General features: G+C 45.5%; 2 protein-coding genes across 3 annotated transcripts; one reads left to right on the forward strand and one right to left on the reverse strand.

Moving 5' to 3' along the window:
* Positions 1 to 14,429: 14,429 nt before the first annotated feature.
* On the reverse strand, positions 14,430 to 36,191 carry RRP1B (ribosomal RNA processing 1B). The gene is made up of 16 exons (XM_079305710.1): positions 35,968 to 36,191; positions 31,855 to 31,937; positions 30,910 to 30,967; positions 30,253 to 30,338; positions 29,212 to 29,273; positions 27,723 to 27,852; positions 26,260 to 26,324; positions 25,597 to 25,760; positions 25,283 to 25,374; positions 24,373 to 24,470; positions 23,916 to 23,935; positions 23,399 to 23,524; positions 21,980 to 22,716; positions 19,071 to 19,217; positions 18,268 to 18,334; positions 14,430 to 17,202 (listed from the first exon to the last, which is right to left on the reverse strand). Exons 1-16 carry the CDS (start codon positions 36,098 to 36,100, stop codon positions 17,012 to 17,014), a joined length of 2,259 nt encoding a protein of 752 aa, XP_079161836.1. The 5' UTR covers positions 36,101 to 36,191; the 3' UTR covers positions 14,430 to 17,011.
* Positions 36,192 to 37,086: 895 nt separating this feature from the next.
* On the forward strand, positions 37,087 to 67,185 carry HSF2BP (heat shock transcription factor 2 binding protein). 2 transcript variants are annotated; one of them, XM_079307915.1, is made up of 8 exons: positions 37,087 to 37,226; positions 39,307 to 39,457; positions 43,232 to 43,335; positions 47,085 to 47,234; positions 51,160 to 51,298; positions 52,615 to 52,732; positions 57,119 to 57,222; positions 66,495 to 67,185. In XM_079307915.1, the coding sequence occupies exons 1-8, from the start codon at positions 37,191 to 37,193 to the stop codon at positions 66,689 to 66,691; spliced, it is 999 nt and encodes a 332-aa protein (XP_079164041.1). In that variant the 5' UTR covers positions 37,087 to 37,190; the 3' UTR covers positions 66,692 to 67,185. The 2 variants fall into 2 exon arrangements, with proteins under 2 accessions (XP_079164041.1, XP_079164042.1); XM_079307916.1 differs by having other exon boundaries at positions 37,158 to 37,226; positions 39,310 to 39,457; positions 66,495 to 66,796.
* Positions 67,186 to 143,280: the final 76,095 nt, after the last annotated feature.

A 143,280-nucleotide genomic window follows, 5' to 3' on the forward strand; every position in this document is an offset into this window, starting at 1 on the left:
CCTTTTCAAAGGGGTTAATTAAAGGGTTGAGGGCCTTATTTTCAGAAATGAAATTACTCTGTGACAATACTCTGCAAAGGCAAGTACACATTATTGGATTAGATGAGTTTCTATAGTTTTAACCTTCATTCTATATTAGATGTCTCCCAGATGTTTACCATAGCTGCAAAGCCTATGAAATTATGGTCAGCACTGAAAGGAGATCTGCTCCCTAAACTGAGACTGGAGTTCCTTTCCCTGAAGGGCCTAACTCTTTGCATTTTCAAATTTTCTCACACATGTGTCTCAGTGAGGTTTTAGTCAGAAACTCTCTCCCCATCCCCATTCCTTACTAAAGAACAAAATTTACTCACAGCGAGCTATTTTACTAATGTATCATCCTCTGACCAAGATAACTGAGAAGGGACCAGAATGGAACCTGACCAAATATTCATTGATTGAAAGCATTCAACAGCAGAAGAAAATTCTAAGGAATGACACGCACAACTGTTAGTGCACATAGAGAAGTCTGGGTTTTTTTGCCATTAAGATGATCTTGACCAATTGTTTCAACCTTATTCAGTTCAGTTTAATTATTTCTTTCACTAACCTAAGTGTGCACTTTTTTTGTGCTGCTCTGCCTACAACAGAACTGTGGGTTTGGAGGGTGAGCTATAAGTAATTGGTTGGAGAGACACAGGAGTTTTGTGCACTGGTTCAATGTCCAGCTGCAGGAGAGGGATGAGGGTGTCCTTTGGGCTCTAACTCAGCCCCGAAGCTCTTCCACAGCTTTCCCTGTGACACAGACACTGAATCCAGCTCACCCTCAGCACATTTATAGGAGATGTCATGAGCAGGGCAAATGGCACTACGGAAGAATGGGGCCATGCAGAAGGAGCTGAGCAAGTGTGGGAAGTGAAACCACAAGAACCTCATGAGGTTCAACAAGACAAGTGCAAGTTGCTGCACCTGGCTCAGGAGAATCCTTGAGTCACAGAATCATCAGGATTGGAAGAGACCAGCAAGACCATCCAGTTCCATCATCATCCCAGCACCACCATCACCACCCTAAACCACATCCCAAAGTGCCACATGCAGCCAGATGGCCGGGCACAGGGCTGGGGACATGCAGGGATGTGCACGTGGGGTGGGTGTGCTGGGCACAAGTGTGAGAGTGCAAGCAGGGGGTGTGTGCAGAGCAGGAGTGTGAGCACAAGTGGGGTGTGCAAGCAGGACACCATGGAGAGTGTCCAAACAGGCAAGGCCCCGTGTCAGAGAGCTGAAGCAGCACTGCAGCGTGGCAGTGTGCAGGGAAGCCCTGGCAGTGTGCAGGGAAGCCCTGGCAGTGTGCAGGGCACTGCCCTGAGCTTTGCATGTCCTGGAGGGGCTGCAATGTCCAGAGCTGCAGTTGGTGAGGCCCCTGAAAGCCTCTGGGGAAGGACTGAGGGACAAAGCAAGGGACAAGGTGTCACTGTGGGAGGCTGCTCTTGGCCACCCAGCCAGGAGGTCAACACTAAAAATGATTCTTTAAGGAACCAAGGGACACCTCCAAATCAGCTGCCCTTGTCCCTGTGGGGAATCCAGCTTGCCAGGTGTGCACTGGGAACAGCACACAGCTGCTCCAAACAGCCCCAGCAGGTTCCCCACACACCTGGACGACAACTCTCGCTGCAGGGACTCGGGGAGCCGGCTCGGAGAGGTGTCCTCTGGGATTTGTTGTTTGTTCCCAGAGAGGCTCTGGTGGCTGATGTGGGAGTGTTTTGGCCACAGTGAGCGAGCAGCCGAGTTTCAGATCTCTGCTGCTTTGGCTGCGCCCGTCTGGCTCCAGAGATGGGCCAGGCACGGCTGAGCATGGCTGGAAAAGCAGCAGCTTCTAACAATGTGTGCATGGCATAGCTGCTGTCCCAAGAAACCAATCCCAACACAGAGTTCAGCTATTTCCTTTATTTACAGTTCTGAACTGAATGGAAAATCGACAAAGGCAGCAGAGCGAGTATAAAATCTTTTCACTATTTACATGTTTTAGCAATTAGAGGCATTACTTTTCATTGGCTACCATTGATACAGTTCTTTAATAATTTCACACATTACATCCCTTTCAAATATTTTTTGTATTTTTATTGTATCATATCTATGTATATAGATACAACATTCATATATATGCAATATGTAGTGTTCTATATCATATGCATGATATATCATATTTAAAATATATTATGAATAAATATTATGTATAGAGGAAAAAATACTAAATAATGTGGAATAATTAATTTGTATGTTGTAATATTCTTATTCGTTTCAGTATTTCTTAAAGAGTAATGTAGTATTTTCTGTTATTATTAGTGAATATCATTATCCTACTATTATATTATTAAGTGTAATTTATAATTAGCTAAGGTGAATATCTTAATCTATTTTTCGATTGGGTATGAGTCCTTTGCTTCTTATGCTAACTAATCTTTCTCTGTGTTCAGTCCTTCTTTTCCTTTGTAGATGTTCTTTTTTCTCGCTGGGTATCTGGGGTCACTGGGCCAGCAGTTGCCATCTCCCTGTGCCACAAGTACCTTCTCCCCAGCTGGAGCCGATTTCAGCACAGCTGCTGAGCTGGCTTCATGAGCTTTGTCCTGTCCAGGGAAGTTGTGCCAAATGTCCTTGTGGCTGTCACTTCTGCATCCTGGGTGTCCCCTGAGAGCAGGAGCTCCTTGTGCCCAGGCTTTGTGCCCCTGCCCTCGGCTCTGCCATCCCTGGTGCCTGTGCAGCCCCAAGCCTCAGGCAGGCCATTGTGCCGAGCAGGAGCTGCTGTCGCTGGCAGCTGGAGCCCAAAGGCAGCCCGTGTGACACGGGGCAGGCTCCGGGCCAGCGCTGGCAGCGGGCACTAATTGTCCGGCTGTGGCCTCAGGCAGGGGCAGCAGAAGAGCCCCCGCAGCGCCCGCAGCGCCCGCCTGAAGCGGGACGGGCGTTTCTTGGGGGGAGCCGGCTGCTCCCTGGGGGCCTGGGCTCCTGCCTGGGGAGCTGAGGGGCCTGGGGGGCAGCAGGGGCTCTGTGGGGCAGGGCCCTGCCTCTGTGCCCCTGCTGCCTGCACCTGCTCGGCCAAGGCTGCACAAGCTGCTGCCTTGGCCGAGTCCTGGGGAGCAGCATCAGGCCCCTGCAGGAGCTCTGGGTACTTGGGGTTCACCCAGATGGTGTGGATGGCGATGCATTCCCAGTCCTCTTGTGGCTCCTCTTCCTCACTGTCACTTCTCTCTTCGGTCCTGATGCATGCCCAATCCTCCTGTGACTCCTTTTCATCGCTGCCACCTGCCTCGTGGGACACCTTTGAATATGGCTGCACTTCTCCTCTAGACAGCTCTTGGACAATGGAGCCTTCCCATTGGGGAAATATTTGGTTGCTGTTGTTCTCCTTGTGGAACAGCTCTTGCATTTCCATGTCCAGCCACTTGCATAGCTCTTGCACTTTCTCAGATTGCCAGTGGTACATCTCGCGGTCTAATTCACCTTCTGACAGATTTTGTTCACATTTGTTGTCCTGTTTGTACAGCTCTTGGCCATTCACATCTTGCTTTAGGGAAGGCTCCTGGCATTTCACATCTTCCCCATGGGACAGCTCTTGGTCTTTCTCAAATTCCCCTTGGGACACATCTTGGCATTTCCCACCTTCCCATTGGGACAGCTCCTGGACACTCTCCTTTCCCCACTGGGGCACTTCCTGGCCCAAGCAGGGCTCCCACTCTCGCTCCTCCCTGACCAAGTCCCACTCCACAGTCTGTGGCTCTGGCAGGTGTGTCCCCCCTACTGCCCCCTGCTCCCCGAGGGCTTCCAGCCACCCAGGGCAGGGACTGGGGGGACACAAGGGGCTGGGAGGGCAGCAGGGGCTGTGTGGGGCAGGGCCCTGGCTCTGTGCCCCGGCTGTGGGGGAAGGAGGCGACTGCCTTGGCACAGCTGCCAGCCCGGCCCTGGTCCCCAGGCTGCTGCCTCCAGCCCCATGGCAGCTCCCTCTGTCCCCTCTCCCTCCAGGGCTGGCCGTCACCTGGGGCCTCATGCACAGGCCCGGCTGCTCCAGAGCAGAGGGAGAGTTGGGGTTCGGCTCCTCCATGTCCATGGCAGAGGGAGAGTTGAAGTTCTGCTGCTCCATCAGCGTCTCCATCATGCTGTGGCACACAGGCTCTCTGGAAGAGAGACAGCGTGAGACAGCGGCTCACCCCAGGGCTCTGTGCCCCTTAGAGACCCCTTAGGTACCCTTGGATACCCCTGTGTCAGGGCAGGGCTCTGCCATGTCACAAAGGCCTCCATGTCCTGCATCACAGCGGCCCTGGCAGCACGGGCCTGTGTCACAAAGGGCCACACCCGGCATCCCTCCAACAGCCGCCATGGCTGGAACTGGCACAGCTCTGGCCCTGCAGCAGACATGGACTTGGGCACTTTCAGCCCCTGCTGTGCCCAGGCCCCTGTGAGGCTTTGGCCACGCTGCCACAGGGCAGCCCCAGCCTCACCCTGCAGAGCCCTGGCTTTGGAGGCTGGGCTGCTGGGGGCACGAGCCACTGGCCACATGGACGCAGCCAAGGAGTTGTGGGCAGTGGCTCCATGTGCAGCTGCACTGGGGGATGAGGGTGTCCCTCGGGCTCTGCCTTGGCCTGGGGCTCTTGCATGGCTTCCCCAGCCACACAGACACTGGATCCTGTTACTGGAAATGGGGCTACAGAGCGGCGAAAGGACACAGTAACATGGCACTTTCTGGCATGCAGCAAGGAAGAGCAAGGAAGAGCAATTCATGGAAGGAAACCATGGCCTGAAATAAGGCACTTTGTGAGAAACAAAATAAAGAAAATTCTTTGCTGAGAGAAGTTGACACCTCTTGTCCCAAGCTTCTCACTGATCCAGCAGGTGTTTATTTTTTGTAGTGTTTCTTTCTCTCATATTTTCCATAGAGAAACAGGCTCAAGCTTGGGAAAAAATTCAGCTGGGCCTGAGAATGGCAGACAAGAAAAATCCTTTAAGATTCTCACTGGGCCTGTAACGGCCACAGGATCCAGCTCAGCCTCAGCACATTTATAGGGGGTGGAAGCTGAGCAGGGCAAGTGACACTATGGAAGGATGGGGCCATGCAGAAGAAGCTGAGCAAGTGTGGGAAGTGAAACCACAAGAACCTCATGAGGTTCAACAAGACAAGTGAAGGGTGCTGCACCTGGGTCAGGGCAATCCTTGAGTCACAGAATGATCAGGATTGGAAGAGACCAGCAAGACCATCCAGTTCCATCATCATCCCAGCACCACCATCACCACCCTAAAGCCCATGCCAAAGTGCCACATGCAGCCAGATGGCCGGGCACAGGGCTGGGGACATGCAGGGATGTGCACGTGGGGTGGGTGTGCTGGGCACAAGTGTGAGAGTGCAAGCAGGGAGTGTGTGCAGAGCAGGAGTGTGAGCACAAGTGGGGTGTGCAAGCAGGACACCATGGAGAGTGTCCAAACAGGCAAGGCCCCGTGTCAGAGAGCTGAAGCAGCACTGCAGCGTGGCAGTGTGCAGGGAAGCCCTGGCAGTGTGCAGGGCACTGCCCTGAGCTTTGCATGTCCTGGAGGGGCTGCAATGTCCAGAGCTGCAGTTGGTGAGGCCCCTGAAAGCCTCTGGGGAAGGACTGAGGGACAAAGCAAGGGACAAGGTGTCACTGTGGGAGGCTGCTCTTGGCCACCCAGCCAGGAGGTCAACACTAAAAATGATTCTTTAAGGAACCAAGGGACACCTCCAAATCAGCTGCCCTTGTCCCTGTGGGGAATCCAGCTTGCCAGGTGTGCACTGGGAACAGCACACAGCTGCTCCAAACAGCCCCAGCAGGTTCCCCACACACCTGGACGACAACTCTCGCTGCAGGGACTCGGGGAGCCGGCTCGGAGAGGTGTCCTCTGGGATTTGTTGTTTGTTCCCAGAGAGGCTCTGGTGGCTGATGTGGGAGTGTTTTGGCCACAGTGAGCGAGCAGTCGAGTTTCAGATCTCTGCTGCTTTGGCTGCGCCCGTCTGGCTCCAGAGATGGGCCAGGCACGGCTGAGCATGGCTGGAAAAGCAGCAGCTTCTAACAATGTGTGCATGGCATAGCTGCTGTCCCAAGAAACCAATCCCAACACAGAGTTCAGCTATTTCCTTTATTTACAGTTCTGAACTGAATGGAAAATCGACAAAGGCAGCAGAGCGAGTATAAAATCTTTTCACTATTTATATGTTTTAGCAATTAGAGGCATTACTTTTCATTGGCTACCATTGATACAGTTCTTTTAATAATTTCACACATTACATCCCTTTCAAATATTTTTTGTATTTTTATTGTATCATATCTATGTATATAGATACAACATTCATATATATGCAATATGTAGTGTTCTATATCATATGCATGATATATCATATTTAAAATATATTATGAATAAATATTATGTATAGAGGAAAAAATACTAAATAATGTGGAATAATTAATTTGTATGTTGTAATATTCTTATTCGTTTCAGTATTTCTTAAAGAGTAATGTAGTATTTTCTGTTATTATTAGTGAATATCATTATCCTACTATTATATTATTAAGTGTAATTTATAATTAGCTAAGGTGAATATCTTAATCTATTTTTCGATTGGGTATGAGTCCTTTGCTTCTTATGCTAACTAATCTTTCTCTGTGTTCAGTCCTTCTTTTCCTTTGTAGATGTTCTTTTTTCTCGCTGGGTATCTGGGGTCACTGGGCCAGCAGTTGCCATCTCCCTGTGCCACAAGTACCTTCTCCCCAGCTGGAGCCGATTTCAGCACAGCTGCTGAGCTGGCTTCATGAGCTTTGTCCTGTCCAGGGAAGTTGTGCCAAATGTCCTTGTGGCTGTCACTTCTGCATCCTGGGTGTCCCCTGAGAGCAGGAGCTCCTTGTGCCCAGGCTTTGTGCCCCTGCCCTCGGCTCTGCCATCCCTGGTGCCTGTGCAGCCCCAAGCCTCAGGCAGGCCATTGTGCCGAGCAGGAGCTGCTGTCGCTGGCAGCTGGAGCCCAAAGGCAGCCCGTGTGACACGGGGCAGGCTCCGGGCCAGCGCTGGCAGCGGGCACTAATTGTCCGGCTGTGGCCTCAGGCAGGGGCAGCAGAAGAGCCCCCGCAGCGCCCGCAGCGCCCGCCTGAAGCGGGACGGGCGTTTCTTGGGGGGAGCCGGCTGCTCCCTGGGGGCCTGGGCTCCTGCCTGGGGAGCTGAGGGGCCTGGGGGGCAGCAGGGGCTCTGTGGGGCAGGGCCCTGCCTCTGTGCCCCTGCTGCCTGCACCTGCTCGGCCAAGGCTGCACAAGCTGCTGCCTTGGCCGAGTCCTGGGGAGCAGCATCAGGCCCCTGCAGGAGCTCTGGGTACTTGGGGTTCACCCAGATGGTGTGGATGGCGATGCATTCCCAGTCCTCTTGTGGCTCCTCTTCCTCACTGTCACTTCTCTCTTCGGTCCTGATGCATGCCCAATCCTCCTGTGACTCCTTTTCATCGCTGCCACCTGCCTCGTGGGACACCTTTGAATATGGCTGCACTTCTCCTCTAGACAGCTCTTGGACAATGGAGCCTTCCCATTGGGGAAATATTTGGTTGCTGTTGTTCTCCTTGTGGAACAGCTCTTGCATTTCCATGTCCAGCCACTTGCATAGCTCTTGCACTTTCTCAGATTGCCAGTGGTACATCTCGCGGTCTAATTCACCTTCTGACAGATTTTGTTCACATTTGTTGTCCTGTTTGTACAGCTCTTGGCCATTCACATCTTGCTTTAGGGAAGGCTCCTGGCATTTCACATCTTCCCCATGGGACAGCTCTTGGTCTTTCTGAAATTCCCCTTGGGACACATCTTGGCATTTCCCACCTTCCCATTGGGACAGCTCCTGGACACTCTCCTTTCCCCACTGGGGCACTTCCTGGCCCAAGCAGGGCTCCCACTCTCGCTCCTCCCTGACCAAGTCCCACTCCACAGTCTGTGGCTCTGGCAGGTGTGTCCCCCCTACTGCCCCCTGCTCCCCGAGGGCTTCCAGCCACCCAGGGCAGGGACTGGGGGGACACAAGGGGCTGGGAGGGCAGCAGGGGCTGTGTGGGGCAGGGCCCTGGCTCTGTGCCCCGGCTGTGGGGGAAGGAGGCGACTGCCTTGGCACAGCTGCCAGCCCGGCCCTGGTCCCCAGGCTGCTGCCTCCAGCCCCATGGCAGCTCCCTCTGTCCCCTCTCCCTCCAGGGCTGGCCGTCACCTGGGGCCTCATGCACAGGCCCGGCTGCTCCAGAGCAGAGGGAGAGTTGGGGTTCGGCTCCTCCATGTCCATGGCAGAGGGAGAGTTGAAGTTCTGCTGCTCCATCAGCGTCTCCATCATGCTGTGGCACACAGGCTCTCTGGAAGAGAGACAGCGTGAGACAGCGGCTCACCCCAGGGCTCTGTGCCCCTTAGAGACCCCTTAGGTACCCTTGGATACCCCTGTGTCAGGGCAGGGCTCTGCCATGTCACAAAGGCCTCCATGTCCTGCATCACAGCGGCCCTGGCAGCACGGGCCTGTGTCACAAAGGGCCACACCCGGCATCCCTCCAACAGCCGCCATGGCTGGAACTGGCACAGCTCTGGCCCTGCAGCAGACATGGACTTGGGCACTTTCAGCCCCTGCTGTGCCCAGGCCCCTGTGAGGCTTTGGCCACGCTGCCACAGGGCAGCCCCAGCCTCACCCTGCAGAGCCCTGGCTTTGGAGGCTGGGCTGCTGGGGGCACGAGCCACTGGCCACATGGACGCAGCCAAGGAGTTGTGGGCAGTGGCTCCATGTGCAGCTGCACTGGGGGATGAGGGTGTCCCTCGGGCTCTGCCTTGGCCTGGGGCTCTTGCATGGCTTCCCCAGCCACACAGACACTGGATCCTGTTACTGGAAATGGGGCTACAGAGCGGCGAAAGGACACAGTAACATGGCACTTTCTGGCATGCAGCAAGGAAGAGCAAGGAAGAGCAATTCATGGAAGGAAACCATGGCCTGAAATAAGGCACTTTGTGAGAAACAAAATAAAGAAAATTCTTTGCTGAGAGAAGTTGACACCTCTTGTCCCAAGCTTCTCACTGATCCAGCAGGTGTTTATTTTTTGTAGTGTTTCTTTCTCTCATATTTTCCATAGAGAAACAGGCTCAAGCTTGGGAAAAATTCAGCTGGGCCTGAGAATGGCAGACAAGAAAAATCCTTTAAGATTCTCACTGGGCCTGTAACGGCCACAGGATCCAGCTCAGCCTCAGCACATTTATAGGGGGTGGAAGCTGAGCAGGGCAAGTGACACTATGGAAGGATGGGGCCATGCAGAAGAAGCTGAGCAAGTGTGGGAAGTGAAACCACAAGAACCTCATGAGGTTCAACAAGACAAGTGAAGGGTGCTGCACCTGGGTCAGGGCAATCCTTGAGTCACAGAATGATCAGGATTGGAAGAGACCAGCAAGACCATCCAGTTCCATCATCATCCCAGCACCACCATCACCACCCTAAAGCCCATGCCAAAGTGCCACATGCAGCCAGATGGCCGGGCACAGGGCTGGGGACATGCAGGGATGTGCACGTGGGGTGGGTGTGCTGGGCACAAGTGTGAGAGTGCAAGCAGGGAGTGTGTGCAGAGCAGGAGTGTGAGCACAAGTGGGGTGTGCAAGCAGGACACCATGGAGAGTGTCCAAACAGGCAAGGCCCCGTGTCAGAGAGCTGAAGCAGCACTGCAGCGTGGCAGTGTGCAGGGAAGCCCTGGCAGTGTGCAGGGAAGCCCTGGCAGTGTGCAGGGCACTGCCCTGAGCTTTGCATGTCCTGGAGGGGCTGCAATGTCCAGAGCTGCAGTTGGTGAGGCCCCTGAAAGCCTCTGGGGAAGGACTGAGGGACAAAGCAAGGGACAAGGTGTCACTGTGGGAGGCTGCTCTTGGCCACCCAGCCAGGAGGTCAACACTAAAAATGATTCTTTAAGGAACCAAGGGACACCTCCAAATCAGCTGCCCTTGTCCCTGTGGGGAATCCAGCTTGCCAGGTGTGCACTGGGAACAGCACACAGCTGCTCCAAACAGCCCCAGCAGGTTCCCCACACACCTGGACGACAACTCTCGCTGCAGGGACTCGGGGAGCCGGCTCGGAGAGGTGTCCTCTGGGATTTGTTGTTTGTTCCCAGAGAGGCTCTGGTGGCTGATGTGGGAGTGTTTTGGCCACAGTGAGCGAGCAGCCGAGTTTCAGATCTCTGCTGCTTTGGCTGCGCCCGTCTGGCTCCAGAGATGGGCCAGGCACGGCTGAGCATGGCTGGAAAAGCAGCAGCTTCTAACAATGTGTGCATGGCATAGCTGCTGTCCCAAGAAACCAATCCCAACACAGAGTTCAGCTATTTCCTTATTTACAGTTCTGAACTGAATGGAAAATCGACAAAGGCAGCAGAGCGAGTATAAAATCTTTTCACTATTTATATGTTTTAGCAATTAGAGGCATTACTTTTCATTGGCTACCATTGATACAGTTCTTTTAATAATTTCACACATTACATCCCTTTCAAATATTTTTTGTATTTTTATTGTATCATATCTATGTATATAGATACAACATTCATATATATGCAATATGTAGTGTTCTATATCATATGCATGATATATCATATTTAAAATATATTATGAATAAATATTATGTATAGAGGAAAAAATACTAAATAATGTGGAATAATTAATTTGTATGTTGTAATATTCTTATTCGTTTCAGTATTTCTTAAAGAGTAATGTAGTATTTTCTGTTATTATTAGTGAATATCATTATCCTACTATTATATTATTAAGTGTAATTTATAATTAGCTAAGGTGAATATCTTAATCTATTTTTCGATTGGGTATGAGTCCTTTGCTTCTTATGCTAACTAATCTTTCTCTGTGTTCAGTCCTTCTTTTCCTTTGTAGATGTTCCTTTTTCTCGCTGGGTATCTGGGGTCACTGGGCCAGCAGTTGCCATCTCCCTGTGCCACAAGTACCTTCTCCCCAGCTGGAGCCGATTTCAGCACAGCTGCTTAGCTGGCTTCATGAGCTTTGTCCTGTCCAGGGAAGTTGTGCCAAATGTCCTTGTGGCTGTCACTTCTGCATCCTGGGTGTCCCCTGAGAGCAGGAGCTCCTTGTGCCCAGGCTTTGTGCCCCTGCCCTTGGCTCTGCCATCCCTGGTGCCTGTGCAGCCCCAAGCCTCAGGCAGGCCATTGTGCCGAGCAGGAGCTGCTGTCGCTGGCAGCTGGAGCCCAAAGGCAGCCCGTGTGACACGGGGCAGGCTCCGGGCCAGCGCTGGCAGCGGGCACTAATTGTCCGGCTGTGGCCTCAGGCAGGGGCAGCAGAAGAGCCCCCGCAGCGCCCGCAGCGCCCGCCTGAAGCGGGACGGGCGTTTCTTGGGGGGAGCCGGCTGCTCCCTGGGGGCCTGGGCTCCTGCCTGGGGAGCTGAGGGGCCTGGGGGGCAGCAGGGGCTCTGTGGGGCAGGGCCCTGCCTCTGTGCCCCTGCTGCCTGCACCTGCTCGGCCAAGGCTGCACAAGCTGCTGCCTTGGCCGAGTCCTGGGGAGCAGCATCAGGCCCCTGCAGGAGCTCTGGGTACTTGGGGTTCACCCAGATGGTGTGGATGGCGATGCATTCCCAGTCCTCTTGTGGCTCCTCTTCCTCACTGTCACTTCTCTCTTCGGTCCTGATGCATGCCCAATCCTCCTGTGACTCCTTTTCATCGCTGCCACCTGCCTCGTGGGACACCTTTGAATATGGCTGCACTTCTCCTCTAGACAGCTCTTGGACAATGGAGCCTTCCCATTGGGGAAATATTTGGTTGCTGTTGTTCTCCTTGTGGAACAGCTCTTGCATTTCCATGTCCAGCCACTTGCATAGCTCTTGCACTTTCTCAGATTGCCAGTGGTACATCTCGCGGTCTAATTCACCTTCTGACAGATTTTGTTCACATTTGTTGTCCTGTTTGTACAGCTCTTGGCCATTCACATCTTGCTTTAGGGAAGGCTCCTGGCATTTCACATCTTCCCCATGGGACAGCTCTTGGTCTTTCTGAAATTCCCCTTGGGACACATCTTGGCATTTCCCACCTTCCCATTGGGACAGCTCCTGGACACTCTCCTTTCCCCAGTGGGGCACTTCCTGGCCCAAGCAGGGCTCCCACTCTCGCTCCTCCCTGACCAAGTCCCACTCCACAGTCTGTGGCTCTGGCAGGTGTGTCCCCCCTACTGCCCCCTGCTCCCCGAGGGCTTCCAGCCACCCAGGGCAGGGACTGGGGGGACACAAGGGGCTGGGAGGGCAGCAGGGGCTGTGTGGGGCAGGGCCCTGGCTCTGTGCCCCGGCTGTGGGGGAAGGAGGCGACTGCCTTGGCACAGCTGCCAGCCCGGCCCTGGTCCCCAGGCTGCTGCCTCCAGCCCCATGGCAGCTCCCTCTGTCCCCTCTCCCTCCAGGGCTGGCCGTCACCTGGGGCCTCATGCACAGGCCCGGCTGCTCCATGGCAGAGGGAGAGTTGGGGTTCGGCTCCTCCATGTCCATGGCACAGGGAGAGTTGAAGTTCTGCTGCTCCATCAGCGTCTCCATCATGCTGTGGCACACAGGTTCTCTGGAAGAGAGACAGCGTGAGACAGCGGCTCACCCCAGGGCTCTGTGCCCCTTAGAGACCCCTTAGGTACCCTTGGATACCCCTGTGTCAGGGCAGGGCTCTGCCATGTCACAAAGGCCTCCATGTCCTGCATCACAGCGGCCCTGGCAGCACGGGCCTGTGTCACAAAGGGCCACACCCGGCATCCCTCCAACAGCCGCCATGGCTGGAACTGGCACAGCTCTGGCCCTGCAGCAGACATGGACTTGGGCACTTTCAGCCCCTGCTGTGCCCAGGCCCCTGTGAGGCTTTGGCCACGCTGCCACAGGGCAGCCCCAGCCTCACCCTGCAGAGCCCTGGCTTTGGAGGCTGGGCTGCTGGGGGCACGAGCCACTGGCCACATGGACGCAGCCAAGGAGTTGTGGGCAGTGGCTCCATGTGCAGCTGCACTGGGGGATGAGGGTGTCCCTCGGGCTCTGCCTTGGCCTGGGGCCCTTGCATGGCTTCCCCAGTGACACAGACTTGGCCACCAAATGGAGCTGTTTCTGTTTCAAATTTTAAGTCTCTGCTGCTTTCTGTGGCCCCATGACACAGGGGAGTATAGTTGAAAAAGCAGCATTTTTAATAATGTGTCCATATTAAAACCACCCTGTGTCATTCCCTTGGGATGCTGCACAGGCTCTGGGCCAGCTTTTTACACAAGTTTCTCTGAAAGAACTCTGAGGATTCATGGTTTAACTTTACCAGTGACACTGATAAGGAAAAATCAGTTTTCTTTTAATAATTAACTTTGCATTCCTGAAAATGATGTGCCTGCTAAAACTCTGTGATTTATTTGAATTGATCCTGAGCAGGTGCAGGGCTTGCCACTGCCTGAGGTGGGGTTGCAGCACTTTGTGCAGGGTTTCTCCGTATACAAATCCTCTTGGACGTGCTGCTGGTAAGAAGCAAGCCAACAGCTTCCCAGGTGTCCATCTCTCACCTATCCTGGCACTCTGCAGTGCACATTTTGCCACCTTACCACCTCAGTTACCTATTTTGATCACCAAGCTGTGACAGGATGTGATCTACTAATTTCTCCTGAGCAATCTTTTAGGTGCTGCTATCTCTGACCCCATTCTAAAAGTATGAAGTTCAAAGTGTATGTACATCTATGTCCTGTGCCAAGCATACTCCAAAGTGTCTGAGTCTTCATCACTTTGGGCTCTTCATACTATGAAATAAAAGGAAAAGACAGAGAGCAAGTGCATGCCAGCAAGAACAACGTCCTTTGTGCTTTTAAGTGCTCCCAACCAGATGCTACCCTCTCCAAACCTCCCAAATTTACAGATTTACCCAAAATACAATGTCCACAAAAAATATGGTTTATTGGATTAAATGATATAATGCTTAGACATTGTATTTGTATTAACAATGCTGTTGCAGAGGAACATACAATGATACTTTTTCTCCCTTTAATGAAATGTCAGTGCAGGTAATTCATGACAAAGGGCATTGGATACTTTCCCAGTCACACAGTTTTGACAGACTGTAACAGATCTTGCATATCCAATAATTGACATAGAATTTCAACTTTTTGCCTTGCTGAATTAATTTTGTGCTTTTGAGTTCTCTTGAAGCTAAGAATTATAAGCTATTAGAGCTTCACAAAGTTGATCAGTTTGTAATAAAAACACAGAGACAATCATTAAAACCACCATCCTTTAAAAGTTAGGTCACATTATATTTGACTCAGGGCATGGCTGGCAGCTAGGGAACTGGAATAACACTGAAAAAAACCCATGAAGTGACATAAAATAGATCAGATGAGTTTCTTTCTCTTTTCTTACCAATACATGTCTCCTCAGAATACCACTGTATCTGTGCAGTGGATATTGTCAGTTATATTTTGGTTTTGGGGTTTCTTTTCCTTCAATGTTCATTGGCATTGTCACTGTCCAGTAATTTGGGTAATATATTCAAATGTAACCTAGCAATGCTGAACAAACTGCATTGACAGTGGTCGAGTTTTGTTTGTAAAGTTGTCCTGAATGAAATTCCAGACACCACTGAAGACAATACCCACCCCACAGGTAGATTTATAAAACATTGCACCAGTTTTGTGGTACAGATGGATTATGGATGCATTGCAACAAGCAATCACATCACTAAAATTTTAGATAAAAGCCCGACTGCCATTTCTGCCCCCTCCATTTAACACTGTGGGAAACAAAACAGTTGGACAAGCAACAGGTTCAGTGGATCTACAATCAACAGAAAAAGACCCAGACAACCCCTACATTTCGATAATAAGTTATTTGTATTAAAACCAAACCAAACCCAGTGTGTCTGGATCCTGGATTTTTCTGTGCACACCAGATCCACCCAGTGATTTTTTGCATCTCTATCCTTGGAGGAATGTGGCATCTCCAACCTGAGGCATTCACAACCATGCACATACAAATGGTTTTATGCATATTCCACATGAGACTTTTCACCCACAGGACAAAGTAACAGTACAACATATTGAACAGGCTGTTACACCCTACTTACCATCATCTTGTCAACAAAATCCATTATGCTAATATACAATGAGCTTTTAAAAACATAAATGAACAATACTTGCATAAACAAATAGCATTAATTTATCAATTTATTCTCCAGAGTTCTTTATTGATCACAGAAACAGATCCAGCCTAGACCAACACCATAACCAAATGCAATTCAGTCCTTCACTGCAGATGAGAAAAGAGCAAAATTAATTTCTGGCAGTACCACAAACCATAGACTGCCACAAACTTAGTGAGAGAACTGGGACGGATTAGAATTGAGCAGCTGAGACCAAGCAGTCATCTGGAAGTACCCCAGTATTTTGAAGCAATTGTAGATGAGCTACAAAAGAAGAATTTCAATACTGATGATAGGAGGAATAATCTGGCAGAGGCCAGACAACATCAAGGACTGGTAATAAACAGCACTGAAGTATGCAAATATGTACATCACAAAATGTAATTCTGCTGGCTGAAGTAGCTAAATAAGCATTTATCAGTTTATTTAACTGATAATCCAGTTATCCTAAGACAAGGTAGAAGCAGGTTCACCCTCTCACAAAATCACAGGAATAACTGGTGTGAAGCTTCATGAACAGTTTTGCTCTGGCACCAGGCTGTGCTTCCAAGCTGAGCTCTAATGTAGAGATCTGCTGCAAAGCCTTTTTGCCTCCTTCACATAAGGAAAATTTCCAAAGAATTCAAATCTTCCAATTGTATCAAAAAAGGTTTTATTTTAACTTACTCTTCTCACTCCTCAGTGCTCCCATTCAAATTACATAAATTGTCTCTTGCAGCAATGCACCTCAATCTTTACCAAAGAAGCAAATTAAAAACAAAACATGCAAAGTAGTAATAAAATACCTAAATAAACTCCAAGAAATGCCAAGTGGACATCTGATTCTACATCAAAACCAAAACCAAGCTGCATGGGCTGTAAAGTTTCACCCTGTACTGAGAGGCACCAAAGATTTCAGAGATGTGTCCTAGGCAAAGATGCACCACACTCATGTAGCTCATTTCAGTCCAGGCAGAGGTTCGTGCACCAAATGAGGGCTGAGCTCTGGCACAAGGTGGTGACAGCAGCTGCTGAAGCAGAAAACCAGGAGCTTTGTCAGACCTTCAGGAAAGGCAGCAGAGGGGGCTGGGGGAAGACCTGGAAATATCAAAGATTTCTCCTGCACAAGATCATGAATTTCAGTTCAGTGAAGAGAAGGAGCCAGCTCACACTGTGACAGGCTCAAGCCAGCTTTGGCACTTGTGTTAATGAAAATAATGTGGTGACTTGTCCCCAGCTCAGCAGGCTATGAAAGTTTATTTGCACCAGTGAACACTTGAGCAACAGCTAAGGGTTTCTTATCCCAAGGATAAGAAACTTTGCTAGCTGCAAAGCTACCCAAGTCCAACTGTTATTAAACAGACACACGAGGTAATCATTATTCCCAGAAGAATTAACAGGATGCCAGGGGTGACACATTAAAAATGACAGAGTAGAATTTTAAAATATATGACCAAGTAGGCTTAAAATTTGCATTGCCTTTTTCCAACTTAAACTCTGTCTAATGAAAGACAGTTTAACAGCATGAAGAGCAGGTTGTCTTACACTAGCTCAAAAAAAAAAAGAAAAAAAAAAAGAAATCATTGGAACAATCAAACCCTGAACATTCCTTAATTAAATGGACAAGTCTCTCAGGAATGACATGGGCAGAGACCAAACTTTTTGAAGACCAAACCTGAGCAGAGATTGGATTTTGTTTCTTTTCTGTAAAAAGACAAAACAAGTATTTCAAGGTAGAGCTGAAGTGGTTTCAAAATAGCAATGACCCAGGTCATAATCAGAATTTTGTATATACAATTTGTATTAACTTAAAAAAATAAAGAAGTCCAAAATACCTCCAGAGAACATTCTAGATTAGCAAAATGTCCTGTACAAAAGTAGGCCACATTTGTTGGTTCAAAAGAAGTCCACAGCAGTTGGTCTCTTCTTAGCTGACATAGTAAATGGTCTCTTCATTTGAGGCTCTTTTGCTGGGGTCACTGAGGGTGACTTCAGCACCCCATGACGAGGTTTCTGTTCAGGATTGAAAGCCACACGGGAGGGTCCTTCTGGGCTCACTAAGATACTTTTGTCAGTCTTTTTAAATTCTGTTGGAAAACAAGTCAACAAGTTAAAAAGAAATGCAATCCCTGCAATAACTGGGCTTGTCAATCAGCTGTGGAATTTCCCAGCCCTAGAAGCTTGAGTTAGATCCTCAAGCCCAGCAAGGACCAGAAGTCAAAGACTTGGCAGAGAAAAGAGATGGTGGTGAAGCACATCTCTCAGCAGAGCCCCTTGGGGAACAGGGTCTACAACCCACTGTGAACCCTCCCTGTGGTTCCACACACAGCAGAGACTCTGGGCCTTTTCCTCAGACACAAGTATTCCAGCTATCCTGAAAAATACCACACTGGACTTTAAAAGATGGCAGTGGGTAAGCAGTGTCTCTACTCTGTCTGCTGAACAGCTCTAGAAACTCCTGGCCATCCCTTCAGCTGGCAGGGAGGCATTTATTTTTAATTTTGTTCAGATGGGTTATATTAACATGAAGATATTTACCTAAATACACTGTTCTCAATTTGAATTTGACCTATTGCATACCTCAGAGAGTTAAAAAGTAACTAAATGAATGCATGGAATATAATTCTATGCTACTGAGCAAGACATTTATTTAACAGGGAAAACACCACCTGCTTACAGAAGGGAAGTGACCTTTATCTACTCATGGCCATTAATAAACCACAAGCAGCCAAGATAAAAAGCAAACTTTGCTACTACAAAGTCTGATTTTATCAGCATGACAGCCCCTTTGCCTTGGGAAACAGAAGTCAGCCATGAAGACTGAAGTGCACGTGTTTCCAGAGGAGCCCTGCAAACAGGCAGCTCAGGAAGGTGAGTTCATCACCCTGCTGCAGATGAGGCTCCTTCTGCAGGTCACTAATGCAGCATCCTGCAATTGCTCAAGTCTAGCTGCAGGGCTGAAAAAGTCCTAAAAGTTACCATCTCCTCTGGAAAGGAACTTGAGGAGGGTTTGTAAGTTAAATACAAATATTGGGACAAAAAAGGAACAGAAATATCCTATTTTAGAGGTGGTCTACAGGTGTGTGAATGTGTTCAGCTTCTCCATTCCTCACAGCAGAGAGACTGTGGACACACACACATATCAGACTCACCTGCAGTCATGTTTTTATTCAAGCCAAACGTGACTTTTTTGGAGCTGGGTGTCTGTAGTTTGTTCAGCTACAAAGCAAAATAAAAACATGAAATAAAATAAGATTTCTGAGGCAATGCTTTGAGTTCTTTCACCTGCACCCCATTGATGTAAAGCAGCCAACTTCCTCCTTCATTTGGTTTAGAACTGCCCCAATCCTCTGGCACTGACTACTGCTAAGACAGCACTGTTTTCCTAGCCAAAAGCAAACATAGTCCATTTGTGCAGAAATCACCTACTCTCCTTAACGTCATTATGTAATTTCAACAACAAACAAGAAGATATTTGTGTGTTAAATAGATTGGCCCCACTGCACTCAGGCCTCAAACTGCTAAGAGGGCTTGAAAAGCTTTAAATGTTAAAAAGCCCTAGAGAAGAGGACAGACTTATGAAGCCCTGCAGTGTTGCCACTCTCCACAAATGAGAAGAAATGGAGGCTCAAAGTCCCTTTACAAGACTGAAATCAGTTTATGTTTTTGCTTTCTTGTGAAATGAGCAGATTCAGAATGGTGTATGTTCAACAAGAAGGCTGAAATCAGAGGAGAGATTTCAGAAACATCTATAACTCATTTTCGGAAACTCTGGAGCCATGTGTGACCCTGTCTACAGGGAAATGCATCAGCATCTCCAGTTATATCTGCTTATGTTAGGAGACTAACAGGGAGTGGAAAGGACAGCACCAGTGAGGTCACACCTTTTGCTGGGGAGCTTGCTTGGGAAGACACCTGTCCCCAAACTCAGCTGCCCTTTGTGAGATCTCCTCACCTGCAGGGATGTCCTGGTGGAAGAGATGGTGCTTCTGGCTTTCCTGAAGAACACTGCCTTTGGTACAGTTGATTTTTCAAATTTTACAAAATCACTTCCTGGTTTCACTTTCTTTTTCTTTAATGGTGACAGAGCAGCACCACTTTCCTGTGAAGGAGGGAAAGGGAAAAATAGTTCAGTACAAATTCAGTAATTAATTAATATCTAGTGACCAGTGCTGACCACACACTCACATCAGTTAATCATCATGTTTAGATCCCAGCAGGGAATTTTGCAATTATCATGACTGAAAGCAGAAGTTTAAGGCAAGCTCTGTGCAGAAATAGGAAAGTCATTGCAAAGCACAAAGGGAAGAATTTGCAACCGATTTGCCAAGCCATGCTGAGTGCAAACAAATGTTTTCTCCATGTGCATGAGGATACATTGCAATTGATCCAGCTCTCCTGCACACAAGTGATGACTTTTTTACTTTCACCATAAGCAAAAACTCTTCTGTGGTACCTCTGGATGAATAAGATAAATAACTGATGAACAAACACAGCTTTGGGCTAAAATGGAGACCTTGAACAAAAAAATGGAGTATGAAATCTGACTATACTTTCAGAAATTCATTTATTGTGTTAATCTACTGGTCTGCTGCCTAAATTTCATACTTTTATGGCATTTAAAACAATTCTTGTCTCCAATACAAGGCAATTCTTAGGACTTGCACTGGCAGAGCTTCCTAACCTGGAGTATGATGAGGGGAAGTTGAGTGATTTTCTCATCAACCTACAGACATGGAATTCTGAAGGCATTCATTTAAAAACTGTGGAAAATGTACAGCAGATATGGCCCCTTTTGATTTGAAAATCATTTCTGTTTCAAATAAAAGGAAAAGCCACAAGACTTTTATTTTTCTGAATTGCAGAGACAGCTCTGAAATAACGCTGATTTTGTCTGGTTTTCTTCCCCTTCTCCTCCTCCTCTTTCCTCTGAATATTTGAAGCTAATTCTCTGGAGGTGTGTGCTGTCCTTGAAATCAAGAATCAAAACATGCCCCTCATTTCTGGGCACAAGGCCAGGATTACATAACTAAAATCAGGAAATAAAACAACATGTTATTTCTCAAGCAATGAAAACAAAATTGGCAAAGCTTAATTTCCTCTGCATTTATGCATTTTAGCTTTATCCTGCCCTCTTCTTTCTTCCATCAGTATTCTCCCTCTCCTCCTGACTAAACTTCCAAGTTTTTTCCTTGTCACAATCCCTCTCCTCCCTTTTAACACACACACTCACACAACTATGTGGACTGAGCAAGAAAAAGCAAATGCCATAATTTCTTTGGAATTCCACATGAAGAGTGACCCAGCAGCCCTGCAGGCCAACAGGCCAGTGCTGGGGTTGTGCTGCTGCCTTTCTCTCAGTGCCTATGCCAAATTGTGCCAACAACTCATTTCCATGAAGTTTGCAGGAACTTCTTATCTTGAATCTATAACAGGTCTTGGAACCTGTTGATCACCTGCAGCATAGTCTTACAGAAAGAGATGGGGGTGTCATAATCATATTTTCTTAGAAATTAAAGTTGGAATATTGAGGCAACAGAAGACAAAGCCAATGGTTTCTACTTTGGAAGCCCTACAGTGAGAAAAATGCAGTTTGAATAGTGGGGAGAGAGAAACCCACTCAGCACTTCATCATCAGAAAATAGAGAATGTCAGTTATTTTATTACTATTTAAGCAAAGTTTCAATATAAATTCTTTCTCCTGTGAAGGACTGACTAGTTGTATCTCCATATAAAAGGCTGCACTACTTAACTAATCCTACAGTTTTAAACTTGAGTAAAACAGAAGTGAGCTCATAAGCTCATTAACATGCAGTTTTAACTCTTTTATGTACTCATAATCTCATCTCATTTTTTCCACCAAAGTGAGACTGTCAGCAAGACTTCCAAGAATGTAACTGAACCCCTGAATGTGTTAGAGTGAATATGCACATGGGAAATGAGCAGTTAAAAAGAATTTCAGCAGCAGGAGAGGGAAGAACACCTGCACTCTCTTTCTTAGCCACTATCAAAACTATACAGTGCAAAATGCTTTTCGACTCTCAAATCACTGAGAAAAATCAACCCTATTCTATTTATTACAAGATGCAAGGTAAAGAGGTCACAAAAACAGGTTGTTCCCAAACTGCAAGACCTATATTTTTGAAGAGGAAGACATCAGATTTTCCTAGTGAACAAACATAGTATTGTCTTTATAAAAAACTGGACCAATTATAAATGTGATCACACAGCCACTGATAACATTAAAGGTCACGGTGTCATATTGTCTATTCTAATGTTCCAATGCTATTCTCTTTCCCCAAATACTTTCCCCAGACAGTCCTATCAGTTTTTTTAAGATGGAGCAGTGAGCAAGCAGAAGAAGTCACTCCTGGAATTGCTGTGGGCAGTTTCACAAGGAGATGATCCTAAGCTTGCATGATACTGCTGCTGCTGCAAAAGGGATGTTCCATCTTCTCATTTCTCATTGTTTTCCCAAAATACAGTGCTCTTTGTGAGCATGCTGTAAAGTCAACCAGAGACTCAATGCAAAAGCAGAATTAACCCAGGGATGAAAGAAAAAAAAAAAAACAACCTACCAAAAAAGACAAAAAAGACAATCCCACCTTGCCCCCAACATCCCATTTTTCAGCTAGATGGGTTCTTCCAGCTGCATGGCTGGCACAGGATTTAGTGTCATTGTACAGAAGGTGTGACACTGTAGTAGTTTGTGGATTTGGGGGGAATCAAGTCCTTTTTTGGTGACAATGCATGATGACATCAGCAAGCAGCCCATGCAGCCCATGCTCAGAAAGCTAAAGTCCAATTTGAAAATGAGCCTGGCAGTTCCTGAAACAGGCAGAGAAAAGAATGAGATGTACATACCACCTTCCTGCTTTTCTTGCATACAGTCTCCAGAACTCCATTGGCTTCAACAGAGTTCAGCACCTCTTTCACTTTTCTCTTCTTTTTCAGAGTTGCTGAATTCTGACTGGAGACTTTCATTCCTTCCAAACCAACTAACTTTGTCTTCAGGGTGACCTTTCTGGAGGGTGCAGATTCAGCTCCTGCCTTTCTTGGCAGGGTCCCCAGCAAGCCTTCCTTGCTGGGTTTCAGGTCAATTTGCTGCACAGGGGGACCCCCATTCACCAGGACAGCCCCTGCTTTCTGCTTCTTTTTTACAGCCTTAGGAGGTAATGGTGTGGCAGATGGGCTGACATCCTCTGCTGCACTGGCAGTGGCTGGTCCATTCTGACATGCTGGTTTTGCAGGAACATTCTGCACTTTGGGATTCATTTTCTTCAGCTGTCTCTTTTTACTCTGTTGTGTGTCAGTCAGACTGTTCTGCACACAGATACCGTGATTTTCTCTGGTGTCAGTTGCTGCATTTGTGGTCTCACTGGCCTCATTTACTAGTAATTTCTTTCTCTTCCTCTCCTTGTTATTTTCTGGCACCTTTTCCTGGCTAGAAGCATTGGATCCAGATGTTTCAGCTTTTCTCTCCTCAAAATTTCCATCAGCTGTTCCAGAATCAGCACTTGGGTTGTCCCTCTTCTTCCTTTTTTTCCTCTTCCTCTGGGGAACTGATGGCATCTTCACATTTGATAGCTCTTCTTTATCCTCTAAATCCATCCCAAAAAGAATGCCATAAAACACACGTGAAACACAAAGGTACTTACAACAACTAAATTCTATTCTCTTTTTGTTCTTGTCTTTTAAAATAGGTGCACCATTTTCCTGTTAACAGCCTGCACAACAGTTTCACTGTTACAGCTGCTCAGAACACTGCAGTCTGATGACGTCTGGCCTAATTAATACTTTGTTAATTTTGCCTTGTCACAGGTAAGATCTAAAACATTCTCTGTAGAAACCCTATTTTTCACAGCAACATCCCTACAAAGAGTTATTACCTGCCTGTTAAGTCCATCAGTAGGGCAGCTCAGGGGTTCAGTATTCCAACCTTCCCAAATTCTTACATTCTAACACTCATCCTGTTTTAAGACTGACATGTTTCTGCTTTCCTACAGTAAATGCACATGCTCAAAGGAGCAATGCAAACAGCTGCTTCCACTTTTGCTTTTAAATGAAATTTTTAGGTGATGCTTCAGAATTGGGAAGAGAACTCACTCCCCCCACTTTCAAAAAGAACTTAATTTCACATTTAACCTTCATCACAACAGGATACAAATCAGCACATCCTGAACAATAGTGCTGCCTTCCTCAAAACAGCTCGAATCTGATACTCTGCCAAACTGCACAAGTCACTGCACACTGTCTCTCTCCCAAGTATTGATCTTGCCTCACCTTTTACTTTTTCCAGCTCGTTTTGCTGCCAAGGCTTGGCAGCTTTTTTCTTTCGCTTTCGCCTACCGGATTCATCATCGTCTTCATCTGTGGAAACATCTTCAGGAATATCTTGGGGGAAGATTCCTGTTGAGGAAGGATAAGGTATCAGAAAACTGAGAATTCTACTTTTATGAACAGGTATGCTGTTCATATATAGCATAACTCCCATGAAAAGAAAAAACAACTCATTTTTTCCACCCAACCTTAAAGAAAAGCATACGACTGATTCCTATTTGATAAGCAAAAATAATCATCTTTCATTTAAAGACAAAGTACAGAGCTGCTCAAATTGTGAAAGGAATTTGGCTGTCTCACAAAAAATGTGTAATATGTCTTAATGAAATCTTAAAAACCCAACATAGTATTCTTGAAATACACATTAAAACAATAAGAGGAAAATAAATCCAATACAGGTTGTATGGGAATATTATATATAATTTAATGGAAAGTAACTACTCCGCTGCTCAGTCCTTACCTTCTGCTAAGTCCTGGAACCTGAAGGTGAGAAGAAGGGAGAAAAGAAAAACCAAAATATTATTAGTCATTCAGTACCAATAATAACACTAGCAGAACACCATCACTGTACTTACTGCACCATCACATTACTTACTATGGTTTTGTCAAAATAGGAACATTTTTGCACAGGAAGTTACAAACTCCGGAAGAGATCTGCCTCGGAAACCCCCAAACTCAAACCAAATCACCAAAAATATTGAAAAAACAGCAATTTAACACTTTTCCTGCATCTGTTCCTTGCATCACACCCAATGCCACATCCTGCAGCTCAAACCCACATTGTGCAGATAAACCCCAGTTGGCTGCAGCTGTCTGTACCAATGAGGAACAGCACCACAATGTCACCAGGAGAAGAGAGGCTGGGCACAAAAAAAATCAAAGTAGCTTAGGACAAGATGTTTTTCAGCAGAACTCACTTTTTGACCAGCTTGTACAACCGTTTTCTGTTCAGGGAAGGTGTAATTTTCTTGCTTGCAAATTGGAAGATTTTGTCAGCAACAGCTTTGTAATCAAACTGTTGGAGGAAAGTACAACACAGTTGCTCTTAGTTTATCCATGCAAGATGACCCAGTGCAACTTGTGTTATGAGAATATCAAATATGAAGTTCAATAAGTCAATTGTAAAGATACACATCTTGAAACAGACACTTCCTTTAAACCCCAAATGTTTTCCACCATTGAAATTTACACCCCCTTCACACGCTGACTTGCACAGATGGCTGCTTTATTAACACTACAGCTGAACTTGGTATCACTTTCTCAAATGTTCCTAACCTTAAGTCTTACTCATGAGAGAAGCCAACCCACTTCAAAACTCCCATAAATATTTAGCTAAGTATCAGATTTATAGTGTGCCATGTCCTATTTCTTGCTTAAAAGCCACAGATGCATGAAGTGTATCCACCTGCATGGGTGTTTGATGGGAGGATCTGTCAGAATCACAACACTGCACTGGCCCTGAGTCTAGAAAACCCAAATTGGAACATATTACCCTCTCTCCTATGTATCTCAACATCCATGTTCAATGAAAATTAGGCTGATTGCTTCCCCACCCTCACTGACTTGGCTTTCAGCACACACATTTTGTAAGCAGGAAGGGAGGAGCAGAAAACAGAAGGTTTTCAGAGGAAATAAGAATTTAGACATGGATTTATTTTACTTCCACTCACAGAATACACATTACATAAATATCACCTTATTATAAATCAGAATGAGATTAAAATTTTGTAACATGTTTATCCATTAACACCCTTTACTTCTGCATCTCTTGAAAAAGATGGAGAAAAAAGAGAGCAGAAACATCAGTAGAGCAAAAGAGCCACAAACCTGAAGAACAGCCCCGATCCCATCATCAGTATTTTCACTGATATCCTCTGTTTTTTCAGAGTTCTGTGCTGATTTTCCTGACAGACATCTGTCTATTTTAGAAAAAAAGACTGAATATTAATGCTTTGTCTGAGATGGTGATTCCAAAAGAACAAGCTTTATTAAGCACATCTGAAGGGAAGAAGGGAAAACACAATTATCCTTACAGCACCCTGAACATGTGTTTGATTGGTTCAGAGCAGAAATGTATTTTTAGGAAACAGGTTCTCCCATCCTAGAGATCTTACCAGAGCAATTTAGAGTTGCCTCCTTACCTTTGGTTTTAAGCATCTCTTCACTTTCCTGTTTTCCCTCTTCAGAAACATCCTCCTCATCACTGTTGGTAGCCAGCTCTTTCATCAGGTCCTCGATGGCGAAGGGAGACTGATCCACGATCATCTCAAAGACACCAGTGGCCACAGCATGGAGCACACGCCGACTGTGTCACAGGAGAGCAGGGTGAGCCCAAAGGCAGCCAGAAACACCCTCCCCTCTCAAGTGACAAAGTGGCAATTTGAAGGAAAATGGATGAGAAAGAAAGTGGAACACTGAGCTCTTCCGATGATGAGAGCGAACCTGTTACTCCCTAAACAGGAGTCCTTTAATCCAAGCAGTGTCCTGCTAATGTGCCCCTCCTAAATGTCACTGCTTATATGCTGACCTATATTACACTGCAAAGAAACAGCTCAGCTGCTCTATGCATTAAAAAATTAAAATAACTGGACAAATTAACCAACAAAGTTTGATATAGTTCTTATAAATCCATGGAGACCATCTATAGCTTTGATAAACACAAGTTATCTTCAAATGACTGGGCACATTGCTGGTAAAATACTCTTCTTTCTCTACATTTTGAAATTATGATTCTTTGATCCATTTATAACCATATTCAGAATTTCTTAATTCTTAAAAAATATTTATCCTTTCATTAAACTTACTCCTTTGATTTGGCAGCAATTTTGCAGAAAGGTTCTATGAACTTGAGATTCTGGTCTGCTGTGAGCTGTTTGATAAGAAAGAAAAAAATGTGAGTACAGAAAATGCTGTATGTGTACACTGAAATTCCTTGAATATTGGTGTTTGTACAGAAATTGGTGTTGGGGGATTTTCTTTAACAGTCTTTCAGAACATTATCTAATTTCAACTGGGAGAGGTATCCAGGGCTTTTTGTTACCACTGCTACCACTAACTTCCAGATATCCCCTGGATAGTGTAATCAAAACACTGACAGCCTTGCAGACTTTATTCTGCTGAGCACAGAAATATAACAAAGGTTTTTACTTTAGATAATGAACCATGAGGCAGAGAAAGCTCAAATAATTTTGTGTATTTTCTCAAAGGTCTGCAGAAGAATAAGATTTGGGCTTCTCTTAACTGGGCTGCTTGCACCAAAATGCTTTCAGCTACAGTAGAGCTAAAGAGAAAGACCCTTCCCTTTAAAATCCAATTTATGAGCATCATCTGTGACTTCAAATAGTCTGGGGGACTTGCTCCCCACTCCAGGCTTCCAGTGAGTGGCTTAGCTATGGTTGTGTGACTGTGGAGCTACAGAAGTTATTTGGGCTCCAAATGCCCACACTTCTCTGGTGCAGATTCCTTTTTTCTCTCTCTTGATTCAAAATCCAGAACCTCAAAACATACAGGGAGGATTGGTTTGAATACTGACTGCAAGAAACAGGAATGGGAAACTGCTGAGAGCTTTGTCAAGGAGAAGCACCAAAGGCCAGAGACAAGAAGAGGCAACTGAGGAGGAGCCTGAGACAAACGTGGGGCAGCAGAAGGGTGGAGGGACAGGAGAGATGCTCCTTGGCTTTGCTGCTGCAAAACTCTGCACCACTGGAACAGCAGCCAACGTTCAGGGCCATAAATAAACTGTCACAGCAACACACAGCACAGCAAGACAGATGTCACCAGCAAAAGAAACATCTGGATGTGGAGGGTAAACTGCACAATGCACAGACAACAATAAGCAAGTATGAGACAACTGAAAGCTCACTTTCCTCCTCTATTTAGGTGTTACACAATGAGCCAAGTGCAGCCTTTATGTCAGCCTTTGCAAAAGCAAAGACTGAAAACATGTTCACACAAGGGAAATGACACTGAGTCCCCCTCTGAAACAAACAAATGAGAATAGGCTAACTTTTCTATCACTATTTTTCCAACCTCAATTTGGAGCAGCAAAGCAGTACTCAGGAACTTGAGAGAAACTACCATATTCCCACTGTCAAAGACATGAATAAAAGTAAAAGCATAACGTTCAGTAAGTCACTTCCTTCATGCTTACTCAGTGTTGTTATAGTTAAAACCATTAAAAATTACATAATCTAAAAATTACACTTTTAAGATGGTTCATGCCACAGTTAACATCATTCAGGAATAAAATGACAAAGAATTTTCTAACCTCCTTTGCACCAACTTTAGCCAATTCATCCAGATAGATATCAATGAAATGGAACTTTATGCCAGTGGGAGAATTGCTGTCTGGATCCATAATTTCTTTCATTAATAGCTGCAGCAATGGTTCAACTAGACTGAAAAAAAAAAAAACAAAGAGAGAAAAAATGAACAAGAGAGTCATATTCAATTGCTCATGTCTTATTTGCCTTGAAAACAAACCCTTGTCTTGACAACAAACTCCACTTTTTTACAGTTATGGACAGCTATCCAATTAGAATTTTCTTCCTTCTTTTTTTTACCCTGGGGCCTATCATTGCTATCTTTCAGGAAAGTGAAGTTTTGTACATTCCAAGCTTTCTCCCCTGGTGTGCTTTGGGACCTGTTGCAATTTTGCCCAGAACAAACATTTCCAGTCCCAAAGAGAATTCAAAACATTGAAAACCTGTTAACATTCTTTCACTTTTACTTTAATTCACCTTTCTTCAAAAGCATTTTGAAAGACAAGGGGGAAGAAAGTCATGCTAGGCAGCTTCTCAGCTCCACTCAGGAGGGAAAAGCAGTTCTTGAGCTCCCTCCCTCTGCAAAGACAGGAATCATGATTCTCTCTTCCCACACTGCCTCCTCCCACAGTGAAAGATGGAGGCCAAAGATTAAGAAACCTTGTCAGAAATTAGTTTGGGTGACCATGAGTGTGGGAAGAAGGGCTTCAGCTTTATCAAACCCCCTCCCACACCTTCTGCTCCTGTCCTCCAACCTGAGGGCATTTACCCAGTGCAAAATTAAGATGAAACAGGAGGGATGAAGTGTTCCTTTAGCTCTGCATTCCTTTCTGTTTCCACAAAAACATGCCTGTGTGCATCCCATATTTCAGAGGGTGAGAGAGAGAAAGGATAACCTTAACACAGGGTTATCAAGCACTTTCAATTAAAAGATTTCAATCTCTTCATCCTTTTAAAGACAACAAGTTTAGAAGTGGCACAACAGCTCTAGACAGAGCAAATGACTGCAATTATTTGCTTTTAAATAGAATATGGAAGAAATACAACCAAACCCCATGATGTTTACAACAAACAGGAGGTTAGTTTACAATTAAGGGGTTCTGTCTTATCAGAAAAGTCACCATAAAAGTCAAAGTAAAATAAATACTTTTAAAAGTCAGAACCAATCAGAAAATTATAAACAAACAAAAAAAATTCCTCTTCTGTGTTTTCTGGGATGCAGGTTACCTGTCCAGTCTCTCTGTAGGTGATATTTCATTAATAGCTCTTCTGGCTACATCAGAAAATGAAATACATTAAATAATGAATTTAATTTAATGATGTGCAACACCTTACTATGTTACTAAACAAAGTGATTTGAAGAACAAGCCTTAATGTTAAGACCTCATGACACTGACATCTATTGAAAAAAAGTCTATTAAATGAAAATGTGTTTGAATACAGGTATGTTGGGTGACTTGTTTATGATACAACACCATTCAGAAATCTGCTTACCCCTCATCCCATTCATTTCTTTTCAGCACTTCAAAGGATTGCCTCAAAATCAGACGCATCAGCTGCAAAGCACAAAATCTGTTAAACATATTGTTTATGAAAACAGGTAAAGGAGTCACTGTGACTGTAGCATGAACAGATTTTTTTGGTAAACCTCTATAGCAAAGTGGAAACTGCCTCATATGAACATTTTGACAGACTGTCTGTCATGCAATGCAACAGAAGGGTGTTGGGAAGCAAAAAAGACAGCAAACTATTTTCATATGCTAAGCACAAGAAATCCATGATCATTTCTGCTGAACAGCTTTCTCTTGATTCACACCCCTGATTTCTTCATTAAGTGGTGCCTTAATCTAAGAAAAGCCACAGCTTAAACTGGTCACCACAATATGGGACAGATGATAAGAATAATAATGTAACTTATTTGAAAACTGCACTAAGAGACAGTCACATGTAAAACTGGCTCAAAACACTTCACTTACTGAAATAACTTATATCTGCTAATATTGGGAAAGAAAAATCACCAGTGAATGTGCCTGAAATTAACTTCTTTCAAGGAAGAAGATAATGGGATTTTGTTCTTTACAAAGGTGTGTGTTTTAAAGATTTTAGTTCCTGTTTTAATATTCTGTTTCCTATAGAAAGAATTCTGACTATTGAATGTACAGTGGATACTTTACTGGTGGAAAGTCGAGGTTCTAGTGCAAAGTCATAAAAGAGTCTTTAAACAGTCTGATCTAAACAACTGATGTTGATACAGTGTCCTTTGAGACAGTATTTATATTCCAGTATAGAAATCAATGAGAACAATCACTATGTTAGAAGGGAAAGCACTTGAGCATGACATAAACTGTAGTGGCTTTTAGACTCATGCAGTGGTGAGTGGAAGCCTTTAAAACAAACATCTCTTGCAATGTGTCAAGAAGATGACACCTTGTCTTCTCTTACAATACACACCAATGCATGTGCAGACAGATCTGCCTTCCAGCACACCAGCAGCACACATTTTCTAGGAAAAGCCACCCAGAGAGGCACAATTACCATGTAGTACTTGTCCAGACGCAGATTGTCAATCCCGTTCCATTCCCGGTTCATCGTCTGCCAAAATGTCTGGATGAACAGGTGTCCTGCAAGGGAGCAAGGAAAAACACCTGCATGTCTGGCACACTGGGCTACTCTGCTGATCTGAAAGAATCTCAAGAAAGGGATGCAGTTCCCTAGGATACTCCTAGTGACAGGGACAGAGCTGTGGGAAGACAGGCTTGACACTGGTACAAGAATCAATTAGACTTGAGAAGAATACAATAATAGGCATTTCTGACATTGACTGACTACTCCATTTCATAAGCATTTTGAATACCAGGGGTTTAACAGCTCATGAAACAAGGTTGGTTTTAAGCAGGAAATAAACAGAACAGTCTATGCAGAATGGAGAAGTAAGGGACAAGTTTGTTTTGCTACCTGTCCTGAAAAATCTCACCTGTATCACATGGAAGACACAACTCTTCTGCAACAGCCAGAAAAAACCTGCAGCTCATGCCTGCCTTAATGCAATCACACAGACCAAACTGGACAAAAGGAAAGAAAAACCACCTAAACTGCTCCTCTATCTGTCTGTCTTTATTCTGGCACTGTCATAGTGGAATCACCAAAGAGGGAAGTACCCTACAAAGCATTAGGTAATTAAACAGCACTTACGAGCTTCTGTATTCTGAAACACGTGGATAAGCTGAGAGATATTGGCTGCAAGTTCCTCCTAAAAGCAAATAAATATAGTTGGTGTAGCATGTTTTAGAGTTTGGTCCCCTCACCAAAAACACAACCAGCAAATAGCAAGGAGTATGAATTTCATGAAACATCTCTCAAAATGAAAAAATATTCTGTTAACAGCTGCTTTAGTACTGCAGTTATCCTTGTACTGGGACTAGGCCAGCTGGAAGAGAAGTTTCAAGGGTATTAAAACCTGTTCATTTCACCAGATCCCTGCACAAATCATCTTTCTGACAACAGAAAAAATTAAATTAGGAGGAGAAGAACCCCATGTATTTGAATTAATAAATGATGGAAAACTTACAGGGCACTGCTCTCATGTAAGTCTCTGTGGAGGGGTGTGAGCTATGTCTGAGATAAATCTTGTTCATGCAGACAAGTGATTTGAAAATTGAGGTAACTGAGATGTGCTACTCCAAAACCAGAGTTTTTGGAAAGTAGGGAGACAAACTAGTAGAGGTTGACAAAAATAAGGACAAAGTTGGTAGCACAGGAAGTGCTACAGAACTAACAAAGAAAAAGGAAGTGTGGAACTTTCACACTAAAATCTACACAGATGTTGCAGCTGCAGTTAAGGGCAACCTGCTGCTACTGCTTTAGTTACACAAAATCAGCATTTCACAAAGCATCTGTTTTAGCTCTCCTTTTAAAGGTAAACAGCTACACCTGCCCCTCAGAAGGTGACTCTAAAGATGATCTGTTCATGTTCAGATCACCAAGTTACAGTCATCTCCTCTCCTGCATGTGCCACAGATGGGCTGCAGGGGAAGAAAAAAAAATAAAAAAGATAATTTTCCCCATTGTAAATTAGTATGTTCCTGGAGTGTATTTTGTAGGGGCTCTATCAAGCTAACACAAACACAATTACTATACCTGAAGCAGAGGTTTATCCTGCATCCACATACAATAGAAAAGGCCCTTCCATATTTTCAGCAGTTCTTCCTGGCTGAAGCCACCTATGGTACAGAACAAGTCTGAATGAAAGGAAAAAACACACATTTCCACCAAAATATTTTCATGCAGTTCCCTCTGCTCCCTGTTTTATTCTTTGGTTTTGTTATTTTCTCTGGGTTTCTATTGTAAACACATTGATTGGAAGGTAATTTGGCATAGAACAGTGATTCAGTGACTGTAAGCTTCTACCTTACTGAAACAGCAAAGATTTCAAAGCAATCACAGGTAGGATGAGTACAAAGATAATTCTGATAAATGTCTCTGGCATATTTTTAACAGCAAGTCTGAAAGAAATTTTTAATTAGTATCAGAAATAGTTTTATAAGAGATGTGATTTTTTTGTTTAGTTTTGTTCTTTTTCAGAGAAGTCCCACTTTACCAAGAGTTTTACTCTTTACTAGGGGCTTGTTTTGATAGAATAAACTTCTAGCAATCAACATATTTATTTCTACATTAAACTTTATAGTCAAAGAGCCTGAGCAACTATAACAAAACTATTTCTAATACAGTTAGTCTTGGGATGTAGTAACACCTGAATTTTAACAGCAAAAAGATATTTTCACATTCCAGAAGTAAAATACTACATGGAAAGTCACAACCACCTGTTCAAGAACTGGAGTTTTCATTACATCAGCTACATTTCTGTGAAGTAAAATTGTAACAGCACATTGTTACAAGGCAGCTACAATGACCACTATTTTCAAACTATGGCCTATTAAACACTCCCAAGCAATCTCATAAAAAATCACTTTGAAAAAGTCATCATCTTCAGAAAGCTCAAATTTGCTACAAAAAGATGACTGTCTCAGGGCTGCCAGTCAAAAAGCATGAGACCCAGTGCAAGACCTAAACTGTGCAGCTTCTCCTTGGACCAAGTCATCTCAGACAAAAACACCTGCTTGCTTAAAAAGAAAGGAAGTGAAGAAATATGCAAAATGCAATGTAGGAAGCAATATGTCCAGTAATATTAAGCATTAATTATAAATTTAACTTAATATTTGACAGTACTGTTCCAATAAAATTCAGAACAATTTGATTCACTGATCTAATATTCATTGGAATATTAAAATTAATAACATTTCTTCAGGGAATTGTATATGACATACTGAGTGATAAGAAAATTTAACCTCAAGGCAGCATTAACCCTACAGAGGCATCAAACAGAGGCATCACCTGCTACTTATAAATGTGGCTCAGGAGTTCACAGAATTAAATCTCAGAATTATTCAGGTTGGAAAAGACCTCTCAGATACTCACTGCCAGGCCACCACTAAAGCATGTCCCCAAGTGCCACATCTACCCATCTTTTAAATCCCTCCAGGGACACTGACTCCACCACTGCCCTGGACAGCCTGTTCCTGTGCTCTGGGGGAAGAAAACACAGACTTCCATGGGGCTGCTTTTCATACACATAGGGCTTTTTAAAGTGTCCTAGCCACTCCTGTGTCCATTTGACATAAGATTCTGACCAACAATTAGAGCAATTTTCTTATCCTAGCGTCTCAAAAGTGTAGTTTCAAGATTGTGTTTTTTGTTTTTCAACTTTGTGTGCTGTCCCCAGCCACATCTGGAAAATAATAGCCATTAAAATAAGGTGATCTTAAAACCTGAATTGTATTAGCAACCACAGTGCCCAGAACTGGAGGCATTCAATACCTTAAACCTATCCTGAGAAATGTTTTGGTTTTAGGGTTTGAATTGAACCTGTCCCTATGCACAGTAACTCTGTCCTATGTATTAATCCCAACTCCTATGTGGGATCTGGGATTAACACTTCACAACCACTCACAGCTACTTTAATGCAAGCCTTGTCAGCATCTCTGTTTGGGAGTTGGGCTGCTTTGACACTGCCCTCATTGAATTTGTTAAAATTTTTCCTGTTCTAGATAATTGAAATGGACCAGACTCTCGCAGGCACATTTCAGTGGAAATGACATAAACCCTTTACAGACCCAGGCCCAAGCTCTGTCAGACAGGAAACCCCCAGCAATCTTCCCTCTTTTACTAGAAGTTATTTCTGTTTATTATTCTTTCATCAATGCATTTAGTAGTTCAATGCCTTCCACAGAGTTTAACTTCTTGCTGAAAAGGAAGAGCTCTGGCTCTCTGAAGAAGCTCCCTCAGCCTTAGCACAGAGCACACAGAGCAGTCCTGTCTACCTACAAAACACCTGACAGCCCTGAACATCAGCTGAAAACTCCAGAGCTTCTTCCAAAAGTCAGCACACTCTCAACTCCTCAGGTTAGGGCATCTTACCTGGGTTACCTCTCAGAACACTGGATGGGTATAAGGCTGCTAATTAATAAATAACATTTTAAAAAACCCCTCTCCTCTACATGCGTTTTCTCCAAGCCCAGACAAGCTAATCTTTGTTTCAATACTACCAGTTTAGATAGTATCTAACAGCAAGTAAATCTAAGAGCTCTGGAAATTAGTCACCTTTGTTTCCTACTCATTTGCATTCCATGGTGTGCTGATTTTAACATGCAAAAGGTTCACAGCCCAACTGAGCAATTTCCCTGTGATGTTTCATGACAAGCAGTGCCTGAACCTGCTCCTCCCTCACTTATGGGCACTCCTGTCCTTCTTGTGGATGCTTCCACAAACTGCAAGGAATTGTGAGATGCACAGAGCACTACTGAACACAGAGTCCCCCTTAGAAAGTCTCCAGAGGTAAAAAACAGAAAGTATTTGGGAGGGACATGATGTACATTGTTCTAGTCCCCAGGCAATCCCCAGACCTATGTTAACTGGGATAATGGGATAATGAATGTTTGGCTCCCTGGCCTGACCCTGTAAGGCTGTTCAAGGTGTCCTTCCCTTTGTCACATGTGCTTAGTGGGTCAAATACTACTTGGAAAGGCAAGTACAGTCTTTTCAAATAATTTATTGAGGTTCAACCAGCACTCCAGCATCAGTTTTGCTCTTGGGGTCAGCTCTAGGCTGGTTCCTCAAAGCCACATATATAATATCTACTAATATATAAAATATAGATGCAATATGGAATAATATAAAATTTAAATATTGGTAATAAGATATTGCATGAAACAGCTTGTAAAACGTACATGTTCTACTAAAAACATTAAATACAGATTATGCATTACATTGCATATATTATATATAATGTAAGGTGTAGTAATAACATACATCCATGTGGAAACTGTGCACATGAGGCACTTTCAGGTGCAGGAGGCTTCAGACTGGCCTTGCCAGGCTCAAACTGACTCCAGGGACACCACTGAACTCTTAGTTCTCAGGTGCCAATATACAGCTCCAAAAAAAAAAAATTTATACCATGACGGTGAGAGGTAACCCAAATAGGTTACACAGAGTCAGCTGCAATAACATAAGCGCTGAAATATAACTTAGCTTTCCTCAATATCAGTCACGGAAACAGACAGATATCACCCACAGAAACAACAAAAGATAAAACTTTATGCTGCACACACCGGGATGTTTCCAGCCTGGATCAATTCAGTGCATTTAGTGAATTTACATGCACTGAACATTTACTGTTCCTTGGGAACCGGAGCACACGAGGCATCCTGCTCCCATCCCGGATTTGTTAATGCTGCCAGCCAGACCCTGCCTGGATCCTGGACCCGAGCTGATCCTTCCCGAGCCCCTCCGGTGCCCGGAGACTTTTCCCGAGGGAGATCCAGGAGTCCCTCGGCTCCTGGCGCTGCGCCTGCGGCAGCACCGGGCAACACGTGCGTGTACATGGTGAAATATAGGCGTAAAAAAACCATATAAAAATAAAATAAAAATAAAAAAAAAACAATTAACATTTAAAATAAATGCGAAAAGTAAAGTAAAAGGAAAAAGAATAGAAAAGAAAAAGCCCGAGATGAAGCCCTGAGGAGGCGTGCCGGGCTCAGGGCGCACACGTGGTGCTTCCTTCCCTCCGCACGCCGTCCGTCCGTCCGCCGGGGCGGCCGCTGCCCCCGCCACGGCACCGGGAGCTGTCCCTGTCCCCGTCCCCGTCCCCGTCCCCTCGGTCCCTGCCCACCCCCGAACCGCCCCGGTCCGTACCGGCGGGCCGCTGGGTCCGCACTCCGATATAGCCCCGCAGCTTTTTGAGGGCGCGGTCTCGGATGCGCTTCTCGTTGGCGGCCAAGCGCTGCGCGAACTGCACCTCGGGCGGCTGCACGGCCGCGGGAGCCATGGCCCGGCCTGCCCCGGTCCGGTCCGCTCCCGGTTCTCTCCCGGTTCTCCCGGCCCGCTCCCGGTTCTCTCCCGGCCCGGCCCCGCCTGATGCCGTCACGGCGCCGGGCTCTGCCGTCACCGCGGGAGGGCGGGCGCAGGGAGCGGCACCGCCGCGGCTGAGGGAGGGAGGGAGGGAGGGAGACCGCGGGGTTCAAATGAAACACACCGTGCGTGCCCGGGCACCCCACAGACCGCAGAGCCATTACGGCTGGAAGGGAACCTCTGAGCCCATCGAGTCCCATCCGTGACCGATCGCCACCCACGGCACTGAGTGCCGCGTCCTTCCTGAATCCAGGGGCCACAACTGGACACAGCGCCTGAGGTGTGGCCTCACCCGTGTCCAGGACAGAGCCAGAACCATTGTCCCGGTCCTGCTGACACAAGCCAGGTGCCATTGGCCTTCTTGGCCCCCTGGGCACACCTGGCCCGTGTCCAGCACCCCAGGTCCTTTTTCTCCTGGCAGCTTTCCTACTCTCTTTCCCCAGCCCGGAGCTGCAGTGCCTTGTTGTGATCAAGTGCAGGACGCAGCATTTGGCCTTGCTGAACCTCACACCACTGGCCTCAGTGCTTCCATCCAGCCTGCCCAGATCCCCCTGCGGAGCCTCCCTGCCCTCCAGCAGATCCTCAATATTCTCTCCCAAACTGGAGTGGGACGGAGCCTCCAGCGCCAGCGGCACCGCAGCAGCGCCGGGCTGCAGCTCCCCACAACCCTGCCTTGTTCTGGCCGCCCCCGGCACCCGGTGCTGTCCCGGCATTGTCGCGGTGTTATCTCAGTGTTATCCCCGTATTTTCCCGGTACTGTCCCGGTGTTTTCGCGGTGTTATCCCGGTGTCATCCCAGGCCGGCTCGGGGCGGGGCTGGGGCGGAGCCTAACCAAACAGACCACGCCCAGACCCCGCCTAACCACGCCCCGAACACATCCACCAATCAGAGAAGGCGCGGGCGCGGCGGGGGCGTGGCCACAGCGAGTTCCTTCCCGCCCTCACGCTCTGTCTCTCCCTCCCCCCATCCCGCACGAAGCCGCTGTCGCCGCTGTCGCCGCTGTCGCGATGTGGCGCAGCGCCGGCCTCGCTGGCGACGCGCAGGTATCGCTCGGGGCTTGCTCTGAGGCCAGCCGCGCTCTGGGTGTCCGTGCGGGCATGGTGCCCTGAGGAGCAGGAGGAGCGGGGAGTTGTGTGGTGGTCCTGGGCCTCATGGGGCCCTGAGGGCCATGGCGGGGCCGCAGGTGGAGGGGAGTGTGGTGGGGTTTGTAGAGCGGCGCCAGAGGCAGCCTGGGCTGGTGAGGGTGAGTGGGGACAGGGCTGGCAGTGAGTCCTCGCTGTGTGCTCTGTCCTGTTCACCCCCACGAGTGGCAGGGAAGGGGGATTCCCTTCACTGGGCTCACACCAGGACATGAGCTCAGGGTGACTTCACCCCCGTGAAAAAAGTCAAATTTCCCACCTCCAGGCACCTGCTATTACTGTAAGGACTGGACAGAAAACTCCTGTTCTGTGGCTGTATTTGTCTTTAAGATACAATTTTAGTGCAGACAGATGTGGAGAAGCTTCTTAAACAGAGAAAATAAAACTTAGTCTGCTGTAACTGCAGCACTGCAAAGACCTGTGCTTACAGTGGGAACTGCAAATGAGATTTTCCTCCTTACTGCATATTTCATATCTCCACACAAGTGATTCACAGTGTGTTTTATTTGAATTCATCTTCTGATAGTGAACAGAGATAATTTGATGTACCAAATTTTGCTCTGTAAGCCTGAGCAATACTGAGTTCTCTCTGTAATTTGTGGTTGCTGACATGCAGGTGGCATTCCTCTAAAGACTCCCCTTGTGTTTATTCCATGTTTTCTTGAGACCTAGATGAGTGGAATTTATTCTAGAGTCACAGTGTGTGGTGCTACTTGGCCTTATGAACCTTGCCATAAGCACTTCCTAGATTCAACTTAGAGTTTACAGTTCAAATTAAAGCAAAATCTTTCTTCCATGCCTTCAGTACAGCTCAAACCTTTCAAACCTGCAAAGGTGGGACTGGCCTGTCCCACAACTCTCTGGATTTGAAAGATGGGAAAGAAATAGAGTAGGAAGCAAAGCTGAAAGGAAATGTTCAATTTGAGGAAGTAGGGAAGCAGAAAGAATTGTAGGGAATGGTTGGAGAGGATGACTTCTATTTGTCCTGTGTGTCTGCTCTTGAGAGGATTGTGGGGATGGCACATTTTGAACCTGTAGGGGATGAGATTTTGGTTTGTTGGCCTCTTCTCTTTGCAATAAGATGTGATACGTAAAAAAATCTCATTTCTCAGTATTGCTGTGCACTGCACTGAGAACAATGCAGTACAAAGCAATACTGAGATATAACTTTGTGTTCTGAAAGTATATTAAGTGATCAATGTTTTAGTCAAAACATGTTAAAACTTTCTTTTTATTAGTGTGTATCAGCCTTTTTAACATCCAACAGAATGCACCTGTATGTACATCAGAAATTAGACTTTATGGGTTTTTTTTGTATAGAAATTGCTCTAATTTTTAAATTAATACACATTGTGCTGGAATATTGAATGAAAATTATTCTGTAGCTATAGTTTGGCAGGAGAGGGAGCTAGGAAACATTTCTGTCTTTCCTTGGGATGAAATTATTTATGTAAGATTGGGTTGCAGATGGCTGCAAATAATTTTTGCTCTTCCAAAAAGATAAATTGGTTTAAAAACTGAACAGCTTCCTCCAAAAGGGTTGTTGTAATTTAGGACTGAGGATCTTGCAAATGTTTGAATTAATTAAAAAGCTGAGTAATCGTATCCTTTACGACTGTCATGAAACAACAGCTTGGTGGATGCTGCTCACATTTTAAAATGTGAGTGTTAATTTTTTGCAGCATTCTCAGATGCACTGCACACATTTTGGGTGAAGAAACATGCACAGAGGTAATACTGTTTACTTTAGGCCACAGTGGCATAAATTAGGATTACAGTCAAAGGGTCAATCTCAGAGACATTTGGGTTTGATTGCTGCATAGTTCTCTTTTAAAAGTTACAAATTTCTGAAATGATGTCATAGGGATGAATATTTTTGTCCAAGAAAAGAAATTGAAGCAGAAAAGCACCACAAGGCTGTAACAGTGCCTTTGGTTGGTTGTTGGTTTGTTTGTTTTTATTTTGCTTTGTTGTTTTATTTCAGAAGGCTGAGACCAAAGAGGAATTTGTAAAAGTTAGGAGGAGGGATTTGGAAAGGCTGACAACTGAAGTTATGCAACTGCGGGATTTCTTACCCAAAATAGTAAATGGAGATATCTTGGGGACATTCCAGAAGCTGGATGCTATTGAATCAAGTGAGTAGCACCATCTTACAAGCTCTTGCAGTTTCTGCCAGAACTGCTTAGAACAAACTGTTGTGCCCCAGAAATAGTTGTAGAGTTTGTGGAACTATTCCAGATTTAACTGTGTTGTTCAGTGACTGCTTCAGTAAATTAATGTGTTTGGAGTGAAGAAAATTACAGGCTGCCTTAGGAATAACCAGATATGTCAAATTAATCTTTAAAAATGTTTTACTGTGGATAAAAACATCTATAGTTCAGGTAATAAGGGAAGCTGTATGAGGGAAAAGAAAGTGTTTTCCCTTTGAGAAAAGGCAACAGTATTCTGTATTTCAAAAGGTCACTGCACAGAAAAAAAATGCCAACAAAATAATGGTAAATAGCAGTGGGTAAAAATTTGAATGAAGAGTGAGTTAATGTTGTATGTGGCCTGTCTTGTTTTTTATCTTGTGTGCCTTACTAATTAATATTCTTTAATAAAAGTCCTTTTACTGCTGTCCCCAAAATCCAGCTTTTCAATGTTGGGTTTCTCTGTGCATTATTTTTTTCACAAATTACCTCACTCCCAATATGCCATCAGGTTTGAGTTTGCCTAAAAAGACATGGCACAAGCACTGAGATCACAGAGAGTGTGTCTCTTCTAGAATATCAAGTGATAAGTGGGAAATTAATTTGCAACAGCCAGCTAAGGAAGAGCAAGATAGGGGCTCAAGGCCTGTGTCTGACACTGGGGCAGAGCTTCCAGTGACTCACTCTTTGGGAAGATTCTTCCATGTCACCAGCAGTGGATAGGATCTGGAAATGTTCTTTTTCTGCTGTTGCAAGGCATCAGGGACTGTTTCCAGTTGTGTTAAGTGTTCAACATCCTCAATTAGTTTTTACTACTTGTCTTGAGATTCTTCTCACTAGTCCTTCTTACATTCCTTGTGCCAGGCATCAAGGATACACCTGGGGCTGTCTAGAGCAGGCTCATGGCATCAACATGGGGATTTAAAGGTTCCTTGAAATGTTCTGCTGGCTGCCTAGCATTCTCTGGGTCCTCTAGAGCAGGACTTGAAGCTGAGTCAGACTTTGAATTCTCTTGAGTCTTTCTCCACAGTGGAGATTTCTCTTGCAGGTAATGAGGCCATTTGAGTGTTTATTCAGGCTCTGGCCATCGTGTGCTCCTACAGGTGGACAAGTCAAGTGGAGATTTTTGCTGCTGCAGTCTTCTCCTGCCTCTGCAGCATGAAGTAAGGCAGATTGAAAGGAGGCTTTGGAGGATACAAATCACTGAAGGTTGGACATCACAGGGACACAAGCAGCCCTCACTCTCAGAATGGTGCTGTTTGCTCCATGCAGCCTCTTGGTGTGGCATGTGATGCTCAAAGGAGTCCTGGCTGCCCCTAGAGATGTTTTTTCATGTTGTTCTACTGTGTGATTTGTACATTTCCAGACTTCCCTCAGCTGTTGCAGTTTTCAGGGTACTGTTGAAGTGTCTCCTGCTCCTCAAGAAGCACTGATTACAGTCAGAGACTTTCAACACCTCTGGCCCATTCAGTTGTGAGACTGATGGAGTCTTGAAGAGCTTTGAGAAACCTTGAGATCTTTGCACATTTCACTTATGTGTGTAGGTCAAAAGGACACCCATTTCCTATGGCTTCCCAGGGGTGATTGAGATCTGAGCTGGCAATGCTTTTCAGGCTACTGTCAGTGTCTTCATTAAGATTTTTGCCAGGGTGATTGTTCATTTAGAAAAGAGGGTTCTGTTTTGTTCTCATTACCCTTCTCACAGGAAGAGTGCTTGTCTCCAGGAGTTATAGAAGTACAGCTCCAGCAATTTTTCTGTATTATTAGTGATGTGTTTAGTGGAAATCTCTCCACTTGGGAAGTGTTAAAAATGGCATTTGACATTGATCTAGCACTTGGATCGGTAGAATTGGAATTCCATCACCTGTTGGCATTCATCCTATTGTACTCAGTTCCCCACCTCCCAGAGCTTTGAGATTGGATCTTTGGTCCAGAAAATCTCCTGGTATGACCTGTAGCTTTCTGTGGATGAGAACTAGTCTTCCTCACATCTGAAATGGAAGCCTTGACTTATTTGCTGTGCCCAGTGTCTTGTTCTGCTTTTGAATCTCTGTCTTGGAAGCATGTGCCACTTCTTCCCAGAGTCTGATTTGCCACTGCAGTGGTCAAGTTACATGTTTCTTCTTTGTCTGAAGGTGCCATTTCAATTTTTTTTTTTTTTTTTTTTTGCTTACCCAAGTTGGTAGTGAAAGCTGCTTCTTTCTCTTTAGAGCAGAGGCAAAGCTGGGAGGGCTGACTGGGCACAGCAGGGGAGTTTCCACAAAGGAGGAACAACTAGAAGTAAGTCTCTTTTCAGCAGCTTCCACTATTTTTTTTTCTCCCTTCTGCAGAAAACATTGTGATATCTTAGAGGATGTTAACACATCTTTCTTTTATGTGAAGCATGTCCTGGCACAGAGTTATTTCTCAGCAGTGAACCCTTGCCTTGCCTCTTTGCTTTCTGCTAAAAAGTGTTGCTGGCTTGGAATCACACAAGGGCTGAGTGGAAATGTTTTACCTCTTCAGATAAATTAGCCACAGCTTTTCTCCTTTTATACAGGCTACTCAAAGGAATCTGTGTATATTTAAGATGATAAACTCCTCAATTAGGATCAAAACAGGAAGGCATTTCTTTTCAAATCATGTAGAATTACTAACTAGAATTCCAGAAGCCAAGTCCTTTGTTTAGTAAGAACATTTTTGGATAATTTTAAATTATGTTGTCTTTTTATGATAGAATTTGATGTTATTTGTGATCATTTAATTTAAAAATACTGTCACATGTTAGGGAAGTATTTCAAGTGTGTTAAGCCATAGAACAAACTGTCATGTTCAAGGGTGTGGTGTTTGAAGTGGGGTGTAATTGATTTTTTTTTTTAAACTAGCCAGGGTTACAGTAGAAGCAGTTTCAATTTTACTTTTTGGATACACAGTTGTATTGTATTTTACTTCAAAAAAAGTAAAATTAACTGAACTGTCCTTCAAAGAGAATTTTTTTAAACAGGCATCATGCTGGTGAAGTAGAATACTTTTCACTTGATTTCTGTGTACTAAAATAAAGTGCCTAAATTAGAATGAATTTCTGATAACATCAGAAATTTGAGGACATCAGAAATTAATTTTATAAGGGAATCATAAAATGTGCTTATAACTGACAGTGTTTTGTTTATAATCATAAAATCACAGAATGTGTTTGGTTGGAAGGGATCTTGAAGTTCATCCAGTTCTAACCCCATTGTCATGGGCAAGGACAACTTTCACTACCCAGGTTGCTTATGCTACTTTATAAATAATATTTTAAAATATCTGGAATAGTTGCTCTTCATTCATGTAAGTTGTAAATTGTAGATTGAAACACTCACTTTTGACTACTGTTGGTATATTTCTTATGTTTTAATATAGTCACTGACTTGGGTGAAATTTCACTCAGGGAGTTTTCATAGAAACCAACGTGAAAACAAAGTAGAAAACATGAGTAAATTTTTAAAAATCTTCTCAACCCTCATTATTTAAAAGCTAGATGTGATTCTTTTCAGTCAGATGTATTGGTTTGCTTTCTCAGGGCTGTTGCCACACAGGAAATTGTGAGATTCCCGTTTAGCCACAGGGGGGTGATCTCACACAAGCAAACGGCTGAGGCACCTCAGTCAAGTCACACTTGGTGGGTTCTCTTTGTTTTAATGCAGACCCGATGACCATCATGTGTTCCTTCTTTCTTTTATGTGATTTATCCTGTCCCAGACCTGGAGAAGAAGGAGGAGGAAATAGAGCAGCTGAGAATGGATTGTGAACACTTCAGAGCCCGTCTGGAAACAGCCCAGGCAGATTGCATGAGAGAGAAGAAGGTAGATCTGCTGCCAGGATATTGATATTTGTGTGTTTGAGTTTTAATAACAAAAGCAGTAATGATAAAATTTTCATGTCACAAAATGAATCCTCGGTCTCAAAAACAATTTGGGATTTCTATCCAAATGGTTATCCATATCCATATTAACATGTCAGAGTAAAGCATTGGGTATTTGGGAAGATTGTGGCGTGGCTGGCATCAAAAGGTCCTTCTCAGAATCAGTTCTTGTGAATTTGACATTGCTGTAACATATTTGCAAAGAGGACAATAGAAGATAGTTTAAGCAGTGCAGTGCACAGAATGGTTTGGTTTGCTGTGGGCTGTGTACCTTTGTTTATGTTAATAGTCTTTCTCCAAGCACCTATTGATCCAATTGCCATGTACAGCTGAGAATCAAAGAGCAATTGCAGGGCTCCTCTTGCTATGTCAATATTGTATTTAGTGATTATGAGAGGGGAGATTCTTAACAATTAAGGAATAGCAAAGACACTGACTTCTCAGACTGTGAAGCCATTTGAGTCAAATGAGTCTCTGTGAGTATCAGTGGTGATTATTTGCTGCAAAAGTTCATTTCCTTGGAGCCATCTTCAGTAGTCAGCAGTTGGGGTTGTACAGCTGGCATTTGCACAAAGGCAGATGAGCCACAAAACTCACTTAATTTTTGGAAAGGAATAGTGAAGTGTTCAGAAATGCACTTTCAGAAATGCACATCTGCATAGATGAGACACTCTGGAATGAAGTTTGGTGTGATGGAATAGTTGTCAATCTGGATATTCCCTATTTCAAAATAAATATGTTCTGAGGATAGATGTTGCAGTTCAGCAATAGGTACAGAGTTCATTTTGCTGTGCACTAAGGTTTTCAGTTGCAGGATAAAATCCCTGTAAAATTGAATGCTGCTGCTTTAGCTATTAACAAAGTGAGTCCCACCCATGGTTTTTGTTAATAGTACAAAATAAAGGGCAGGTGCTTTGGGTTTATGATTTCTTTTGGATGAGCTTTACTTAAAGCATGGATAGTTTACTAGGACAGCTGTTTTGGTATTTTGGTGTTTCAAAGCTCTTTTCTTCATGTCTTTGCTGCTGTGCAGTGTGTGGCAGTTGCCTGGCTGGGTTCTGTTAAATGCCAGGAAGGTATTTCAGTGGATTGTGCTCATCATGTTGTGAAGTCCTTAAGCTCTTCAGGATACAAGATGGTGTCTGTATATGAGTGATTTTTGTCCCTCCTAATCAGTTTTCTGGTGTTTTTCATTTGATTGCTTTTCTGCTCTAGGCATCCTTGTGTGGAGTTTCTGAATTATTTTCTACATATTTATCTTCTGAAGGAGAAGAAAATTATTCACTGAAACAAACATGTAATAAATGCATTTCTGGTTGAGCAATGTCCTTTTCTGAAGCCATCATAAATCAACATTTTGCATTCCAAATTCTCTGTGCAGAGCTGTGTCACTGATTAGGGCATTGCTGTGCTTTCTGAACCTGAGCAAAACTTGAAGTGCACATGTTATTCTTGGCTAATGTCTCCTTTGTCTGTCTTTTTGCAGTTCCATACTTGGGCACTGCTGTGTTCTTGTGCCTTGACCTTTTCCTGAAGATGGTGGTGTTGCATAGCACAGGGATTGCTGGGTGATGTGAACTCTTAGGAGTGTTACTTCCAGCCAGGTTATTTGTTTTTGCAGCCTCTGTTTATTTTCCTGGCTCTTGCATGTAGTATTTTGTTTTCCTTGCCTCATATCTTTGTTCTGATGTTGCTTTTGATCTATTAAAAATTCTGGCAGTTTTTCTGCTGGCCTTGCATGCTTGTTGGGGGATCTAGCTTTGGTATTACTGGGTTTTATGTCTTACTCAGTATTAGCATCCAAATGCAAATAAGATGTATTAAAGTTTGATTTCCCTAAGTCCAGGACAGTGTGAAAAAGACAGGGAGAATATAGGGATTAGGCAGGAAGATGCCTGAGGACATATTGTGGATGCTCATGGTGGCAGAAAAGCTGATAGGCCTGGCAGTGAGTCATGTAAAAGATGGAATTTGGCTAATTTGCTTAAAAATTATCAAAGTATTAGGAAATAAGAGACTTTTCCTGGGAGATTCTGCCTATGGAATCAGCAGCAAGTGTCAGTCTTTTGCATATGGTGAGAGAGGTGAGAGAGACTCCAGAGAGTAAATACACACAGAAGTCTACTTGAGAAATGAAACTTGAACTTTACAAATCCTCACTTGTGTGTTCCATCAGCAGCAGTGCAGATCAGGCTGGTAGGTGTGACCAGGAGGCTCAGTAGGTAGCTGGTGACAGAGCACACACAGCTCTGTGCTGGTTGACACCTTGTTGTGTCAATTTTCAGGTGAGTTTACATTTCTATTCTTCACAAACCCTCAATGTGAAGCATTGAGGTTAACCCCAAAACCAACAAGGTACTTCAAGTCTTGATGACAATATGTGGTTGAAAGTCTTGTTCTGTTTAGTTGCTTTCAAAACTGATATAGGAAAGATTCTTTCTCATTTCCCCATACCTCATCCTGACAGTCAAACACTGGGAAGGCTGAGCTGAGCTGAGGAAGGTGTTTTCTGCAGCGAATTTGAAAATACCACATCTCTAAAAATGGGTGGAGTAAGATTTTTTTCTGTTTTTCAACACTGTGGAATCTGTGATTCTCTCTTTTTTGATACTTGAATTAGCATAATTTTTCTGCACTGGCCTTGTTCTTTCCCTGCAGCACTGTTTAATACCACCCTACCTGGAATTAGCTGGGAGCTCCTGCCCACCCTAATACACAGATTGCAGAATCCCTGCCTTGATCTTGCTGTCTGTGCTGGCTCTAAACTGAGGAGTGTAGCAGCTTTGCTACTCCTGTGGCAGCTGGTAGGAAGCCAGTGAGGCCTAAAATCCTGCCTAATTCCATGATATTCTTCCAGACAGCTTCCAGTGCTACTGGAAAAAAGTACTGCCAAATGAAAGTTGTGTTCTGGTTCTGTAGGGTTCATCTGTTCTCTCTTTATGCTTTGTGGCAAGAAGCACTTAGCAGCTCACTTATGTGATCACAGAACCATTGTATCACAGAATAGTTTGGGTTGGAAGGGATTTTGGAGTTGTGCTACCTCTTTCCAACCCCACTACTATGGGCAAGGACAACCTTGACTGGATCAGGTTTCTCAGAACCTCATGGATGCACAGTGGTGTCTTGGCTTTTGCAATGGAAGGTCCTTCAAACTTCAAGCCTTAGGTGTGGTTTTTGGGGACTCTGTCTTTCTTTGCCACTGCTGCTCAGTACTATGCCAACAGAAAAGAGTTGGAAGAGACAACAGTATTTATCCTAGATATCCAGTAAATGTTCCATGCTGGCTAGAGCAGAAGCCTGTCTGAAAAACAAAACAACCCTCCCCTCCTGTAAGATGTTTCCTGTATCTTTTGGAAGGTGTCAGGGAAAGCTTGTCCCTGATGCTGAAATCCCTCTCTCTTGAAGAGACATGGAGCTGTTTGCTCAGCAGGAGATGTCTCCTGTCAGGCTTCTTTAGGTGCCACTCAGTCTCAGTGGGTCACTTGGTTTGACCTTGTGGACAGTCTCTGGTTCCTGTCAGCCTGCACTACTTAGAGACAGCTCAGGAAAGAAGGAACGTGTCTGCAACTGCTCTGGGTTACCCTCCACTTCAGAAATGGCTGTTGAATGTGTTTCTTATTCTGTCCCTTAGCCTAGAAACTTGGTGTGGGAGACATGAAGTGCAACCAAAATTTCCTTACGCTGTTCCAGGAGAAGCTGGACCTGCGGCAGCAGCTGGACGAGGCCAAGCAGCAGCTCCTGCAGCAGGCAGAGTATTGCACAGAGATGGGAGCAGCAGTGTGCACCTTGCTCTGGGGGGTATCCAGCAATGAGGAGGCTGTGAAATCCATTCTAGGAGGAGTAAGTATGGCAGCTGAATACTGAGCCCTGGGAATGCTCTCAGGCCTTTGAAACAAGGACCTTTAAAATAAGGCCCTTGCTGTGGAACACATTGTGAGGATGTATTTTAGAAACTGGACAGCAAAAATGTTTTCTGTTTGGCACATTCTTTGGGAACCATCCATTTTTGTTTAAGAGGGGTTGGAGCTGTGAAGTGTTAGGAATAAATGCAGTAATTGTTTGTTTGGTTGCCAAATGGGGGTTATCTGTTTTTCACCACACACAGCTGAACTGGAAGCAAGGCTCTAGTTAGCACAATGTAAATATCTTCAGAAGCTAACAGAAGGAGAGAATAGTTCCTGGGCACATGCAGGAGTTTCCATGCCTGTGGAGAGCTTGGAGGAGCAATTTCCATGGAGAAAAGAGTGATCAATTGATTCTCAACTTCATTAAATCTTTCTGCTGCCTTAATACACAAATTACTTTTGGAAATTTAGAGACCCTCACTGCTTGTGAATCATATTAAATCATCAGTATTAAACGTAGGCAAGTAGACTTTTTGAGGGGAAAAAAACCCCAATAACAAACCACAAAACCAAAGCAACAGTTAATGGCAATGGTAATATTGCAACTATCACAATTTCACTGCTAAGTGCAGCTGATGGAATTAGGAGAGACTAGGGCAACAGGCCTGATAAAAATATGATTTTCATTCTTGACACAGCCAACATGAGAAGGAATAGCTGTATTTAATCTGAGTGAACTGATGCCACAGTTTTTTTTGGCTTGATTTTTCAGCAGCATGATGAACAGCTGAATGAATAGGATTAGTTCATTATAGTAAGTGGTAAACCAATGTGTTTGTGAGAGTTGTTCTAGTTGGGTGTTCTAAAATACAATTACAACTTTATATTAGATATTAAAAAGTGTACAGTGATGCCTTATCAATTATACCTTCTGATGATTCCAAATCCAAACAGCAGCAGTTACTAGGAAAGAAAACATCTGTAAAACACTGAATAAAGCAGTTAAAATGTAAAGAACAAGGCTGGTTGTTGAAAGCAGTCTTTAGTATTATTATTCAGTTGAATTAGTTAAAAACAAAACTGTTGCCTGAAGATTTGTTTGAAGGTAAAAAACCCAACTGTGAAGTTGCAGTGCTTTGGGGGTTAGGTTGGTTTGAAATGCAAAATACTTCTCTTAGTTATTTCCAGCAATCATTAAAGCCTGTTGAACTGCTGTGCTTCTGGTGAAGATCAGAGCTACATTTGAGGACATCATTTTCTTGGGATGCTGCTCATAATGCTGTAAAAAACGTGCCTGGGCTTGCAACAAGATTCCTAGGAAAAGCATAAATGGATTGTGTGGCATTGTGTCAACCACAGATTGCAACTGGCAGTGAGTCAGGTCATTAAAGGATGATGAAGATTTGTCATACAACATATTTGGTTTGGGTTATTTTGGGACAAGTTGTACAGCTTGTGGCTTCTTCCCTCATCCCCTGAGAAGGTGCTGGGAACTACGGAAATGTATGAGAACATCAAGGGTGCTTTGAAACTGTTGCTGATATTTAAGCACATGGGGAAGGTGGAATCAATTCAGAATCATGTCCTGCCTTATAGAACAATGCCCAAGCTTTTTTCAGTCTTTGAAGCAATACAGAAAAGTAGGTTTTTGTTCCAGTCCTGTAATGCAAACAGACTGAAATGATGTTAGTGACCAATGTACACTTTGAGTCCATAAGGGTTGGGAAAATCAGAACTTAAGCAGCAGATTTGAAGTGTGACACAGGTAGTTCTCAAGGCAATGGGGGAGAGATGCCTGCTGGTTTTGCCCATGTTACTAGAGAGAATTTGAAGAGACATCAAGAGAAGCATGAGAGCATTTTCAAGGTTTCCCACCTCCATGTACCAAAAAAAGAAGTAAATTAATTCCCATGAGATTGTTTTGGATGTCTTTCAAAAACCTTCAGCTAGGTATGACAGGCTTCTCATGTAGAAATACAACCTGGAGGTTTCATTTCAGAACAGCATCAAGGCTTGCTTCAACTTGAGAAATTTGAGATCCTACAAGGTGTTTTTGCTACTTCAGTTGTCTGATATGGTGACAACCAACTATATTTTGTGGCAGCAGTTTTTCATGTTACCTGGAGCTTTCACACAGGAGTTCTACAGACAGCAGAGGGTTCATTGCACCATCTGAGCTCAAGCACCTTAATGGCTGCTTTCAGAACTGTCCTTATCTCAATGTGTGTGGGTGAGACATTCTTCAGTCCCATGAAAATACCATCAAGTTAATAAGAGACTGTGCAATGTTTGCTATTTATAAACCTGATGGGTCTCTGCTGGAGCTCAGCCCTAGTTAAGTAGTGGCTGTTTGGAAAGGAGAATCAGCAGAGAGGACATCAGTGAAACCTCAAGAGGTTAGCACATAGAAGATTGCTCTTGTTTTCTGTGTTTTCTCTGCAACTACCAAGTACTCAGGGTGCTTAGTGCCCTCATGTTCCCATGTGAATATGTATTTTCACAATGATCTGCTGGCCTCTTTGTTTTCTCTCCCACCCTCTTGCTTCTTAAGCTAGCCAGTGCTTGTGTTAAAATTGCTATCTTTGAGAAGTGGTGTCCATATAAAAACTACACCCAGCACATGCAGAACTTGCACTTATCTTTCTCCTCTTTCTCCATGATCCCTTCCCTCCTGTTCTGAGGCCCCAGTATCATTTGTGAAGATACTGTGCTGACTGAGCCTGCTTTTTGTCCCCTCTTGCTGAAGTCATCCCACAGGGATGGTACATCTTTAATGTGGTGAATGTGCAGCAGTGGAAGAATAGATGAATAAATGTTACCACTAGCTTTGCACATACTGTGAAAGCAGTAATTTCACAAAAGCATTAAGATTTTCAGTCTCTCTACAAAATTAATAAAGATTCAGGCATTTCTTGAACTCTCTCATTGGGTCACTGCAGGGAATGACTAAAAGTTTCAGCTGCTTCATGAAACAATTGGAAAAATTATTAAAAACATTGGGAAACCCAGCATTATGGGCTCTCTGCCACACTATTTTGGTTATGAAAGCCTTCATCCTTTGTGTGAAATAGAGTTCCAGCAATGTTTTACTAGTCAGAATTGCCAGTAAACAGACACAGGTCTCTCTCTCCTTCTTTGTGGACTCTGCACCTCAGGCCAGGCTCTTGGACTGCCCTGAGCTTTGTACCAGGTGGTTCTCCCTTAGCTGAGATACCTCCAGATGGAGCAGGACTGCAGCAGAAGAGAAAGGACTGTCCCATAATCACAGCCTGTGCTGCTGTTTGTGTGCTCTGCTGTGGTGATTTTTTTATTTCTTACGTGACATGGTGACTTAAGTTCAACCTGTGACCCAGGGGAGACCTCCATTTCCTTTTCCAAAGAACTGCAGAGCCTGTTACACTCCATGCTGTATTGAGCAATTAATGAGTCCTATTAGGATCCATTTGACTTTTGCTATTTTTTTTTTTTTTTTCTTTCTGGGGACTTCATTGTTTTCTTAGGAATTTCTCATTAAGTCTCTAATCTTCAGCGGATGTTGACAAAAGCTACTGTAGTAAGCCAGGTAAATGGAAAATACCTGGTGCAGCTACTGCAAAACAAAGAGATAATATTCTCACTTCTGATAATAAGCTTTACTTCTGCTGGTTGATTATATATTATTGTGTGCTTTGGAGGTAGATATGCAAGAGTTCAGTATTTTTATGAATAAATGTAGCATTGAGTAGTTTCCTATTTTCTTCTAAGGTAGTGGTTTCAGATATTAGGGGATCAAACATGTCACTCAGTGAATACCTGGTATGTTCTGTTGTTTATTTGAAATAACTGGATGTTTTAATAATTTGGAAGATTGACCAGTTTTACTGTGGCATCTAAATAGTTGCTATAGTGTGTGTAATCTCTCTTCTCCTCCATGCTTGCAGAGTAAAGCAGTAAAGTTTTTCACAATCACTGCCCAGACCATGGAGAGCTTTGTGAAGTCATTAAGTGAAGACATGAAACAGCAGGATTTGGATTCTGAGGAAAATCAGTTTGTATTAGCTTTGGCAGGGATTGTAACAAGTAAGTTAATGTTGTGTCTCAGAAAAGCATTTCACACCTACTGGGAATGTGTATTGCCTCAAAGAAGCTGCAGTGAATACAGCTTTTCAAAGTTAAGTTGTCAATGTTGATATCTTGGGTGACTTTCTAGTTTTCTAAAGTTCTAGCAAATGTTGTTGCTGACACTTCTGTTACAGGCACTTCTGTGCTGCCTGTGACATTGTTAAGGATTAGATGGGTAAGAGCCATTGAGTTCTGAAATTCCCTGTTGTATCCCTCAGTCTGGAATGAAACAAGGACCATTGTACCAGTGTACACATTGAACAATTTACTTTGTGAATCACCAGTGATGCCAACATCTACAAGATTACAAATTGCAGATGGTGCAAGTAGATCAGCCCCAGTTTAAGGCATGGACTAAGGATTTTGAAAGTGCTTTAAAGTTTTGTTACTGTCACTGCACTTTCACTGTATATGAGAAGGTTATAAACCTGGCTTCCATAGTAAGTATTTTATTTTTTTTTTTGAGCCAAAAAATAAGTTAAAAGCCACATGTGTGTTCTAGAATGACTCCACCTGGTTAGGCTGTGAGGCATAAGGTTGATACATCATCTGAAATTCTTGTGAAACTGTAACTGTCAAAATTACAGTAAAGACATGATGCAAGATAGATGAAACAGTAGATATTGGTCTAAATAAGTGGATCTTGAATGAACAGCTTTTCTGAATGTGGGATTTGTAACTGTTGGGATGTCAGTAAAGATAAATAAAATAATAAAATTATTATGTGATGCATTATGTCACTGTACTGAATAGAGGGTAGGTGTAAGGGAAAAATAATAAAGGAAAGTCTGCTTTGGAACAGTAGGCTTTGGAAATAATTTGGTCTTTTGGTTAGGGCTTGAATAATGCTATATTTGCAGAGAGGTAGAAAAATTGAGTAGTTTTCATAAGAGTTTTGGTTGTGCCAGGTATATTGAATTGAGTGGTTATGAAACTCTGCAATTCTGTTCCTTTAAAGTGGAACCTATAGTGATCAGCTTTATTTCAGTCACACATTACCTGTGGATGAATGCAGCCTTTTGTTTCACAATTTACTCTGTTGCTGTTGGGACACTGGGCATTCTGAGTAAATGCTTTGGTTACCAATGCAGAATTCTCAAGGAGCTTGACCAGTGTTTGTTCAGTATTTTCTGAATAGGTGAATGTAGTCTGAAGGTTATAGCAATGCCATAGTTCATTCTGCACAGCTAACTTATCTTTTTAGTGGTCCTGATAATTAGCATGAACTTTTGTTTGAAACATGATTTTTGGTGATGTTTTGTGCTTTCCCACAGATGTGGCTGCACTGGCATGTGGCCGTGAGTTCCTGGTCAGTTCCAGTCGGGAATTGCTGGACACAATGATGCATCTCCTGGGAGACATGAAGCCAGGACTCTGTAACAAATTTAAAGTGTATGTTGACGTTTTTTTGTCCCTTTCAAATGAAATGCATTATCTTGCAGTGCAGCTCAAGTAATGATAATAGTTTTCCCACTCCCCCATTATTCCTTTCCTAGAAAGGAAACATAATTTTTGGAAGTTTTTTTCCCAGTAGCATTCTTTGCAGATACAGTAGAATTGACTACAAAGCTTTATCCAGGTTTTGTGTCTCTTGGGAAGTCTCTTAAGCACCATAATACTGTAAAGGTGAGCAGGGGTACCCTTTTCTAGCTTGGAGGGGGATCATGAGTTTGGTGTGAAATAAGGAAGGTGTGAAGTCAAGTTTTACAACAGAGAAGATGTGGGAAATGTGAACTCATTTTTATTCCCTTTTAATATGATGTGTAAAATGTCACATGCCCTTAGTGAAGAAGGTGAGTTGTGGATCTGCTAAGAGCATAAATTGAATTATTTTAGGCTCTTTAGCAGCCAGATTCACCACACCCTTTAGTTTGCAAGAGTCATTGCCTGAAAAGTGACCTTGCAGTTCAGCTTTAAAGGCAAGGCCCTGTTGCACAGTTCAGCTACTGCAAAAGTGCTTTTCAGCTGATAGAGAGATTAAATAAACAATTGTCTTTGCCTTTTTCTGCAAGACCTTACAAGCTGAGGATATATGGCCTTGGCTGAGCAAATTACTGTGGCTTAACAAGTGGCTCATCTGCTGAACTGTGGGCACTGGTCCTGTACACCTGGTTCATGAAGGTGCTTTGAGCCACTGTGGTGGTTTTTTCATAAATACACAAACAATTCATGCCCCAGGCAGCTGCCACAGCTCAGCTGACAAACAGCAACCCTGTCAGCTACAGTAACTTGACCACATCCAGGCACACTTTTAGGCAGGTTGGATGTGATAGTCATGAAATCAGGCTCAGTCTTCACTTTGGAGAGGTTTTATCTTGCCTAACCTCAGCTGTCAGAGAGGGGGATGTCAAGCATTTGCTGACTGACTGGGCTCCTTCCCACAGACCCTGGAGGAGATGGTGCTGTCTGGTGATTGCTCATGTGAGGGGCAACAAGTTGCCCTCTGAAGTTGCCTTTCCTTGTTGGATGGTGAGGGGAAAGCTGAACAGCCTGTGCTGTAGAGAGTGCCTTGATTTGAGATCACTTATTTACTCTGTTTCCAAAGCATTGGGCTTGAGGGTCAATGGTAGGGGTTTTCTGATAATATCCCAATTGAAAGAATTGTATGAGAATATCAATTTACAAAAGAAAAGGCAATTTGTGCCTTCATGTATATTAAAAAAATCCAACCAACCAAACAAAACCAAAAAACAACCCTGAAAAGAGGATTCATACTGTTTCAGTATCTGTTAATGGGATAAAAATAAAAGAGGACTGAGAGGAGAAAGATGTTCTACACACACACATTCTGGTGGTTATGTCTACAGGTCCAGATAAACTATTTTTGATCATTTAATATTGTATTAATGTAAGTTGATTTAGGGGCTTTCTTTTGAGTTTATATCTTGGGTTGCTTGTTGTTATACTTCAAAATCTGCCTGCTTTGCAGAAGAGTTACCCATGGGGTTGTAAACTTGGCTGCCAGTACAGCACTGCTGGTAGAATATACTTAGAATAATCCTGTGAGGTGGTAAGGAATTCAGCAGGGGCAGCTTTGTAGGCTGACAAATGGAGGGAAGCTTGATTAGAGGTTGCTCAAGATGGTTAATAAGTGAGAAATATTAAGCATATGTTACAATAGCTTGAATGTAGTGCAGTGATGATATTTTCTGATAATCCACAGAACCAACTTTTTTTTTCCTTACTCTGAACTTGCCATTGGATTTTTTAAAAATTGCTGTATTCTGACATTAGAACAAATGCCAGAAAGGACATTTCTTCATGGCCTTGTCAGAGAATGAAGGAACCTAATTTGCTCGAATGTTTTAGTGCAAAATGTTTCCCTCTGATTGTCATTCATGTCCATAATTTTAAAAAAGTCCTTTTTTTTTATGAGCTCTGTATGTATCTTGTCACTGTTCAGTTTGAAAAACTTATTACTAACACTAGAGTTTTTTCTTATCCTTTTGAGGAGTTTTACAGTTTCCCAGCCCAGAAAAGAAGTATTTTGGGGGATTGGTTGATTTGTTTTTAAATTGTTCTTTGCATGTAAGGTTTTATTGCTGCTGGTTAACCTTAATCAGCATTTTCATAAGCAGAAGAATTCCCTTTTCTCCTCCCATAGGGAACATAAGCCAGGACAAAATGAAAGACAACTGTGAGACAAGGATATGAAGGTTGCCATAAATTCTAGTACAATTTCAAAGTTAGGTGAAGATGGACTCTGGAGTCATCATAAACAATGTTTACACATACATTTATATCCATATTAATGCAGACAAATGCATTTTTAAAACTACACAGATGAAAATGTCTGTTCATTATTCTGGAAATGCAACGTGTTTTTCTTAAAGCATCACCATGGTGTTACATGGGAGGACATCAACTTATAATCTGATTAGTTGAAGAAAAAATTTGGCTGTTAATTTTAAATCCTGTGGTTGTCTTTTGCTTAGTTCTGAGGTTTTATGATTTTTCTAGCTTTTCAAAAATATTTTTCATTGCTTTGTGACAAATCAGGGGAAACTGTGAGTCCAATTCTAGTGAGCTGATAAAAAAGAGGAAGAAGCTGATAACTCTTTTCTAGTTCTAGCAATCCTGTGTTCTATTTGGGTGAATAAATAAAAAAAAATTACAGGGAGAGCCTGTCATTACTCCAAAACTGCTGTGATATCCACTGTAGTCTGTGAGTATGGAATAAATATATCCAAGGCATCAACCTGAGTGCTGAGACTGAAATCTCAGGGGTGTTCTTGCCTTTCTGAAATAGCAGATGTGAAAGACTTCAGGTTTTCTTCTCATTGGTGTAGGGTTTATTCAATGTTTGTTATTGTTACACAGTCAATAAATATTTACATAATTGTTTGTAGCTATAATTAAATGGTTAAGAATATTCAGCTTTGCTTTTGTGACAGTTGAAAGTAGCCAGTAAAGAGACATATTTAAACATAATAGTAGATTTTATATACTAATCCCATGTATTAACAAGACAAGAAGAGGCTTTAGCTGTGCATTTAGTTCTAGATTTTAAAGAAAGCATTGACAGATACAAGATGTTAATTAAATTTGGCTTGTCTAAGTAGGAAGATTATGAAGTGCATAATTGAGACTCACTCCAGGTTTTAGAAAAAACCACCAGAAAGTATTGTTTATCCAGTAATCATTTATGTCAGGTTTGCTTTAATAAGCACTTTTCTAATTATTATTGCAAAAAATATTTACTAAAATGTGCTGATACTGGAGGTGAAGATGGTTATAAAGGGCCTGGAAATGCTTCTCTCTTGTGCCCAGGTGAGTTTGTTTAATTAAATATGCTGTTACATATTAATATGGCACTGCATTGGATTGTGGGGTGTTCCAGCACTCCAAAAACCTCAGCACTTTCCTGGATCACCACCACCAGTCTCTTTTGTCTGCACAAAGCAAACAAGTGAAATAAAAACACAAACACAGCAGTGCCATTTTACGTCACTTTATTTCTAACTGCAAATGTCAAACAGATTAAGGGTGAAAGACATTCTCAAGAAATGTTAACATTGCCATTATAAGATGATGGTTTATTGATCATTTCCATTCTGGCTGATTATAGGTAGTGCTGTGCTCTTTTGTCAGGGCTGGTTCTGGAAGCCCAGAGCTGCAGGGGCTGGATGAAAAGCAATGTATGGGCTTTACCAGCTGCAATTTCAGATCCAGAGCAGCTCTCCCTGCTTTTGGCAGTGGCCACTGGAGCAGTAGATTTAATAAATCTGTTCTTCCTTCTTTCTCCTCCTTAATAACTGAGTGATCAAACTCAGAGCACATAAATGGCACCTCTTAAAACTCAGTTTAGCCTGCAATGGGTCACTGCCTTTTCTGCTTTTTTAAAATGTCCACAGAGTGTCCTAAAGTCTGCTGGTGGCATAGGAGCTGAAGCCATGAGACCTTGTTTGAGAATTGGATGTGAGGTGTGAAGTCCATTTGGAATTATCCTTTCCCATTTGTTTGGACATGGTGTCAGTGCAGTGTCAGGAAAGTTTATCTCAGGCATGAGACAGAGCAGTAGCCAAGCTGGCTCCAGAACAGAGAACATTCCAGCCCCTCCCTGAGATCATCTTACTCTTTTCCATGTGTTTGGAATATGTCATTTAGCAGTAGAAACAGAGGTTTGCACAACATTGCTTATACATAATTTGAGATTTACCAAAATATAAATTACTAGCACAGGCCTCTGCATTGGTACGTGCTAGACACAAAAGGCAAAAGATGCTGAAGCATGCAAAGAAATCAAAAGCCTTCACATCTCCTTTCTTTCAATTCTAGGCTAATGCTAATGTCACTTTACAATGTGAGTATCAACATGAAAGGCTTGAAGTACATCAGTGAAAGTCCAGGTTTTATTCCCCTGCTTTGGTGGCTGTTGAATGGTAAGTTGCTCTAAGAATCTTGTCAACTGTGACTTTCAGGATTCTGTAGATTTGCAATGGATGTTGCAAATTACAAACCAGAAATTTATATCTGTAGCCTGATTAGCTTTTGACAGAATAAAAGTAAACATAAAGGGCAGATAGCTGGAGGGAGAGGAAGTGCATTTCCCACAAAATTGTTGGCACTGAATGTAATATTCCATTAATGTAAAATTTAAGGGTGGTAGATTTAAGAGCAGGGAATGGAGAAATTTGATGAGGTGGTTTTAAAAAAAGCCACTTGTGTCTTCATATACCAACTTTAAAATAAACCTTAAGGGGAAACCACATATCAGTTCACTGCCATTAACAAAGGGAAATGTGCACATTTGGGGGGAAGCAGCTGAGTCTGTAACTTCACTGACCCATTGCAAAAGTGCCCTTTTCTGAAGAGAGGCCTTATGCTTTAATAGGATTTGGGGCTCCAGGGCTGGAGAACTATTCCCAGCTATGCCTTTGGCCAGTGCAGGACTCCAAGGACGTCAAGGACTTGTGTTGTCACTGTCAAGTACATGGGTGACATCAAAGCTCTGCTCTTTGGGAGGCTTCAAATCCCTGTGCAGGAGCCAGGATTGACATTGGACTGGGCTGGCAGCTGCCTGCACAGCTCGTGGGGGACAGCAGGGGGACAGAGCTGTGACACTGCCCTGCCTGTGCTTTCTCAAGATTTATGAGATTTTGGTGTGCAGATAGGACTGGGGAGGTTAATTATCCCTCTGTGCTGCTAAAGCCCTGCTGAGATAGGACTGCTAAACACTTGGAGCAGCTGAAATGAGAGAGATTGCATCTGATTTTTCCAGACATTATTTTGATGCTGAATTTTTGAGAAAGCTTTGGTTAGGGTTGGTAAACTGAAAGCTATTTGTATAGCTCATGGTTCCCTTAACTATTTTACAGAAAATGTAGCTGCTCAAGCTTTTCATCAAATAATTTCCTGCTGTGGAATGCCACAGGCTCTCTTTACAAGGTCTCAGGAAATTAAGTAATCCTTGTAAGGGAAAACACCCTTTCTATAGGGGTTTTTAATATATTTTGATAAAAATGGGATCCTCAGAGAGCTCAAATGCATGGTCCTTTGTTCAGCTGTGCTTTGAAATTTTACATGTCTTAGTTCAGGTTTCCCTTTTAATTTATGTTGGCTAATATGCACATAAGCTGTTCTAGCAAAAAATATCAACCCAAAACACCCTCAAAGAATCATGTAGATCTCTAGTTTTCCAGCATTTAATCTGTCTCTAAATGTCTCTACTTGGAAAATTCATCAGCTTCCTCCCACTCTTGTTCCTCTCCTGTTTCCCTGACCAGCATCTTCAGGTTCTGTTAGCCATGATTCAGCTCTTAAACACCTGGAGCTGCTACATTATAACGTCCTGTTTTTTCCATGCAGGAGAGTAGAGCACTACCTTGTGCTGGCAGAGTATCCTAGATGTGCTGCCTGCTTGCAGGAAGCTTCTTCAAAGCCTGTTTTGATTAAGGCTTATGACATGACTCAGATTTCCAGTTTTTTACCACCATTCCCACTGAGAGAGGCCCCAGAAATCATCCTCTGATATTTTTTTTTGTTTTCAGAGAATCATCCTGTTTGCTTTTTTTTTTTTTCATTCTACAAGTGTCCATGACCTCAGCTGTACATCAGGCCCATCTTTCTCCCACTGCTGCTGATAACTCCCTCAGATTCCTTCTCTGAGTTCTTAGTCTTTGCCTATCCTTGTCCCCTGAAGAAGAATGCCCTCCCCATTACATGAAGAGAGAAAATAATAGACTAAATTGTCTTTATTTCCCTTTGTTGTATCTGGTGCAAAGAGGGATTTGATTCAAGTTGTCTCACAGCATTTTTGAAGAGACAGAAATGTGCCTCGATGTTGAATACACTGATTGGAAGAGAAAGAAGAGGGAAAAAAATCTAATAAAGGTAATCTTACTCCTAATGGAGTAAGAATGTTAACAGCAAACTATCCTGCTGTCTTTGGGAAACTTGGATGAGCTGGTGTGACTTCATGTTCACTAACAAGAATTCTTAATAGCTCTTTCTGCTGGAGGCTGTACTGATCATAGGAGAAAACAATATGTTTGACACAATTTTTGAAGATAATGCAGGTCTCTGTAGTTTTAACACTTCATGAGGGCCTGTCTTTTTCTTCCTTGTTTTTCTGCCTTTTAAAAACATTCTAAAAGATGGACACCCTTTAATAGCCAACAGTGATCACTGAATCCTCTATGTAGGTATCAGCTGTGCCTGCCTACACCTTCCCAGCCTGGTGCCAGCATAAAGCACATGAATGGTGACTCAGATTTCTGTCTGTGGAGCAGCTTGTGGGATCAATAGAGTTCTCCTCTTGTGGAGCACCATTTGTTTGCAGAGCAGCTGTTCCCATCTTGGACAAAATAGGCAGCTTTAGCTTCCTCCATCAGCTGCTGTCCCTGTGTTGGTGTCCTGGCTGAGGCTTTCACATAACTTTCAGATTAAAGAAGCCCTGTCCTCAGCCACAGAAAAAGAAGCTTATATCACATTGGGTAGAGATCCACCTGAGATTTGTCAATGGTTTTTTTTCTGGTGTTTTCCATCTAAAGATGCAATTAAGACATCTGCACTGTAACTCCCAAAGAAGTGGATTGGAACATTACTCTGCCAAGGATGTCTTGAAGAATAAGAAGTAACAATCAGCTCAGGCATTAATAATAAAGACTAAATTTAATGTTTTTCATTTTTGATCATGCAGAATATCTGCCAACAAATGAGTGCTGGAGAAAAGGGATCTTGGCTCTTATCCACTTTCTCTGTTTGGTTTTTTGGTTGGATGGGCTTTTTAACATTGTGTGTCTTTATTTTGGTTTTTTTTTCCCACTTTCCTTTTCTTTGAATGCTGTTTAAAAAAATTGTCTCTTTGCATACTTGAGAAAGCATGGAATTCAGAGACACTTGTTCAGGGACATTTCTTGTCCATTGCTGGCAAATTGCTCCAGGTACTTCATTAAACAAAACACAAAAAGAGACATAGGACCAATTTTAGATCTTGCCCTTCAATTTCCTCCACCACAGTTGCATGTGGAAATCCAACCTTGTTTATCCAAATTCTTTGCAAATGATGGTCTCTATTAGAAATGCTTGTATGAAGCACATTCTCACTTGGCTGCCTGTACCTCAATATTTGATTTTCATGACTAACTCTGAAGGTTTCTAATGCTTGTCTGAATTCATTATGGCTGTGAGAGCTTTTGAAATTTCGGGTTATTTGCATGGTAGCATATTATTTAAAAAACATCTGGACAAACAGAACAGTCATATTTATAAACTGATGTTTGTATTAAAATAAATTTTGGTTCATAAATGAAAACTAGTCTTTCAAGTGCTCAAGAATTTCATCCTCTTATCATAGAGCCATAGAATATACTGAGTTGAAAGGGACCTATCAAGATCACTGAGTCCAACTCCTGACCCCACAAAACATCTCAAGAATCCCACCATGTGCCTGAGAATGTTGTCCAAATACTCCTTGAACTCTGGCAGGCTTGGGGCTGTGACAGCTTCCCTGTGGTGCTTATTCTAGTGCCCAGCCACCCTCTGGCTGAAAAACCTTCTGATATCCAGCCTAAACCTCCCCTGACTCATCTCCATGCTGCTCTTCAGTGATGAAATTAATGTGAAGGAGAGGATTGCCCTTTAAGACCACATCCATTTAGGTAAATGCAGGGATGTCAGCTCTGACGCAGAGTTCCCTGAGCCTCAGTTATCTGGGAGGCTGGAAGAGAGGCCAGGGCAGCCTCATGGAATGTTTGCCCTTTTCCATACTCATACTTTTCCATACCTGGCTGCTTGCCAGATGGAGCTCTAGGCTGTCCTTGCCATCTGAGCAGGAGCTTCTTGACAAGGTCCTTGCCCTGCCTAACAACTCGTGCAAATTGATGTTCTGTGAGGAGCAGTGTTACCCACCAGCTACAGAGCTCTGTGCAAACTCCTGTTCTCTCTCATCCCCTGAGTAGAGCCCAGGCAAATTGGGACTGAATTGCTGCTTCAGTTTGGATCCTGGGAGTCTCTCTCAAGGATTTCCCTGATAACAAACGTGTCTGTAGGAGAGTGGGGAATTCTCCTTAGCTGAACTCCATGGGAGCAGCCCCCCAGCCAGGGAGGAGACTGGCAGAAACCCAGTTGTAAGACAGGAGCCTGGGGCAAAAACTTTGCAGAGAGAAAGTGCATTTGTGTCTGTAAGAATTGCAGCAGCAAAGTTTGGTCTTTTTTTTCTACTTTGGTGTTCTCCCTGCTCCTACCCCTCAGAGCATCTTTACTTCATTTCTTGTCTCCTCAGACCTATCAACAGTACAGAAATGTCTGGAAAACTCTGCTGCTGCAGATGCTGCCTCAGCCCTGCCAGCATTGGCAATGCAAAGGAATCTTACACGGGGGAAGCCATGGCTGTGTCTCTGTTGGACACAGATACTCTGACAGGCTCATTACAAGGAAAGGCTGAGAGGCAGATCACTCCTTCCTGCTGGAATCAGACAGGAATTGAATTGAATCATATCTACAACAGTGGTGGGAAACTTTTGGAATTGTAAAGTCATGGAATGGCTGGTTTAAATTGGAAGGGATCTTAAAGAGCGTCTCGTTCCAACCCTGCTGCTGTGGGCAGGGATATCCTTCCACTAGGCCAAGTTGCTCATAAGGCCATCCAACCTGAATTTGAACACTTGTCCCCTGTCCTGTCACTACATTCCCTTGTGCAAAGTCCCTCTCCAGCTCTCTTGGAGCTCCTTTAGGCATTGCAAGAGCCTCTTAGGTGCCTCTGAAGCCTTCTCTTCTCCAGACTGAACACCCCCAGCTCTCTCAGCCTGTCTCCATTGCAGAGGTGCCCCAGCCCTCTGATCATCCTTATGTCCCTCCTCTGGACTTGCTCCAACAGATCCATGTCTTCCTCATACTGTGAGGAAGGAGACTAGAGGCAGCTCTGCAGGTGGGGTCTCACCTGAGCGGGGCAGAATCCCCCCCTCCCCTGCTGCCCACGGTGCTTTGGATGCACCAAAGGACACTTTTGGCTTTTTGGGCTGTCAGTGCACGTGACCAACTCATATCCAACCTCCCATCCACCAACACCCCTGAGCCCTTCTCCTCAGGGCTGCTCTCAATCCCCCAGCCTGTGTTTGTGCTTGGAATTTCCCCAACCCATGTGCAGGACCTTGCACTTGGCCTTGAGAACTTCTGTGCTCATGTACACAGGCACAGCTGTAAACAGTGTGCTGGCAATAAATCTTGCATTCAGGTGGCCAGGGGATGGTGTGGCCACGTGTAAATTGAGTTCACACAACTCTGAGCCAATTGTGGATAAGCTGTTCAGCATTGATGCAATGCAATTACTTAAACACTGCTGTAGGGGACAGTTCATCCCAGAGCCTGGTGCTAATGACAGATGTGACTAAAATCCCTCCACGTTATCAGCTGCCTTTTGTCAGGGACTGAAAGCCAGTGACATCAAACTGAGCTGGCAGATTGCAGGACGTCAGCAAACTCCAGCAGTTTCAACACCTTGGTAAAATTACATCAGCACTTTATGATGGTGGTAGGTTTGTGCTACGCCTGTGATCCTGGCTGAGGCAAGCAGCTTCATTTCTCCCCCTCTTCTCCAGAAATAATGGTGATAGAAATTGTAGTTGGAGATGTGTGTGCTGCTGGTTGGGAGGATATGATGCACTGATTGGATTATAGCTAAAGGATTTTTTTGATCTTGTACAAACAAAATGTTACTCAGCTAGTGTAGAAATGACTAAATCTGGAAGCTGTTGACATAAATATAATGCTGAATAATGAAGATTCCTTACATTTCTCTGAGTGCTTTGTAGACAGGGCTTTTAGAAAACGTCCCTAATGATATTGAAGACAAGAGAAACATTTCTCTGGTATTTTTTTTAGATCTTCTTAGGGAACATGATTATCCTCAATAAGTAGTATTCTCAAAACCACATGTAATCCTCAGGGAGTGTATTTTAAGACATATGTATTTATTTAACTGAGAGCATCTCAGAATGCATTCAAAACAATGGCAATCTGAGGTTAAATGTGTATTAAGTCATCTTCTGGTGCAGGATCATTTCCTTCCTTTGCTGGATGCCCCCGTGCCTAGTCTGTTCTTCATTTCAGTGACTCAAGCTGTTGAGCTTCCCTGGCTGCTGCTAGAGATTCTTCCTAGAACCTCCCTGCTCTTACTGGAAAACATTCTTGTTCATCAAGCTGGAAATCATTTCCTGATCTTCTACAGATCTTCATTTTCTTGGCTCCCTGCTAAGGCATCCCCTGATCGATTCTTTAATTTCTACAGCCTTTAAACACTTGCAGATAATACTAATATTGATTCCTGTAACAGTATTAATAACAAAGCTCTTTTCATTTTACATGTATGAAGCTTCCCAGCAGTACTGCAAGCCATTAAAAGTATTAGTAGCTTTATTTCGTGGAGGAATAATGTCACACAGAGGAAGATTGTAAATGAACTACATAGATTTCACTCCCCAAAGCTTCTTACCTGTTTGGGCTGTCGTTTGTGGCTGCTATTTCCCATGAATAAATGTAGAATAATAGTAAGAACAGAAAAAGGGGGAGGTGATCTGTGCAGTTTTTGAACAATATAACAGGTAAAAAAAAAACAGGCATGAAAAAATACATGATGTGGAAGGCATGGAGGCAAAAAAGGAAGGCAAGGGAAGACAAGTTCAAGGCTTTAGGTTAGAATAAGTCTGAAAACCAAAACTTGTACCCAGGTTTTTTCAAAAGGATTCACTGAAGTGTTGGTGGCCAGGAAATTGGGCATAAAGTCTTGCTGTGAGGATGAGCTGCAGCTTTTCCCCAAGAGTTACAACTGCTCATCACTCAGAAAGTTGCACCTGCTGGTGCTGCTGGAGATGATGATGGAAAGAGACTCCTCAGAGCCCTCAGCCTGGGTGTCAGCAGTGAGAGTGGCTGTGCCATGGGTGTGCAGCACTAATCACAGGGATTTTATTGATTTGTCATGTTTAAAATTGTGCAGCATGCCCAACAGCTAAGATTCTCATTGCACAGAAAAGGAGAAAATGCACGTTGTTTTTTGGGTTTGGACAATACCTGTGTCCTCAGATTATACCCCACTCTGCTGGTTTTCCAGGAGAAAGTAGAACTCCTTTCTTAAGAGGTTAAGACATTATTATTTCCATTTATGATGGAAAATGGGGGAAGAGAGAGAGAGTGCCTGGCTTTTGGGTGTAGATCAGATGTCACAGTCTTTCATATTGTTCCTCAGACTTGTGCTGTTGGGAATTACTTAAAAATCCCCATCTCAGCAGTGAGTTTCATGCTAAAATCCAGTCTTCTTCAATGTCCATCACATCCTGTTCTCTGCCCCCCTGGGTGCTTTCAACCCTTTTGCAGTAATGAATAATTCTCCTCAGTCCTTTTTCAGGTCACCAGTGTTATGTGTGAAATAAGCCAGGAAGGGAAAGAACTTGCCTCAGCCCCACCAAAAACCTCCTCCAATCTCAGTGCACTCTGGTTCATCACTGCACTGGTTTTATGCTCCTTCAGTGAGATTTTGGTCTCTCTGGTGATTTTGTGCTCAAAGTTATCTGAATTAATTTTCTCAACCTTTCTGCACAGCCCTTTATCAAAAGCTTGCTGAAGACTAGGTATGCTAATGAAAAACACATTAAAAATGCATGGGCACGTGGGACAAATAACTGCTTCAGCTATAAAAATATATTAGATGTTTTCATTTGGAATATGCAGAATAGGGAAGTCTTTCTACCACATGCTTTTTATAAAGCTGTAAACCACTAAATGCAAATGGGCCGTTGCAAATGATTAAAATGTAATGCTCCTAATGTTTCAGTAATTAAAAATGCATCCTGTGTTCTTAGCAGTGGAGTTATTACATGTCTTCCTGGCTTAAGTCAGTCAAAAGTCTTTGCTACATTTCCCTGGCACATTCCTGAGCAGCAGTGCTTCAATACTCATTTCAATTTTGTGCAGACTGAATTAAACACTTGGAAGGTTGATATGTGGTTGCTAGAAAGTTTTATAAAGATTAATATTTTATTGAGCTTTTAGGAAATCCAAAGCCTCATATAAAAAGAAATTAAAGAAAAGCCTGATGATTTACTGCAGATTTGATTTGTTAGTCTGTTGGGGTTTTTTTTAAGTCAGAATAATCATGGGATACAGTTTGTTTTGCTCTTAAATTGGATTGCATCCAACAGTACATCCTGGGTACTGACTGGATAAACTCAGGTTGATAAATTCCTTGCTTTACAGCAGTTTCAATATCTGAAACACAAGAAAAAGGTTCCTGGTTATCTCTCCCTCACTGTCCTGGTTTGGAGAACAAGTGTCTGCTAAGAAATGCAGGAGCCTCTCTTTGAAATGGATAATGTAAACCCCCTCCCTTCAAATTACTATAATTTTGAAATTAAGGGGCTCTCAGGCAAAGATATGGGAATTAGGAATAACAGTTCTTTACCAGGAAAATTAAAATAGAAATGCAGTATTACAAAGAACAATCCCAATCCTGCCAGAGTCAGAATCCAAGCTGACACCTGTCAGTCAGTCAGGGTGTTGGCAGCAGTCCCATTCAATGGTGGCTGCATCCTCCTGCAGTGGCAGATGTGGCTCAGCTGGAGCAGTGCTCCTGGAGAAGGTGCAGTTTCCTCTGAAGGTCCAGGGATGATGTGGAGAGGTCTAGTGTTCCTCTGGAATCTAGTAGAAAAGGCTGCTGTGGTGTTCAAAATCTCAGATTTTATGTAGGTAGGAATTGTTTGGCTCCTTCCCCTGGCTGGAGCATCTCCCAGTGGGATGATGTAATTTTATCATTCATACAGTGTGACTTCATGGCCCATTAACAGATGATATTTTCCTGGAGGAATGACAGGTTGTGGAAAAGATAAAATGACTGCCCCACCTGGTTTTAACAGATGATCCATTAGCAGAGAATATCTCCCATGGAGATAAGGATCACTGCCCCATCTGGTTTCAGCAGATGGTGATAGAATACATACTTTTGGTCACAGCCTATGTTGCATCCCAAGACCCTCACAAACACTGCTGGGCAGAAGCTGCTGAGGGAGGACAAAAAGGTGTTTTTCAGGTACCTCCTAGATCCAACCAGCCAGCACCAAACAGCACTGACAACTACAACACTTACATTATTCCCTGCCTGGCTGGCAGATCCTTTCAGCGTCTCTCCTAACAAGCCCTGGGTGCTTCTGTTGCCTGCTTTCAGACCCGGACAGCGAGGTGTGCCTGCACGCCCTGCGGCTGCTGCAGTCGGTGCTGCTGGAGCCGGCGGCGCTGGCGCTGGCGCGCTCCGAGCTGCCGCTGCCGCGCATCGCCGCCCTGGCGCAGAGCCGCAACGCCCAGCTGCGCGCCCTGGCCAGGGAGCTCCTCGAGGACCTCAAAATGTTGGACTGCGAAGCGTAGAAGAGCTCCGCGACACCAAATGGTTGTGTGTTTCCTGTGTTTTTATGCTGCTGGTTGTTGGAGATGGGCTTCATTAAAAAAAAACAAAAACAACCCTGCTTAACTTCCTCTGGCAAAATCCTTTTCGGGAATTTGAATGAACCCAAGGAAAATCGTACTTGGGAAAACAAAACCTTGGGTGATCTGGTAGAGATGGGACAAGTTTATATTCTTTGAGCAGAATTTTATTGATAATGGGTTTCCAAAGTGGTCAGTGGGTGTTTTGTGTATTTCCTGTATACATGGGGTAAAATATTCTCATTCCTTGATAACAATTCATTGCAGGTAAATAATCCTCTTGGTCCGTCCTTAAGAATTACTGTACTGTGAAGAAAACTCTGTTGCCTTTCATAACTCTTCTGTGTCAGAATGCACCCCAAGTTCCAGTTTTATTGTTGTTATTTCTCACCTCTTTCTATTGTAATAAAAGAAAACTGATATTCTGTAGCATGTAATGGATTGTGCTTTCAAAATTTGTATTCAGATTCACTCTTAACTGGAAGTCAAGCTGGTCTTTGGCTGCCAGGCATGCTAGAAACTGGGCTATTGTTTTTAGAAAAGCCCTGAGAAGGGAAATAAATTGCTGTTGTCTGTGGTACCCAGTTATGTGCTTAAGAGGCTAAAATGAGCTGCTGCTCTGTCGTGTGCAGCATCACATCCCCTCACAACCCTGGGGTTTGTTGGAGCTTCTGAGTACAGCTTGCTTACCTCAGGGGTAAATACAAACACTTGGTGATGGATACTGGTAGAATTTCTAATGTTTTTAGAAAATAATAGCATTGTTTTTGTGATGTCAGAAACAGCACTGGTTAAATGAGGCTATTCAAGGGAACAGCAAATGAGAAGTGCAGTGCTGTGGTAGCACCTTTTTCCATACTAAAGTTACTGCACCTCATCTGGGAATCCAATGTGTTAACAAAATCAATGTGCACTTCAAATTACAGAAAACACAAAGTAAACTTCATACAATTTAAATGTTACAATTGGCAGGCAGCTTTAGAGGGAGACCACAGTAATATGTGTAAGTTAAGGTATAGGGCATCTCCCTTTAGGCTGTTTGTAGAATGATGGATGTTCAGAGTTAGAAATGTAATAAATCACCTTGAAATTACTTGGCTCAGATGCTGCAGATGCTAACAGTCTGGTTTGGGGCTGTAAAATGAAGATTAAGATAGTGATCTCACATACATGGGTGTGTTGCACAGAATTCTACCATGTCTGATTCAGCACTACATTGAACTTAACCAAGTGCAGATTTGTGGAAGGCTTTAAATCTTTTGTTGAGTGTGCCTTCTTTGGATTTGTTTTCTTATCTTGCTATCCTAGTTAATCCTCCTAGAGTTTAATCCTAAAGGGATCAAAATGATAATTGGTAGTTTCTTGGAATATCAACTCATGAAAATGTTCAATTTCAAGAAACACTGAAGGGCATCATCCACTTTGCATTGAATTATCTGTTCACGAAGGTCTTTCATCAAACTTTGGAAGCCAGTAAATAACAGAAAAACAAAAAAGAAGCTGATGGAGCCTCATGTCCTGTGGATGTGAGATATTTCTTGAAAATTTCCCTGTCCTTCCCAACCTGAATCCAAGACCTTCCAAGGGTCAGTGTGGTGTGCACAAGCTGGGAGTGACACAGGTGCTCACAGCCAGGTCAGTGAACTGTGGTGATGGGCCAAATCCAGCCTTGTGAGAGGCACTGGCAGTGCATCTGCACCTCATTTCCGTGTGAAATCAGGAAACAAAGCAATCAGGACTGTTCATCTTCATTGTGTGTCCATTGGCATGGCCAGCCATGCTCAAAGTGGTGATTTGAGATAGAGTATTCCCCAGCAAGCTGCTCAGATCTGGTGATAAGTTATTTCAGTGTCTCCCAGATGTGACTGTATTTTCAGGTGTAGTTTGCCAGGATTGCTTCTTCAGAGGCAAATCATCAATGACCCACTAACCTTGAGAAAGTCTTTTTTCTGTACAAAGTGTTTCATTATGCAAGGCTGAAAAATAAGAAAAAGCCACCTCATCTGTGAAATACAGTGCATATTAAAATACTAGAGAGGAAAAGTATCAGGCACATCAGAGATGAACTTGTGTCAAACCTGTGTCTAGGAAAGTCTGTGTTTTCCCTAAGTTTGCTTTTTCTAGGTGTTCACAATTAACTGAGTTTATGGAAAAGAAGATGACAGCATTTGAGGGAAACTTATCACAGGGAAGTAAATTCATGATACTTTTTTGGTTGGAAAAAAAGGTGTCACTGGAATTGAATGATGCTGAAACAAGGTGAGTGGATGAAAGCCAGGGATAAGCCTGATCCTTTAACATTCCAGAGTATTTGAAATGTTGAAGATGTCTGAACTGTCTTAGTGAAATGAAATGGACATTGGTAATTGCAGATTGTATGATGAGCTGTTAGATCATTCTGCTGTTTTTCAGGTTCCTTCCATCCCTAATTCCCCATTTGATGGAGCCAGGGACCAGCCCCTCCTGCTCCTCCTCAGGCCTGGAGCTGTGTACAGTCAGTTGAACCTTTCCACTGTGGAGTGAAGCCTGCAGCTCTCCCCAAGGAGCCTGTAACACCCTGTGCATACTCTTGGACATGTCATAGTGGGATTCTCACAGACCTTGGCATCTGTCATAAACTGTTCTCCCCCAGCAGCATCAATGCCTTCTTTGCTGCCTTTTTCCATCCTGAAATAGGAGGGAATCTCCTGCCATTGGCTGTAGAGAAAGCTGCAGTGATTTGTTGAGATGAGATGCCAACCATTTAGATGGCTAAAATTAGGTGAGGTGAATCCTACCCTTTGGTGTCTATTTTGCAATAACAGATTTTGCAAGTTTTCAGATTGCCCTGCTGTTTGCAGACAGCATTTTATAATCTTGTGTGTTGATAAGCTTGAGAGATCCCTGTTGGAAGAGAAGAGTGTCTGATGGCCTCATTTGTCTTCATGTGGTTAGTGCTAGAAACTAGGCTATTAAGTGACTGTGGATCTCTTTTGAGTCTCCCTTTCTCCTGAAAGACATCTCTTTTTGACAGGTTATGAGTCAAAGAAAGTGTCTGAATAACAGAGACTCTGAAAATTCAGAGTGTGCCAAAGCTCAGTGTATGAAGTTGAACAATGCATGGCACACAGGACATGGCATGACACATGGGGCTGCTGCAGTTAAAGACTGGTCAACAGATGCATTGTAAATTTCAGCTTTTATTTTGCTTCAGATTTGCTTAATTCTGAAACTCAGGCCCATTAGGAAGATTTATTGGTTTAACATCAGGAGTTCAGCCTGGACTGTAAAAAACACTGCCTTTGGATTGTTGCTTTTTTGGATCCTTTTGAAAAGTTGGTATTCTTCTGTGTAGTATTTGATTAACTGAAGTACTTAGTTGATTAACTGTATTACTTGATTAACTGGATTGGTAGCTCACAGGAGTAAAGGGGCTTCACACAGTCAAAGCATGAGTTTCTACAGCTCTGTTCAAAGTCCAGAGTTTCTCCAGCTTTGCCTTTTCCTCTATTGCACAATCTCAGAATTTCAGTGGAGAAAATGTGACTTTTGGTGCTGCTTTGAGATTATCAGTTGCTCCAGACTTAAACCCATGTAGCTGAAAGCAAAATTTGACTCTTAGCTGTCTCAAAAGATGAAAAATTTCTTTTAACAACTTGTAGAAGAAAATTCACAGTATCAGCTGCACAATTAAAAGTGAACTTTGCTCCTTTCAGTCTGTATACACTGCACAGACCCCTGGAATGATGCCTGTTTGCTGGTGCTCCAGGGAGATACTGCCTCTTCATAGTTGATGCTGATGGTAAATTAGATGAAAAGGTAAAATAAATGAGGATCCCTTAAACTTACATCCTGCAGCTGAAGAAGTTTAGCTGTGTAATGTACTGCCCCACCAGTTCTTTATGGTTCAGGCTGATATTCAGCCTGACCATGATCAGGCTGGACAGAAACTGGGACAGCTCAGTAGAAGAAGGCAAGCTGGTGACTGTACCCTGTGCTGAGGGACAAAGCATGGCAGCAAGGGGGGCCTGGCACTCTGAAGGGCACTGTGAGAGCTTGGGTGGGAACAGCAACCAGTGTCCTGGGGGGAGGTGGTGTTTGGTTACATGAGGACACATTCCCAGCATTTGTGAGAAGGGCAGTGAACTGGGGTTCAAGGCACATCATCCTGTTTGGCTGCTTAAGAAAGGGAAATAAGGCCCTTTTAAGGAAGAATTGGAAGAAGAATGGGAGATGTGACAATTTGGTCTTGTGGCCACAAATGAACTTTCAGCTGATTTAATGACTGGTTGCACCAGTCATTTAGCTGCTCCTTTGAGTTATCATTTGCACTTGCTATACATGCTGATTAGCACAAATTGGCTTTCAGAGTTGATAAGATTCTACAAGTCTTGCAAATATTGCATGATTCATCTCCTCTACTGCCTCCAGTCCTGTGAGGATTCTGGAGGTGAGGAGAAAGGAGTTTTCCTGGGGAATAAGGAACCTCTTCCTTGCTCTGTGCTTGTGCTACAAGTTATGAGCTATGCAAAGTGTGGCTACCCCTTCATTTCTCTTCATAGCATTTCATTTTCAGCTGCATCTGGCTGTGTCTGTGTTTGGAATTTTCCTGGTTTCTATGCAGGAATTTTTGCAACTGCTGGGTTGCTGCTTGAATATGTAAGTTCCAAGTCACAGCTGATAAAAAAATCATTAGAGAGCTCTTGAGGTCACAGAGATTTAAACTTCTCCGATGCTTTACGATGACCTTTACAACCTATAACTTGCTCAGTCGGAAACCTTGAAAAGACTTTGACCAAATTGTAGTTGCACATGTCATTTATGGGAGCTATAATTTTTACTGTGGGCGTGACTGCAGTGAAAGCACTTCAAATGCCAGGTCCTTCCAAATGCACGTGTTTGTGCTCTTGGGCTGCAGGTGGGAGAGGCAGCAGACACTGGGGGCAAGGCTGGCATGGGCTGGGGATGGGAAGGGGTTGTGTGACCTGGGCTGGATGCAGAAGGTCAGCTCTGACTGAGCTGCCTAAGTGCCTTTTGTGCCACCTGAGCCTTGCTTTGAAGTTGTATTAAAAATTTGAGTCTTGCTTTGAGGCAAGGGATTGGGTTGGGTGTTAGGAGAGCAGGTGAGCTGCTTGAAGCTCTCTGCAGAGATAAATCCCTCACACAGGGATAGCTGTAGCTGTGTAGCTGTATTCTGGAGCTGTGTCACCACCAGGGTCAAATAAAGTGCAGCACTCACCCTATACTAGCACAAAACAGAAAATTGAGATTGTAGGGGAAAAATACCCAGTTCTTGGATGTGCACACCTTCATCCTGAGCAAAAGCTCTGGTGTCCAGAATCAGTTTCATGGAATCCCAAATGGCTTGGGTTGGAATGGACCTTAAAGATCATCTCATTCCAGCCCCTTGCCATGGCAGGGACACCTCCCACTAGACCCTGTTGCTCAAGGTCTTATTCAACCTGGCCATGAACACTGCCAGGGGTGGGGCTTCCTCAACCTCACAGTAAATAATTTCTTCATAATATCTTACCTAAATTTCCTCTCTTTCCATTTGTACCCATTCCCTCTTGTCCTGTCACTACAGTTTCTAACTAAGAGTCCCTCTCCAGCTTCTCTCTTGTCAGACTGGGCCCTGGTGCCCAAGAGGGAGTCTTTGCTAAGGGGAGTGGAGTCTCAGAGGCTGCTGGAGCAGGGCTGAGAGGCTGGGGCAGACATGCCCAGGGTTTCAGCAGTGCTCCAGGCTCTTCCCCAGCAGTGGGGCAGCATGTGTGTGTTCAGGCTGGGGGGCACTGGGGTACACTGTCCTGAGTGTGCTGAGCTGCCTGACTTCAGAGAGGTGGCCAAAAGCAGCAGGGCCCTGCTTGTGCCAGGAAATGGTGCTGGCATTTTGTGGGATGCCTTTTCCAAGGAGCAAACCTGGGCAAAGGACAGGGTGGCCAACCTGAAGGGCAGCCAGCTATTGAAAACCCAAGTGTAGGCTCTCCTGCTGTCCTCTCCATGGATCCCCTGGCAGCCCTTGCTGACCCTGGAGGTGTTTGGGCAGAGCTGCTCACGAGGAAAATGGGACTTTTGCAGGATCTGTAACACATAACAAACCCACAACATGGGTGGGCAGGTGGTCACCTCTGCTTTGGCCATGCAGTGTCTCCATAGAGCCTGCAAGCTCCCCAGCAGGCACACACACAAACACACACAAGCTCTCACCACTATTCTGCACTGCACACCTGGCTGGGTGCAGCTGCATTTTGGAAAATGCAGTGGCTGGCACAAAGGCTCTCCATGCACTCAGAAATTGCTCAGCAGCAAGAAGTTACCAATAGTGACTGCTTTTCCAAACATCCTCTCTCCTCTTAGCATTGCAGCAACTGTTTTTTCCTCGGGATTTTCATGACCCTGGCGCAGCAGGAGCGTGATGTCTTTGAGACAAGAGCGGCTGAGAGCGGTGAGTCACCCACATTCCAGTAAGGAAGCCCCTTCAGGAAACCTCTCTAGCAATGATCCTGAGCAGCCCTGCTCAGCTCTAACAATGCTGACAGAGTGTAACACTGCCCCGGAAACCTTCTGAGACTGTGCCTGCAGTGCCCAGGCAGCTCAGGCAGCAGCAGGCAGATCCCGGGCAAGGAAGCCAAGGGAAAGGAGGTGCCCTCTTGGCTGTAAATGGCAAGGGACCAAACGGTGCTGGAGACATTTCGTGAGCACTGATGGCAATCTGGAGCACAGGCAGAAAAAAAAAGGAATGGCCTCTGGGGATCCTGAAGTCATCTGAAAAGCTGAGCTGCTAAAAACAATAGTGCTGCTGTCAGTGGCCGAGGGAGAGGCGAGGTTTCAAGGGCGGCTCACAAGCGGGAGAGCACAGCGACACTGCTGAGGGAGCTGCCGCAGAGCCGTGCACGGAACCTCGAACAGAAAGCATTTGGTATCCCACAAGCTTTAGTCCCCGGAATGATGCACATTTCTCAGGATTGAGAGAGGGAGAGAGTGCATTTGCCATTAATTTTTAATTATAATGGAGTGTTCTGTAGTGATAGGGAGCTTCTACTGTACAGGCTGTCTGCGTCAGGGGCTGACCCACTGGCAACCTTCTCAGTGATAAAGCTGTCACAAAAGCAGAGCTGAGGGAAGGACAGGAAAGTGCTACTAAGGCACTGCTATAATGCCACAAAAAAAAAAGGGGAAATATTACTACACAAACTAAGCATTTCCTCTGAAGTGCCTCGCTGCTATTAAATTTCAGTTTCTTGGAGCTGCATTCCAGTTTCTGTGAGCAAAAGAAGATTGTACAGCTTGTGCTCCACTGGTGGCCAGGAGATGTTTTCTCATGGCTCCTGCTGGGGCAGGAGATGCAGCCCTGGGGCCTGAGATAAGCTGCTGGGCTTATCTTGGACTCAGGGGATGTGGATTCAGTTCCCTGTGCAGTCACAGACCTCCTGTGTACACAGGTAAACCATGTGGAGCAGATTTGCTGAGGGGCTGAGCTTCTGTTTGAGCATTCCTGATTTCAGAGGGAGTATTGCTGGAGTGCTCAGTCTTCCAAATCAGTTTTCTGCTTTGTTTCTCTTTTTGTGTGACTCCCCTCCTTTCTGCCTTGGCCTGATCACTTGTACCTGCATTGCAAAAGTCTTTGGGTTAAGTCAGTAAAGTGTCTGGCAGGCACAACGAGGATGATACTGCAGTCCAAGTAATGAGTGGCTGAGGGAAGAAGAGGGAGCCTGAGGTGTTGAGGGTACCCAGACCTGCTCCCAGCCAGTTGTGCAGCTGTGACATGTCCTCTGCTGTCCTGATAGTCCTGCTGGGGCAGTGACTGAGACCCCTGCAAGCTGCTGAAAGTGTCCATCTCAAGTCCTACAAGTCTCCTACAAGATGTTGCTCCTGCCAGGTTACCAAGAACCCTGTGGAAAAAGAGGCTCTGGGCTTTCAGCTCCTGCCTATCTGCAGCCCAGCTTGCTCACAGCAGTTTCCATTTGTGTGAACTCTTTTGGTCGTGCTATGAAAGCTTAATGTGGAAGGAGCAGCTTCTCTATTGCCCAGAGTGTTCCTGCTCTCATCACCGTAAATTATGGGAGGGGGAATTTCTCCAGGCCTGTGCTCCTCTGCCTCTCCAGATAGGAGACTGCTAAGGTCCTAAATGAGGACCCAAAGATCCTAAATTAAATGCTAAAATCCTCAATGAGAATGAAACAATCCCTCCTGCAGATCTTGAGGGAAGACAAAAGGGCATTCTGGAACTAAGAGAAAGAGAAAAAAGAAGCTGGCTACCAAGGACTCAGCCCTTGAGCACAGTGATGTGGAAAGAAGGAGATTCTGTTTACGAAGGAAGGGAGAAAGGAAATGAGGGTGGGGAAGGGATAAGCAGTTAGCCAAGGAAAGCTCATCCTTGGACAGGGCAGAGAGGTAGGGCTGTTCCCTGGGGAGCTCTCCCAGGAGCAGAAACCTCTGTAGGTGGCTGCACTGCCTGTGGGCCAGGCTTTGAGGAGATCTTTGTGTGCTGTGCTCTCATTCCTGCTGCTGCACAGGCAGAGCTGGCTCCCCAGAGCTGTGCTACATCCTGGCTGGATGCTTTGGGAATACTGAATCTGATCATTCTTGAAGAGCTCAACTTCCCTGGAAAATAAAAGTATGGTCAAGGAGCAGGCAAACTAAGATTGGGAGTGCCATTTGGAGTCCCTTGTGTTTTGTTTCTGGTGCTGGTGGGAGCCTGGAGAAGCTGCTTGAGTCCCCAGCATTGTTCTGTCTGTGGATCAGCATCTCCCAGGCCGTTCAGGCAGGCACAGCCTGTGTTAGTGCTGCTCCTACTCCTCATCTCTGTCAGGTCTCAAAATATTCCTTCCTTCCTTCCTGTCACAGGAGTAACCTCCCCACCCTGAGCCAAGGTTCCCTTGGGCTGTGTCTGATCAGCTGGCAGCAGGGAAGCTGCAGTGATGCCACCCCTGAGGTAGCAAAGCCTGTCTTAACCAACCAGGCTTCTCTGCATCAGCAATGAGCATGGATTGCAGCAGGGGAAGAGGAAAGGAAAACAGCAACAAAAGCACCCAGAGTGCTGCCTAAAGTTACCTGGTCTGTCTTGGGCAATAGGGCTGGGGCACCAGGAGCTGCCCAGCTGTGGCAGGGTGCCTTCTGTCTGCCCCATGGCCACAGCCCTGAGAGGAAGGCAGGCAGACAGGTGAGTGCTGTGAGCTTCTGTTTATCCAGACCTTCTCCCAAGGGCTCACTGTGGTTCCCTCCCTTCCTCTGCCCTGCAGGGGATGCTTTGTTTTTTTTTACCTTGAAAGTCTCCCTGTCCTTGAATTCAGAATAGTAGCCAAGGCCAAGGATGCAACAACAGGGTCAGGGAAGAAGGTCTTAGAGTTGTCTGATGATGGGAATATTTTTGCATTTCTTGCCCTTTTTACTCTTTTCCATAAAGAGAAGCATCTTCCTCTGCTCTGTTGTGCTTTCTTTCCTCCCATGGCCATTCAGCACTAGATGTGGATGAGCTATTGTATTGGAAAAGGCTGACAAGTGCTGTGTTGGCTCTTGGCTCTTGTCAGCAGCCCCTGATGCAGCTCTGGAGTTGTGATGGGCTTGAAAAGCACCTTCAGCATCATGCCCTGGCAGATATCAACTGCAGGACTCCAGGAGCCTGTGCCACAGGGGCCAGGGCAACACCAACCATGGAGTGCTACAGAAGTAGCACCTATTATCTCCTGTTTTACAGAATTTCTGCCAAAAACAGAACTAATCTGCAGCTGAGCAGCAGGGGAGCTGTGTGCAGGCAGCTGGCTGGGTTTGGGGGTGACTCAGCTCACTGAGCATGTGTGTCCTCAGATCTGGTCATTTCCCACCTCCTGCTTGCTTGACTTCTCTATCTTAAAAAAATATTTGAAGAACAAACTGAAAGTATGTGCTTAACAGCATGACACAGGGTATGGGTTTCTGTGAACAACCCAGGTTTTCTCTTGAGAAAACTAACATGGAATGTTTGAGGGGAAAAAAGTTGGATTAGGTTTTCTCTTTTCTCCTTTTTCTCATTTGTGGTGTAAGACACGATACAGAGCAAAGCCAACAGCACAAAAGGACAGAAGTGGGACTTTGCCAACAGAGAACTGAAGCAAAACGTAACTTCAGCATTGATGATGTCATTTTCCAGATGAGAAGCACTGAAAGGCATTCCCAAGCCATTTACAAACACTCTGCTCCTCACCTATCACTCAGGCAGAGCCAACCCGTGTGTGAGCACTGCAAAGCAAATCTCTGCCAGAGTTCTGCTGTACCAAGGCTTCTGCATTTGCCTGTGCACCCTGGAGTGTATCTCTTGGCTCTTGGGGCTGGCATGCTCTGGAGTTCACTCCTAGCCAGTTAAAAGGAAATTTGCCTGTCCTTGCAGGAAAGTATCAGGGAAAGCAGTGGGAGGTTTTGAAAACTGATTATTTGCATAACTCTATGCAGAGCAGCAGCTCAGGGCATCACTGTTGCTCTTGACCCCACCAGCTAGTGGAATTTCCCTGATCCAGAGTCCTTCTAGGTGGAAAGGTAGTGGGGTAAGAATGAAACTTCTGTGTTTGCAGAGAAGACAGTTACTGGTGAGAGATCTACCTTTTGATGGGCAATTTTTTCCCAAAACCTGACTCCTTAGAATTTTGTCATGATAGGTAAAAATATGTCCCTGTGCAGTGAGTGCAAATTGGCTCCTTGCACCACTAAGGTGCCTCTCCCTGCAGTTGAGGAAGAATTTGAAGGCTTCTGTGGTGTATCTCAGTGAGGATGTGCCACTGATCCTTGCTCCAGCAGAATTAATATTTGCTTCATCTATTTAGAGATGAACAGGAAATTCCAGCAGCTGCCATCTCAGAGGAGCATTGCAGAAGGGAATGGTTAAAATCCAGCATTATGTGGAGCTCCTGGGAAGGCATCTCTCTCCTAATGATGACATTTTCAAAAACACTCTAAAGGTTTGATCTTGGTCCCATTGGGCGTTTTGCCATTGATCTTAATGGCTCTGTGGCTGATCTCTTAATCTCCAGTGCACCTGTGCAAACTTGACAGTTTATTGCAATTTCATGCTTTTTGGAAATCGTCTCACACTAACACCATCAGAGAGAGCAATTTTTAAGGTCATTAGCTCAGGACATAACAAATAAGTACTGAGAGAAAACAATCTGTAAATGTCATATTTGTTTAACACACAAAGTAGCTCCTGAAGAGCAGTTATCCTTATGTCTAGAGACAGCATGAAAATTGCATTCTGTGGCTTGAAAATGTGCATCTGCTGAAAGAGAGAGGAGTATTTATAACATGGCTGTTTGTCTTCACTACTCTCTTCCCTATCTCCTCATTGCTCCCCTTGCATCTGTTGTTTGACTTGTTCAACAATATTCTTAAATTTTTGGACTAGACACCAGGGCTCAAGGAATAAATAAAGACCTTCAGGTTCTGCTGCTGAGATTTTTTAATTGGGAGGGGGTTTATGCTGGGAGGATAAATAGTACTTTCTAACAGCTATTCCCAATAAAAGGAATTGTGGTGAGTGGGAAGTGTTATCCCTTCTTCACATTGGTATAAAAGACACGTCCACTGATGTACCCTGATGGAAATGCTCTCTGAACAAAAAAAAAAAAAAAAAAAAAAAAAAAGGCAGAAACAGGTGAAACTTTTATCAACTGAATCAAGCCTGTGCCATCAACGACTCTGCTCTCTGTATTGTGTTATGATTCCCTGGATAAGAGGCTTTGTTCTCTCTGTCTCCATCTACCCTTCCTCTCTCCCACTCTCAGCACAGGATCCACTTCCTGGCTGTACTGGAGCATCTGTGAGACATCACAGATTTACTCATTTAAAAGAAACCCTGACTTTTTTTTCTGGGTCATTTTTTGAGTATCAGTGGGAAATCAGTGACTTTCCCATTGGTGACACTGGAAGAGGGCAAACCCTCAGCTCCTGAGATGAATATTTAGTAAATACTCACCCTGCCCTTCTTTAGCCATCTGTCTTGGTAAGTTTTTCAGCTCTACAAAGACTGCCTGTAGCCCCAAGTGAGTCATTCAAAGCACCCAAGTGTTTCTTGGTTTATACACTTGGGCCTCCTAGGGATTAAATACAGTGGTGTCCAAGATAAATGGGGTGAAATAAGCACTGCTTTATGTGCTGCAGGAACACCAGGTTATCAGCAAGCCCAGATAAGCCCCAGTAATGGATAATTATTACAAGGCATTGTGTCACACTTGGGGTAAGCATGACAAGAATGTCCCCAGTGTGAGAAGATGTCAATGTTTGCTGGAAGTATGTGCATTTTTTCTTGCCTGCTTAAAATATTTGTTTGTTCATTCTGGAGTAAGTTAACACTGTAAATTTACATTTTACAATGTCAACATTAGTCCACTAGCTGGTTTTTGTTTTTCTGGCCAAGTTTCTTTAAATATTAGCAACATGTTTAATGGTTGCTTTATTCATTTCAGTTTCATACATTCCTCTAATTAATCTGGTGGCTCAGCAGGGTGGCTGAGGCTTGAAGCAGGACTTCACTCCTGTTATGATGACGTCTGTTTGCTTTTATCAAGCCCAGTGACTCAGTTTCAATTGATTTTACATCCAGAGTTTCAGCCACTCTGGGGGGAAAATGCAATTTCAAATGAAGAGACACAAACTGAAGTGAATGTAGAAATGCTATCATTTTTGTCATGGCAAGGAATTCGGCCTCTTTGAAAATTCAGCTTCTGCAAAAGGGTTGAAGTTTTGTCCAGTGGAAGTGTGAAATGCCAGGGTGGGCTGTTCAAGTGGCAGGTGCAGGAAGGCAAAACCTTCTGGATGCTGAATGAACCTGACTCTGCCATAAGTCACCTCAGCAGCAGCACAGACATTCCCACCCAAGGTGTGCAGTCCATCAGCCCTGAGACAGCACCAGGAGCAGTTCTTCCACAGGCAGGTTTGTCTCCATGTGGTGGGACAGTGCAGACAGCACAGCTGTCCCAGGTGGAATCACAACCCATGAGCCACATTCCTGCCTCCAGCAGGGAACCCCAGCAGCTGCTCTCAGAATGCTGAAATTGGGGAATTGGTACTTTTCTTAAGAAGTGCAGGGGATAGGACACTTGTTCCTGAGCCCCCTTGTTTGCTCTGGAGCATGAGCTGGCCCCTTGGCTTTCAACAAACATTCCTGGGCCACTGCCTCACACTCTGCCAGGAGAAGGTCCTGCAGTGTCTCTCCTGCCTCAAAACAACCCCCACCATCATGCCCAGTGCAAATGATGCCTTTTTGGGCTTCCTAAAAACAGAGGCCAGACAAAACTAAGGGAATTAAAAACAGTTATATTTATTTATGGCTGGTGATGGGGCAGCTCTCTCCCTTAAGGGATGTTGTAGATGCTGAGGAAATTTGTGTGGATCCAGGAGGAGCTTAAACAACTTTGTGGAGGGAAATCCACTGAGCATCACCAGCAGGACATTGCAGCTGGCTCAGGAAAGCTGGGACACTTTTCTGGGGGTGTTTTTAAGCCAGAAGAACATTCAGGAGAGCCACCAAGTACAGCTGCCCTGCTCATGGTGGGCCAGGGGAGCTCAGCCAGGCTGTGCTTTTGCACTGTGGCCTTTTTGGCAGCTGTGGGCACCCTCAGCTTCTCACCTGTGCCTCACACTGGGGCTCACCTGCCTCCTCCTGTGCTGCCAGGACACCTGAGCTGGGTCAAACCCCAGGAATCCTTTGCTGTGGATATTCTATATATTCCCTACCTGCTTTTCTGCTGGATCCATTCCCTAAGCCAGTGCTGAGTGTGGTGTGAGGGAGTGGCACAGGGGACAAGAAGGGAGGGCAGGGTCACTTGTGTGAGCCAGAATTGCTGCTGATGGCCTTGTGTTGTGAAACCACAGCCTGTAATCCCTGGAGCCCTTGTGTCCACAGGAACTTTGCAGATGAAACCTCTGCTGATGGTATTTGCAGCAGCAAGCAGTGATTTTAGAAAGTATCCCATTGCTCCAAATACTCCACATCAATCCTACCCAGCCTGAGAACAGGTTGCTGTCCTGTGGCAATGATCTCTGCAGGCTGCCAGAGCTGTTCTGCATCATTTGTAGTCCTACAGGTACAGATCTGAAAAAAATATTTTCTCTTTCTCATTCTCTCTCTCTCTCTTATTGCTCACATGAATAAATCTAAAAAAACTGCCGTTTTTCCAGATTTGAATCCAAGGTTTTTAAAATGCCTGTGGCTTTTTAAAAATTTAATTTCTCTGTTAAGAAAAAGAAGAAAGTAGAAAATATATTCCTACATATGTATAGGCATGTGAAAATATGTTTATATATAACTGCTGAGAAGAATAAGTCCTGCTATCGTAACAAATTTAAGCAAGAAATGGTTCTGTGAAAAGCAAAGAACAACATATCAGTGAAAGAAATGCTGGTATAAAACAATTGCACAGATTCCTCTGTGGGCTCTGATTGCTGTTCAGCTTTCTGGGAATTCAATATAGCCAGAAACTCAGCTCTTGGATGGCAGTTTATGGCTCAGAACAGTCACTCTGAATGTGTAGCTGGGTTGGTAAATTCATTCCCTTAAAATGCAGAGATTTTTCAAGTGCTGAGTGCAGCCCCTGCTGCTCACAGAGTGTCCTGTGTGTGCTGTGGAGATCTCAGCAATGGACACATGGCAGGTGGGGGCATGGGCTGTGTGTCCTGCCTGTTGTGCATCTCCCCTTCTGCAGCTGGAATCCTGTGATCCATTGACCCTCCGGGGCAAAATTTCCCTCTGGAAGTGGAGCAGCTTTCTGTGCCTCCAAAATCACTCTGGAAAGCTGAGCAGCAGCTCACTGAGGATACAGCTCTGGGGGGTTTGTTGCACCTGAAAACCCCAAACCAAGCAGTGTAACAGTGGTGGGCCCAGCATAGGGGGACAGGGTGGGACTGACATCCTGGCAGCACATTCCTCACTGAATTATGAGCCTGAGGCAGAGACCTCATTTTGTCCAGATGACTCTCAGGAAATACCCTCCCCATCAGCTATTATTGCTTAAATAATAGGGAGGGAAGTGCAACTGGCTTGAGCTATATCTGAGGTACTCCACAGGGCACATCCCAAATCTGGTACAGGGCAAGGCAGCCCTGAATGTAAAGTCACTCTGTGGGCGTATGCAGCTCTCTTTTTGCCCCAGAGTTATGAGGTCATGTGGAAAAATACAGATATTTGTTTAGAAAGAGGTAATGCTCTGAAAAGAAACGTTACAAAATCTGTTCCTGGTCAACATTTGTGCATTGATCTGACTTCAGTAATGGGGCCTCTAGGTAGGAAAACACACGTACAAATGTTTGCAGCATTAGAATCTTAAATGCTAAGTTTCCAGAAAGTCCAGTCCAGGAAGGGAAAAGCCTGTCAAGGGAGAGGTCTGCTGGGATTTGATTTATGAACAGGACATCCTGCTTAGTTCTGAGATCCTGCAGATAGGATTCTAGTGAGGCTGCTGGGTTATTGTGATGGCAAAGAAAAGGAGCTCACCCTCTCCCTTGTCTGCCAAAGGCACTCAAACCTGTCTGGGCATCGTATCAGTGCTAAACATTTGGCATTTTTTATCATGTTTCATCACCACTGTTTACTGAGCGATGTTAAAAATGCATGGCATGTGTGCAGCTCCCTGCTGGCAGCCTGACGTGGCTGTCATTAATTAGTGACATGCTGTCATCTGTGCAATTAAGATCAGGGCTGATTCCATGACCCAGCCACTGAAGGTGACTGGCCAGAAAGTTGGGGCAAAAGGCAGGGTGAGATAGAGCTCTTGTGGGAGTGTGAGGAGAGGTAAGGTTCTTGGGAGAATATTTCCCAGTTCTTCAGGATCCCTGCAGCTGCAGCTGCATTTTTCACAGGCTGTGACACGGATCTAGCTCAGCCTGTGCACTCAGATTTCCTCTGTGTGGGAACCAGGGTGCAATGGGGATGTGAGAAAGGATGTTTCACTCCCACACCATTCTCTAGTAGGAGATAAGAGACCTCCAGGAGATCCTCTGGGGCAGTGATGTTGACACATCTTGAGAGAGCTGCTTTGTTCTCTGGGATGCTCCAGCCACTGAAGGGCTGGCTGCCAGGGGCTGCCTGAGACTGTCCCCTGCCTTTGGCTGGAGCTGCAGCACTTCAGCACCTCCAGCTACTTCTCTGCTGCTTAATTAAATGATGCCAGGGCACATTCCCAGACATTAAGGCTGAGTCATCTGTACTGTCCAAAGCACATCTGTGGTCCTTCAGATGTTTCCCAGGAAGCCAGCAGAGCCTGGAGACCATTCTTGGTAGACATTTGAGATGAAACTGCCTTGTTTTGGATGATAAGGAAGTTCAGTAGACTGGAAGCATTTCATGCTGGGTGGCCCTGGTGTCAGAGGACAGACCTGGGCAGGTCTGAGACACTGTTCTGGACATGGTCTGGGTGTCTCCAGCCACCTGCCCTTGGGATGGAAGGCTCTTTAGTTTACAGAGTTGTTGGAAAGGATTTTATGTTGCTTTAAAGGTCAGTGCTGGAGCTGGCTGTTCAACTGAGGATAATACAGTGTAGCTTGGTGGGATCTAGCATGGCAGGAGCTGGGTAAACTCACTTGTCTGGCTGCTCCCTCACACACCAGGGAAGGAAATATCTGCATTGGAAATGGCTAAACTGTGCTTACCTGTGTTTCCTTCTGGTCTTCTGACACTGACAATGCTAACTTCTTAGCTTGCTTTATTCTTGATATGTACTTTATTCACCTCATTCCTTTCTATTTGGCCCCACAACCCCACAGATGAGTGCTGAATATTGTACTTTGTTGGGACACTGCAGAAAATCTTGAGCCCACCCTGTTGCCAATGGGTTATTGGGAGGCATAATTCATCCAGCTGCAGATGAACAGAAGAGTCCTCCAGGGAGAGCATCCTCCCTCCCTCATTCATTACCTTGTCACTGGCTGAATCCCTGCACTTCATCTTCGTGCCTTGTCATTTTCCTGGGAATCTTGGCACTTCACTTTTGCTTCCAGATGAAGGGAGACCAAAGCAGAAACCCCAAGCACATTCCTCCTAGCTGCCTTCTGCATCTCTCTCTGCCTTCCCATTGCCAGAGTCCAGTTATAACCCTGCCACCTTTGGAATGAAGAAACTCAGGGTGGGTCTGGCTACCCCCAGTTTTCACTTGGAAATCCCCTGTTTCTAACCTTGTAAGTAGCCCCAAAGGTATGTGGGGCTGCTAAAATTACGAGTCTGACCCAGGACTGGGACGGGTGACATGACAGCTGCAAAGTGGCCTTTGCAGAGGTTGTTAATCTGAGGAAGGGAGATTGAGCTGTGCCAGCCACACACATCACAGCTGCAGCAGTGCCCCTGGGGTGTGATCAGAGACCCTCCCTCGGTGCAGGGACCCCTTCCAGGGCTGTGTCCAACGTGGGCACAGCCTCAGCTGCAGGGCCATGTGTTGGGGAGGTGGCAAATGTGGGTTTAGAGCACTCTGTCCTGGGCAAAAGAGCACTGCAGCCCTGTGACTCAGAGTGCTTCACAGAAATAACATTTCTTGGCTGGGTCAGAGAGGTGTGAAGAATTCAAGCTGGTGTTTGTGCTGCTCTGTCCCTTCAGGGCTCTTGACTCTTCCCCAGGATTTTGCCCAGTCATCACATCTCCTTTCCCTTCTCAGAGTGGCCCACACCCTTTAAGCAGGTTTGTGCTCATACACATCTTCTTCCACTCAGGTGCTCCTCTGACTCAGATAATTCCTTTCTGCTTCCATGTGTTTTGTGCCAGCCTCCTCTGCAGCCCAAAACTTGGCTCTCCTGCCACTTGGTCTCATTATACCCAAACTCTGGGGCACATTCTGGTGTCTCTACCCAAATGTAGGCACAGGGGTGCAAACCACCTTTGCTTTCAAGCTCCAGATGGAGCTTCACACAGTGAATTGGGATGGGGTAAGTCCCACCAGGGAAAAAATCCCTGAGTTCCCCAAAGTGGAAGCACTGGAGAGAGGGTGGATGAGAGGACAAGCTGTGGTGTCAGCACTGGGAAAAGGCAATTGAGAACCAGAGGACTCAACTGTCCTCCCTAATCTCATGCAGGGAGCCCGTGGCAAATTGAAACAGCAACTCAGACTTCTCATGTCTGAGTCCCAACCACAAAAAACCAGCTTTTGGTGTGATGAATGAGGAGCAAGCCCAGCACATGTGCTTTATCAGCTGTCTCTGTCTGGGGCAGAGTGGATCCAGCCACACACAGGATGTCCTGGGGCAGTGTGGGTGGGGGCACTGGGCACTGGCAGGGACACATGTGACTGGTGACAGGCAAAAGAGCTGCCCCTTTTTGTTCACAGGTGGTTTCAAGGTGACTTTGAAGTGGTCTGTGGGATTTTGAGCAGCTTTGATTTCTGAGGGGAAGCTTCAAGTGTCTGCCAGTGGAGACTCCAGAAGTGGAATGAATGACATGCCCGACAGCAAAGCTCCCAAGACAGATTCCTGTGGATGTAAATCAGCACCATCCCCTTGGTCCCATCAGAGCTACCCTGGCTCCCAGCTGCTCCCCAGTGGTCAACAGCACTAGAACAAATTCAGGTGTAATTGCTTCTCACAGAAAAAACCCCAAACGTGTAAGGAAAGGCAGCCCATTTTGTAAGGATACATCTAGGTCTCACTGTTTTCCTTTCCTTGAAGGAAAGCAGAGTTGTGATGCAGAGGCAGCAAGGCAGGAATGCCATAAAACAAGCAAATAAAGGTGGAAAAATGTTTGCCATCTCACAGTCTTTTTTCCCCCTAAATCCTCCTGCCACACAGCAACTATCCAAAGAGACGTGCAGAAAACCAGAGGGGATGGCTGGATGAACAGCCTTTGAAAGAGCCTGGGCTAGTTCTCACTATCGTTATGTCAGGTTTTTTTCACCAGTGCTACTCCACTGATTTTTCACTGCAGTGACACAGCTGTGAAACAGGCTTAATGTAGTGGAGAGTTAAACCTTATGTATCTAGATTTGTTTTTTAGAGCTGTGCTTTTCCTACAGGGGAAAGAAAAAAAAAAAAAGTGCCTTGAGTTTAAAGGTAAGCTCCAAATCTTCACCACACCGTGAAGATTTGCAGATATAAATCCCATTTAGATGACTTTTATAAACCACTGAAGTGCTCCACAGCAGTAGGATTTAACCTTGGGATGTTCACTTGCTGTAATGTGATTAATGAGCCTTTCCCCATGCATAGCAGATATCTAAGCAATTTTTTGTGTATGGAAGTGGAACAATTGTCCAGCTTTACGCAAATGAGGAGCTACTTCAGTGTCTGCCCTGTGAAGAGACTTCAGTTTCAATGGGCTTCAAGATTGCACTTTTGTGTTAAGTGGAGCTGTGATCTTTTTCCAATGAGTGTTGCTATGCAGGGCCAATTTGTGACGTCCATTATTCTAAAATAAGTAACTTCTGCACAGCAGAAATATGCTCCACTTGCACTGCTAATCTCTCTCACAAAGGCGTGTTTGGAAGAAAAGTTATTTATTGCAAGTAATAAATGCAGGTTCTCAAAAGCATTTATAACTTAGTTTCCAGAGCACTCCAGTTTGAAATAATTTCCTTTCAATTTTCTATATTTTCAATCTCTTTCCTGGCTGTTTTAGACCATATATTGCATACTTAATTATTCTCCGAAGGAGAATCTCAGCCATTGAAAATGAGATGTGCTTAACAAAATTCTTCATGGAATAATCTGTTCTCTAGGACTCAACTATGACCTGTTATACAAAGGGAAACGTGACTGTGTTAAATATGAATGTTATGTCAAGGTCTCCTGCCTCACCTATAAATGGTTATAGATCTCACCTGTGTAGTTTATGGGCTCTTCTCAGTCATTGATATAATTGTCCTTTAAATGTCCTCTAGTGGAAAATGCAAACTGTAGTTAACACTCACCCAGTTTTTCTGAAATTACAGAGATCTGGTGTGCAGTGGGATTTGCAGTAGGCTCATCTGTTTTTTTTATACTTTATCTTTCCCTCTAGATAAGCTGCATCACTAAGAGCAGAATGGTTTAAATTTGTCCCAGAAGGACCCAGAAACCTTAATTTCATTGGAAACCACTTGAGTTACCAGCTACTGAGAACTCCACTTACTTGAGGAGTTTGCATGGGTTTTTTCAGGCTGTCCTTAAGCAGGTAAAATGCAAATATATCAATATTTGGGAGAGTTCCTATTGTTAGTTTGACAATTCTTTGTAACTTTGACCATCAGGTGCCATGGGACTGGGAAGTGCAACTGGATAACTTCATGGCAGCAAAAAAATGAGTGTCTTGCAGTCCTGTTTAACTCCTGTGTGAGGCTGGCTAAGACATCCTGACCCTTTTCCCTGCCCTAGCAGCAGCTGCCTGTGGCTGTGCAGCTGCACAGCTCTTGCAGTGGGACAAGGGCTGACTCCATCCTGGCTGAGCAAAGGGTTTGCATACAGGATGAACTACAGCTGCATCCCTCTCTTGTTTCATAATCATGAACGAATTTATAGTCATCCAAGTAGGTCTGAGGATAATTAGCCAAGTGGAAATGAATGTTTCTAGCAAATAATTCATGTGCTTAAAATCCCTACTTGTCCCGTGTGTTTGACTTGCTGATGCCCCTCAGGAATGGGAGGAACTGCAGGTGTTCCTGTCATCTCTCTGCCTTTGGAGAAAGGGAGAAGTGAGAGTTCAAAGGGGGAGTTAAGCCACTTTGGTTTTACTAAAGTCACAAAAAAAATCTCTGTGCCTGTAGTGGAAATACCCACATTTCCCTCTCATTTTCAGAATCCTTCCAGGATTTCTGGCAAACTGTGTTAGTCAACAGAGGTTTTTCTCTGTTGTCTGAAAGATCTTTTGTTTGACTGCTCCATCATCTGAGGAAACACTTCTCCATAAGAAGTTTTCCTTGAATTGGTTTGATTTTTATTTCATCTTATAACCCACAAAAAAACTTCTACCCCAGCGAAACCAATTTTCACAAAGTTCCCTACAAAATACAGGGCAGGCTGTTTTGGCTGCATGCTGTGGGAGGGGGAAAAAAACCACAGCCAGTCCTTTGTAAAAACTGTGCTCAGGTTCAGCAACTGAGTTTGTGGAGTGCAGGCTGTGAGATGGGAACTGTCCCTAGCAGATTGTAGAGCACCAATTTCCATCTGCAGCCAATTCCAAGGCATCCTCACATTGCTGTTTCAGCCTGTTCCGACATGTGTGATGCTGCCTGGCTGGGATGTGCTGTTACATTGCTTAAGGAGGCTGCTGGGTGTCTCTGGAAAGCCAGAGTTTTCTGGGGATGGCTCCCTCCCCAAAAATCAGGCTGCTCTGATCACAGTTTAAAGGCAGACTGCAAAAAGCTGTGAACTAATCTGTGGAGTTGTGGCTTGTTTCTCTTTCACCTCCCTCCTCAGGACAGTCTCCAGTGTGGAGCTGGTGTTAGTGGTGTGATGCCTGTGCCCTGGGGGAGGCAGCCCTGAAGTGAGTCAGGAATTTGCTGTGTGGTGCTTAGAACACTGCAGCCATGCCTGCTCCATCCTGCCCTCCTCAATTTCCATTTGTGCCTCTGGGAAGAGAGGAGAAAGCTCTTGCCCTGGTGCTGTCACAAGCAATCTGCTGTCAAGACTGCTGCATGCAGGAAGAGAGGGGATGCCTCCCCTCCCCAGGGCTTGTGCCATTCCCTGAGTGCTGATCAGCATCCCTGCTGACCTGGATACCTGGGACTGACAACGAGGACAAACCTCACTGCAGTAACTGAAAAGAAAAAAATCCTTTAAGCATCATCCTGTGGTCACTGGTTGTTCCAGGAGTGGTTTGAATCCTGTGAGCAAGGGTTCCACACATCCCCATGAACATCTGCAGAACTGCTGAATTCCCTCATGCTGCCAAAGTTTGAAGGAAACTCAGCAGAACGTTTTTGGGCTTGTTCTGGAGGCTGGAAATTCAGCTACACTCCCAGAAAGCTTGTACTCTTACCTAGGGGTTGAGTTAACAAGTGTAAATAAGGGTTCAAGTTATTTGGCTGATCCATCGGAGAGGTGCTCTGGTTTTTTACAGCTATTTATGCAAGAGTGTGGACACATGTATATACACACAAAGAAAAAAATATGGGCTGTTCCCTTGGCCTGGTCCCACTTTCCATGAGCAGAAGTGCTGCCCTGGAAGCTGTAGCCTTTCACGTCTTGCAATCTGCCACCTGTCAGAGCAATCTGAGATTTGCTGGTGACAACTGAGTGCTAATGTCTGCCATCCTTGCCCTGCAAATAGCCAGGCATTCCAAGTCCCAGGCCCCTGCGTCAGCTCTCCTCCCTGGGATTAGTTCAACCTCAGCCAATCACCCAGTGGCCATTTGGAGTGATTCACTCTTAGCAGTATCTTCAACACTCACCCAAACTTCAGGGGGAAAATGAGTCATTTCACATTATAGAAAGTCATATCTTGCCCTTGGTATTTCTATGTATACATGAGCGATAATAATTTATTTTTAGATCGATTTCTCCAGCATAAATGCTGCTTCCTTTGATAAAGGCCATCCTGAGAGCCACTGCTAACACTCTGCTTATTGCAGAAAAAGCTATAGGGGTTCATTTATTTATTCATGCGTTTGAATGACAGGGAGCCACAGCAGTGGCTGATTGCTGGGAGTCAGCCTGCAGACAGGGGCCCTGTTGCTAGGCTTATCTGCCCAAGATGTGTTCAATAATGCAGTGAAATCATCCCCTTTCTGGCATTTGCTGGCTGCTTGAATCACTGGGTCTGCCTCCGAGCCCGTCTGGCGATGACGCAGAAAATCCTGGCTTTTCAGGGGGAGCCATTAGACAAGGGATTTGTCACGGTGGCCTGGAGAAGATCTTGGCACTGGATAACCAAGACCAAGTAAAGGGATAAAGCCTCAGGCCTCATTAGCTCCTGTCAGCATCCCAAGGAGCCAAAGCGTTCACCACAGCAGCTGTGGGTGGACGTGGTTTCAGTCCAAGCATTCCCTCTGTGCCTGTGCCACCCACAGCTGGGACCTGTGGCTGATTTGGGATGTGCCAGGCCTGATCCTGCACCCAAAAGCTTCACCTGCAGCACCTCTGGATAACAGCCTGGCTTTTTTGTGCCCAGTAGAGCAGCACTCCTGCCTTGGGGTCACCTGGCCTCGCCTGCCCAGTGTCACCCTTGGCAGGGCTGATCCTGTGTGAGGAGGGCAGCACAGATTCCTTGGTAATTCCCAAGGAGTCCAGCCCTTAGGCAAGCACAAACTTCCATCACCTTCTCATACCTCAGCAGAGAAAGGCTGGGAATGCCATCTGGCCAAGAGAAGCATTTCAGAGCCCTGCCTGAAGAGACAGGGGACAACTTTCTGCTGCACTTCAGTGTCTTTACAAAGAGTCTTTTGAGTTTTATACACCTATGTGTGTAAATGTTTGTTTCCATTCCAGATAACATGCAAGATGATATTTAGAAATCCAAATGCATAGCTATGTGTCACAGAGAGGGACTTTGCAATTTGCTGAGATTTTGCTTGCTGCCCCCACATTCCCAAACTGAAGAGGATTCTGATATAATTCCATAGTGAAGCAGCTTTCAGCCCAGTCTGAGATTATTTTATTAATGAACCTAAAATAACAGCAACCATTGCATGAGGGGTTCTGTGTGGCTCTGTAGCCAGTGCCTGAACACCTGGGGGAGTTCTCTCTGTGCCCACCTGGCCCCTCTGCAGCCTCTCTGGAAGCAGGGATCAGTCCCCCAGCTGCAGTGGCAGGAACCCATTTCACAGCCCCCAGCAGGGAATGTGTTCCCACAGTTTGAAGCCTGGCCCCTGCCTTTGGGCTGTGTCCCAGCAGAGGAGAAGTGCAGTGTCCTTGGCACATGGGGGAAGCTGACCAGTGCCTGTGGATGAATTCCTGACTCCTCCCAGGGCAGCACAGTGGGTCGAGCTGTCTCTGTGCCAAGCTTGGCCTGTGCCCTTCTCATTTGAGCCTCCTGCCCTGTAGCATATATTTTTTTGGAAATTCCAAGTGCCTTTGCCCTTCTGTAGGGAGATGTTTTTCCTTCCCCACTCCTCTCCTGCCTCTCCCCTGGCCTGCAAGGCCAGAGTTCATCCCTGCTCTGGAGCTTCTCTCTGGGTCTTGTTCCCCAAGAAGCTCCCCAGAGGCAGTTCCCTCTGCAACCAATAAAACCTGGTCCAAACGGTGACTTGCCCTCCTTCCCATCCTCCAATGCTAAATGCAATTTTGGATATAAACTATCCAGATTAAAGAGACAACTGAGACATTTTACTATCATGCTGGCTCCTAAGTTAAATAAATACTATAAATTGTGGAGCCAGACTCAGCTCTGACTGAACTTTCACATCAAGCTGTAGCTTGATGTTGAAATAAGGTGACACCCTGATTTCAAGAGTACTGACTTATCCCCTATTGGTGTTTATGTAAAGAGAGTTCAGCTCATGGCCTTCCTCCTGCACATGGAAATACTGCCAGTGTGACTCCAAGTGGTGTTTTCCTCCTCTTTGACTGTTCACCAAATGTTTGCAGGGAAAAACGGGGCTCAGGCAGCATCTGAGCACAGATGTTGCATCACTTTGGCTCAGGATGACAGAACGTAATTATGAGAAAACATTTTGAAGTAACAGGCTCATTGTCTGCTCTATTGAAAATGATTTCTGGCAAATGATCATATCACAGGCAAAAGAGCAGCTATCTTCTTGTGGCAGGAGAGATGAGTGTGATGAATATGCATGGAGGGTCTGAGTGAGAATCTGTGACACCTCTGCCTCCTTACAGTGAAACTTCCTTGCCACCTTACAGAGAAAATAAGGAAAACCAAGAGGACAGACAGAATGTGCATGATGGAAGATGTGTGCTTGAAATGTGACATTCAGTGGTTTGGCTGTTTTTACTGCAGCAGCAAAACATATTCTCAGCTGACTTAGGAGAGGAAGTAAGGCAAGTACTTTGCATGCCTCCATTAGGACATATTTATGTTTTATGTGACTGGATGACATAAACCACTGGTTCTCATCTCTTTCTGGAGCTGTGAAATCTGGCTGTGTTCATGCTGCACTGGGCCTTCTGGAAGTCAGCACATCAGTGAGGATCTCTGTTGTTTGGCAATCATGGCCATAGAAATTACCAAAACAGACAGCACAGTGTAGTGCTGCTTGATATTTTCCCTGCTTGCAGTCCAGCTGCAGAGCACACTTTCCTGTTCTCCCTCTCCAACACTTCTGGCAGAGAAAAAAGCTTTTCAAATCTTTTAAATGATTGCTTTCGTAGTCTCCAATGTTTTTAAATCCTCCACAACTGGAACATGTTGCCCGGAGAAGCTGTGGATGCTCCATCCTTGGAAGTGTCCAAGGCCAGGCTGGACAGGAATCTCAGCACCCTGGGACAGTGGAAGGTGTCCCTGCCCATGGCAGGGGTTGGACCTGGATGGTCTATAAGGTCTCTTCCAAACCATTCTGGGATTCTGTGATGATTCCATGATTCTAAGATCACCTTGCTTGACCTTTGTATGATGGAAGACTTTGAATTTTATCCTCCAATTCCAAAAACCAAGTGAGCTTTTGGTTGAACAGGGTCTTTTGTGGAATCTTTGCCAGATGTAAAGGAATCAAGTAATGGCCTTGTTAATGAGTCCCTTGACTGACAGTGCTTGGTGTGGGATTTCCTCAATCCAGATTCTCTGCTCCCTTTCCCAGCCCTTTGCCTGGTTTGATGAGGAGCTGTGTCCACTTTGTACATCTCCCTTGGCAAGGCACCTGGTAGAGATCCTGACTGAGCTCTGATGGGTGACAGCCTTTGACAGGACCCATTCCCACCCCAGCCTGGCAGATCAGGGGGTTCCTCAGTGACTGGAATTCCACAGAATGCTCCATGGCCATGTGCAGCTGGTGTTCCTAGGGCTGGCCCTGGGACGTTCTCACCTTGTCTGTGTGGTGTGAACGTGCTCACCTGCCATCCCAGTACCTGCTGGTGGAGGACATTCCGTGTGCCTCCAGCAACTTTGGGGGATCAGCTCGAGCAAAAGGAGTTTCCTGAGACCCAGAGTGACCTGTCCCTGCCAGGCAAGGGGCTGCTGTGTTGAACAGGCCACCCCAGGGGTTGCCTCTTGGCCAGCCAGCAGCCAGCTTGAAGGAAATTAGGGAATCCCAGGCAAACTGCAGAGGATTTGTTGGGCAGCTGTGATGGAGTAACATGAGGGAAATGGAAGGCAGGAAAGAGGACAGTATGCACTTAGAAATCATTCATGTTATTTATTTAATTACAGCTTGTTTGTTGATTTTTGTTGTTTGGGTTTTGTTTTTTTTTTCTTTAGACCAACTCTGAAAGTCTTTATTGTTAAGAAGCACGATGTATTTATCAACAGCAGAACACAGAAGTGTTTGTTGAGCTGTGGCATTTTTAGCTTCTGCTCCCTTGAGCTGCTGCTGAGATTTTGAGAAATACTTGTTTAGTGTCCTTAGAGTTGTGTGAATCATTTTAGTCAACAAACTTGGCTGCTCTGTCAAGTTAAGGTGACCTTAAAATGCAGTAACATTAGACTATTTGTTTTTGCAACATTAATGTAAGTACTTTTGCTTATAAACAAGGAACGGCTATAAAAAGGACTCAGTCAGTCCTGAGTGTGCAATAGTGCTCCTTCCACAGGGACAGCCTTTTCCAGAAAAAAACCTAAATTACCATCTGGCTGAAGCCTGTGGAAATATTTCCATCCACTTCAACCAAATCAAGATTTGGCACAACAACAAAATAAGTCTGGGTCCACATGCCCTATCTCTCCCAGATGCACAGACATGAATTTTGGCCCTCTATATTTATTATTAATAAAATCCCCGAGCACTCATAAACTCTATAATCAGAAAATGAAGGTGAAAACACTAAAGCTCTCCCATTAGCTCAGATCTCCTTTTTCCTATGGAGGACAATTGCCTGTGCCATGGAAGCAGGTCAGCAGCTTCCCTGTTGTATGGATTACATCCTCTAATTTGCACAAATATCCTTAAATTTAGGTCTTTTTTTGCATTAAAGCCCTGAGAGGAACAAGAAGAAGGAGAAAGAGGAGGAGATCTCAGGACTCTAGTGGCCAGAGCAGAAAAGCAAAAGCAGAAACAACAGGGAAATCTATTTCCCATGGAAAATTATCAAAACATAAGTTTTCCAAGCCCATTCGTGATACATCCATAGTGACTGTAGAGATAAGAGGTGTGTGTGTGAAGGCCATGGGAGGACTGAGGTAAAAAACAAACACGAAGAAACCCCAAAAAAGCCCATAAAAAGCTGTATGCAAATGACTTCAGAGCTATTTGTGACACTGACAACATTTCTTCACTCCTGAAACAATAATGGGAATAAAGGAGGAAAGTGGGAGGAAAAGGAGGAAATGAAACAAATGGAATTTTGGCAGTAGAATATATAAGGAGCACTTAGGTACTTTTGAAAATGTTATTCAAATTTCTCAAGTAGCCAAGGCCATGGCTCAATGAGATCATAAATCAACTTTCAGGGCGCTTAGCAGTGACCCAAATCCATTGCAACCACACAGCACAAGACACTGAGCTGCTGCTTGAACCCCTTTGCTGCATCTCATTCACCAGACAACACAGCTTTGGATGGGTTTATGTTATTAAAGCAAAGCAGGTGCTCTGTGTCCCCCTGAAGGTGCCACAGGGCCAGGGTGATGGGGTAGAGCTGCACAGACACTGGGTTGTGGCTTGGAGAGGCAACAGTGTGAGTGTGATGCTCAGCTCAGCTTTGTCCTGCCAGGGAGAGCAGTGGGGCTTTGGGAAGCTCCTTGGTCTCCAGCCTCCACTGAAATAAATGCCTTGGGAAAGTGGGATCTTTTGAAAATCCCTCTGGGTGCCCTACAAATGTGCCTCTGGTGTTGAATTCTCACCAGGAATCACCCAAATTGTGAATTTTCTCCATCATTTCCAGAGTTGGACACCACCTTCCCCTGTGGTCCATGCTCCCTTGGGCTGGACCAGCCTGCTCATCCCTGGGGATGCCTTTGGCTGGCACTTTGGAAGATGCCATGAAGAAAGTTTGGGATGTACCTAATTCACAAGGGCTTCCCATTCACAAGTTGAAGGATTTTCCTGGTGGAAGGGATGAGGAATTCTGGAAGCAGCACCTGACTGAAGCCCACCCTTCCCTGGCCCAGGGCTGTGGAGCACAGGGAAGGCTCCACTGGCAGAGCCTGGCTCCAGAGGTGACCCTTCAGCCTGGACAGGCACTGGGAAGCCTCGTGGAGGCTCAAAGAGGAAAAGGAGGAGCCTCTTTAATACCTAGCAGGAGGTGGGCAGCCTCAGGATTTCCTTCAGCAATCTCTAGATCTTGGAAACACGTAGGATGAATTTTGGGGTGCTCTGCAGAGCAATTACGTGATGAAAGGGACCTCAGAGTAGGAATTTCAAACTGAAAGAGAGTAGGAACTCTAAACTGAAAGAGGGCAGGTTTAGATTAAATATTAGGAATAAATTATTCCCTGTGAAAGTGGTGAGGGTGGACAGGTTGTCCAGAGAAGCTGTGGCTGCCCCTGGATCCCTGGAAGTGTCAGGCTGGACAGGGCTCTGAGCACCCTGGGAGAGTGGAAGGTGTCTCTGCCCATGGCAGGGAGTTGGAAGATCTTTGTGGCCCCTTCCAACCCAAACCATTCTATGATTTTATGATTCTAACTTGGCTGCTATGAGAAGCTCCAAGGATGTGAGGCATAGAGAGAAAACCCCTCCTTCTGAGGAGCTTTCAAACAAGAAGTTCGAAGAGAAGTTCAAGAAAGATTTTGCACTATGACAAGCTGAGGACCTTGAAAGACAAGTTCCCAGGCAGAAAGCAAAGGCCCCTGAGGTCAGCTGAGGTCCATGAGAGGCTTGGCTGGTGCTGTGTGTGCGTGGCAGTGATGCAGGGTCAGGTGAGGCTGGCTCTAATGGCACACAGCTCACAGGATGCCTGGGGAGCCGACGGGACAGGGGCACTCCAAGCTGCTGAAGCCCTCATCTGGGTCAGCAGCTAATAGCCAGACACTGATTCACAGAACTTCCCTTCCCTGAGAGCTCCTGTAAATAGATGGATTTTTTTAAACAGTGAGGAAGTGAGCAGCCCTGCTGGGGATTAAGTGCTCCCCATGTCTGACCTCAGGCACGCTGGCTTTGCCCCAGCCCGAGCTGCCTCAGGCTCTCCTCTCCAGCTTTCTCCACATTTCCCCCTCATCCTTTCCCCCACTCCCTTCTCCTCCCTCCTCTCCTCATGTTAGGGCTATCCAAAAGTGAATTCCTGCTGGAGTAGGGAACAAGTGTTGAAATCCTTTTGTTTTTCTTCTTTCTGTGAAATGCAATTCTTGCTCACTGGTCATCTTATTCTGAGAATATCCCCTGCTGGATGGACCCCTTGCCCCTTTCCCTGATCCCAGCCCTGCACAGCTGCACAAAGAGGTCAGTGAAGTTGCAAGAACAGCTTTTCCCCCAAGGCTTGGTCTGGCCCTGAGGGCCCTTGCTGGTGCCAGTTCCTGTGCTCAGGAGATTCCTGCTCACCACAGCTCCAACTGGCTGGCTCAGAGCTTGGCTGGAGCCCACTTGCACTTTTTGGGGGCTGTTTCAGTTTGGATTTTAAATACTGCAAAAGATGCTCTACGAATTTCATCAGGATCCTTTAATCACAACCAGGAAATAGTGGAGTTTTCAGTTCTTGGGGAAGTAGGGAATGGGATCAGCAGAACTGCCTCCTTGGATTTCCAGAGGGCAGGCTGTGGTTTGTATAGGATCTGGGTGACAGAGTCCTTTGGGAGGCAGCCCTGAACATCAAAGAGGTTCAGGAAGACACAGAGATTCCTAAGGAAATCCTAAAGGCACAGCAGGAGCAGGACATGCATCCCCATGTGCCAAAGGATGAGCCAGAGGGGCAGAAGGACTGGCCTGGCTGAGCAGGGAGCTTTGGCTGGAACTCAGGGAATAAAGGAGCATTTATGACTTTTGGAAGAAGGTGCAGGCAGCTCAGAAGGACTACAAGGATGTGAGGTCATGCAGGGAGAAAATCAGAAAAGCCAAAGTCAAAACAGGACTTAATCTGTCTAATGCTGGAAAAGCAGTATCAGCCAGAGGAGGGCTAAGGAGACTCTCCATCCTTTCTTGGATTTGGGGTGAAGTACAGTGGCAAAGGCTGAAATATTTTGTGTCTTCTTTGCCTCAGTCTTTAGCAGTAAAGCCATAGTTCCCTGGGTACCCTGATTTGGAAGACAGGGACAGGGAGCAGCATGAAGACCCCCTAATCCAAGGGAAAACCACCAGGAACCTGCTACAAGACACACAGACATACACAAGTCTGTACAGGATTCATCCAGGGGTGCTGAGGGAGCTTTCCAAGCTACTTGCCATCATTTACCAGCAGTCCTGGCTAACTGAGGAAGCTGCATTGGCTGGGAGTCAGTAAATGTGCTGCCCATTTAAAAGAAGGACCAGAAGAAGGATCCTGGGAGCTGCAGGTTTGTCAGCCTGACCTTGGTGAAGGGCAAATCATCCCAAGTGCCATCATGGGGCACATGCAGGACAACCAGGGGAGCAGGTCCAGCTGGCTTGGGTCTGGGGAGGGCAGGTCCTGCTTGGCAAACCTGATCTTCTGTGACCAGCTGACCTGCTTAGCAGGTGAGGGAAAGGCTGGTTGTCTTTACTGGACTTCAGTGAGAACTTTGATGTCATTTCCCACAGCATTCTCCAGGGGAAGCTGGCTGCTCATGGCTTGGGGAGGTGCACACTCTGCTGGGATAAAAACTGACTGGATGGCCAGGTCCAGGAATGGTGGAGAATAGAATTACATCCAGCTGGTGGCTAGGCACAAGCAGGATTCCTCAGGACTCAGTACTGGGGCCAGTTCTGTTCCATGTGTTTATTAATTGGATGAGGTGATTGAGGAACCCTCATTCAGTCTGCAGATGAGCCCAAATTGGGCAGGAGTGCTCTGCAATGCAGGAAGGACATTGAGGGGCTGGAGACTGTCCAGAGGAGGGCATGGAGCTGGGGAAGGTCTGGAGCACAAGTCAGATCAGGAGATGCTGAAGGAGCTGGGGATATTTAGTCTGGAGAGAAGGAGGCTCAGGTGGGACCTTCTCACTCTCCACAACTCTTAGGAGTCTGTGGCCAGGTGGGGGTCACTCTCTTCTCCCAAGTGACAAGGGACAGGAGGAGAGGAAATGATCTCAGCTGGTGCCAGGGGAAGTTTAGGCTGGATATTGGGAACATTTTTTGATGGTCAAGCACTAGAACAGGGTGCCCAGGGAAGTGATGGAGCCACCATCCCTGGAGGTATTTAAAGGATGTGTGGATGTGGTGCTTGGGGACAGGGTTAGTGGTGGCCTTGGCAGTGCTGGGTTATTGGTTGGACTTGGAGGTCTGTTCCAGCCTGCACTGTTCTATAATTCCATGCTTTAGGTCTCACTATTTCCTTCTCATCCCCAGTCTCTGTCCTCCAGAGCCTGGCCATTTCTGTAAAGGACATGCCCTTCAGGGCAATATTTTATGCCTTTCTCAATGTCTTTTATTTATCCATTAATGTAAACTCTGTCTGTGACAGGCTTTTAGCATGACTGTTTCTGTGATAAGTTGTTTACTTCTTTTTCCTTTGGGTTTTGCCTGTAACAAAAATGATTTACCATTGGGAAGCCTTTCCTTGCCTATTTTTTATCCCATTTTCTGCCTCTTGTCATCTTTTTATTTATTTTTTTTTTCCCCTAGACTTACCTCTTGTGTTTGCCACTACATCAGTGTCCTCAGCCAAGCTGACATTTTTCTGGACAAAAGTAATTATTTCCCAAACCAGGCTGGGTAGATCAGGTAAGTAAGCAGAGTAGGCAGAATTTAGACCAGCAGAAGAACACGGCCTTATTTTATTCAGGGAGAACATTAAGATAAATCTTACAAATCACCCCTCTCTAAATATAAGCTGAGTCTTTTGACATAAATCAGCCAATTTAGCTGCTGGTGAAGGCTTTGTAGAGTAGGCAAGTTCTCCAAAGTGGAGCTGGCTGAAGTGCTGGTGGTTTGACTCAGTTGCTGCACATCAGGTCCATCAGGTCACTGCTCCCCTCGTGCAGTTTTCTGCAAGTTCATGCAGATCCCCAAGGGAGAGATGCTCTGCAGTGAACCTTTCTGCATTTGTTGTTCTCACATCCTGGGTGTCTTCTGGCAGCACTCATCACATGCATCATTGCTCAATTGGAGGCTCTGGTGTTCTCAAGTCTCTTTGCAGGCAGGGTGGGATGTGGCTGGTGGAGCTCGGGGTTGTCTGGGCTTGAGTGGAGTGAATCATCCTCACAGAGTAATCTCCCTCTGCCACTGATGCTGAACTACTGCAAGCTGTTCCTACTCAGCAAAGCACATAAGCCAATTTCTGGCTCCATTTCCATTCAGCAGAACATTTAACTGTGAGTTTAATATTAAACTCATGCTCAAATCCCTTAGCTTATTAATGGGTTTAGGTGAAGGTCCACTCTGCATCACTGAATGAGGCAGGGATTAATTACAAAGAGAGAGGAGCTCTGCAGAGCTGGTGCACTCCCACCCCAAGGCTTTTCTCCACACCAGCTGTGCATCCAACAGTTTATTCCCAGGGTACAGTGTTGATACTTTAATCTTGCTCATCAAGGGATATTTTTGTGGTGTTGGATCCGGTGCTGAAAGAGCCTGTGGGATGGCTCAGGACCTTGGTGAGCCTCCCAGCTCTGCTGGTGTGGGAAGAGTGTTGGCAGCTGGGTTATCCCACGTGGATCCAGAGGCCATCCCTCTACACACACCTGGCTCTTCTCATCTTCAGACAGCAGAGGTGGAGGATGCACACAAAGCACAATGGGCTGGCATGACAGCTTTCCCATAGCACATGTCACACAAGCTCAGAAAGGGTGGAAGCTGAAATACTCACTTGCTGCAGTGTGTTTTCAGAGGTGAGGAGGTGACAGCTCCCTTTGTACCCCACCAGGTGCCTGCTGGTCTCTGTGAAGGGGATCTTCATTTCTGTAAAGGAGATTCCTCCCTCACTCTTTACTCATTGTAAAAAATGCTGAATTGAAGATGCTTTTAGAAGCATGTTGTCTTCACAAAGTCCTGTAAGTTAGACATAACTCTTCTTCTGTTGTAGAGAATGACATAATATTTATGAAAACCATGGCACAGGTTGTCCAGGTGTTGTGGATGGCCCATCCCTGGAAATGCTCAAGGCCAATTCAGCTGAGGCTCTGAGCTCCCTGGTGTAGTGGAAGATGTCCCTACCCTGGAACTGGATGACCTTTAAGGTTCTTTCCAAGCCAAACCATTCTGTGATTCTTTAATTCTGTGGTTGATGCTGTCAGTCCCTGAGTGCTGACAAAGATCACAACTCTGTGGGCACAGATCAAGCTCTCAGTCTTTGTATACCTCACTTTTCCCATCTTTAAACTGGGAATAATAATAGTGTTAACCTACAGCAGTGTGGTGTTGGCTGTGTTTAAACAGAAAGCCTGAGCACACTTGGTGGAACTCCATCTAATTGCTCCTGGATTTAAATTTGGGGTTCCCAGAGTTCCCATTCTATCCATTAGCCTGGACAGTGGCAGTAGGGGACTGATCTGTGACTTCCAGGTAACAAAGGACAGGGGGAAAGGGAATGGCCTCAAATTGCACCAGAGGAAGTTTAGATTGGATATGAGGAAAAATTCCTTTACTGTGGAAGGGTGGCCAGACATTGGAACAGAATGTCCAGGGGAGTGGTGGAATCACTATCCCTGGAAGTGTTAAAACATGTGGTTAGGGATTCAGTAGTGGACTTGGCAGCACTGGTTTGATGGTTGGACTTGATGATTTTAGAGGTCTTTTTCAACCCCAATGATTCTGTGATTCCAAAGGTGCAAATCAGAAGCCTTCCCTTGAACTGAGTTGTGCCATTGCCAGGCTGTGGTAAGGAGAGGATGTTTATTGCAGACTGTTTTGATTTGTAGAGTAAAAACACAGAGCTTAGTCATCAAAAACAGTGGTTAGTCATCAAAAACAGTTTACCTTCCTCTGAAAATATGAAAAGGCTTAAAAGTTTGGTGAGGTTTACAGGGCATTAAACAAACCCTGCTATTACAATTGCCGGTGCTAATTCTCATCAGGTAGCCTTCCTTCCCCATTGGAGGGGAGACTCAGAGCTCCTTGTCTGCTGCCAAATGCTGTGACCCTGGTGCCCATAAAAGGTTTCTGCTGTAACTGTCTTGTTATCAGCCCATCAATGTCCTGACACTTCCTAGTGATTAATCCTGTGTTGAAATGAAATTAAGTTTCCATATATTTGGCCAGTGACCCCAGGACTTCCTATTTGGGGAATACAAAGAATAAAGCATCTGTAGCCTACAGGAAGCCAGAGTCTCTGATTTCCTGCAGAGGCAGAACAAGAACAAACAGGGAACACATTTTTCACTGCAGCAGTCGAAAGCGCACGTAAGAGCCCTGTCGGCCCCCAGGATGAAAACAATTGGAAGGGGGAACATCCCTGGTCCCAAAATTATTTGTGGGTGTTTTGTTACGTACACAATATGCCATTAGAAAATAGATGTAACTCAAGTTAATGTTTTTTCCAGGTGCCTATTAAAGTTTCCTTTGGCATAGGTCTTTTGGTTTCCATCAGCGAGATTGTGCTTGTCAGGCAAGTGAGTTTTACTTTGCCTTTTGCTGCACCAGGCTCTCTAAATCCATCTGAGATTAGGAAAATGCAGGGATTTTTTTTTATTTATTTATTTTAACAGCTTTGTTCAAATGAGCCAGACCAGATTCAGGCTGATGTAAATGCCAGTGAAAGGGGCAGGAGGAGGTGATAAGGCAGCAAATCCTCCTTGCAGCCTAGCTCTGACTTGTGATGAAAGGTATGTGGGGAAGTAGAGGCACCAGCCTGCCCTCTGAGCATCCCTGAGGGAGAACCACTGCTGCCTCTACCATCCCATTCAGCTGCTCTATACCCGCAGAAGGAAACATTTCTGAATGCTTCCAAATTGCTGGTTGTGCTTGGCACTAATGGGCATCATCAGCTTGGAATTAACCTCTCTCTGAATAATGCTCCTACCTGAATACATGTACTGGCACATGTGCATCTGCACATACAGATGTGTGTGTGTATGTACAGATAGAGAAAAAGCTGTTCTGTGCACCCATCTCCTCATTGAGGTTGTCTTGGTTGATGGAATGTTTCACCCAGCTCTGTCAGATGGGTCTCACTTTCCCAAGACTCATGGTACTGTTCCTACTGGTTCTTGTAAAAAGACATTGCCTTGTTTCTGTCCTGCAAGGGTACCCTATTACCATAACCACTGTGTTTTAGAGTCCCTTGTTTCCTGCAGCTTTCCTTCAGTAAAGATTCTTCTCATGCTTTCTAACCCAGACTGGGGTGAAAGAGGAGACCCAGGAAGAAGCTGCAGGATCTTGGGCTTGGTCTGACTGGTGGCTGGTTAACACAGCTGTCCTTCAGCAGGCAGCAATGGGATTATTCCCTGAAAAGTTCCTTGTCTTGGCATTTTTAATAAATTGCTGCCTAGAGGGAAAATGCAAAACATGGTGCTCCTTGAAACCATGGGTGACTGGCTTTGAAGTTTTGGACCTGAGAGAAGACTCAAAGTCTAACCATGATATTTGTCTGAAAGGGAATCTTTAAGATTTCGTTTGAGTTGCCAGCCTTGGAGTGGGTGTTCCTGTAGCCCTGAAAGTACCAAGTGCCTGAGGAGCACAGGATGTGGCTCACAGGTCCTTACTGTGGTGACACTGGGATGATCATGTTCTATTAAACAAGTTCCAGGAGGGCTACAGAGAACTGTGAGTGAAGTAAGGACAAGTTTACACCACAAAATACTTCTCACCACTGGAATGCCAGAAGCAGTGGGAATCAAAGCTGGTCTGCAGCATTGGCTGGATACAGTCTAGACACAGTGACTTGGCAAATGCCTGGAGTTAATCAGCTCTTTTTCTTTATTCAGGCTCTTGTCATATGGCCTTTTTCTGCCCTACAGTTGGGTAGAAGGCTCAAGGAGTACCTGTTTGTGCTGAAATCTGCAGGGATGTGGGAACACAGCAGGGAACATGGGCATTCACAGAGAGAGATTGGATCCACATGACTCTGACACTGAAATTCTGTGTCTGCAGTGAGCTGGGCTGCACTACTTTTTCATTTTGTTCTCTGCCCTGAATTTTACAAGGCACTGTGTGTCCCTGTCTATGCCAGAGGGCTGGTTGAGTATCTTCTAATTATTCTAGAATGAGTATTGAACAGACAAATCCAGGCAGTGCTGCCAGATCTTGTGATTTTATCAGCCTTGCAATATTTGCTTTTTGTTCTCGTGCCTTTTGCTCCTAGATTCATGCAATGAAGTTCCACTTTCCACTGGCAAACAAGAGGAAGGGAAAGAAAAGCACTCCAGGTATCCAGTCTGTCTGGCAGTGAAGGAAAGCCAGGATCTGTGGCATAGGAATTCCCAGGCTGTCAGAACTGGACTCAGACACATCAGCCCCACCAGAGCTCCATCAGTGCACCATGGATATTGCAAATAATCCCTGCTCAATAAATCAGAGTAACAATCTACAGCTCCTCCCTCTCTCTGCTGCACATCACCATCCACGTTATCTCATCACTCTCTTTTCTTACAATTTTCTTTCCTGCTGAGAGCTGCTTGTGGTTGTCTGCTCTCCCAAGGGAAAAGCTTGCAGGGAGAGTGCTGCCATCCCTACACAGGGATGCTGGAGCCAGATGCAGCAGGGCCCTGACTGAGCCAAGGCACAGCTCTGACCTCCTTGGCAGCTCTGGCCTGAAGAGAGCCCAGTGGAGAGACCAGAGATCCCAGATCCATGCAGGATCTTTCCTCAGCAAACATGGGGCATGGACAGATCCCCCCAGGGATTCCCCAGTGCCTCATCCTGCATGGGTTCCACACTCCTCTGCTGTTTCTAGCAATGGACACCCCCTCCCCATCAGTCAGGGCTGAGCCCCTCAGCCACCCCTTTCAACACAGATTTCCTGTTCTGCACTCTCAAGTCCCATGTCCTGTAGGAGAGGCACATGGGACACACTTTTCTTGTGTTCTTTTGCCATCTGGCCATTGCCTGCAGCACAGGCTCTCTCTGCACATGTGACTCAGCAGCCCAGATGTCCCAGATGTTTCCAAACCCTTCCAACACCCTCCCCTACCCTGAGCCTGGTGCACTTTATTCCACAGCCCCCAGGCTGATAAGGCTAATCCTTACCACAGCAACAATTCAGTTTTGGTCAAAAGGAGCACTAGCTCTTATGGGGGGCAAGAAAGATCTTTCTTCAAGGAAAAAGTAGTTGGATTGCAAAGGTTGCTGTATACAGACTCAGATTATCTTGTTCAGACTGTTTATTCTTGCTTTTATTCTTCTCCTTCCTGTCAAAACCCACTATTGTCAGTGAGTTACAGATATGATGCATGTCTGGAGATGGAGAAGTTGTTTTCCTGCTGACTCTTGGCCAAATCCTGCTTGTTCAATGAGCACACCAGGTATAAGCATCCCTTTCCCTTTCTCACCAGCACCGAGCTCTCCTGGCTCTGGCTCCCAGCTTCACCTGATGAGACACAGAAATCTGAGCTCTTTGTTCCTCTTCTACACAGGGATAACCCTATGGAAGTCACCAGCACAGACGGAAAGTGCTGTAATTTTTCTTCAGTGGTGTAACTCTCCTAATGTAATCATTACCCAAGGATTTCATCAAAATCACAGTTGTGTTGCAAAGGTGTCAGTAAACAAGGAATCTCTGATATGTCAGAGGTGATAACGTTTTCCTGATACAGCACATAAATTGCCAAGTAAGTGCTCTCCTCATTTGCATCACTTTTACCCCAACACAGCTCCACTAATTTGACAATTGCAGGAGGGGTGTGGGTCTCCTGGGAGGAAGCTCACCTTTGCATTTCTTGAAATTGATGATCTCTGTGTTTCCAGTCGCTGAGCTGTGATTGTTCAGCAAAAACGAGCTGTGCACAGAGCTGATGGAGCTGCTCAGCAGCAGGGTCATTAACAGGCAACGAGCAACCAGATCTTGTTTGTTTCAGAGACCATTTAGAGCTGGAACTGCACAAATGAATAACAAGATCCTTAGAGGAAAGAGTGGGTTAAACATTCTCTTCTTAGACAGTCACTAACCTGAGCAGTAGTAGGAATTTTGAGTTCTCTCTGATCCATCCTTGCCCAGTGGCAGAGGGATCAGCTCAGAGGAAGCTCTGACCTTGTTCTCTTGTCCCACCCCTCTTACAACACATGCAAGGGACATTCCTGCTCTGCCTTTTCACCGAGTGACCGAATCGCCTGTGCTCATTTTCCCACCCCTTGGGCCTGAGAAGAAGTCGGGATTTTCTTCTTGCAGTTAGAAATCTGAAGATCACTTTAAAGTTTTTATCCCAGAAAAATGCACTCTAGGAGCCACAAAGGTTGCTGGCTCTTGTGTGAGGTTGCTTGCAGTTTATATGATGCCTGATGCAAGCTGAAAAACTTTGACGTTTGAATAGGGAAACTTTTGGTCTGCTCTGTAGGTTTGGCTGATAGGAAGCCCTTCTGTGCTTCAAAGCTTTCCTAAGATGTCAAACATTTTGAGTTAATTAGGGTTAGGAGCCATTTCACTGTTTGAATTTGTGACAGCAGAGAGTTAAATAAAGCTTTGCTTACAAAGTCTCTCACTTGGAAACACACACAAAGCTGTTCAGCCTTAATTCCCGAGTTAACTTTATGGTTTTTGGGTAAACATTGTCTCTTCTCTCAGCCTCTGTGAAGGAGCTCTTGCAGGTCTTTATTTGCCTTCCTTTCACAGCAGAGTTTGTCTAGGCTTGGTGGGGATTGTGCTAACTTTGCCACCAAGTCTGCAGGAAGACAAAACACTTTCTACTTGTGCACCAGCCCTTTGAGATGATTGCTAACAGAGGGCTGGGGCTTCAAATACAACAGCAGCACTGAGATGATGAGTTAAGAGTTTACAGATGACTTCTGACAAAGCATTCAGAGCATTAAGGGAGGCTCAACACTTAGAAGTTGAAAAAAGCCTTCAGGATTGTCACTTGAGCAAGGTAGTGGTGCCTTGGTTAGGTTTATTCTTGACATTTTCACTAGCCCTGTAAGAATTTTACAGAAAAGATCTGCAACTTTAGGATTTTGTTAGGATGTAGAACATTCCTCCTTGGTTTTATTTCAATAATCACTTAATAAAATGTTAAGGTCTTGTCTAAGCTGGAAAAAAATACAATAAACTGTTTAATATCAGAAAACCTATGCAGACAGCTTCATACAGACTCTACAATACAACATTAGAGTCTTCTAGCAATTTCACTTATGCCTTTTGACAATACCTCACATTTAAAGTTAAATATAAAAGGTCATTTTTATACTGGGTTAGGGGTATTTCCATGGGGAAGAGATGATGGTGTAAATGCACCATATATGTTATAAGTAACATCTAGCACTTTGATAAGTTGACAAGGTCTTTGAGATTCCATGAGGGAGTGATTCCAGACCTAAATCTTGGCCCAAAGACAAGCTTAAGGCTTATTCCTACACATCAGGGCTCAGGGCCTCAGCTGGGGTCAGCTGATGCCTCTCTATTGATTTCTAAAAAGCTAAACCAATTTCCACCAGAGGAGAATCTGCTCCAGATTTCCCAGCTGCCCTATCAAAAATCTTCTCAGAGCATTGACTGGGGAAAGAAAAAAGGCCTCAGCCTGATTTGAAAGAACATAATAGACCTTTAATTTAATTGACTTAATTTTATTGGCAGCCATTGAATGGTGAAATGAAAACAGATGATCTGGATGAACAAGAAAAGGTTAGATGGGAGTAACCCATTAGTAAATATCAAGGCCTCATCCTATTGTCCTCATTTAATAAAGGAACGGGTCAGTAAGTATAATCATAAACATTTTTACATTTTAGTGAAGATTTATTTGACATCATTACTAGCAGAGAGATGGATTCTTGGAACAGCAAAAGACGAAACAGTCTCACAAATGAGAAGTTAGTTCCTTTAGCTGGCAGAGAGTGGCACAGCTCTACAGCCTGACCTATTTAATTCCACCTTTTCAGCAGCTGAGCTATTACTTTGGACTGCTGTGGGATATATGATATTTTTTAAAAGTTTTCTTTGACAAATCGCCCATGCTTACATCTTCTCTTGCTGGTTTGGCATTGCTCTTGTGGGGCTCTCAGAGCCAACAGGTCTGGAGTGGCTGACTGGGGTTGGACACAGGGCTCTGGAATGGGCCAGTGCTGCATCCCAAAAACCTGGGATTTTGAGTTTTCTGTGCTTTTTGGCACTGACCCCCTGGAGAACACTGCTTTTGACCTGAGGCCTTGGAGAAGCTTCCAAATTGGAGTGTATGGGAGAAGATGAAGGATTTTAGGTAGTGTGTCTTTCAGTGTTCATCTTCCTTCTTCCTTCTTCTTCATGGTTTCAGGCAGTAGTTTCTGGTTATTCAGTCAGTGTCACACAGAGGGACATGGAAAATTAGTTATTGGGTAAAAAGGATAAAAAATATAGGTGTTCTTTCTCTATTGGACTGTTCAGCTTTAAGAGATCTTGTAGCAGCTGGATCTTTCTCCATTTTCCTCACTTCTAGCAGGTGGCTAGAAGTGCTGCTGAACTTTCTGTACTTTCTGATAAGATTTAATAAACAACCAAGCCCAAACACGAAAAAATCCATTTCCTTCATGTATTGGTTAATCCTGGCTCTGAGTGAAGGCAGAAGAAACTAAGACAAGCCACTAATTAAGTGGTGCAAACTCCCACCAGTGTTCCAGACCAGATTTCCCACAGCCCCCAAGCCCAGCAGAGCTCTGGGAATCTGCACAGCACAGCTCAGAGCTCCTCTGGAGGAGCAGCTTCTCCCCACCCCAGCAGTCCTGCCCTGCACTCTGTGCAGCCAAGCTTTCAGCTGTCAGGGCTGTCTGGAAGTCCATCCAAACAGGATTTAACAGCCACACTAAAACCTCATCCAAGGACAGCAGTACCCTGAGGGGTAGAGCAAGTATGATAGGATGTGAAAGAGAGAAAATTCTGATTAGTTGCAGAGAAACCAGACACGACTCCTCACTCAGTTCCTTATAATTCACTAGTGGTGGGTGCCCCTTGTGTGGGAGTTTTAACAGAACATCATCCAGAACAACTTTGAAGGTCTGAATTTTCTGAATTACTGAATTTAAATAACCAAACAAATAATAAAAATAAAATTTTTAAAAATTATGAAAAGCTTAGATTTTTCTTCATTTTAGATGGAGTTGGTTAGAAATATAATACTCCAGGAGTGCAGACTTCTTGAAAAGATGGGACCAGGTTACCCAGCCTGGAATTCATCAGCCTCACTTTCCATCTCTGGCAGCTGCCCCAGGGCTGCCCCAGAGACAGCCAAATTCTCTGTGAACACACTGGGCACTCAGGAAATCTCCAAAATCTCACACCACCAGCCTTTGCATGGGTGTCCTCAGCCCCACCCCAGTGATGATGGATGCTGCTCTCAGCCCTGGGCCACAGGGAGTGCTTAATCTGTGCTGGTTTCTGCCTTGATTTCCTTCTTCCCTCTCTCCCCAGCTCCCCTGAAGTGGCAAACCTGGCTCTGTGCTGCATCCCCAGCCAAACCTGAGGGGCAAAAAGGCAGAGCCACCAATGGTAGTAAAGAAAGTGGCAGCCCAGTGACACTGTGCAGGCTGGGCTGGTGCTCCACAGAGCTGATCACACAGCAGAAACCTGGTTTTGCAGTTTCTCCCAATATTTTTCCCTTGGGTTTAATAAGCAGAACCTCCACATGTTTCACTGCATGCTGGCTTACAGAGAGCTCACAAAAATCAGTGATCATCCCTTGGTGCCATGGCCAGGAGTGAGGAGAGGATGTGAAGGGCTCTGGTTTTGGGGAGGGACAGTGGCAGCTTCTCTTGTCCCAGAGCAGTGGTGAGTTACAGACATGTTCTCTCCTCCTGGGGGAAAAACTGCTGTGGACAGTCTCTAATACTGCATTCCCACAGGGCACAGCCCAAACCACTGCAGGATTCCACTGCTGCTGGGAGAGCAGGTGTCAGAACAAGCAGATTTCACCTGAAAATCAAAACACTTTCTCTAGACATAACCCCAATCCAGACCTTTCCCTTAAAGAAATAATAATACAACCAGCCCCATTCTAAAAAATTCAGTTTTTGGCACTTTTCAACAACACCAACACCAACAACAACAATACCAACACCACAGAAAAAAACCCAAAACCAAAACAAACCAACAAAACAAAACAAAAAACCCCAAACAACCAAAAAAAAACCCAACCAAGAAAAAAAAAAAAAGTGAAAAAAATGAAGATCTTTCTGGGAAACCAATTCTTGGTGAAATTTTTCAATCTGGTCCAAACAGAACATCTTGCAGGGGATCTCCCTGTTTGAATTCCAGCACCAGCCCCAGCCTGTGACTCAGATTCAGGACTGCTTTGCTTGGCTCCCAGGGCTCCTGAAATCTGTGTAAGCACCACAGACTGTGCCTGGCGTGGGGTGGGCTCCACAGAGGGAGGGCTGTTCCCTGCTACAGAGGAAAAGCAGCTTGTATCTTAACACATTTTGCCTGGCAGGCATTTCAAAGGCTTCTCCTCTGAATCAGGGCTGCAGGCTCTGCCTACATTTCCTCTTCACAGAAGCTGGCAGGTTGAACTATGCAAAATTCCTTAATCCTGTTTATCTGCTGTCTCCTTCCTAAAAGGCACAATGCTCCTGTGGCCTCTCTGAGCTTTCCTCTACTCCATTACCAGAGTTACATTTGCCCATTTGGAGCCAAACACAGGCAGGACAAGAGCAAGGCAAACAACACCAGAATTGGGATTTCAGTGAGACAGGCAAAGGTGCTGTGATCATTTAGCCTTTTCTGGATTAATGAAGTACACAGTTTCCAGAGCAGATGCTGAACACATAAAAATTATCCATTCTGAGCTACATGCTCAAAACAATGACCTTAAGGGAGGAGCAGTGGAGGTCACACTCCTCCTTTCCTGCTCCTCCTGCCCTGCAGTCCTGATGGGACAGGAGGAGAGTGGATTGAGGATGCAGGCAGGGGAGCCAGGGTTACCTGTCTTCTGGGCCAAAATCTTGATCTCAGTGCTCTGAGCTGCTCAGGGCACACAAATGCTGCTCTGTGCAGCTGAACCTTGTATCCCTGAGGGCAAGGAGAAAATAAATCAGCTCTGTCCTTAACCTTTGCACATGGAAAATCACTTCTCTGCTTGCCAGGGAGGAGCAGTGGTCTGGTCCTCAGGGGTTCTGCTGGTCTGGTGTTCAAGGGGGATGGAGAGGGAGCTGAGCAGGGGCTGGGTGGGGATGGTGACTCTGGGTCAGGTTGCAAAGGTAGGAAGTGAGGCACTGCTGGAGTGGAGGAAGGGGAAATGCTCAGGCAAGGTGTCAGATCCCCATAAACCACCTTGATGAGCCTTGTAAAAGGGCTTAACAGTGGTTCATGCACTCTGAGTTGGATGCACAAGAGAAATACCAATGAGATATTTCTCAAAACAACACAAAAGACTTTGCTGGCAGAATTCAGAAAATCAGCAAAAGTTTGGCAAAAGGTTTGGTATGACATTCAATCAACATAAAACACTTCTCACAGCATTAACTTGGCCCATTCAACTTAGCAAATTTTAAGCCTGTTTGATGTTAAGTTGCTCAAAATATTCCAAGAAGAGGGAATTAGAAGGAGAAAGAGAGACAGAAAAGGTAAGAAAAATTACACATATAGCTACCAATTCCTGGGTTCCAGTGATGACAGAGGAGAGGGAGGGTCTGGATAAACATGATGCCTCATGTTCAGCCTTAAATCCCCTTGGCCTTCCTGAGCCCTTCTCCCAGGTGGGGCTGTTGTCACTTTGCCACTCAGGAGCAGGGTCAGGGGCTCCAGGGGTGGGTGTGGAGCATTGCCTCCAGTGTGCCCATCACTGGCACTGCTGCAGGGCTGGGATGCAGGCTCCAGAGGGGTGGGGGGTGAGAGCAGGGCACTGCACAAGGACCCACCTGCCCCTGCACCCTAAAACCTCTCCAGGCATCAATCTTTCCAGTCTCTGACACATGGAAATGCAGGAAAAGAGAGGAAGGTATTCCTTTTGAAAATGGTCCAAGCCCTGTGGCACCAGGAGTGGTAAAGGTGCTGGGGGTGATGTGAAAGCCCTTGGAGTGCTCCTGTCTCACCCCTCTCCCCTCCTGCAGGTATCCTGTTGGAGTCCAGAATGCAAAAAATTCTCAGAACATTAGACCTGTAAATCAAAGCCTGGAAAAGAACACAGGATTTAAACTGAGGCCTTAGGAAAAGCTTCCAAGTACTAAAAGCAAGAATGTAGGTTTAAAGCTCAAAGCAGAAACATGTTAAGTAGAAAAAAGCTTAGCTATGAAGTTAGAAATATAGAAAAAATAAAATAAGTATAAAGATAACAAAATAGCCTTAAAAAGAAATCTATGTGTTAAAATAAAATTGGCTGAGAAAGGTCATACTGTAATTAAACAAAATTTCTTACCATTGAATTAAAACATAAATAGCCTTGTTAACAGTGTTTTGTTAGTTAGTAAGTCCTTAAAAATCTTGCAACCATTAGTCTTGTGACTTCTGGTCATACTCTCAATACCCATAACAAGAACTCATACTTTCTGTGAAAAATAAAAAAAAAAAAAAAAACCACAACTTTCTAAACAACAAAAAGTCGCATCTCCATACCTCATTTGAAATTTAAAAAAATATGAAATAATGGAAAAAAACAGATAACCCACAGTATCCCTCACTCCACAGATGTGATGGGGGCCCAGTGATGAGCCTGCAGGTCTGGATCCTGCTGCTGGAGCCTTCCTGGGCAGGGCTGGTGCCACATGCGCGTCCAGCCGAAATCTTGGCTTTGCAAAGTTTGTGTGCGGCTCCGGACTGAGCCGGGATCCTGCCTGGATATGATTCACCTTCCTTCCCCCTCAAGGGACACTTGGGGACCTGTGACCAGGTTGGCAGCAGCTCTGTGGAACTGAAGGGCTGAGGAGGGAGGTCACCTCGAGCTCGTTTCTAGAGTCAGCCTCTTTCTCTTATTTGCGACATAATTTTGCGTAACGAGGGCTGCTCGTGAGCCTGTTCTCTAGGATGGCAAACTGAAGGACCATATGTCATGGTTGGGACTGCCAGCACATCAACATTGCAATCATTTGCAGACTGTTTTCTATTTCTTTGATTCGGGAATCTGTGTAATTAACTCCTCAGAACAGCCGGGTGGAGGAAGCGCGGTCTGTTATTTGGGCAGAATTAACATCCTTGTTCTCTGCATTGTGATCCTCAGTTTCCTAGTGCTGCTGCCAGAGCAGTGGAGAGATCAGTGCTGAGACATTCGTTCTTCGAGCCTGCCTTCATTGCAAAACTATTTCTGTTCCTTTTCTAGGCTATCCCGATGACCTACAACTGGCACAAGACGTGCTGATGCTGTAATTAGTAAATACCCTCTGCAAGTGGCAGCAGAAGATTTATAGCCACCATTGGAGGCTTTGCTTTCACCAAAAGGAGAAACACCAAAGAGTTTGCTGCTGTTTACTGGATTTTTCTGCAGATTCCCAGCATTTTGTGCTGCAGGCCTGGTAAATAAATCTTTACTGACCTGTTGTGGCAGAAGCCACATAGGAATGTGCTGGTGGGGCAAGAGTTATGTTATTTTAGTGGGTTAACAAACCCATACAGGCTTCTGCACTGTTGGCATTTGGCCTCCTACCAGCGGTATGGTCATTCTGTTACACTTTTCATTCCTACCCTGGTGGTTTATGCAGGTTGGTTTTTAGCAGTGCCTAAGTACAGCCAAAAAAGCAGGAGAGCAGCCATGCCAAATGAACTCCTAGTCTCTTGTGCTTTGTAGGCAGGAGAGGGCTCTGCCCCCAAGGAGAAAGGGAAGAAGTGAGAAGGAAAGGATGTCAAAGACAATTTCATTCCCATGTGTGGCCTGGCATTGAAATCTGTGCTGCACATGCAAGAAAAATGGAGTTTGTTTTTGCCATTTCAAGTAGAATATTTTCCAAAGAATTTACCAACTCCCTGCTCTATCTAGTGCTTGATTGGCCTCGATCACAAGAGCTTGGTCAGAGCTCTTTCTGGTGCTTGGACACCTCTCTTGCCCTTTTTCTTCCTCACCCCTTTAGAGGCTTGTGCACGCATGGATTCTCTGTTGCTTAGAAAATTTGGAGGTTATGTTGGTCTCTCAAATAGGAAAAATTCTCTTCTTTGCCTGGCCTGACAAACTCTTACAGGGATGATATCTTTGATAGCGTTGCCTCTTAATAAATTCAGTCAAAATTGGCTAATAAGTTCAAAACTTATTAAAGCCAGGAGGAGAGGTGAAAAGTTCTGTCTTTCCATAGGAAAACATGTAATGTGTACGTCACAGAGTAAATAGGAAATGACTACTTGCAATCTTAGCATGCTGTAACTCATCTCCCCTTCCATATCGTCTCTTCTACATGTAATACCAATGTTTTAACTGACCCTTTTATGCTCCCATCCATCATTTCAGCTCCACAAGCAGCATGGACAGGCTCCTTGGGTCATTTGCAATGTCCAGGTACTTCCCAGACACTTTTTGTCCTTGGGATACCCATCCTCACTGCCAGAGGGACACACTCAGCTCCTCATCCAGAAATGCAGCCAGGTTAGAAGAGGGACAGTTTGTCAGATGACGTGGTGAGGGTGGCCACCACAAAACTTTTGGGTTCAGAGTATTGAGGACTTAAGTGGCAAAAATAAAGGAGCAGGAACAATGGAGTTGCCCGAAAACTAAAGAACTTTAATGGAAAATAAAACAGGGAAGATGTCCAGAAAGTGAACTCTGTATGGGAACAAACTCCTGAAACAAGGAACCGAAACAAGGGATATATATACTATATACAATATACATATACATTGTATGTATATACAATATACACCCACAGGGGGAGAACTTTCTGGAACTATGCCCATATAAGGGGACAAGTAACCAATAGGGGAACAGAACTTGGAGCAATTAACATAACAACACTAAGGACTGTGGGAAGAACACTTAAGTTCACACTAACTTAAAAAATCTTTCCCAGGGCTTGAACTCAATGCCTGCTTGTATTTTTTTGGGGAAATGTGGCTGGCTCCTCCAGTCAGGTGCCTCCTGATGGTACCTCCTGGCTCATTCTGCACCAGATCTGCTATCTCAGTGATCCCCTGTCCCGCTGCAAGGCGCTGTGGCTCTGCTGGGTGGTTGGACACCACTGGGGACAGAGCCAAAGCTAGGTCAGCTGGATGAGCTGGAACTCATCCCCTGGGAGCGCCTGACTGGGCTGCAGTGGCTGGCCTGGAGCTGACCCTCGGCGTTTCAGTCAGGGGATGCTATTTTGATGATGCTTCTGCAGATTCAGTGTCGTTTTGGCCCTGCTCCCATTGACGTTGTGGCCGTAGCTCTGGACATCAGCTGGCCACAGCCTCTCCTCTTGCTCACCTCCCTTCTGCTGCCTTTTGCCTTGCTGTGTTCAGCCCTGGGTTCTGGGCTTTGCTTTCATTTGGGAAAGAGCTCAACAAACTACTTCTGCCTGCTTCTTCCTTCTTCTCCCTTGTGTTGCTATTTGGGTTCATAAACTTGAGGTGTTTTCAGGCTTCAGGGTACCCTTTTGTTATTTAATCCTGTTACTTTAGTTTTTTTATTTAGTTATTTGAGGAGCTTGAGGTGATCACCCCTCCTGTTGAAAATTATTCTCACTCTCAGCCACCATCCCTGTCTCAGTCCATTTCTTTTTCTTTTGGCTGCCACTTAACCATCCAAAGGTTTTGGCAGCAGTAGTGGTGTAACCAGGCATGAATTTGACTTCTGAAAAGGATTTGGAAAAAATTGGGTTCTGGGTTTATTGGGAATTCAGTTGATCAGTAGAATAGGAAGGGGGATTATTTGCTGTCACCCAGAGGATAGCATTGTGATTGTAAACAGTGTGAAAGGCAAGAAGCACTAATTGTACTGCATTAACTTGTTTAATCAGACTCTACCTGGAAAATATAGAGATTTTGCTAAGTTTTTTAGTAAGAATGAGGCTGCTGCTGATACTTATTTGTAGATGACTGTGACCCTGAAGGTTTCTGGTAAGATGTTTGCAAAGCCACTGCTATCCTGTGAACATTCATGTAAATGAGTTGGCATTTTCCCAGGGATAAAAGGCAAGCTCCAATACAGAATCATTGAATCATTTGGGTTGGAAAACACCTTTAAGATCATTGGATCCATGCATCTGATCCATTTCTGACTACGTGTTGCAGGGTACTTGCAAATGAATGTAGAGAACAGATATCTGAGGTCACAGAAGGACATGTTTGAGAGATTGCTTGTGGGGCTTTTCCCAGGGTGATACTGGTCTGCCAAGCAATGGAGACTGTGAGCATGGAGCTGATAGCAACTCACTAATAGGGGTTGTTTTGTAAAAAAAGGCCCCTTTGAGTCAGTGGTTAAAATGCTCCCTCTTCCCTTGGCTTGTGCTGGAGGCAGCCTGTGACTTTCAGTGATAATTTTTATCTGTGTGTTAAGAATTTAACCTCGAAAGCATAACTGCACTGCATTAATTATGCTTTATCTAATCTCCAGCTAAACTGACAGACAACAAACAAACAGAGCTTTCTCAGGATGGCATTGCCTTGCATGTACGTGATTCACAGCACAGTTCCACCTCCTGGGCAGAAAGGTGTTCCCCAGTCATTGTGTGGTGCACTTGCTGGCAGGAATGAATCCCCTCATTACAGCTTATCTATATCATCATAAAATATCTCCAAGCCTCTTGTTCCAGGAAATATGGAGGGCAAAAGAGATCCTTATGGATTGCACAGTGTCCTTCAAGCATCCACAGGGTGTGACACCTCATAAAGTGCTCAGTTTATATGATCTGGTCTTACTCTGCAGTTTTATATTTCCCTTGTTGCTGCATCTACTTGCACAACATACTGCCTCTTTGAGGAGGGTATGGATGTCAATTCCATCATATCCAAGCTGGAAAACATTTCTAAACCCATGTCTTAAACAGAGGTGTTTACAAAGAGCTGTGAGGATGGACCAAGACTGAGGTTGGTTTGCTGTTTGTTGGCAGCATAGGCCAGATGGACATTTTGAATTGAAATGGAAGGAAAGACAAGAAATGAGATAGTGACAATTAATATATACATTAGTGGGTGCCTGTGCAGGTTTTCAAGGAATACCAAGCTGCTATCACAACTGTTTTCATTCAAACAAAGCCCATCAGGACCTTATGTTTTCACAATAGGATTCCCAGCTTCTTTTTCTCCCTGAGACAATCTCACTGTTGTCAACATCTGAACATAGATATCCCATTCCAGCCTGATTGTAGTTCAGAAGGAAAGTCATGAAAGATCTGGCTAACTCAGGTGTTCTCACTGTCTGTCTGTCTGTCTGTCTGTCTTCCCAGTGAGGCAAAGATCTGGTCTTCCCCTAACTTTAGAGTCAGAACTGAGCAGCTCTGCTTCAGGAAGACAGAGAGAAAGGGAAATGTGCAATAGTAAAGCCCATGGGTGTTAAGAGAGCTATGAGCGAACCTGAAATCAAAAATGAAGAATCTCTCCTGATTTAGGAGGAGATGCATCACCTTCTTCCAGTGAGTTTTCACCCTTGAAGTCTTCTACGGCAAGAAACAAAGGAAAAACCTTTTCACTTGTACATAGTGGGATGCCAGCAAGTGGCAGCAGCTCCCTGCCAGATGAAGAGTTGTCCACATCTAGCATCCTCTGCCTGCTCCCTTGTTTACCTGAAAACAAAGCAGCAAAAAAATGTGCCCATCAGAAGCTCTTCTGACACTGCTGGAGTGGCTTAGCCCAGGTCTGGCTTGAGGGGCTGCAAGAGGTGAAGAGAAAGCTGGGGGAGAAATTCTGCTCTGATCCCTGCTCCAAGGAGACCAAGTGATGTGGAAGAAAGGAGGGATGTGGGGTTTAGGAAATGTGGAATTCCTTTTTTGCAGGAGGAGCTCCTGCTGCTATTCTGGTTTCTGTGTCTTCAATCATCAAATGCAGCTTTTGTCTTCTGATAGGATAAGGAGGAAAGCAGTGTACAATGGTGTTCTGACAGCCTGGCACACCCCAAATCTGTGGTTTAAAGCGTTCTTTGTGCTGAATTTGTTCTTGTAGTGCTAATGACCAGGTTGCCATAAATAGACACTAAATGGGTCTGACACAGTAAAGGAAAGTGAAGGTCAGTGTTGGCTCTTGTGTTGTATTTTAGATCTCTGAATCAAAGAACTTCATAAGGAAGGGGAAGGTACATTTTCAACTGGGGTTTCCTTCTAGATACAGAGTGGGGAACTGAGGTATGAGAACACTGCTTGTCAGAGTGGGATGGGGATGAGAATGGAGCTCTGCCTGATGTTCTGCAAGGGCACAGCCAACTAACAAATTACCACCAAACAGGGCAAAATTAACTCCCTGTTGAAATCAAAGGTAAAGCTGCCATGGAATTCAGTAGAGGTGGGACTTTGCCTGCAGTGAGCAGCCTGAGCTTTGAGCCAAGTATCCCAAATTAATGCCTGTGTGGGGGAGGAAGGCAGGAGGATTTGGGATGCTGGGATGAAGGTGCTGTGCTGGCTGCACAAGCAGGGATGGAAGGGGATGGAAGGTGCTTGTGTGTGAAAGCAGGTGCTAGACTGCATGACCCATATAGAACTGATACCTCATTTTAGGATCCCAGCACTTGAAAATGTGTTTTGATGGCTTGGTCACTGAGCCTGGCACCCTGAGAGGACATCACCCTTTTCATGGGTGCCAAATGGGTGAGAAATGCATCCTTGTGAGAAGCCCTGTCTGCCTCACTAACAGGTACAAACACCTGTCTTGCACCTTGTGTGGAGAGGAAGTCACAGGGCATTTTTAAAGATGGGCAGTGCCAGAGGTTTGGTGGCTGCATTCCCTTAACCTGCCCTAAGCCAGGCTTTGAATGATACAGCTTGAGCACTGAACTACAGCACTCCTTGGATGTGCCAGACCTCACTGCTGGCCACACAAGCTCAGTTATGCCCCAAAACTAGAGGAATTTAGGATGTGCTTCCTTTTCAACCTGCCACAACAGTGGGACCATCAGGTTCACAAGTGTCCAAACTGGCAGGCATTTCACTGAGTGGAGATAAGCCAGAGCCTGGCTTGGATGCAGTCCCTTAGTAAGACTCTGGTTGCACAAAAATAACAGATTAGGCAGGGCAGAATCCCTCTGAGACTGGAAACACACTTGTGGGTTCCAATGGTGGGATGGAAAGGAGAGCAAGGCATGGTGCAGCACCACCAGGGAACACCAGCTCTGCTCCCAGTGACTACAGGTGCCAGTCCTGGATATCCTGCAAAATCAACTCCAGTTCCTGCTAAGGAGGCTGGTTTTCACTTTAAGGCTGTGTGAGACTGCTCTGGGTTGGCAATGCTGGCACATGCCCCCCTGCCACACTTTGGGGACCACAGTGGCACCATTCCCCAGGGCTTTGTGGGGCTGGGCAGAAAGCAGCTGTTTGCTGTTGCTGCAAAGGGGATCATGGATGGGCAAGGGGCACAGAGCTGTCTCGTGGAGAGCTGGCACCTGCTTTATTACATGGTAGCCACAGCAATTTGTACTGGCAGGAGGACACAGATATGATAGGTTACATCCATGCTAGAAAGAGGTGGCATCTGCCAGCCCCTGAGGATCTGTGTTTAGTTTGCAGCAGCTCAGGAAAGACTCCAAAAAGAAGAAAGAGAGGGAGGAGTTGGCCTGCAAGAGAGGCTGTGGCTGTGCTAAGAGGGTTGAGCTCATTTCTGGGCTACTCTCAGCAGCCACTTCAGTTCATGTGTTTGTGAACACCCTGTACTGGCTGGCCAGCTCCAGAGTGACCTGTTCCTCTTCTCTTTCTAAGAAGTGATCCCTTCCTTTAGACATCTCTGATTTTCCCTACCACCTCTCCATGCCCAGAGCTTCCCTGCCTGGCATCAGCCACTGTGGGGGCTTGGGTGACAGAAGCTGAGCCTGAAAAGGAATTTTCCAGAACAAACCACTGCCCAGTACAGAACCCCCTTTCCAAGTAGGACAGGCTGGGTTGGAGCCCAGGCAGTGACCTTTTCTGTGTGGCATTCTCCCACGTAGTGTGACCTGGTGTCACTCAGCTGCCAGCCAGTGCTGTGACGTTGCAGCCCGCCCCCAAACCCAAATCCAGGCACTGCTGGTAAGCCACACAGGATGCCAACCAAATTTTGCCATTCTTCACTTAATGTTGCTTAGGGTGAAAGTATTTGACCTTAAATTACTCTTCTCTTTTTTGAGAAGGGAGCTTGTTTCTCGGGAAAGGTGGGTCTGACTCTTTGGTTTTGGGATAAATCTGGTATGAATCCCCAGATGGTTTCATGCTGCCTGTCCCTGCCACCCAAACAGGGGCACTTGTGTAGTGGCTGGCATCAGATGTCTGTCACTCAGGTGGGGAGTCTGAGCCCTGCTCTGTGCTCTCAGGCTGGCTTCAGGCAGCCACCCAGGAGCAGAGAGCAGGCTGTGTACCCAGGGTAAATGGAGTTTACCACAGGCTGGTAAACAGCTCTGTTTAACACGTCAGCTCAAGTGGGAGACAATCCAGTGTGAAATGCTTGCACTGAGATGAAATCACTTCTTTTCCACTTTCTGGCTTCATCCTGGTGCTACTCAGCCAGGCTTGAGCCTGTGCTAATCTGTAGAGAGAGTGAAATGCAAAGAGGTAGAAAATAAAACTCTGAATCTGCCACTGCACTGTCTGACATCATTTTTTGCAGGCATCTTGGTACCAGTGCACAGAAGCAGAGAAGAATCACAGAATCATAGAATGGTTTGGGTTGGAAGGGCTCTTAAAAGTCATCCAGTTCCAACTCCCTGCCAAGGGCAGAGACACCTTCCTCTCTCCCAGGCTGCTCCAAGCCCTGTCTAACCTGGCCTTGGGCACTGCCAGGGATCCAGGAGCATCCACAACTTCCAGGACAACCTTTCCCAGTGCCTTACTACCCTCACAGCAAAGAATTTCTTCCTAATATTGAATCTAAACAGTCTCAGTTTGAAGCCATTCCCCCATGCCCTTGTCAAAACTATCCCTTTATTTGTAGGCTCCCTTTGGGTACTTGAAGGCTGCAAAATGTAAAATACATTCATCCTAATTTCCCTACCTGACTTGTGTGTTGTCACACAACAGGTTCGTTTTGCTTTGGGCATTAGAGAAATAAGATGGAAATGACAGAGATCTTTGATAGAAATGTAAATGTGGGAATATGCACAAAATCAACATAGTAAGTGAAAACTCAAAACTACTTTCCAGAGAACTGTACTCAAAAGTTCAGGATCTGTTGTTGCTCTAGTCAAAGGTAAGTTTTTTACGTAATAAAAATTGAAACAAAAAGGGACCATCTAAATAAAATAACATGACTTTTGGAATCTGTGTGGTCAAATGATAATATTCAGTGTTAGCATTCTGACCTAAAAGAAATCAATGAATATAATGCTCATTTTATATACATGGCCAATATCTAATATTTATAAGTCTTGCTTTCCAAAGTCAGCTCAGCTATTGGGAAGAAAGCTTTCCTGGGATTTTTTTTTCTTAATTTATTGCTGCTCTACCTTGTGCAAATTCCATCTGCAGCCTTTTGCTTTTCAGAGCTAGTGATGGCTCTGTAAGCAACCTGGCTGGGCTCTGAGGATGCAGGTGGGGTTTGTACCAGGAGCAGTTTAGCAGACCTTCCTCCTGACCTCCTGATGCAATTAGCTGTGGTCTTGCTGTGCTCAGAGAATCCCCTCTGAGTGCAGCTGCAGTGAACAAGCAGAAATTTCTGAGGCAGCACAAACTTGCAAACCCTTCCCCAGGATTATCAAATGACAGCAGGTTGGAGGTATGTAATGAGAAGCACGGGTTCACTGACTCAGCATCCCTAAAGGGACTGCAGCTAAATCCTTTCGTACATGGTGCCCTGTCACCCTGCTCTGAAGGAGCAGGAGGAGGCAAATGTGCTCTGTAATTGAGAGGAGGGTTGATTTACTGCTAAATGAGAGTAATGTGGAGTTTGCCTTCTTGCTGATCTGCCTACAGAAGCAGGCTGCTCTGTGCAATCCTTGGTTTGTCCCCACTTCATCTTGTGGGAGGCCAGGAGAGCTCCCACTCAGCACACAGCAGTGGGAATTAAGCATCTCCTGCACTCAAGCAAGCCCATTCCCCTCAGGATTAGCAGCTCTGGCTGTCACAGCCCCCCAGCAGGACATGCATGTGGTGTATTAAGGTGACCCTGAGAGTTTTCCATGTAGATAGCACAGGGTTGGAGATGGTTTGAGTACCAAAGTCCCGCCCAGGTTTGTACAATCCATGCCAACAAGCTTGTGTCAGTATTTCCCTGATATCTCTATCCAGGATGGGTTTTATGAGACCAACATGTGTGTAGGTATGGAGCTGCATTCCATCACACCTCCTGCCTGCAAACATCACCCTGGAATGGTGCCTGTGCCTCCCTGGAATCTCCCTGGCATCAGCTCTGCGTCACCCCTGCATCACCCTGGCAGTGACTGCACGCTGCATTATGTCCCTGGCTGCTGGGAATGTCCTGAGAGCTGAACGAGTGGCAGCTGCTTTGGGATGCTGTGAATTCCTCCTGCTCATGTCCTCCTCTGTCTCCTCCCTGCCCTGCCTCACCCCTGCCCCTGCCCTCTCGTTCTGTGGCAAGGGGGATGCATAGCAGAGGAGGCATCACACAGATTGGTCTGGCAGGTTTGTAATGAGAGGAGTGTGATGACCCTGCACATTCATCAGATGGCTGTTTTCAGCCTGGACCCATCTGTGATGTTTTTATTATTTTTTTCCCTCGCTCTGCTCGGCTCAGGCTGCTCCGGGAGAAGTGGCACGTAGGCACACACGTCCTTGTGCACACTATACTTGTATAAACTCCATCAGGAAGTCATCTGGCCAAACTTTCCAGAGCTCTGCTTTTAACTCTTCCCTAGGCAGGCTGTCCTGTCAGCCAGGGGATTCCAGGGACACATGTGCATTCATCCCTCTGTTCTCTTCACTGATTCCCACCCCTCTCCTTCCCCACAAGCCTCGAGCTACACGTGGATGAGCAGCTTTTGCACCCATCCTGCTCTGAGTTCTCACCAGAAAAAAGCCCCTTTAGCTCTGCTCCTGCACTCATGCACCCACAGAACTTTGCAGTAAAACACTGCCTTGGCTTCTCTGGAGGGTGAAGTAGCAAAATCAGTGCCCCCAAAAATGCCCCAGTGGGGCAGGAGGAGGGAGTGTCGTGGTGTGAGGCTGTTGGCAGGGGCAATCCTCCCCTGCAGTTGTAATTTCAGAAGTGTGTCCTTGCTAGGCACATGAGTAGCAGAGGAAGTTCTCACAGCCCTTAAATGTCTTCTGTGGTCAGGGAAGAATTTAAAAAAAGGCAGCCCCTTCAGAAGTGACCCTGTGTTCAAAGGAGACGTGTCTCACTGAGCGTCCCACTCAGCTCTCTTGAACACCCACCAGTGTGCACAGGGATGTTTCAAAGGGCTGGGAAAATCCCTGTGAGATGGCTCACGTAGCAGAAAGGCTGCCATTCCTCCCCAAGACATGTGGGGATTAATAGCTAATTGTTAAATGTAAAATAAGTTATCCCTTTTTGTTAGTGCCTGTCAACTACCCACTGACAGGTTTCAATGGCTCTTCCAAGATTTATCCCTGGAAGTGTTCAAGAAATGACTGATGTGGCACTTAGTGCTGTGGTTTAGCTGACAAGGTGGTGATTGATCAAAGGTTGGACTCGATGATCTCAGAGGTCTTTTCCAACCTTAATGATTCTGTGATTCTATTCTATTTTGGAGCCTACTGCACAGGGATGAATAACTGGAATTGTTGGAAATGTTATCCTCTGCAACTGGGCATGGAGCAGGGGTGTCTGAGCTTATTTGCTGTTTGGCCAATGGCTGCAGCCCCTTTTTGCTCATTCTTGCCTTGGAGTGAATGCAAAATGTGTGTCAGATCAGCACTGGAGATGTGCCACCAGTGGTAATGCTGCCCCTCTTACACCACTATCACCTCCCCAGGATGTAACCACTTCTCCATGAAGTTGTTCACAGCCTCTCTCCCTGTTTTACTGAGTGTTAATCTTCTTCAGTGTTACAAAACCATGACATAATAAAATAGACAGTACAGGTCTTGATTTTTTCTTCCTGGGTGCACAGGTGAAAATAAGGAGTGGATTCATTGAAGTTAATTTGGTTATCCTGGTGTTGATTCTGCCTTCTCTATCAGATTTATAGGCATCTGTATGGAATAGAGGGGTGTGAGTTTGCACTCAGCCTGGCTCAGACAGCTGTGGAACAGAAGGGATTCTACCACCAGAAATTCCCAATAATTTAGGTATGACTGTTATGACAGACTCATGCAGACAAGTTTCTTTTCTCAAATAGCTGTTTGTGTGCCATAAACAGCAAAGGAGCCTCTGTTTGTCAGATCCTGAACTTCATGAGGTACAAACCATGGCTGCTGACCAGCAGGAGTCAGGGGCATTTACAATTTTCCTTGGTCACCTCCTCACCTGCTGCTGGAGGAATCAATCAAACCCTCATGGTCCCTCGAGGAGGTGGAGAAGCTGAGAGCTGAGGAACAAGCAGGCTTTCTATCAAGCATGGTGTTTTCCTTTTCTCTTAATTTCTTTCTTCAGGTCATTTTCAATGTGGGTTATTCCTCTGTCTCCTCAGCTGGAGGATCATAACTCTAATTTTACTGTCAGGAGACTCCACCTGCATCCAGCTCTGGATTTCTGAGAACAAGAAGGACTTGTTGAAGCAAGCCCAGAAGAGGAACATGAGGACAATCAGAGGGATGAAGGAGCTCACCTACAAGGAAAGGCTGAGAGAGTTGGGGTTGTAAAGGCAGGAAAAGGAAAGACCTTGGGGTGCCCCAATTGCAGCTTTGGAGTGCCTAAAGGGGATACAAGAGAATTGGAGAGGGGCTGTCCAAAAGGGTTTATAGTGATAGGACCAAGGAACAATGTCTTTAAACTAAAAGAGTAGTGTTAGATGAGATATTGGAAAGAAATTTTTACTGTGAGGATGGTGAATAACTGGAACCAAGCTGCCCGGAGGATTTGTGGATGGCCCATCCCTGCAAGTTTTTGAGACCAGGGTGGATGAGACTTGGAGGAAACACCAAGAAAGGACATGGCTGATGGTGCTCACCAAGGCCCTAATTTTTGTCTGATGGGCAGGAGCAAAGAAATTACTGAACACCTAAATCACAACACCTCCCTCTGCCACCTTAGGTAAGACAACACTCACCAAGCCATGAGCCTAAGGCAGCAGAGATTTGCCTTCTGATTTTAATGCACTGCATATTCATCATGTGTAAGGAGCGTGGGATTGTTCTCGAGATGTCCAGCAAACCAGACAAACCTGTAGAGCTCAGAGAATTGGAGCTGCATTGGCTGTGAGTTGACACTGGCACCTTGTGTGGCCCCTGGTGACAACTGGGACCACCACCCTGGTCACCCCAGGCTCTGGTTGTTTAGGCTGCCTCAGAACTCACTGGGATAAGAAGTCAGCACAAGGATAAATCCCTTCTCACCAAGCTTTGAACCTAAACCCCAAGGAAGAAACTGCCTCCCATCCCATGTGGGTTTTGTGCTCAGGGGTAACCTGACAGGCAGACTGGAGAGAAGGTCTCCTTGTAGGTGCCATTTCCACCTCTGGGACAGAGCCTTTGGGATTAAGTGTCCAATATTTAGGACACAAAATGATGTAGAGGGCTCAGTCCTGACCTTGCTGTAACCTGTGGAGAAGCAGCAAAGATTCTCTTTAACCATGTAAGGCATAAACAGAGAGGAGTGTGCTTGTAGCAAATTCAGAAAGGAATCTGATAGAGAGCCCCAAAGATAAATGCCACTTTAGGCAATGTTGCTTTAAGCTGTTGACAGGAGCACTATCCAGAGAGTAACTGTGAGCTCTAAGTGCTTCTCTGCTTCTGGGTGGGATATGGTATCATGTAAAATGCATTTTGTGTTCTTGTTTCCTTTCCCTCTCTCTGCTCTGCTCCTGTGAGAGGCACACACTGCGGTGAGTTTGCTTCACTAATACATCTCCACATCAAAGGCCTTGCTGGAATCTATTGATTCTGGCACACTTGCAGAAACCAGTGACGTTTTCAGTGAGAAATCATGCACTTCTCAGTTGATTTCGGGAAAGGTTAAAAAAAAAAAAAAAAAAAAAGGAAGAAAAAAGCTCTGCCATGTGCAAATATTCGCCCTACAGAGAGGCTGATAAACCGTAAAATGTTTGGTCTGGCTCCCTTGGTGCCAGCAATTACTCAGGGATGACTTTATTGACAGACAGAGGAGCTTTAGCTTACATGATGTTACAAAATTCTGCCCTATTTCAGTTTTGTTTTCTGTTTGTGAATAACATGTGACAGTTCTTGTCTGACGTATTCTTCCCTTCCTATTTCTGGAGCAATGCACCCTATGCCAGTGAATAGCACAGGGACACAGCCCCATGACTTATCCCAAAAAGCCCAGAGAGTATCAGTGGCCCCAGGCCAGAAGCACAGAGCAGGTTGTTGTTATGCTTTGGGAGTGGCCCAGGCAGATTCACCTCCAACACAACACAACCGTGACAGCAATCTCATTGGAAAATCTGCTTCTGCTCAGGAGATCCATCACCTCTTTCTACTGAAAATACTTTTGCTTTTAACTTTGCCTCATAGACATGAAACCATTGTATTTGTATGTCACTTTAACTGAAACTAGTAATTTTCTACTGAAAATGTCTCTCTGCTGTAAAACCTGTATTACCCTTGTGTTTCAGTACAAAATCTGAAAATGACATAGATCAAACCACAGAGTGGAAAGAACGGTTTTGCTCTTCTCTGGTTTGGGAATTTTAGTATTTGTGGGACTCTAGCTCTATTTTGTTTGCATCCTGCCTATGAACAGCTTCCAAAATGTAGAAACATTAAGGTGTTTTCAAAAGGTGCTTGCAGACCACATCTTCTCCTGGGAAACATCTTCCTTGAGGACTTCCCAGTCCCAGCCACTTGCTGCTTTCTTCAGACAGAGCCCCTGAACACAGGTCAGCAGCTGCAGCTCTCAGATGTGAGTGTCAGTGCCACTCTGCTGGTGGCACTGCTGTCACTGCCAGCCACAGCTTGTCCTGGCAGTGCTGTCCCACACGGCTTTCCCCTCCTGCCCTGCCCACCAGCACTGGGCTGGACCCACAGGACACAGTGAAAACCCACTCTCACCTCCTCAGTGGGAGGAGAATCTGCCTGGGCACTTAATTATAGTGAGATGGAAAAATGCCCATGAAAGGATGAGGGTAAGTTTTCCAATACGCAGCACAACAGTAATCAATACTTGCATCAATACTTAATTTATCTATGTCAAACAGCACAGCTCCAGCAGAGGGGAGTGAGATCATCTCTCCTGACCCTCCCTGTGCTGTGCTTCAGTCACACACAAGTCAAATGATGGCTTCAATCCCTTCTCTCTCAGGCCTCAGCTCTCAAAGCTTGGACACGAGGGTGCTGCTGCCAGCAGGACTTTGAGAGGATGGCCCCACCCTTAGCTCCTGCACAGAAGGAGCACCTGAACCCCTCTGCACACCTGACCCCAGACCTCTACCCCCTGAATAAAAACCCACTTGGGATCAGGGTGAGTTTTCATTGATTTTGGGAGAATTTTCAGCTGCCCTCTGATGAAAGGGATTTGCCTCACAGCCGCTGAGCCAAACTCTGGAGGATTTTTCTGCTTCTTACGAGGCTGCAGCCCTCCCCAGATATCATCCCCCATTAATCTGCTCTCCCTTGCACCGCAGTGCCTGCTCAAGGTATTTGCAACATTCCCCATGAGATATTCATTTTTGGGCACCTCCCTGCAGGGACATCAGTGGTGTGACTCAGTGACACTGAGAGTTTGCTGGGAAGTGGGGGAGAGCTGCCTGCCACGCACAAGTGGTGACATAAGTGGTGGGCAAGTTAGGAACAGCAACTCCTCTGTTGAAACAGGAGGTGAAGGTTTCATCTCCCCTCGCAGTGACTAAGCTGTTCCCCTCATCCAGCTGATGGAGAGGCTGTGCCACGTGCTGTGTGTTCCTGTAAGCCAGGCAGCTCCGGGTCACCCCATCCCAAGCCTTCTCAGAAGGGATCTCTCACTGTGCTGCTTTCACAAAAGGTGCTGAATGCAGGCTGAATTGGATTTCAGTCACTGTTTCCTTCCTCGTTAAACACTTCCCGTAGGAGTAGCAGCCCCTCAGTTTAGCTGACAGGAAGGTAGGGACAAATCCCTCTTGATTCCTGTGTGTTCATGTGCTCTTGCTCCTGAGATGTCCTCTGTGTCATTACCCCTTTGCCTGCAACACAAGATGACCATCAGCATTTTCACCACACTCTTTAGTTTTCACAGAGAATCCATCTGGTGTTAGTGACAGCTGTGAACTTAGAGCACAGTGTCTGCTCCTGGGTGCCTCAACCAAAACTGGTGAATTGAGTCACATGTGCACTCTGGGACAGGGGTGCTGGCACACAGACCTGCCCAGGAAAAGCTATCCCAGACCAATTCCAGGAACCACTGAGGAAAACTGAACAGGACAAATTGGTCCCAGTGGATTCAACAAATCTCAGATTGCAGAGAAATTCCAAATTAATTGTCAATCATTCTTTCTTCAGGGGTTTGTGTTTCTAAGCTTTCAGTGGACCATGAGTGTCTGCCGTTCATAACTACCTGGGGTTTAGACCCTACTCTAAAGGCCTGCTTTATATCAATCTTGTTATTTGATTTGGGTGTCCAGCACCCAAACAAGCCTCTCCTGCTGTCCAAGCAATTGTGCAGGACAATTTTTGGGGGCAGGACAAGAGAACTGCCAAACATCCATCAGGCAGGCGAGTGCATTGCCGGAAGGGCTCAGCCATTGCCATGACAGGTGAACACAACAGCCTGCTCAGAACACAATAGAGCCTCCAGTTTATTCCTCAATTATTAATGCTCCCTGAGGAGTGGCTTTACGTGCTGACTTGGGCACTGTGGGAACACAATCTCTTCCCAGAGAGGCAGTGTCCCCCTTAGGATCCCCAGGGGGATCACAGAGGGGCTTGGCCCATCCCTGGTGAGTTTTCCAAGGGGGCAAGATGTGGCTTTCAGTGCAGCTGGGAGAGGATGCCTGCAGCCCCATGGGTGGCACTGTGGTGGCAAATGTCCTCTTCCCTGGTTAACAGGCTGGCAGCACCTTTCCTGATGGAAAATAACATTGTTCTCTGCCTTGGGGTTTTTCTTATCCACTTTTTTCGAATCTCTGTTGTCTGCTCTGTACACAGGAGGATGACAAGCCAGGAATCCCTCACCCCACAGACTGTGATTCTGCTATAGGGTGACACCCCTCAAAGGCTCCTAAAGGTTCAGATCAGTCCCACTGCAGCCTGGTGAGCATCCCAGAGTGCATGAGCACAGACACAAAGCTGTGGGACACTGTGCTGACCTCTGAGGGGAGAGGTGTGGGGGAGCTCCTATGGGTTCATTCCAGCCCCCTGCTGTTTTCCAGGCAATGCAGTTACCTCCACACTCACACAGAGGAGCTGTGTCTCTCCCCTGGACAGTGCAGCACAGGTATCCCCAGCACCCCAAGGCCAGGATACTGGGATCTGACAAGGCATGGTTTTCTTGAAGGAGAGGGAATGACACAAAATAGTCACAGCAGGGATTCCCTCTGACAGGTCCTGGTGCTGATTCTGGCTGTGAAGGGGTCCTGGTTTGGCTGCTGGAGTAAAGAGTGATGCTCGTTAGAGAAAGTGCCTCTGAACCTTGGGGAATCCTTGCTAAAGCTAACAGGGAGTGAAATCCACCCTAAAACACCCACCATGACAGCCTGGCAAGAGAGAGAAATAAGTGAATCCCAGCAGAGAAAACCTAGGATGAGCTAGAGCAAGTGGGGAAGGGGAAAGGTGGGGAGAAGGTATTGAGACAGCCTCTACATGGTTCCACTTCCCCTTTTTCGGTCATGTGGCAATGCCATTCATTAGGAAACATGAATCAGTGGTGTTTCCCTACTCTGTGCTTCCCAGAGAGCTGCTGCAATTCTCCACAAGACCTGGAGCATCTTCTCCCTGCTCCTGCACTGGCACAGGCTGAGCTGAGGTGATGGAACAGCCAAGGACTCTGCCTGCCATGGCTGAGCCCCCAGGTCATCTCACAAGGCTTTTTTGGCAAATATCAGCAGGAGCAAGGGTTGCACAAACACAGCACTGCAGCAGAGGAAGATGTGCTCATGCACCTTGCCCAGCAGTGGTGGAGAATGGCATTTATGGTGTTTCAAAGGCACACACAGAGTTCTGGCACCTCCTGTCAGCCTAAGAGTTGTCACTGTCATAAAACCTCCAGCAGCATCAGGGTGTTGGCTTCACTGGAGCTCCACCACATCTCACCTTGTCTGCAAGGAGCCAGGCTTTCTCCCTGCTCTCAGGAGGCACAACCTTCTCTGGCTCAACAGCTTCCTGGGGAAGGTGGATTTACACCAACCCCAGCCCTGTGTGGTGAAGCATGGATGCTGTCAGGCCTGGAGGCTTCTGTCACCTTCTGTCACCTTCTGTCACCTTCTGTCACCACCTCCTTGCCTCAATGCAGAGCACAGTGAGAGCTTCAGCCATAGGGACTGGGTGTCTGAGTCACCAGCACAGGCTCTGAACCTGGCTGTGTCCTCTGGACCCACTGGGCCATGGCAAAATGTCACATAGGGCATCTTGTAGTAGACAGAGAGGTCCTCCCCCTTGGGCACTTTCCAAAATGACACTGCCCTGGGCAGGTCAGGCACTTGGGGACCAGCTTTGGAGGTGGGTGACAGTCACACAGAAGAAGGGAAACCATAGCCAAGGTCACTGATTTCAACAGCAAATGGCACAAAACTAGAGGGGAAACAGGATTTGGAGACTCTGCAGCCATCAACTCGAGAGTGAGCAGCCCCCAGTGGAAGAGGAGGGTGGCCCCATAGCACTCCCAGTCCCCCTGGTGTCACTCCCAAGTCCCACTTGGTGTCACCTCCAAGTGCCCAGTGGTGGCTGCAGCCACCAAGTCCCCTGGTGCCACAGGATTGTCCCCAAGGGTCACACTCTCCCCTGCACCAGGGCTTGGTGTGGCCACCAAGGCTGCTGGAAAATGACATTTCAGTCCTTCTGGCAGCCTTCCAATTTCAACATTTTTTCTTTCTTTCTTGGAAAAAAAGTCAAACAGAGAAGCGAGGCTGGGAGGGGTCAAAACAGAGGCAGGAGGGGCTCAAACCAATGGCTGCTGACACTTTTGTTTTGCTCAGGCTTCCTAGAAAGGCTTGTTTGGGAATGGGACATTTTGAAATGTCCTATTTAGATAGAAAATGCCTTATCTAGTAAAGAAAGTTAACCTCCTTCTCAACTGAGACGCCTAAAAAAATTTCCCTTGGCCTCCTTCCACAGAGCTGACGGACGACCCCATTCCAGCCCTGTGGCTGTGTGCTGGCTGCACTGTGTCCTGCCACAGGAGCAGGGCAGGGCCATGCTGTCACTCCTCTGGGGCCTGGGACAGCAGCCAGGGTCCCTGAGGGTGCTCCAGGGGCAGCTGAGGGATGGGTGCTGCCAGGGGCACAGGGCAGCTCCCTGTCTGCCTCTGGCTCTTCATCCAGATGAGTTTTGGCAGTCACTGTCTGCAGAGTGGAGACAGGCTTGAGTGAAAAGGACTGACATTTCCATTGGTGTCCTGGTTTGGAGGACAGGTGTCTGCTAAGAAAGGCAGAAGATTCTCTTTGAAATGGAGAATGCATCACTGCCCCACCTGGCTTCAACAGATGGTGATAGAATACACATTTCTGGTCACATCCTGTATTGCAACCCAAGACAAGTGGTCATAGTCAGCCTGCTCCAGTTCATCTCCATCTCCATATCTCCATATCTCCATCATCTCCATCATCTCCATCTCCATCCCAATTCCATCTCCATATCTCCATCATCTCCATCTCCTCCATCCCCATCCCCATCCATCTCCATCCCCATCTCCATTTTCATCATCTACATCTCCATCTCCGCCCCCACCTCCACTTCCAGTCTCCCTTCCATCTCCATCTTCATCTCATCTCCATCCTCATCATCTCCATCTCCAAGGCAAGCCCCTTCCTTGCTCCCAAGAGCTCAGCCATGTCCCCAGCTCCCTCCCAGTGCCACCCCTCGGGGATGGAGTCACAAGCTGGCTGTCCTCTCCCATCAGGGTAGTGACTCCCCAGCTCTCTGGCTGCCTGTGCTCGGTTTCCCTGTGATCCACCTCTCACAGCTCCTCCTGGGGGTTCACAGCCAGCTGCAGGCAGTGATGGGCAGCACAGCCATGTGTCCTAGCCATGAGCCCCCTCCTCAGAGGTTACCCAGATGGGCAGAGGAGACCAGCCAGGCTTGGGGACACTCTGATCCGTGTGTGCAAGCACGGCGTGGTCCCTGTTGCTGGGAGCAATAAAGGACACTCTGCGATCACCCCTCGTGTTTTGGAAGCCAGGATTTCAAAGCAGCAATCAAGCCCTAATTGATTAAATGCTCACCGCATTCCCGGGAGGGAGCTGCTGCCCCCCGGATAAACGGGAATAAGTCACAGGCAATTAGAGATTTGCCTGAGGTGCTGCTGCTTGTTGGTAATGTCTGGGCTCAGACTCCTCTGGCCCTGTTAGTCATTAGACCACACATCCTCCATCCTCTCCTGGTGGCATCCTGACAACCCTGGCAGGGTGGAAAGAGCAAAATAATCCAACTTCACGTTTGTCTAGGAAAAAGTTTCCCACAGTCCCTTCTGGCTCTTTTTGTTTTGATTCTGAGGTTTTGTTTTTCTGCAAAGTTAAAATAAATCTTGAGCTGCAACTGCTGGGCTTTTTTGAACACAGTTGGTTGCTAGAGCATCGTTTGAGGGAAACACATTAAAAAGCAGAACAGTGTGTTTATTGCCAGAGCCAGGCTGGCTGGACAAGGCTGATCAAGTATTTTAAGCACCCTGTGACATTTATGCATTGCAGAAAGCAGTTGTGGTCTCTCTGAGCTTGTAGCCATTGCTTCTTTTTCTTCTGGACAGAATCTTGTGGCCTTTGTCTCCAAGATTTCGATTTGCTATGCCATACAGGTCCCAGTTTTCTGTCTGCTTACCCTGGAGTGCAGGGGGACCAGGGGACATCTCCCACCCCTCCTGCTTCCCCCTGACCATCTCTTCTGCCCACACCAGCAGGGCTCAGGGCACTAGCTGGTATCAACAAGCACTGAATCACATCTCAGTCATCCCCAGGCCCAGTGATTTGGGAATCAGTGAAGAAATACTTGTTCTTTCACACTTTCTTTCCCATTAAAGCCACTCTAAAGCAAATGTCATCTTCTTTAAGAATGTGGTGTTTTTGAAAAGCTTTTAAGATTGTTTTTATCTTTCTTTTTTTCCCTTTGCAATTCAGTACTATCAAAAGGGACTGGAGTGACATTAATGGAAGTTATACAGGGTTTTGACCTTCTCTGCAATGTCTAAACCAGCACTTAGTGTCTCCATCTTGTTGCACATTAGTGTGTTTTGAAAATCCTTCCCATGTGATGGTTGGGATGAGCTGGCTGGAGGAGTTTTTCCAAGAAAGCCCCCAAAAAGAACTCTCTTTGCAGGAAAATGGGTATTTGTAGGTAAATGCAGCCCTTTCCCCCAGACTGGCTATTTTAAAGCTGTGCAATAACCACCCAGAGAATTTCTCCAGCTGCACACACACTGCTGGTCTGTAAAACCCTGAACTTTGCTTTGCCTTGGTGTCTGTTTGTTTGAGAATATCTTGACCTGCCATTCTGTCAGTGTGGGATGGATGCTGCACTGCTGACATCTGGGGAGCTGGGAGGAAGGGATGCTGCCCTCCCAAACCCTGCTGCCCACAGGACTGTGGCTGATGTCTGGGCAAGGGCAAAGCTCCTCCATGTCCACAGCCCAGAGTGGGATTGTGGCCACCCAGCACTGAAACCCAGCTTCAAATGCTCCTGGACAAAAGGATTTAATGAAGCCTCAGAGGGCTGAACCAAATTAGCACTTCATTTTGGGATACTATGGGTTTTTCAGACAGAGAAAGTGGTTGTGTTTCATTTGAAGATGTGGCCTTTAAATTGCAATTATCTGTATCCTCACTCCAGTCAAAATTGTCTCATAACCAAATGATGTCCTAAAAGCTGATAAAGCAGCATTCCTGACCACTGCACAGATTTTTTGAATATCTCAGTGATATGGATTTCATTCCTTGCAGTCAGCGGAAAAACCTCCAGTGACTCACAAGGGATAGGAATCCTTACAAAAATAATCCTTGCTGGAAAACCAACACTTCCCCTGTGCTATCTGTGCCTGCTGCCAGCAGGGGAGAGCAGCACAGCCAGACAAGGACTTCTCCTGCCCACACGGGCTCGGGTTACACTGTGGGTGAGGAAGGCACTGCAGCCCTGCCAGTGCAGCCCAGGACAGACGTGCTGACAGCAGCTCAGAGCACAAAACTGCCTGGGAGCTCAGAGGAAGGCCCTGCCTGACTGCTCTTCAAGAGCTTTTAAAGTGCCATTTCCACGTGGCATCATCTGCCACACCTCACCTGGCTCCGTGCACAGGGTGGAGATGTGACCTGACAGAGATGTGATTCCTGGGGCAGGCACTTTGTCTTGGGTTGCAATATAAAACGTAGCCAAAAATGTGAATTCTATCACCATCTGTTGAAGCTGAGTGGGGAAGTGACCCTTATCTCTGTGGCACATATTATCTGCTAATGGGCCATATTTAAACCAGCTGGGACAATCATCTTTATCTTTTCCACAGCCCATCCTCCCTCCAGGAAGATATCATCTGCTGCTGGGACATTGAGTACCTCTGTATGACTGATAAAATTACATCATTCCATTAAGAGATGCTCCAGCCAAGAAGAAAAACCAAGCCTTTCCTACCTAGATAAAAACTAAGATTTTAGACAGCAAGTTACCTTCTTTCCACTAAATTCCAAAAGAAAACCAAACCTTTTCCACATCATCTCTGAATCTTCAAAGGAAAACTGCAGCCTTCTACAGAACCACTGCTTCAACTGAACCACATTTGCCACAGCAGATGCTGCCAACACCCTGAATGACTGATGGAGTGTCAGGTTGGATTCTGACTCTGTCAGTGTTTTGAGATTGTTCTTTGTAATACTGCATTTCTATTTTAATTTTCCTAGTAAAGAACTGTTATTCCTAATTCCCCTATCATTGCCTGATATCCCCTTAATTTCAAAATTATAATAATAATTTGAAGGAAGGGGGTTTACATCTTCATTTCAAAGAAAAGTTTCTGCCTTTATTGGCAGACACCTGTCCTTCAAACCAGGACACACTGGCACCCCAATCTATTCACACTTTCATGGTGCAAATTCAGTTTGTGTCTTCTGTTATCTCCTTTGCATTGCTGCTGCTGGTGTGCAGCTCTTCCTGGCTGCTGTCCCCATCCTGAGAATGGGATGGGATGGGATGGGATGGGATGGGATGGGATGGGATGGGATGGGATGGGATGGGATGGGATGGGATGGGATGGGAGTTGTGCAAGCAGAGAAAGCCATCCCAAGGTGTGAGTGGCATTGCCACCACAGTGGATGGTGGCTCCCTGGAAGAGCCAGGGAAATCTCCTTTGGTGGCTGAGGTGTGTGAGCTGATCTCAAAATGCTGAGGGGGGTTGAGGTGATGGAGGGCTGTGGCAGTGGGACCTGAGCAGGGAGAAAGTGCCAGTGAGACAGACAGACAGACAGACAGACATGCTCCTCTACATCACTCTGCGTGCTGCTCCCTGGCACAGCAATCCCAGCAGGATCTCTCCTCCATCCATGGGCTGTGCTTCCCTCAGGACTGCCTGCCTAGCTGCAAGCACACCCTGGTGTCTCATGGACAGAGGAAATCTCCCTTGGACTGAGTGGCCTCTCTGGCTGCAGCTTTATCTCCTCCTTCCTGTTTACTGTGAGGTCCTGAAAGGGCTGTTTGTTCCCACCATCACAGGGCCCAGCGCCTCTCAGGGATCTCAGGGTGTCTCCCATCGCCCTGGAAGCCCTGCACTAGCACCTCCCTTCCCCTCTCTCTGCCCTCACCCTGTTCTGGGCACAGCAGGGCCCCTGGAACACCCAGGGAACACCAGTGCCCTTCCCTCTGCCATCCCCCTAGCTTCCCTTCCACGTTTGGTCAAGCTCTTCATCCTGACATTTACAGCTCTGGGCTGAGCAGCCTGTGCTCACATCTCAGCTCAGCTTTTCTCCTAGTCTTCCTCTCCTCATCCTCAGCCTCATCTCCTCTGCCATTCTCTTCATCTCTGGCTCCCACTCCCCATCTCTCCAGGCTGCTCCCTCTGGTTTTGCTTTCACTTGTTGAGCAACTGGCCCATCTTCCCCACACTGCCCAGAGCTGCCTTCCCTCAGCTTGCCTTTCACCCATGCTCCCTGCTCAGTGTTGTTGTTTGTTCCTCTTTTGGGCCATAGGACAAAAATATCTCCCCACCCAGGCAGCCTGTGCTGCTGGTCAGATTTCCTCGTGAGTTGTGTGAGCAATGTTGTTTCTGTGCTGGGCAAACACACTGACCTAAGAGCAGTCAATCCCTGTGAAAATGTGCTCTTACATTACTGCTTTTCATCTACTTTTTTTTTTTTAATTTTTTTAATGGATCATTCTCACTAGTTGAATGCTTGATTTTTATTTTGAAGCACACAAATATGCCCCTCCCTCTGCTACTGAGTGCAGGAGGTTATTGCAGTGTTGCAACTCTTGTCAAAGAAAACTGCTCCTTGTATAGAGCAAGATGTGCTGAAAGCCCCAAGGTCACAGCCATAAATCCTGCTCACCTCCCTCTCTCTTGTTTGCTCTCTGTTTCAGGTGTGTCAGGCATTGCTGTGCCCCTGTTTCCTTCCATCTGGAGGTTCCCATTGGTTTGTTCTTCTGGAAATAAAACAGAGCAGTAGGTTTGGCATGGCATGGAGCCCCTTGTCTGCTCCTCAGCAAACCCAGGGGTCTGTCCCCCTCCTGCTGCAGATGTGGCACAGGATGTGGGTGATGCAGATCCCACTGCTTCACCCCTCCAGGGAAACCCACATCTCCTCTGCACTGTCCTGACTGTGTCCTGTGCCTTGGGGGTGGGTTACTCCCAGTCCCTCATGCTGGAAATGTTCCATTTTCCACAGGCTCTTTGAATAGCAGGAGCAAAAGAGAGGATGACCTGGGAGTTGAGAGGGTCCCTTGCGTGGTGGGACATGTCACTCCCAGTGCTGGCTCTGAGAGAGGCAGGCAGGCTTCCCACAGCTCTGTGCCCTGACCACAGAGTGCTGCTGCTGGGTCCCAATGGCTTTGTGATTTCCCCCTGCCATGTCAGGTGCTGAGCAGGAGCTGTGTGTTCCACGGCTGACTGGAACTGTGTTTCTTGTGGATGAGCTCCCAGCCAGAAGAGAAACTTTGTGTTAATAAAGTTGTAGCTTAGATATAGCCTTGAGGGTCCCTGATGCAGAGTAGCTCCCTGCAGTGCCCAGGTGAGTGAGAGGATTTCTGCACTGTCTCATTTAAGAGTTATAAAGCAAAAGGAGAATTTAGCTCAGTCTGCATCCTCAGGGTGCCTTCTTGAGCCACTGGCATTGGCCACAGCATCATCAAACCTTTGACTTGAGTGTGTCTGGCAGATCTTTGGATGACATCTGGTCCCAGCCCCTGCTCAAAGCATGGCTGAAACATCTCAGGGACTTGTCCAGCTGAGCCCTGAGTATCTCTAAGGCTGCAGATCACACAGCATCTCTGGCCAGCCTGGTGTAGTGAGTGACCACCCTCACAGGGAGAGAGCATTTCCTAGGACCTAAGCAGAATCTGCCTCTTGCAACCCATTTCTGTTGCCTCTCTGTGTCCACCTCCACCATGTCACCCCTTCCAAAGGACTCCAACTCTTTGCCTTGTGAAGTTCTGGCCCCTAAAAATGCCAGCTGTGAATGTGATATTTGCAAAGAACCAAGACAAGCTTCACTTTTTGCCTTTGAGACACAACCCCTGGCACAGGAAGTTTCTGATTTGGAAGAAAGATTAAATTCATGAGGCTTTGTGTCCAGCCCACCTGGGCATGTCCAACCCATTATTGAAGCTTGCATGGTGCAGAGATCTGCCCATTTCACGTGCCAGTCCTCCAGCCCTTCTGCATTTTATTGCCCAACAAAGTTTGGACGTTATTAGCACATCCATACAGGAATATTTTGGGCATCTCCATCTTCACTGGGTTCAGTGGGCTCCTGAGGAGCTATTGAAAACATTGCAATGCTCTTCAGTGTGGTGGTGAAAGGACTGAGCCCTGCAGAGTGGTGTCAGAAAGAAAGAGGTTGGGCTCTTGCCACAAAGGAAATGGGAGCAGAAGGATCAAAGTCTGTGACTAACGATGCAAGCTGTGTATCCAAAGGGTACTTCTACCCCTGGGAACACAGGCAGAGCAATAAGCCCAGCCTGGGGTTCAGAACAGGCACAACTTTGTACAAAAAAGGGAAAATAAAGGATGACAGACTCAAAATTACAGCCCCATTGGGTTCTGTCTGCTCAGAGCTGTGCAAGATCTTCACAGCTTGGACCCCAGCTAACAGCAAGATTGTGCTGGAATTACCTCTCCTTTGACTCATGGTGTTCCTGCAGGATGCCTTGACTAAAATGTTACTCCTTCCTGAGAGCAATTACCAGGGAAGTGTTCATTTTCAGTGCTCAACACAAAGCAGACATTAAACACGCCTCGTGTGCAGGGGAGGGGGAATCAGCACTCAGTGCTGGGTCTGCTGAGTCAGTAAGGATGTTTTCTGGGATGTGCATCACATCCCAGGGGCCAGACCCTGAACATGGGTAGTTGCCCACTGCTTTCAGCTGTCCAGAGCACCTGAGCCCCTGTGGCACTCATCCTGGCAGACAAAATAACCCCCAAAAAAACAAAAAACAACAACAACAAAACCCCCCAAACAACAACGACAAAGCCAACAATAACAAAAAAAAATCATAAAACCACAAAAAAGCTACAAACTGATTTTATGGAGCACTTGCTCACCTGTTTTTCCACTGTGTAGGATTAGGCCCCTTCCAAGCAGACCTGAATTGGAGACACCCAGCTGGAGCAGTCCAAAACAGACCCAGTGTGAGCCAGCAGCCCAGACTGGCAGGTCTGTGTGCCCTGCTTCACCTTCTGATGCAGGTAACCTGTGAGTGCCCATCTGGGACTCATTTCCTGCACTCCACACAGCCTAGAACTGAGGGGCTTGCTCCTTCTGCATGGACTGTGTGTCAGGGAAGCCAGAATCATGAATCAGTCTCTTTTCATGATTCACTCTTTCATAGAGTAGAGGCAAAAAAGGATGTTCCTTCCCAAGACATCTGTGTCAGTCCCTTGAGCCAGCAGAACCTTTGATGTTGGGGTTGAGGTGGAAGCAGAGGGCTCATACTGTGTTCTTCACCTGTATTTGTTCAAACTCTCTAGTCATTAAAGCAGAAATTCAGCCTGTTTGCAGATTCCTTTATCACTGTTGTTTACTGACCTGGCAAATACATTTTTGTGGTGACATGACTGCTCCATATAAAGGCTCTTTTCCCAGGAGCTGGGAGAAAAGAGAGGAGAATGCTGGATCACAGCAGTCAAAGAGGCAAAAAGTGCTCATGATGCAAAGTCTTTTGTTTGCTTTTTGTGCATAGATTAACTGAAGTCAAAACCTAATGCTGGTCACTAAGCAGAACATCCAGCCCAGTGGGTGAGCAGTCAACCCTCTCCATGCTCACCACATGCACTCTGTGGGGGTCCCCAGAGCCCTACCAGAACTTACCCAAATCCTGTGCACACACCCTGTCAGATTTTGCAGGCACTTCATCTTTTTAGCAGGGTGAATAATGAGGATACACTGCTCAGCTGCCTGCGTGGGGCTGCTTACGCAGAGAGGCACTGCAGTTCTGGAAAAAGAAGATCACAGCACCACAATCTGTTCTCTGGTGGTGATGTCCACCTTCTTCCATTACCTCTGAGCACAGGATGATGCTGTGTTCAGCACAGATCAGGCAGGATACACTGCCTGTGTGCCTGGCACACAATTCCAGAGCAGGTAGGGGATTTCTCTGGATTCAAGGAATGGAGATGTCAGCAGCAGCTGCACTGCTATTATCACCTATAAAAACCAGCTCTTGGTGATTCCAGGAGAAGAAGGAAGATGAGGTAATTATGGTTTTGGCACAGTTAGCTCTGACTGAGGGCATTTGCAGTCCAGCCAGGACACAGAGAGAGTGTTGTTCCTTTCCAAGGCAGATGAGACAACTGTTCACGTTACAGCAGCCCCTTCTCCCCTTTGGAATCCAGCTGTTCCACACCACATGGAAACACTAAGCAGCTGCTGGGGGCCATCCATGAGAACCTGCTGGGCACTTTTAGGTGGACAGGATACAGTTGTCCTAAACTATTTTGGTCCTGGAGCACACCAACTATCCTGGCTCCAGAGTGAATGAAAGACTCGACAGCTGCGAGGACTTTGAGGGATAATTGACTGCATCAGCCAGGGAGCCACTGGGAGACAAAGATGAGACATTTGGGGACTCTGGGAGGAACACTTTCCCCTAGACTGCCCCCAAGGCCAGGTAGGATGGAGGAAGGGACAAGTGGCCACTTGGTTTGCTGCTGAACATCCAGAACTGGCTGTAAGAAATGTGAAGGAAAGCTTAGGATCCCTTCCAACAACCTACATGCTAAGAAAAGGCTCCTGCTGTGAGGAGATACTGGAGACAAGGGCAAGGACTTTTCCTGGGAGAAGCAATGGCAAGGTGCACAAAGCTTCCCATGTGAGTCTTGGCAGAGCTAATGAGACTGCAGGCAGTGAGGGAAGGGTCAAGGCTGCCAGGAAAGGCTCCTCTGGAGCTGCTGGGCACACTGGGCTGGGTGGCCAAAGGCATCAACAACTGAGGTGGAGGGGAAAATGAGAGATTCCATGAATCTCTGAAACACACAGAAACAGGGTAAATGCTACAATCTTGACTTCTAGCTTTCTTCCACTTTGTTTTTTTGTTTGTATTTTTTATTGGTTTTTGTTTTGTTTTTGGGGGGTTTCCCATTTGTTTGTTTTGGGGGTTTTGTTTGTTTGTTTGGTTGTTTTTTTTGTTGTTTTTTTCTGTTCTAGTCTGACAGTTGCCATTCCTCTCCTAAGGGTTCCAGCCAGGCACAACATTCCACTGGCACTTGAGCAAGCAGAATTGCAGCAGTGGGGCAGATGCAGGAGCTGACCAGTGCAGCATCCCCCTCACACCAGGGCTGCACTGGGACAGTGTCTGGAGCTAAACTCATGGCCAGTGCACCAGCTCTGGCTGTGAAGGTCCTGTCAAACAAATTGCTGCCAGTCCTCCAGCCTTTTTCTTAGCTTATTAGGACGACTGTTTTATGGCTCACTGTGTTTTTTATTGCCTTCACTAATGGATTTTATGCAAAACAATTCACTGATGAAGCTGTAAAGGCTGGCAGCCTGTGCTGGTGATGCTTCTGCAAAGTTTCCCTGTCCTTCCTGGTGACATTTGCTGGGGCAGTGCAGGAATGTTGCTCCCTCTGTGTCAGGACATGATGATACAGCACTGCACATAAACTCCACTCTGCTCTCTTCTAACACCAGGAAAACAGTTTCCCATTAACAATGTGACCAAGAGAAGTTGTTTTTCTGTCTACTGATGAAGCTGGATGCAGACAGAGTTTGTAATCACTGGAAATTCCTCAGTGAATGGCTTCAGTGGCTGGCACTGGATCACCAGTGAACTGCACTCTGATAATGCCTTTGCTGATCATTTCCCATCAGGTTTGGCCTGGGCATTTTTTTCTGATACCCAGACTAGTATTTTCTTTCCATAAATGTTTCTGCATGACTACATTCTCTCTGAATGCTCATATGGCTGTGGTGTTATTTAACAAGACTCCTGTCCATGAAAAACAGAGAGAAAAAAAAAATAAGAAAAAAGAGAAAAAGAAAAAAAGAGAAAATTGAAAAAAAAAAAATTTAAAAAAAGATAAAAAAGAAAAAAAAAATAAGAAAGGGGTTTTCTGAATACCTTTCTGTCTTGTGAAGATGCAATAATAGATGTTCTCACCACAGCCCCATCCTACTTGTAGTGATGAGTTTTGCTCCTTCCTGCACTTTGTCCCAACTACACTGCAAGTTTGTATTTACCCAATTCAATGCATTTTCTGTAAGGCAGATTATTCCACTTTCCCAAAACCATTCCACTTTTCCCAAAAGTACTTCTACTGCTTACAGACAAAGTACATATCCCTTCATGGCTTATGCCTTTGATTTCAAAGGTGAGAAACGTTTTTGTCTGAAGAAGATATTTATCAATATTGGCAGCAGGCTAAAGCCCCAAATCCCAGGTTAGGCTGCCTTTGATATTACAAACCAGCAGAATAATTTCATGCTGCCAAAGGAAAGAGCATGAAAATATATTGACTTTCTTATCTAGTATCTCTTATTAACAAATGAGTCTATGGAAAGGTTTGGCCATCATGTTAGTTTTTATTGGCACACAATGAAGCAAAAAGATGTATCTGGATGCCTTGCAGACTACACACCTTTTTACTGCCAGTTCCCTCAATCCCAGACCATTCTCCTGATGGGATGTGCCATCTGCAGCTCACACTGACCCACCAGAAGAGGTTTTGCACTGGAAGTCAGTGTAAATCTATGCCCATCTTGTTCTCCTTCTTCACACTCTTCCTCCTTCCATTACAAATGATAGAATTGAGAGGTTTTCATCCCAAAACACTGTGCTACTGACGTGACTTACCAAAGTAGGAACATGCTGACTGAGGGAATCCACGTCACAGATCTCAGCTCCTGTGGAAGCATCTAACCAAAATGTTCAGATGAGTTCAGTTCCTGACTTTCTCACCCTTACTTGCAGTGAGAATTTCTGCATAACTAGATCTCTTCCTAATCTGACTCTCTACCTCTTATGCATCTAACAGTGTTACTCTTTAAAATAAATACCCACAGAATATGATCTTGCCATCCTCACATAATTAGAGCACCTTCTGAAAAGGCATTTCTTTAGACCAAGACACCTGTCTACCTTCACCACCAAGCTGAGCAATGGCAGATTAATTGTAAGGGTTTGCTCCTCCTATGTCCAAAAAGACTGGGGAGCCATCTGCCCAACTGAAAAGCATAAATTAAGCAGGGAAAGAGACTCTGTGTCACCAATCTTGTGAGAGGTGATGGGTAAAGGCAGAGAGGAAACAGTTTGAGCCAACTCAAAAAATCATCAAGAGTGTGCAACAGGAAGACTCCTTGAAGACAGCATGTCCTGCTGAGTGTGTGTCCTGCTGAGCCCTGTGCTCTCTGGTTGTATCAGCTGCATAACAAGGAGAGTAGCTTTAGCTGAAGCAGGAACATCTGGTTTCCTATTTGAGGAGTCACAATCAATCTGCTCCAGTAGCACAAACTGCTTACTTCACCCCAAACTTAAAGCTCTTGTGAAACCATCACTGGAGAACCATCTGGTTTTGAGTTGTCTTGTCAGTATCTGTCTTGTGAAAGATATTTTCAGGATGTCAGCAAACAACCCCATCCAAAAAGTTCTTCCATGTTTCTTGTCATCCATGGTGGCATATATTTAGATGCCATATGCCCTGTACTTTTCTTCCCTGGAAACTCAGGGCTGGTTTGTGCCAAGAATTGCACATAAGAAACTTCCCATGTGTTATTGTTCATGGGTTCTTGCTCAGCCCTGGCACTGGAGCGTCACACACGTGTGCACGTTTGAAAATAGATTGTCTTGGTGTCCCACTCACAGACTGTGAGCCCACCCACCGCCCCCACTCGTGCTTCACTGGACTCATTTCACCCATTGGGATGCACAAAGCAGGAATTTTACTAACCCTTTGTCCTCTGAAATGTCATTTATTGCCTTCCCCTCCATCGCAGCCCACGTGCAGACCCAGTGCGTAAGAATGCATCACGCATGATTCAACACCAGGCAGAAATTCTGCTGAGCTGCTCACCCCAGCCCCAGCGGGAACCCGAGCCCTGGTTCCATTCACGGTCCATGAAGAGGTGTTTTGTTGGAGTCCCGGCTCTGCCTGGCTCTGGGGGAGTGCAGTTGGAAATGCCAGAGGCACATCCCAAAGAGCAGGATCGCAGCTTTCCTGACATCCGAGCGGAGTGCCAACAATGCAGCTGACGTAGGAGGGGACGGGTTACAGCGCATCTGACACAGCAGCAATTATAGGAAATGTATTTGCAGCCATGGATGGGTGGGAAAAGAATGGAATATGCTGTTCCAGAGGAGGACAATAAAGGTGTGTTGCAACAGTCCTTCCCCCCGCTGGAAAGCCGCGTTTGTCACTTGTGCACCGGCACAAACAATCCGTGCTGCGTGGCAGGAAATATCCGACACAAATATCGCAGCAATCTCTGAGGAAGGATACCTGTTTTCGTAACTTGCTCCCTGACGAAGGGCTCTTGGTGGTGCCTCAGACAATAGGTGGATGTATCAGGTTTTCCCTGTGGAATAACTGTACCACTGGCACCGTGCTGTAAACGCAACTTTTATTTTGTTTCTGTTTTCTTTCAGAGTGAGCAAAGTAGAGAAGGGGAAGGGGGAGGGGAGAAGTTCCTGATTTTTTTTGTATGCAGTAGACAAATATCATTA

Source organism: Erithacus rubecula (assembly GCF_903797595.1).
Source record: "Erithacus rubecula genome assembly, chromosome: 1".
Classification (NCBI taxonomy): Eukaryota; Metazoa; Chordata; class Aves; order Passeriformes; family Muscicapidae; genus Erithacus; species Erithacus rubecula.

Coding starts and splice junctions, on each gene's coding strand:
- RRP1B (XM_079305710.1), bottom strand. CDS start 36,100: ATGGCTCCCGCGGCCGTGCAGCCGCCCGAGGTGCAGTTCGCGCAGCGC. Junction 31,938..35,967: donor GCGGACCCAGCGGCCCGCCG/GTACGGACCGGG, acceptor TCTGTACCATAG/GTGGCTTCAGCCAGGAAGAA. Junction 18,335..19,070: donor CCACCAGGACATCCCTGCAG/GTGAGGAGATCT, acceptor TTTGCTTTGTAG/CTGAACAAACTACAGACACC.
- HSF2BP (XM_079307915.1), top strand. CDS start 37,191: ATGTGGCGCAGCGCCGGCCTCGCTGGCGACGCGCAG. Junction 51,299..52,614: donor TTTGGCAGGGATTGTAACAA/GTAAGTTAATGT, acceptor GCTTTCCCACAG/ATGTGGCTGCACTGGCATGT. Junction 57,223..66,494: donor GCTTTGGTGGCTGTTGAATG/GTAAGTTGCTCT, acceptor GCCTGCTTTCAG/ACCCGGACAGCGAGGTGTGC.